The sequence below is a fragment of the Salvelinus fontinalis genome, chromosome 5 (assembly GCF_029448725.1).
Source record: "Salvelinus fontinalis isolate EN_2023a chromosome 5, ASM2944872v1, whole genome shotgun sequence".
Classification (NCBI taxonomy): Eukaryota; Metazoa; Chordata; class Actinopteri; order Salmoniformes; family Salmonidae; genus Salvelinus; species Salvelinus fontinalis.
In genome coordinates, this window is record NC_074669.1 from 59,939,177 (window position 1) to 60,083,355 (window position 144,179).

The 144,179-nt window shown below is 42.8% G+C and overlaps 3 protein-coding genes and 1 pseudogene across 9 annotated transcripts in view; 3 read left to right on the forward strand and 1 right to left on the reverse strand.

The window, feature by feature from the left end:
- Positions 1-10,796: 10,796 nt before the first annotated feature.
- Positions 10,797-33,536, forward strand: LOC129855952 (polyunsaturated fatty acid lipoxygenase ALOX15B-like). 2 transcript variants are annotated; one of them, XM_055924058.1, is made up of 15 exons: positions 10,797-10,944; positions 11,448-11,601; positions 12,306-12,513; positions 12,773-12,854; positions 12,969-13,091; positions 13,833-13,933; positions 14,486-14,658; positions 27,706-27,849; positions 29,483-29,686; positions 31,017-31,103; positions 31,380-31,549; positions 31,683-31,804; positions 32,020-32,120; positions 32,330-32,500; positions 32,645-33,536. In XM_055924058.1, exons 2-15 carry the CDS (start codon positions 11,455-11,457, stop codon positions 32,822-32,824), a joined length of 2,013 nt encoding a protein of 670 aa, XP_055780033.1. In that variant the 5' UTR covers positions 10,797-10,944; positions 11,448-11,454; the 3' UTR covers positions 32,825-33,536. The 2 variants fall into 2 exon arrangements, with proteins under 2 accessions (XP_055780033.1, XP_055780034.1); XM_055924059.1 differs by lacking the exon at positions 10,797-10,944 and having other exon boundaries at positions 11,191-11,601.
- Positions 33,537-48,901: 15,365 nt separating this feature from the next.
- Positions 48,902-80,262, forward strand: LOC129855954 (hydroperoxide isomerase ALOXE3-like). Its single transcript, XM_055924060.1, has 15 exons — positions 48,902-48,931; positions 60,111-60,255; positions 60,431-60,641; positions 65,968-66,049; positions 66,498-66,620; positions 68,329-68,432; positions 68,538-68,707; positions 68,843-68,986; positions 70,675-70,878; positions 71,139-71,225; positions 77,717-77,886; positions 78,434-78,555; positions 78,783-78,883; positions 79,019-79,189; positions 79,338-80,262. Exons 2-15 carry the CDS (start codon positions 60,118-60,120, stop codon positions 79,515-79,517), a joined length of 2,007 nt encoding a protein of 668 aa, XP_055780035.1. The 5' UTR covers positions 48,902-48,931; positions 60,111-60,117; the 3' UTR covers positions 79,518-80,262.
- A 6,060-nt stretch (positions 80,263-86,322) lies between these two features.
- On the forward strand, positions 86,323-117,651 carry LOC129855956 (hydroperoxide isomerase ALOXE3-like; annotated as a pseudogene).
- Positions 117,652-127,932: 10,281 nt separating this feature from the next.
- npnta (nephronectin a) overlaps positions 127,933-144,179 on the reverse strand; it is a 56,881-nt gene continuing 40,634 nt past the window's right edge. For all 6 annotated transcript variants that reach the window (XM_055924062.1, XM_055924061.1, XM_055924063.1 and 3 more), the window contains 4 exons: positions 140,102-140,191; positions 137,944-138,042; positions 137,004-137,263; positions 127,933-129,691 (listed from right to left, as the gene is read on the reverse strand). In XM_055924062.1, coding sequence (XP_055780037.1) covers positions 129,581-129,691; positions 137,004-137,263; positions 137,944-138,042; positions 140,102-140,191 — 560 coding nt within the window. In that variant the 3' untranslated portion in view covers positions 127,933-129,580. The remainder of the gene's footprint in view (positions 129,692-137,003; positions 137,264-137,943; positions 138,043-140,101; positions 140,192-144,179) is intronic.

Genomic DNA, 144,179 nt, shown 5'->3' on the forward strand with positions numbered 1-144,179 from the left:
AAGCAATGTAGTTTTGACTGTGTTGTACTTTGGGTTATTCTGATTGATTGGATGTTCTGGTCCTGAGGCTTCAGTGTGTTAGTAGAAAAGGTTTGTGAACTCAAAAAAGGTTTGTGGACCAGCTGGATGAGGTTACTCTTTTCTTTGCTCAGCTCTTGGCATTGCAGGACTTGGTAATGACATGAGAGGGTGTCACTGTAGTTTAGATGTTTCCAAAACTTAATTGCTGTTTAAAAAATATATACATTAGTGGATATTGGCATAGTTCTCTCTACCATCTCTCTTTCTCTACCATCTGTCTCTTTCTCTCTCCCTACCATCTCTGTCTCACTCTCTTTCTCTCTCCCTACCATCTCTGTCTCTCTCTCTTTCTCTCTCCCTACCATCTCTGTCTCTCTCTCTTTCTCTCTCCCTACCATCGCTGTCTCTCTCACATTCACTTTCCATCCCTCTCTCCATTTCTCTCTGGCTGCTGTAGTTTTTCTTAATGAATGGACTGTTTGCTTGCCCTCTCCATCCCAAATAATCTGCCCTGAGGCTGGATGGAAGATCTTTTCTCATTTGGAGATTTCAACTGAAGTCTGTGACAGTCTAGTTTGAGGATATTTAAGAAATGTATTCCGTGTGCTTGTGTGGGTTCATACTGTGTGTGTGAAGTCCCCACAAGAATAGTAAACAAACAAAAAGTTGACTAACTGGGGACATTTTGTTAGTTCCCACAACGTCAAAGGCTATTTCTATGGGGTTTAGGGTTAAGGTTAGAATTAGTGTTAGGATAGAATTAGTGTTAGGTTAGAATTATGTTTAGAGTTAGGAGCTAGGGTTAGTTTTAGGGTTAGGGTTAGGTTTTTGGGTTAGGGTAAGAGTAAGGGTTAGGGTTTATGGAAAATAGGATTTTGAATGGGACTGAATGTTGTGTTCCCACAAGGTTTAGTGGTGAGGGAATTAAAGCACCTGTGATTCATTCTGGTCGAGAAGATAGAAGATGTAGCCGTGAGAAATGTGTTTTGACCTGGCAGGCAAACATGGGAATGTTGTGAGTGAGTGCGTGCGTGCGTGCGTGCGTGCGTGTGTGTGTGTGTGTGTGTGTCTGTGAAATGCTGTTTGTAGAAGGACTGCAAGGTCCATAGACCCTAATGCATTAGTGATCAATGTTTGTTTACTGCCTAGTGTGCCTTCTCTCCCAGTCTATGGGGGAATTCAAAATGGCACCATATTCCCATAGGGCTCTGGTCAAAAGAAGTGTGCTACGGTATGTAGGGAATGAGTTCCATTTGGGATGCACCCTAATGAGACTGGAGATGTATAACACAAAGCTAGGTCTTTAGTCGTCTACTATATCGTTTATGTCTGATAGATATTTGTATTTATTTACTGTCCATTTACAATCGGACCATGCATGAAAACATGACTGTAAATATAACAGTTTATATATACAGAGACTGCATACATTGTTACCTAGCCTCAGGAGTGAAGAACACAGAAATACGATCTTCCACCCATAGAGACGTGTCATAATAGAGATATTTATACCACAGCATTGTTGAACACTCGTTTCCGATTGGCTAGAAGGGCATTCAGGAATATAATATCTGTTTTTCATTATTTGGTTCAATCAGCACTGTCTTTGATGTCTCAGTTACACAGAATGCCAGCTGGTCCAGTTGGTCTGAAATGGCGCCCTGTTCCATATATAGTTCACAGAAACCTCTAAACAATAGAGTCTCATATGTCCACATCTTCTCATATTTTATCCACCTATTGGAATAAGTATAGGCTCTTTAAGCAATTGTAAAGAAAGGTTGTTGATGTGCAGCGTGTTTTTGCTCCGTCCCTGTCCTATTGATACAGGGTCAGGGGCTGTTTCTAAATGTTAACGGCATCCTCGGGCCTCTGTGACGTCAAGGCCAGACATTAATGTATCTTTCATTATTTTCCGAGCAGTGCACTTCCCTGAAACAATTCCAGTGTTTTGGCTGAAATGTTATACGCCGAGGTGTTATTTTTGGGAACTACTTCACCTTGCTTGTTAGTCTGCGTCGTGTTTGTTCTTCTCTCAGCCACTGATCAACGCTAGCAAACAAATTCAACTTGCTAATGCGAGCACCATAATAGAATCGTCTGTGTTATTTGAAAGAATGTGGAGGTTGTCCTCGAGCTACACTAGATACTATACCTACTGTAGCCAACTGGACAAGACTGGATGTGTTGCAGACCACCTACCTACAGTATCCAGAGTCTGGGAACAACTTCATTCGCCAGATGTTTTATTTTAATTTGAATTTCACCTTTATTTAACCAGGTAGGCTAGTTGAGAACAGGTTCTCATTTACAACTGCGACCTGGCCAAGATAAAGCAAAGCAGTGCGACACAAACAACAACACAGAGTTACACATGGAATAAACAAACATACAGTCAATAATACAATATAAAAAAGTCTATATACAGTGTGTGTAAATGAGGTAGGATAAGGAAGGTAAGGCAATAAATAGAACATAGTGGCGAAATAATTACAATATAGCAATTAAACACTGGATTGATAGATGTGCAGAAGATGAGTGTGCAAGTAGAGATACTGAGGTGCAAAGGAGCATTTCAAAAAAAAAATAACAGTATGGGGATGAGGTAGTTGGATAGGCTATTTACAGATGGGATATGTACAGGTGCAGTGATCTGTGAGCTGCTCTGACAGATGGTGCTTAAAGCTAGTGAGGGACATATGAGACTCCAGCTTCAGTGATTTTTGCAGTTCGTTCCAGTCATTGGCGGCAGAGAACTGGAAGGAAAGGCGGCCATATGAGGAATTGACTTTGGGGGTGACCAGTGAAATATACCTGCTGGAGCACGTGACACGGGTGGGTGCTGCTATGGTGACCAGTGAGCTGAGGTAAGGCGGGGCTTTACCTAGAAAATACTTATAGATGACCTGGAGCCAGTGAGTTTGGCGACGAATATGAAGCGAGGGCCAACCAACGAGAGCATACAGGTCGCAGTTGTGGGTAGTATATGGGGCTTTGGTGACAAAACGGATGGCACTGTGATAGACTCCATCCAATTTGCTGATTAGAGTGTTGGAGGCTATTTTGTAAATGACATCGCCGAAGTCGAGGATCGGTAGGATGGTCAGTTTTACGAGGATATGTTTGGCAGCATGAGTGAAGGAGGCTTTGTTGTGAAATAGGAAGCCACTTCTAGATTTAATTTTGGATTGGAGATGGTTAATTTGAGTCTGGAAGGAGAGTTAGTAGTCAAATCAGACACCTAGGTATTTGTTGTTGTCCACATATTCTAAGTCAGAACCGTCCAGAGTAGTGATGCTAGTCGTGCGGGCAGGTGTGGGCAGTGATCGGTTGAAGAGTATGCATTTAGTTTTACTTGCATTTAAGAGCAGTTGGAGGCCACGGAAGGAGAGTTGTGTGGCATTGAAGCTCGTCTGGATTTTAATTAACACAGTGTCCAAAGAAGGGCCAGAAGTATACAGAATGGCGTCGTCTGTGTAGAGGGGGATCAGAGAATCACCAGCAGCAAGAGCGACATCATTGATGTATACAGAGAAGAGAGTCGGCCCGAGGGTTGAACCCTGTGGCACCCCCATAGAGACTGCCAGAGGTCCGGAAAACAGGCCCTCCGATATGACACACTGAACTCTGTCTGAGAAGTAGTTGGTGAACCAGGCGAGGCATTCATTTGAGAAACCAAGGCTGTTGAGTCTGCCGATAAGAATGTGGTGATTGACAGAGTCGAAAGCCTTTGCCAGGTTGATAAATACAGCTGCACAGTATTGTCTCTTATTAATGGCAGTTATGATATCGTTTAGGACCTTGAGCGTGGCTGAGGTTCACCCATGACCAGCTCGAAACCAGATTGCATAGCGGAGAAGGTATGGTGGGATTCGAAATGGTTGGTGATCTGTTTGTTAACTTGGCTTTCGATGACCTTAGAAAGGTAGGGTAGGGATGATATAGGTCTGTAGCAGTTTGGGTCTAGAGTGTCTCACCCTTTGAAGAGGGGGATGACCGCAGCAGCTTTCCAATCTTTGGGTATCTCAGATGATACGAAAGAGAGGTTGAACAGACTAGTAATAGGGGTTGCAACAATTTTGGTGGATAATTTTAGAAAGAGTGTCCAGAATGTCTAGCCCGGCTGATTTGTAGGGGTCCAGATTATGCAACTCTTTCAGAACATCAGATGTCTGGATTTGGGTGAAGGAGAAATTGGGGAGGTTTGGGCAAGTTGCTGTTGGGGATGCAGGGCTGTTGACCGGGGTAGGGGTAGCCAGGTGGAAAGCATGGCCAGCCGTAGAAAAATGCTTATTGAAATTCTCAATTATCACGGATTTATCGGTGGTGACAGTGTTTCCTAGCCTCAGTGCAATGGGCAGCTGGGAGGAGGTGTTCTTATTCTCCATGGACTTTACAGTGTCCAAGAACCTTTTGGAGTTTTTTACAGGATGCAAATTTCTGCTTGAAAAAGCTAGCCTTTGCATTCCTAACTGCCTGTGTATATTGGTTTCTAACTTCCCTGAAAAGTTGCATATCGCGGGGGCTATTCGATGCTAATGCAGTACGCCACAGGATATTTTTGTGCTGGTCAAGGGCAGTCAGGTCTGGAGTGAAGCAAGGGCTATATCTGTTCCTGGATTAATTTTTTTTGAATGGGGCATGCTTATTTAAGATGGTGAAGAAAGCACTTCTAAAGAATAACCAGGCATCCTCTACTTACAGAATGAGGTCTATATCCTTCCAGGATACCCGGGCCAGGTTGATTAGAAAGGCCTGCTCACTGAAGTGTTTTAGGGAGCGTTTGACAGTGATGAGGGGTGGTTGTTTGACCACAGACCCATTATGGACACAGGCAATGAGGCGGTGATCGCTGAGATCCTGGTTGAAGACAGCAGAGGTGTATTTGGAGGGCAGGTTGGTTAGGATGATATCTATGAGGGTGCCCGTGTTTACGGATTTGGTGTTGTACCTGGTAGGTTCATTGACAATTTGTGTGAGATTGAGGGCATCGAACTTAGATTGTGGGATGGCTGGGGTGTTAAACATGTCCCAGTTTAGGCCACCTAACAGCACAAGCTCTGAAGATAGACGGGGGGCAATAAATTCACATATGGTGTCCAGGTCACAGCTGGGGGCAGCTGGGGTCTATAGAAAGTGGCAACGGTGAGAGACTTGCTTCTGGAAATGTGGATTTTTAAAAGTAGAAGCTCAAATTGTTTGGGCACAGACCTGGATAGTAAGACAGAACTCTGCAGGCTATCTCTGCAGTAGATTGCAACTCCGCCCCCTTTGGCAGTTCTATCTTGTCGGAAAATATTATAGTTAGGGATGGAAATTTCAGGGGTTTTGGTGGTCTTCCTTAACCAGGATTCAGACACAGCTAGGACATCCAGGTTGGCAGAGTGTGCTAAGGCAGTGAATAAAACAAGGCAGAAGGCTTCTAATGTTAACATGCATGAAACCAAGGCTTTTACGGTTACAGAAGTCAACAAATACGAGCGCCTGTGGAATGGGAGTGGAGCTAGGCACTGCAGGGCCTGGATTAACCTCTACATCACCAGAGGAACAGAGGAGGAGTAGGATAAGGGTACGGCTAAAGGCTATAAGAACTGGTCATCTAGTACGTTCAGAACAGAGAGTAAAAGGAGCAAGTTTCTGCGCACGGTAGAATAGATTTAAGGAATAATGTATAGACAAAGGTGTGGTAGGATGTGAATACATCGGTAAACCTATGCATTGAGTGACGTTGAGAGAGATATTGTCTCTAGAAACATAATTTAAACCAGGTGAGGTCACCGCATGTGTGGGAGGTGGAACTAAAAGGCATGTTGAGCAGGGCTAGAGGCTCTACAATGAAATAAGGCAATAATTACTAACCAAAACAGCAATGGACAAGGCATATTGACATTAGGGAGAGGCATGCATAGCCAAGTGATCTTAGGGGTCCAGTGAGTGGCTCGGCGGGCCGGAGACACGGCGATTCAGACAGCTAGCGGGCTGGGGCTAGCAGAAGTACCTTAGAGGGACGTCTTGATGGAAGAAGTCTGTTGTAGCCCCCTCATGCTGTTACGTCAGCAGACCAGTCGTCGTGGATCAGCATGGTAAAAGCACGTGTGGTAAAAGGGTCCAGGCCAAATTAGCAAAATAGGTATAGTGGCTAAAACATTTGTCCGATGGACCCCCGGGCCTCTTAAGCTAACAGTCCGATATGCTCTAGACAGCTAGCGGGCCGCAATGGGCATTCAGGGGACGTCGTGACAGAGGAGCCAGTTGAAAAACCGTCGGTAGTCCAGTCGTGATGGGTCGGCGGGGGTCCAGACCAATTGATAGGTATTGTAGCCCAAGGAGCGGCTGATGGACCTCTTCGGCTAGCCAGGAGATGGGCCTAGAAATGGCTAGCTCCAGGCTAATTGGTTCTTACTTCGGGACAGAGACGTTAGCCAGGAGTGGCCACTCGGATAGCAGCTAGCTAGCTGCGATGATCCAGAGGAAAAAGTTCAGAGCTTGCATTAGGAATCCGGAGATATCGAGAAAAATATGTCCAATTTGCTTTGGTTTGAGTCGCGCTGTGCAGACTGATGAGAGTTGTCTGGGCTAAAGGTAGCTGATGACCGCTAGCAGTGGCTAGCTGACTACTAGCTAGTAGCTAGTTAGCTGGCTAGCTTCTTCTGGGTTTTCCGGTTCAAAAGTAAAGAAAATATCAGATCCATACCACATTGGGTGAGCCTTATTGCAGGAGAGTATGTTGAAGTTGAGGTTAAGAAAAATATATAAAAAGGTATATACACGGGACACGACAAGACGAGGACAAAAGACATCTGACTGCTACGCTTTCTTGGATACTGTGTGATGTCATAGATGTATTACAGCATATTTTCAGCACTATTTTGCTCTTTATTATGTTGAAGAAACAAGTTTCACCCTTACAGATGGTACCTAGATAAGAATCTGTATCAGATCAAATCAAATCAAACTTTATTTGTCACATGCGCCGAATACAACAAGTGTAGACTTTACCATGAAATGCTTACTTACAACCCCTTAACCAACAGTGCAGTTCAAGAAGAGATTAGAAAATATTTACCAAGTAGTAATAATAATAAAAAGTAACACAATAAGAATAACAATGACGAGGCTATATAAAGGGGGCACCGGTGCCGAGTCAGTGTATAGGTTAATTGAGGTAATTTGTGCATGTAAGGTGGGGGTGAAGTGACTATGCATAGATGATACCTAGATAAAAACCTGTATCAGATGATACCCAGATAAGAACCTGTATCAGATGATACCTAGATAAGAACCTGTATCAGATGATACCTAGATAAGAACCTGTATCAGATGATTCCTAGATAAAAATGTCACGATTTCTTCCGAAGTCGAAGCCTCTCCTTGTTCGGGCGGTGCTCGGCGGTCGACGTCACCGGTCTTCTAGCCAGCATTGATCCAACTTTCATTTTCCATTGGTTTTGTCTTGTCTTCCTACACACCTGGTTTCAATCCCATTCATTACCTGTTGTGTATTTAACCCTCTGTTTCCCCTCATGTCTTTGTCAGAGATTGTTTTATGTTCAGTATTCGTGTTTTGTATTTGGTGCGCGACGGGTCCTCGTACCCACTTTGTTTCATTGTATTTTCATGGTTTTGGAGTTATGTGTTTTAAGTTATTAAACTACTCCATTCCACCAAGTTTTGATTCTCCTGCGCCTGACTTCCCTGCCACCTATACACACGACTGTCACAAAGAACCTGTATTAGACCAAATCAAACTTTATTTGTCACATGCGCCGTATACAAGTGTAGACTTTACCGTGAAATGCTTACTTACAAGCCCTTAACCAACAGTGCAGTTCAAGAAGAGTTAAGAAAATATTTACCAAGTAGACTAAAATAAAAAGTAATAATTAAATAAAAAGTAATAATTAAAAGTAACACAATTAGAATAACAATAACGAGGTTATATACAGGGGGCACCAGTACCGAGTCAGTGTGCAGGGGTACAGGTTAGTTGAGGTAATTTGGACATGTAGGTGGAGGTGAAGTGACTATGCATAGATGATACCTAGATCAGGGCCTGTATCAGATTATACCTAGATCAGGGCCTGTATCAGATGATACCTACATCAGGGCCTGTATCAGATGATGCCTACATCAGGGCCTGTATCAGATGATATCTAGATCAGGGCCTGTATCAGATGATACCTACATCAGGGCCTGTATCAGATGATACCTACATCAGGGCCTGTATCAGATGATACCTACATCAGGGCCTGTATCAGATGATACCTACATCAGGGCCTGTATCAGATTATACCTAGATCAGGGCCTGTATCAGATGATACCTACATCAGGGCCTGTATCAGATGATGCCTACATCAGGGCCTGTATCAGATGATATCTAGATCAGGGCCTGTATCAGATGATACCTACATCAGGGCCAGTATCAGATGATACCTACATCAGGGCCTGTATCAGATGATACCTACATCAGGGCCAGTATCAGATGATACCTACATCAGGGCCTGTATCAGATGATACCTACATCAGGGCCAGTATCAGAGGATACCTACATCAGGGCCAGTATCAGATGCACATTGCAGAAACTAGACAACTGCATGTTCTCCAAGTACGCAGAGATGCAATTATGTCAGCACAGCTGAAAACTGTTGTTCTGATTAAAAAACAATAAAACTGGCCTTTAGACTAGTTGGGTATCTGGAGCATCAGCATTTGTGGGTTCGATTCCAGGCTCAAAATGGCCAGAAACAAAGACATTTCTTCTGAAACCTGTCAGTCTATTCTTGTTCTGAGAAATGAAGGCTATTCCATGTGAGAAATTGCCAAGAAACTGAAGATCTTGCACAACGCTGTGTACTACTCCCTTCACAGTACAGCGCAAACGGTCTCTAACCAGAATAGACATGTATAGTGTTGAGTCATCCGCATACATAGACACAGTTGCCTTACTCAAAGCCAGTGGCATGTCGTTAGTAAAGATTGAAAAAAGCAAGGGGCCTAAACAGCTACCCTGGGAATTTCCTGCTTCTACCTGGATTACTGCCAGCAGCATACCACCCTGCATACCACTGCTGGCTTGCTTCTGAAGCAAAGCAGGGTTGGTCCTGGTCAGTCCCTGGATGGGAGACCAGATGCTGCTGGAAGTGGTGTTGGAGGGCCAGTAGGAGGCACTCTTTCCTCTGGTCTAAAAAATATCCCAATGCCCCAGGGCAGTGATTGGGGACACTGCCCTGTGTAGGGTGCCGTCTTTCGGATGGGACGTTAAACGGGTGTCCTGACTCTCTGAGGTCATTAAAGATCCCATGGCACTTATCGTAAGAGTAGGGGTGTTAACCCCGGTGTCCTGGCTAAATTCCCAATCTGGCCCTCAAACCATCATGGTCACCTGATAATCCCCAGTTTACAATTGGCTCATTCATCCCCCTCCTCTCCGCTGTAACTATTCCCCAGGTCGTTGCTGCAAATGAGAACGTGTTCTCAGTCAACTTACCTGGCAAAATAACGGTAAAATAAAATAAATGTTTGAGAGGCTTCCATTAAAGAACACCCTCTGTGTTCTGTTAGACAAGTAACTCTTTATCCACATTATAGAAGGGGGGTGTAAAGCCATAACATCCGTTTTTCCAGCAGCATACTATGATCAATAATGTTTAAAGCTGCACTGAACTCTAACAAGACAGCCCCCACAATCATTTTATCATACATTTCTCTCAGCCAATTATCAGTCATTTGTTTAAGTGCTGTGCTTTTTGAGTGTTCTTCTCTATATGCGTGCAGGAAGTCTTGTCAATTTGTTTATTGTGACATAGCATTGTATCTGGTCAAACACAATTTTTTCCAGAAGTTTACTAAGGGTTGGTAGCAGGCTGATTGGTCGGTTATTTGAGCTAATTAAGGGGGCTTTACTATTCTTGGGTAGCGGAATGACTTTAGCTTCCGTCCAGGTTCGAGGGCATACACTTTCTAGTAGTTTGAAGATGTGGCAAATAGGAGTGGCAATATCGTCCGCTATTATCCTCAGTAATTTTCCATCCAGAGTTTCAGACCCCGGTGGCTTGTCATTGTTGATAGACAACAATAATTTTTTCACCTCTTCCGCACTGACTTTACAGAATTCAAAAGTACAATTTTTGTCTTTCATAATTTGGTCAGATATACTTGGATGTGTAGTGTCAGCGTTTGTTGCTGACATGTCATCCCTAAGTTTGTTTATCTTGCCAATGAAAAAGTCATTCAAGTCTTTGGCATTATCAATGGGTATTGTGATAAATGAGCCATTGATTCCATTCCAGCCATTACGATGAGCCATTCCTTCTATAGTTCCTCCAACCAGCCTCCTCTGGCCTCACCTATTCTTTGGAATTTGCCAAGAAGGATATGCGATAAGATGCAAGTTAGTGATGCATATTGACCGTATGTGTCCTGCCAAATAAGCACAATGGAAGTTGTATCATTAGTGTGAGTAGGAAGGATTTGGAGGCTATCCTTGAGATACTGTACAGTATAGTAGATATAGTACTAACTCCATATAGTGACTGTACAAGACTTGTGAAATCCTGTTTGGATATCTTGCAGACCACCTAAACAGAGTCTGTGACAATGCAATTTCCCACGTGTAACTTGCATTGCAGTGCCGAGCAAAGATTTAACCGCAAGCCCTCAGAACTGGGAAATTGACGTTACAATACCCTTTCAACCACGGCTCAAACTTTACAAGCAGATTCAACACTTCTGCTGTGTATTTACAATAGGTGATTGGGCAACGCTTCAGGATGAGCAAGGTCAATGGAGGGAAGTAACACCCAATATGTACATATGGTTCTGCACACACCTCCAGCCAGGTATAAAACGAGCAGTAGGGAAGGTGATCATTACATGCATTTTAAGGCACAGTTAACAGGGTACTACAAACTATCAACCAATCAGGTAAGGGAACACTGAATGTTTTATGTTTGATAATATGGGAGACATTTTCATCAAGCAAAAGAGCACAGATGTGTGCAAGAAATACAGTTAAACTTGATGTGCAGCGTGATTTCATGTTTTGTTTTCTTCAACTATGTGTAGAATGAGGAGACTATTTAACCAGAGATCAGTGTACTGAGCCATGAATGCAATGCACACAATGCAATGGGTATATTGGATAATATGCACATATTACTCCTGTCTATGGTTCATTTGCTCACTATCATTTGCTGGTGCAAAATGTTCCCCTACATGCTGTGTGTATGCAATAACTGTGGCTTTGCAAGTTTGTTATTCAAGCAAGAATACCCTCAAAAAAATGATTTTGTTATATTAAAATGGATCAACAGATATCATGCAAGTCTTAATATTTGCAGAAATGTTTGCACCGTCTACATTGAATGAAATGTTGTTTGCTGTGCAGTCTCAGTGTGTGCAGATAAGCCTATCATAGTGTTTTTCAGAGTCAAAATGGCAAGATACAAGGTGACTGTGCACACACACAACATCGCAACTGCCACCACGATGAACAACGTCTTCATCAAGCTGGTTGGCGAAAAAGGAGAGAGTAAGCGCACGTGGCTCACTAGCTTGAAGGGACTCTTCTATCAAGACACGGTAAGTCAGTCATGCTCCTATCAGTACTAAGAGATATTTATCTTTAAATCTAAAATCCTTAACTGAAACAATAACAAAGAGGCGCCCCGCCTCTGTTTTGGTAAAAAGCTGAGGGATGGACTTGTAGAAATGTCATCATTCTCAAACTCATAGAAAAATGTATACTTTTAACCATGTTTTGTGACTATAGCTTAGTGTTTGTTTACATTTACATTGTTTACAAACATTGGTGTAAAACGAGCTTATATTTTGGGTTCTGATTGGGTACGACAGTTGAACTAAGCAATTATAAATTATATTCTTCAAGAATCAATGAGTATATATAATTTAAAATTCTAAAAATGGATGTAGCAACAAATGATTCTAGCTTCAATAAGACTTACCATTTGCATTTTTCAAATACTGTACTCAAAACACACCCAAAAGCACCCAATATGTTCATTAACATATAGTGTATAGGACATGAAGATTTTGTTGCCTTTATGATGGGCCCTTACATAATAATACTGGTAGTACAGGAATAGTTATATTTGCCATTGTTACTTGCTTTCTCACACAGTCCAGATTCCGCTCTCTCTCTCTCTCGTCTTCTCTCTCTGCCCCTCCCTTTCTCTCTCACTCACTCACTCCCTCCCTCCATCTCATTCCCTCCATCTATCTCTCACTTCCTCCATCTCTCTCTCTCTCACATGCTCTCTCTACAGGGGTCTCGTGAATTCGACGTGGTGTGCCCCTTTTCACTCGGCAAGCTGGTGCTGATAGAGCTGGACAAACAGCCCCTCCCACTCTTCCCCCTGGATGACTGGTTCCCATCCAAGGTTGTCGTGACGACGCCAGAGAGAGGCACATGCCAGTTCCCTATCTACAGTTGGATTATGGACAAGGAGGTGCACCTGTTCAGAGAGGGCACAGGTCAGCACGGTGTGACGTTATGAAACAACATCACATGCAGACATGTCAGAATGAGTAATGCTTGGAAAAAAAGTGGATACTTGTAGGCATTGTGAGGGGGAGGCATTTCCTTTGTGTGTGCACGCTGTCACTAATTTTTAAAAGCTACTTTGCCTCTTAGGGCCACCGTACATACAGTAATACATGCAACACTGGTTCTGAAGGATTAGTGCAATAATACGTGTGATGAACTTCATTTATTATTTTTTATATTTTTCAGCTAAAAGACTCTGTGATGAAACTAATGATCTTGCCAGGTACAGCAGGGAACTGGAGATGAAGACGAGAGCTGAGCAATACTGGTAGGTGCTGTGGTCTTTCGTCCTAGCTGCCCAGTCTGTCTGTTATATCTGACCAACCTCCATATATTTCCTGCTCCTCCCCTTTCTCCTGCTCCTCCTGCTCCTCCTACTCAGCTGGGATACCTACAAGGAGGGTTTCCCCGGCACCATGAAGGCAGACAACCCTCTGGATCTTCCCAGCGAGATCCAATTCTCGTTCACCAAGGCCACCCAGTTCCTCTTCACCGCCGCCACCGGGTGAGTTCCTCACCAAAGCCAAATGTATACCCGACTTGAGTACACAACACGAGAATGCAATGTGCTACTCATAATGGCTTCCCTATGTGATAAGTGGCAGAATGAGGAATTGGCGTGCTCAACTCGAAAGTCTGTAGTAACAAAAGGTAGTTGGGTCCCGGGTTCAAAAGGCATACACTGGGGGGAAAACCCCCAAAACCCCGCATTCACTAAAATATTCTTTACATTTTAATGTATTTTTACTCACTAGAAGTTGTGAAAAAATAGTAGAACAATGTATGTGAATAATGAATGTAAATTATGATTGTGAAAAAATATACTACAATGTTCCATCATTTTTTAACTATGTGTGAATGCCTTATTTTTCTCCAAACGCTGATGAAGGCTGTCGCCCAAATGTGTCTGATTGCTCTGACCTCTCCTGCTGATAATTACATTCAAATGTAAGAATAGTTCAGTGCGGATTTGAGCTTTTTTCCTTTGTCCAGTACTTGGTGAGTTTAACATTTTGGGTTGCACACACTTGCATATTTTTGCGACTACGCAGGACAGCCATTTTTGCGTTAGCGTATTGCGTTGCGTACTTCGGGCATAGCTCATCCTCTAAGGACAGTTCAAATAGTACTTCCTGCAGCCGATCATTAAAACTCTTCTAAAGTATTCCATTCATTTATATTGTTGAGTTGTACATTTGCTCTGTGAAGCTCATCTTGACATAGTTCCTTGTCTTCCATTGTGTAGGATCACTGAGCTGAAACTGAAGGGGTATTCCGACAACAAGAAGAGCTGGAAAAACATTGATGAAATCAGCGAAGTCTACCTCAATAGAACTGTCATCTCAGGTGAGTGCATTTCATAGGTGCATTTGCAGTATTAACTCCAGGGGCCTCTTTATTAGGTGGTAAATGTTTTGAAACAAAGTGAAAGGGGGAAGTAATACTACTTGAATATGTCCAATAAAAATATACATACAGTACCAGTCAACAGTTTGGACACACCTACTCATTCAAGTTTTTTTTTTCATTTTCACTATTTTCTACATTTTAGAATTATAGTGAAGACATCAAAACTATGAAAGAACACATAAGGAATCATGTAGTAGCCAAAAAAGTGTTAAACAAATATTTTATATTTGAGATTCTTCAAAGTAGCAACCCTTTGGCTTGATGACAGCTTTGCACACTCTTGGCATTCTCTCAACCAGCTTCAAACATTTGACTGGTTCTCTATATACTGAAAACGACCCTGGTTTTCTAGGCATCATGTGGAAGAAAACAGACTGAAACAGGGAGGGAAAACCTGTCCAATAAGAAACTCTTGATTTTGTTTTCTGTTGCAAAAGGTTTTGCTACGGTGTGCACTAATTAATACGACCCAGCATTTCCTCCTTCCAGACTACGCACAGGAGCACTGGAAGGAAGATGAGTTTTTCGGGTACCAGTATCTGAACGGCTGCAACCCCATGTTGATCCGTCGCTGCTCGGAGTTGCCGGCAAATTTCCCCGTCACAGAAGACATGGTCAAGCCCTCTCTTCGTGGATCGTCCAGCCTCCTAAGGGAATTGCAGGTACTGTACAGTATGTCAAAATGGGACTCTTTGGTAAAATAAATGAATTGATAAAAGTTGCCTAAATTATTGCAGTACCACTTATATTATGGGTGGCGCTGGACTAGGGGCAGTCCTCTTGGACCTAGGTGAATATCTTAGATATTCCCAATTATCAATGGAAGTCAATGGAGATCCCTTTGTTGGATGTCTAGACGTCCACTTTCTTGGACCATCAGAGGCATGTACCAGATTCCTTTTTGGACCTTCAGATGACTTTTGTGGAGTTCCATTCAGTATGTTTCTCAATAGCTAGGTTTCCATCCAATTGGCGACAGATTTTCATGCAAATATTCTCAAACCCGCATAAAAACAATATGCACATTTCCCCACTATAGAGGTTTCCATCAAATTGACCTGTTGCGGATATAAGGCTGTGTGATGACGTAGTTCACATAAAAATAACCTTTGTGGTTAAATTACCATGTACCCAAACATAAAAAATAAAAACATGTAAATGGCATTTCCATGGCATTTTCAACTCTGATGGCTTTGTCACAATCATTTTTCTGTTATATAGCGAATGTGCCCACTCTGGTCTTGCCACGTGCACTCTGGCCAACAGTAGGCAGATACAGTGCAGATATAGCCTACATGATGACATTATTATACGGACAAAAAATATAATTTTTTACTTATCAACGGCAGTCAAGCATCGGTCATCATGTCACCAGAAAAATACCCTCGATATTTATTGGAGAGGAGCATCAAGCTCATCACTGTGCACTTTCACCACCCTGTGAAGTTCATCATAACTTATTTCATCTGTAGCCTAATTAACTGCATGTTTTCCCGAGTCGTATTGAGAGGACCACACAACATATTTTATTTTATTTATTTATTTCACCTTTATTTAACCAGGTAGGCAAGTTGAGAACGAGTTCTCATTTACAATTGCGACCTGGCCAAGATAAAGCAAAGCAGTTCGACACATACAACAACACAGAGTTACACATGGTGTAAAACAAACATACAGTCAATAATACAGTAGAAAAATAAGTCTATTGTTACGTCCGTCGTCGGAAAAGACCAAAGCGCAGCGTGGAAAGTGTATATCTTTATTTTTTTTTAGAATGAACACCAAAAAAAAACACAAAAGATCAACGAATATAAAGTTCTGCAGGGCTATACAGCTACGGTGCAAAATCACGATCCCACAAAAAAAAAAAACAGGCTGCCTAAGTATGATTCCCAATCAGAGACAACGATAGACAGCTGCTTCTGATTGGGAACCATACCCGGCCAACAAAGAAATGGAAAACTAGAATGCCCACCCAAATCACACCCTGACCTAACCAAATAGAGAAATACACAGGCTCTCTAAGGTCAGGGCGTGACATCTATATGCAATGTGAACAAATGAAGTGAGATAAGGTAGGTAAAAGCAAAAAAAGGCCATGGTGGCGAAGTAAATACAATATTGCAGTTGAAGAATGTGCAAAGCAGAAATAGAAATAATGGGGTGCAAAGGAGCAAAATAAATAAATAAATACAGTAGGGGAAGAGGTCGTTTTTTGGGCTAAATTATAGATGGGCTATGTACAGGTGAAGTAATCTGTGAGCTGCTCTGACAGCTGGTGCTTATAGCTAGTGAGGGGGATAAGTGTTTCCAGTTTCAGAGATTTTTGTAGTTTGTTCCAGTCATTGGCAGCAGAGAACTGGAAGGAGAGGTGGCCAAAGGAGGAATTGGCTTTGGGGGTGACCAGAGAAATATACCTGCTGGAGCGAGTGCTAAAGGTGGGTGCTGCTATGGTGACCAGCGAGCTGAGATAAGGGGGGACTTTACCTAGCAGGGTCTTGTAGATGACCTGGAGCCAGTGGGTTTGGCAATGAGTATGAAGCGAGGGCCAGCCAACGAGAGCGTACAGGTCGCAGTGGTGGGTATATATGGGGCTTTGGTGACAAAACGGATGGCACTGTGATAGACTGCATCCAATTTATTGAGTAGGGTATTGGAGGCTAAATGACATGCCGAAGTTGAGGATCGGTAGGATGGTCAATTTTACGAGGGTATGTTTGGCAGCATGAGGTGAAGGATGAATTGTTGCGAAATAGGAAGCCAATTCTAGATTTAACTTTGGATTGGAGATGTTTGATATGAGTCTGGAAGGAGAGTTTACAGTCTAACCAGACACCTAGGTATTTGTAGTTGTCCACATATTCTAAGTCAGAACCGTCCAGAGTAGTGATGCTAGTCGTGCGGGCGGGTGCAGGAAGCGATCGGTTGAAGAGGATGCATTTAGTTTTACTTGTATTTAAGAGCAGTTGGAGGCCACGGAAGGAGAGTTGTATGGCATTGAAGCTCGTCTGGAGTGTTGTTAACACAGTGTCCAAAGAAGGGCCAGAAGTATACAGAATGGTGTCGTCTTCATAGAGGGGGATCAGAGACTCACCAGCAGCAAGAGCGACATCATTGATGTATACAGAGAAGAGAGTCGGCCCGAGAATTGAACCCTGTGGCACCCCCATAGAGACTGCCAGAGGCCCGGACAACAGGCCCTCCGATATGACATACTGAACTTTATCAGAGAAGTAGTTGGTGAACCAGGCGAGGCAATCATTTGAGAAACCAAAGCTATCGAGTCCGTCGATGAGGATGTGGTGATTGACAGAGTCGAAAGAGAATGTGTGGTGGGATTCGAAATGGTCGGTAATCTGTTTGTTGACTTGGCTTTCGAAGACCTTGGAAAGGCAGGGTCGGATAGATATAGGTCTGTAGCGGTTTGGGTCAAGAGTGTCCCCCCTTTGAAGAGGGGGATGACCGCAGCTGCTTTCCAATCTTTGGGAATCTCAGATGACACGAAAGAGAGGTTGAACAGGCTAGTAATAGGGGTTGCAACAATTATGGCAGATCATTTTAGAAAGTGTCCAGATTGTCTAGCACGGCTGATTTGTAGGGGTGAGATTTTGCAGCTCTTTCAGAACATCAGCTGACTGGATTTGGGAGAAGGAGAAATGGGGAAGGCTTGGGTGAGTTGCTGTGGGGGGTGCAGTGCTGTTGACCGGGGTAGGGGTAGCCAGGTGGAAAGCATGGCCAGCTGTATAATTTTTTGGGGGAAATTCTCAATTGTAGTGGATTTGTCGGTGGTGACAGTTTCCTATCCTCAGTGCAGTGGGCAGCTGGGAGGAGGTGTTCTAATTCTCCATGGACTTTACAGTGTCCCAGAACTTTTTTGAGTTTGTGTTGCAGGAAGCAAATTTCTGCTTGAAAAAGCTAGCCCTGGCTTTTCTAACTGCCTGTGTATATTGGTTTCTAACTTCCCTGAAAAGTTGCATATCACGGGGGCTGTTCGATGCTAATGCAGAACGCCATAGGATGTTTTTGTGTTGGTTAAGGGCAGTCAGGTCTGGAGAGAACCAAGGGCTATATCTGTTCCTGGTTCTAAATTTCTTGGATGGGGAATGCTTATTTAAGATGGTGAGGAAGGCATTTAAAAAAATAACCAGGCATCCTCTACTGACGGGATGAGGTCAATATCCTTCCAGGATACCCGGGCCAGGTCGATTAGAAAGGCCTGCTCGCTGAAGTGTTTCAGGGAGCGTTTGACAGTGATGAGTGGAGGTCGTTTGACCGCTGACCCATTACGGATGCAGGCAATGAGGCAGTGATTGCTGAGATCTTGGTTGAAAACAGCAGACGTGTATTTAGAGGGCAAGTTGGTCAGGATGATATCTATGAGGGTGCACGTGTTTACTGTTTTGTGGTGGTACCTGGTAGGTTCATTAATCATTTGTGTGAGATTGAGGGCATCAAGCTTAGATTGTAGGATGGCTGGGAGGTTAATAAGAGACAAAAGGAAAATGGGGTGCCCCTCTCTCGCGCGCAGGAACTATTCGCAGGACACTTGACTAGTTTTGAAAAAACTCGTTAATTTTTCAAAATAAAAGCCTGAAGCTATGTCTAAAGCCTGGTCACAGCCTGAGGAAGCCATTGGAAAATGAATCTGGTTGATACCCCTTTAAATGGAGGTTAGACGGGCCAGGAAACAAAGATTTAAAAAAATATACACTGCTCAAAAAAATAAAGGGAACACTTAAACAACACAATGTAACTCCAAGTCAATCACACTTCTGTGAAATCAAACTGTCCACTTAGGAAGCAACACTGATTTACAATAAATGTCACATGCTGTTGTGCAAATGGAATAGACAAAAGGTGGAAATTATAGGCAATTAGCAAGACACCCCCAAAAAAGGAGTGATTCTGCAGGTGGTGACCACAGACCACTTCTCAGTTTCTATGCTTCCTGGCTGATGTTTTGGTCACTTTTGAATGCTGGCAATGCTCTCACTCTAGTGGTAGCATGAGACGGAGTCTACAACCCACACAAGTGGCTCAGGTAGTGCAGTTCATCCAGGATGGCACATCAATGCGAGCTGTGGCAAAAAGGTTTGCTGTGTCTGTCAGCGTAGTGTCCAGAGCATGGAGGCGCTACCAGGAGACAGGCCAGTACATCAGGAGACGTGGAGGAGGCCGTAGGAGGGCAACAACCCAGCAGCAGGACCGCTACCTCCGCCTTTGTGCAAAGAGGTGCACTGCCAGAGCCCTGCAAAATGACCTCCAGCAGGCCACAAATGTGCATGTGTCAGCATATGGTCTCACAAGAGGTCTGAGGATCTCATCTCGGTACCTATTGGCAGTCAGGCTACCTCTGGTGAGCACATGGAGGGCTGTGCGGCCCCACAAAGAAATGCCACCCCACACCATTTATTTTTTTATTTTTTTATTTTACCTTTATTTTACCAGGTAAGTTGACTGAGAACACGTTCTCATTTGCAGCAACGACCTGGGGAATAGTTACAGGGGAGAGGAGGGGGATGAATGAGCCAATTGTAACTGGGGATTATTAGGTGACCATGATGGTTTGAGGGTCAGATTGAGAATTTAGCCAGGACACCGGGGTTAACACCCCTACTCTTACGATAAGTGCCATGGGATCTTTAATGACCTCAGAGAGTCAGGACACCCGTTTAACGTCCCATCCGAAAGACGGCACCCTACACAGGGCAGTGTCCCCAATCACTGCCCTGGGGCATTGGGATATTTTTATTTTTTTAGACCAGAGGAAAGAGTGCCTCCTACTGGCCCTCCAACACCACTTCCAGCAGCATCTGGTCTCCCATCCAGGGACTGACCAGGACCAACCCTGCTTAGCTTCAGAAGCAAGCCAGCAGTGGTATGCAGGGTGGTATGCTGCTGGCTGACCCATTGACTGACCATGACCATGCTGACCATGACTGACCCATTGCCAAACCGGTCATGCTGGAGGATGTTGCAGGCAGCAGAACGTTCTCCACAGCGTCTCCAGACTCTATCACGTCTGTCACATGAGCTTATGTGCTCAGTGTGAACCTGCTTTCATCTGTGAAGAGCACAGGGCGCCAGTGGCAAATTTGCCAATCTTGGTGTTCTCTGGCAAAAGCCAAATGTCCTGCACGATGTTTGGCTGTAAGAACAACCCCCACCTGTGGACGTCGGGCCCTCATACCACCCTCATGGAGTCTGTTTCTGACCGTTTGAGCAGACACATGCACATTTGTGGCCTGCTGGAGGTCATTTTGCAGGGCGCTGGCAGTGCACCTACTTGCACAAAGGCGGAGGTAGTGGTCCTGCTGCTGGGTTGTTGCCCTCCTACGGCCTCCTCCACGTCTCCTGATGTACTGGCCTGTCTCCTGGTAGCGCCTCCATGCTCTGGACACTACGCTGACAGACACAGCAAACCTTTTTGCCACAGCTCGCATTGATGTGCCATCCTGGAGGAACTGCACTACCTGAGCCACTTGTGTGGGTTGTAGACTCCGTCTCATGCTACCACTAGAGTCAGAGCACCGCCAGCATTCAAAAGTGACCAAAACATCAGCCAGGAAGCATAGGAACTGAGAAGTGGTCTGTGGTTACAACCTGCAGAATCACTCCTTTTTTGGGGGTGTCTTGCTAATTGCCTATAATTTCCACCTTTTGTCTATTCCATTTGCACAACATCATGTGAAATTTATTGTCAATCAGTGTTGCTTCCTAAGTGGACAGTTTGATTTCACAGAAGTGTGATTGACTTGGAGTTACATTGTGTTGTTTAAGTGTTCCCTTTATTTTTTTGAGCAGTGTATATCACTTCCGGGCTACTTTTTCTCAGGATTTCGCTTGCACAGACAATATTTTGACAGTTTTGGAAACTTTGGAGTGTTTTCTATCCTAATCTGTAAATTATATGCATATTCTACGATCTGGGCAAGAGAAAATGTCAGTTTACGTTGGGCACGTTATTAAATAAAAAACTAAATCTGACCCCTAGCGCTAAGAAGTTAATGCAACCGCTGTGTCAGATTTAACAAAAACTTTACAGAAAAAGCACAACGTGCTATAATCTGAGAACAGTGCTCAGAGCCCAAATAAGCCATAAAGATGTTCTCCATGTTGTGGAGTCAACAGAAGTCAGAATAGCATTATAAATATTCACTTACCTTTGATGATCTTCATCAGAATGCACTCCCAGGAATCCCAGTTCTACAATAAATGTTTGATTTGTTCGATAAAGTTAATCATTTATGTCCAAACACCTACTTTTTGTTAGCGCGTTTAGCCCACTATTCCAAATATGACGCGCGATCACTAGGAGCAGACGAAAGTCAAAAAGTTCCGTTACAGTCCTTAGAAACATGTCAAACGAAGTATAGAATCAATCTTTAGAATGTTTTTAACATAAATCTTCAATCATTTTCCAACCGGAGAATTCCTTTGTCTTCAGAAATGCAATGGAACTCAAATCAAATCAAATCGTATTTGTCACATACACATGGTTAGCAGATGTTAATGCGAGTGTAGCGAAATGCTTGTGCTTCTAGTCCCGACAATGCAGTAATAACCAACTAGTAATCTAACCTAACAATTCCACAACTACTACCTTATACAAACACAAGTGTAAAGGGATAATGAATATGTACATAAAGATATATGAATGAGTGATGGTACAGAACGGCATAGGCAAGATGCAGTAGATGGTATAGAGTACAGTATATACATATGAGATGAGTAATGTAGGGTATATAAACATAGTGGCATAGTTTAAAGTGGCTAGTGATACATGTATTACATAAAGATGGCAAGATGCAGTAGATGATATAGAGTACAGTATATACATATACATATGAGATGAGTAATGTAGGGTATGTAAACATTATATTAGCGGCACCTCCCCCCCCCTCCTCCCCCACTGAAAAGGCAGTGCCGCGAAATTCAAAAAAAAAATATTTTTTTAAATATTTAACTTTCACACATTAAAGTCCAATACAGCTAATGAAAGACACAGATCTTGTGAATCCAGCCAACATGTCCGATTTTTAAAATGTTTTACAGGGAAGACACTATGTACAGATGTAAATCTATTAGCTAAACACATTAGCATAATCCACCATCTTTTCTTTGTCCACCAACACCAGTAGCTATCACCAATTCGGCTAAACTAAGATATTGATAGCCACTAACCAAGAAAAAAACTCATCAGATGACAGTCTGATAACATATTTATGGTATAGGATAGGTTTTGTTAGAAAAATGTGCATATTTCAGGTAGATGTCATAGTTTACAATTGCACCCACCTTCACAAATGGACTAGAATAATTACAATGAGCAACGTGTTTACCTAACTACTAATCATCAAACATTTCGTAAAAATACACAGCATACACTAATCGAAAGACACAGATCCTGTGAATACAGACAATATTTCAGATTTTCTAAGTGTCTTACAGCGAAAACACAATAAATCGTTATATTAGCATACCACATATGCAAACGTTACCAGAGCATTGATTCTAGCCAAAGAGAGCGATAACGTAAACATCGCCAAAATATATTAATTTTTTCACTAACCTTCTCAGAATTCTTCCGATGACACTCCTGTAACATCATATTACACAATCCATATACAGTTTGTTCGAAAATGTGCATATTTAGCCACCAAAATCATGGTTAGACAATGACAAAAGTAGCTCAGCTGGTCAGACAATGTCGTGCACCATATTAGACAGTGATCTAGTCTTATACATAAATACTCATAAACTTGACTAAAAAATACAGGGTGGACAGCGATTGATAGACAATTTAATTCTTAATACAATCGCTGAATTACATTTTTTAAATTATCCTTACTTTTCAATACAGTTTGCGCCAAGCGAAGCTACGTCAAACAAGATGGCGTCCTAAGCCATTAACATTTTTCGACAGAAACACGATTTATCATAATAAATTGTTCCTACTTTGAGCTGTTCTTCCATCAGAATCTTGGTCAAAGAATCCTTTCTTGGGTCTAATCGTCTTTTGGTCGAAAGCTGTCCTCTTGCCATGTAGAAATGCACATTGCGTTCGGCATGAACTGGAACAGTGCCCAGAGATTCACAGTGTCTCAGAAATAAATGTCCCAAAATCGCACTAAACGGGTATAAATTGCTATAAAACGGTTTAAATTAACTACCTTATGATGTTTTTAACTCCTATAACGAGTAGAAACATGACCGGAGAAATATTACTCCCTACACTAATGCTTGGAACAAGTGCGGGTCGGTGTCCTCCGCGCGCCTGACGCAGCTGGAAAAGAGTTCCTACCTACAGGTTTTTTTTATTTATAGTGGCTGTGATTGGGCAATCGACACCATTCAAATCGTCATCACGTAAAGGCATCCAGGGGAAGACGTAAGCAGTGTCTGTATGCTCATAGCTATAACAGTGGCCTTCAAACTGACTCCAGATCAGGGGCCAAAATGTGTGAAATCTGACTCCATGTCAGGGAAATTGCTGTAGAATGAGTTCTGTTCCACTCAGAGACAAAATTCCAACGCCTATAGAAACTATAGACTGTTTTCTATCCAATAATATTAATAATATGCATATTGTACGATCAAGAATTTAGTAGGAAGCCGTTTAAAAAATTACACGATTTACATAAATAGTGACAACAGCACCCCCTAGCCTCAACAGGTTAAAGTGGCTTGTGATACATGTTTCCATAAATTTGCATCAATTCCCATTATTAAAGTGGCTGGAGTTGAGTCAGTATGTTGGCAGCAGCCACTAAATGTTAGTGGTGGCTGGTTAACAGTCTGATGGCCTTGAGATAGAAGCTGTTTTTTAGTCTCTCGGTCCCTGCTTTGATGCAGCTGTACTGACCTCGCCTTCTGGATGATAGCGGGGTGAACAGGCAGTGGCTCGGGTGGTTGTTGTCCTTGATGATCTTTATGGCCTTCCTGTGACATCGGGTGGTGTAGGTGTCCTGGAGGGCAGGTAGTTTGCCCCCGGTGATGCGTTGTGCAGACCTCACTACCCTCTGGAGAACATTACGGTTGTGGGCGGAGCAGTTGCCGTACCAGGCGGTGATACAGCCCGACAGGATACTCTCGATTGGGCATCTGTAGAAGTTTGTGAGTGCTTTTGGTGACAAGCCGAATTTCTTCAGCCTCCTGAGGCTGAAGAGGCGCTGCTGTGTGGGTGGACCAATTCAGTTTGTCCGTGATGTGTATGCCGAGGAACTTAAAACTTACTACCCTCTCCACTACTGTCCCGTCAATGTGGATAGGGGGGTGCTCCCTCTGCTGTTTCCCGAAGTCCACAATCATCTCCTTTGTTTTGTTGACGTTGAGTGTGAGGTTATTTTCTTGACACCACACTCCGAGGGCCCTCACCTCCCCCTTGTAGGCCGTCTCGTCGTTGTTGGTAATCAAGCCTACCACTGTAGTGTCGTCCTCAAACTTGATGATTGAGTTGGAGGCGTGCATGGCCACGTAGTCGTGGGTGAACAGGGAGTACAGGAGAGGGCTCAGAAAGCACCCTTGTGGGGCCCCAGTGTTGAGGATCAGCGGGGTGGAGATGTTGTTACCTACCCTCACCACCTCTTGGCGGCCCGTCAGGAAGTCCAGGACCCAGTTGCACAGGGCGGGGTCGAGACCCAGGGTCTCGAGCTTGATGACGAGTTTGGAAGGTACTATCGTGTTAAATGCTGAGCTGTAGTCGATGAACAACATTCTCACATAGGTATTCCTCTTGTCCAGATGGGTTAGGGCAGTGTGGTTGCAATTTCGTCATTTGTGGACCTATTGGGTCAGTAAGCAAATTGGAGTGGGTCTAGGGTGTCAGGTAGGGTTGAGGTAATATGGTCCTTGACTAGACTCTCAAAGCACTTCATGATGACGGAAGTGAGTGCTACGGGGCAGTAGTCGTTAATCTCAGTTACCTTAGCTTTCTTGGGAACAGGAACAATGGTGGCCCTCTTGAAGCATGTGGGAACAGCAGACTGGGATAAGGATTGATTGAATATGTCCTTAAACACACCAGCCAGCTGGTCTGCGCATGCCATGAGGACGCGGCTGGGAATGCCGTATGGGCATGCAGCCTTGCGAGGGTTAACACGTTTAAATGTTTTACTCACCTCGGCTGCAGTGAAGGAGAGGCTGCAGGTTTTGGTAGCGGGCCGTGTCAGTGGCACTGTATTGTCCTCAAAGCAAGCAAAAAAGTTATTTAGTCTGTCTGGGAGCAAGACATCCTGGTCCGCGACGGGGCTGGTTTTCTTTTTGTAATCCGTGATTGACTGTAGACCCAGCCACATACCTCTTGTGTCTGAGCTGTTGAATTGCGACTCTACTTTGTCTCTATACTGGCAATTAGCTTGTTTTATTGCCTTGCGGAGGGAATAGCTACACTGTTTGTATTCGGTCTTGTTTCCGGTCACCTTGCCCTGGGTTAAAAGCAGTGGTTCGTGCTTTCAGGTTCGGCGAATGCTGCCATCAATCCACAGTTTCTGGTTTGGGAATGTTTTAATCGTTGCTGTGGGTATAATGTCGCCGATGCACTTTCTAATGAACTCGCTCTCCGAATCAGCGTATTCGTCAATGTTGTTGTTGGACGCAATGTGGAACACATCCCAATTCACGTGATCGAAGCAGTCTTGAAGCGTGTAATGAGATTGGTCGGACCAGCGTTGAACAGACATGAGCGCGGGAGCTTCTTGTTTTAGTTTCTGTTTGTAGGCTGGAAGCAACAAAATGGAGTCATGGTCAGCTTTTCCGAAAGGAGGGCGGGGGAGGGCCTTATATGCGAAGTTAGAATAACAATGATCCAGGGTTTTACCAAGACTGGTAGCACAATCGATATGCTGATAGAATTTAGGGAGTTTTGTTTTCAGATTAGCCTTGTTAAAATGCCTGGCTACAATGAATGCAGCCTCAGGATGTGTGGTTTCCAGTTTACATAGAGTCAGATAAAGTTCGTTCAGGGCCATCGATGTGTCTGCTTGGGGGGGAATATATACGGCTGTGATTATAATCGAAGAGAATTCCCTTGGTAGATAATGCGGTCGACATTTGATTGTGAGGAATTCTAAGTCAGGTGAACAGAATGACTTGAGTTCCTGTATGTTGTTATGATCACACCACGTCTCATTAATCATATGGCATACCCCCCCGCCCCTCTTCTTACCAGAAAGATGCTTGTTTCTGTCGGCGCGATGCGTGAAGAAATAAGCTGGCTGCACCGACTCCGTTAGCGTCTCTCAAGTGAGCCATGTTTCCGTGAAGCAAAGAACGTTACAGTCTTTGATGTCTCTCTGGAATACTACTCTTGCTCGGATTTCATCAACCTTGTTGTCAAGAGACTGGACATTGGCGAGTAGTATGCTAGGGAGTGGAGCGCGATGTGCCCCTCTCCATTCCTGGTCGTAATGATGGTAATGATGGTGAGTTGACGTTGCTCTTATCTTCAGTAGTTCCTCCCGACTGTATGTTATGAAACCTAAGATTACCTGGGGTACCAATGTAAGAAATAACACGTAAAAAAAACAAAATACTGCATAGTTTCCTAGGAACGCGAAGCGAGGCGGCCATCTTTGTCGGCCCCGGAAGTTGATAGCTAACTCACATGAACGCGCATGGTCAGCTCGTGGCACTCTGGGAGAGGCCTTACTCAATAACCTCTCATTCGCCTCCACTTCACAGTAGAAGCATCAAACAAGGTTCTAAAGACTGTTGACATCTACTGGAAGCCTTAGGAAGTGCAATATGACCCCATAGACACTGTGTATTCGATAGGCCAAGAGTTGAAAAATTACAAAACTCAGATTTCCCACTTCCTGGTTGGATTATTCTCAGGTTTTCGCCTGCCATATGAGTTCTGTTATACTCACAGACATCATTCAAACAGTTTTAGAAACTTCAGAGTGTTTTCTATCCAAATCTACTACTAATATGCATATATTAGCAACTGGGACTGAGTAGCAGGCAGTTTACTCTAGGCACGCTTTTCATCCAAATGTGAAAATGCTGCCCCTTATCCCAAACAAGTTAAACATGTCCCAGTTTAGGTCACCTAGCAGCACGAGCTCTGAAAATAGATGCTCTGAATATAGACATATCATCATGTGACTCCAAGTTTACTTAGATATAATGGTTATTATATACATTTTTGCACATAAAAGTGCCATTCCACCACCATTTCTCGCATAATACATTTTACAGACACAAAAATATCACACCTTGTCTAGTATTATTTGTTTTGTTGACATGCTGAAAGTTTACAGACAAACGTTCTGTTTCCTTCAGGCCTGTCGTGACATTTTCTATCTGACATGTACTTCAAAAATGTTGGATGAAACCTGGCCACAGAAAAAATGAAAAACATCCCAGTATTACTTTCTTTTATGTTTTTGTGGGGGGATGGTAACCCTAAATTCCAAGAAAGTAATCGCAAAAATAACTTTATTGGATGTTTTTTGGGGATAATCCTAGTAAAACACAGAGCTAAAATACTTCTACACCTGCATTGCTTGCTGTTTGGGGTTTTAGGCTGGGTTTCTGTACAGCACTTCGAGATATTAGCTGATGTACGAAGGGCTATATAAAATAAACTGGATGATAAACTTGAAATAGCTGTTCCATTCCAAAATATCAAGAAAGTGAACCGTAATCCTAACCTGTTGCATTGTAACTTTTGGATTTATTCTCCCATGTCATCCAATCCCAAACAGAGCGGCAACATATTCCTGGTTGACTACAAGAACCTGGATGGATTAAAGGCAAACGTGATCAATAAGAAACAACAGTACATGGCGGCTCCTCTGGTCCTGCTCTACAGAACCCCTAATGACAAGCTGGTTCCCATCGCCATCCAGGTAAGGTTGACCTAACTAACTTTGAAGTGAAGACTACAGTCACGAAGACCATTACAAGTGAGAGAGTCTGTAAACCCATCATGATTCAATCTCCTTTAGAGAGCCCACTTACCCGTGGAGGCTGGTGGAGGTAGAAATGCAGAGTACAGGCTCATTACTACCGTTCCCTTCTTTACGTTCCAAACATTATGACGAGCCCGTCCTCCCCATGTTTCCCTCCACCAGCCTCCACTGTATCTGACAGCGCCCAAAGAAAATATGTTTGATATTGTCTTCAAATGCTTTTAATTAATGCATTACACACTTAGAACATCTGGTTCATCAAGGGTTCTTTGGGAAGGGTGATGGTTTTATGTGAAACCTTTGAGTCCTTCAATGCTTCTTTGGAGTTCAGAAAAGGGTTCTTTCCTCTTTTTGTGACAATTCAAATGTGTTTGGGGGGGGGGCAGCTCATCGTTATTTGGGGTGTGATTTGATCAAGGCTCGTTTTGAGTGACAGTGTCATTCCAGTTGATCTAATCTGTTGTGTAATTATGCCATTGTCACGCCCTGACCTTAGAGAGCCTTTTTTATTCTCTATTTGGTTAGGTCAGGGTGTGACTTGGGTGGGCAAATCTATGTGTTCTAATTTGTTGGCCGGGTATGGTTCCCAATCAGAGGCAGCTGTCTATCGTTGTCTCTGATTGGGGATCATACTTAGGCAGCCTGTTTTCCACCTGAGTTTGTGGGATCATGTTTTTGTACAGTTACTGTGTAGGCTGCAGAATGTTACGTTCGTTTATATTTTTGTTGTGTTTGGGGTGTTCATCAAATAAAGAAAGATGTACGCTTACCACGCTGCACCTTGGTCTCATTCATCTAATGACGGACGTAACAGCCATTACATGTTAAATATGACTATGGCCAGTGAAAGCGTCTTGTGAAATACGTCAAGGATAATCAACGACTATGTGTTCTCTGGAAAATAATTCATAATGAGGTGTGTTCCACAATGCGCTAGCAGAGTGGAACTAACCTTCCACAGAGTTACATTATTTTCCAGAGTACGCATAGAGCCCCGAGTTGATTATCCCTTTTATACCATGGCTATAACTTAGCACATTTACTGCTAGAAATGTGTTCATTTTCAGGGATAAATGAGTTCAACATCCACTGAAATAGCTAGCAAGTTTACTAGATAGCGACACTAGATGCCTGGGTATACAAAAAGTCTTTGTAGTTTAGCTAACCAAACCATCAGTCCTAGCTTGCTATTATGAATTCGAATTCAACAATGCCAATAACATTAACCTACAGCCATGTGCGCATTGTTGAGCTTATAATTTGAATAAAACATTTTTTTTTAAACAAATGTATCAACATTTTAAGCTAAACGATCTGATCTGTGGCATCAGCCTATTGCATTTTTACATTTTTCATGGTATTTATAGAACTTTAGGAAAGGGTTCTTTATAGCACCATAAACATTCCATTTATAACCTTATGTTCATGGTTATTTATAGAACCTTAAAAAAGGGTTCTATGTAGCACCAAAAAGGAATCTGCTATTGTTATTATTTGTATTTTTTTATTAAACAGGGATTATGTTACTGGTAGCCATCTATGGGGTCCCTAACACTCTCTCTCTCCACAGCTGAAGCAGAAGCCTGCAAAAAACAACCCCATCTTCCTTCCTACTGACTCTGAGTATGACTGGCTCCTGGCCAAGATCTTTGTGAGGAGCGCTGACTTTCAAGAGCATCAACTCAACGTCCACCTGCTGCGCACTCACCTCCTGGCTGAGGTGTTCGCCGTAGCACTGCTGCGCAACATGCCCATGGTGCACCCTCTCTACAAGGTACATAACACAGCACAGCATAGCATAACATAGCATAAACCCAGGAGGTTGGTGGCACCCTAATTGGGGAGGGCGGGCTCGTGGTAATGGCTGGAGTGGAATGGCATCAAACACATGGCTTCCATGTGTTTGATGCCATTCACTCCATCCCAGCCTTTACTATGAACCATCCTCCCCTCAGCAGCCTCCACTGAGCATAGCATAACATAACATATCATAGCATAACATAGCATAACATAATATAGCATAATATAACATAGCATAACATAATATAGCGTAGCATAACATAGAATAGAATAGCATAACATAAATCATACAATAAGATAATATATCATAGCATAACATAACAGAATATAGCATAGCATAACAGAATATAGCATAGCATAACATAATATAGCATAGCATAATATAGCATAGCATAACATAATATAGCATAAAATGTCCAGTTGAAAAGTATAGTGCTCCGAGAATCAAATAAAATACATTCATATTTGTCACATGCGCCGAGTACAACAGCTGTAGACCTTAACGTGAAATGCTTACTTACCAACAATGCAGTTAAGTAAATGCAGTTAATAAAATATTGACTAAATAAAATAAAGTTAAAAAATAACACAATAAAATAACAATAACGAGGCTATATACAGGCGGTACCGAGTCAATGTGCGGGGATACAGGTTACTCGAGGTAATTGAGGTAATTTGTACATGTAGGCAGTGGTAAAGTGAGGGGTGGGATAAATATAAATAGTCCGGGTTGCCATTTAATTGATCGTTCAACAGTCTTATGGCTTGTGGGTAGAAGCTGTTCATGAGCCTTTTGTACCTAGACCTGGCGCTCTGATACCGCTTGCTGTGCGGAAGCAGAGAGAACAGTGTATGACTTGGGTGACTCCAGTCTTTGACAATTTTGGGGCCATCCTCTGACACCGCCTAGTATAGAGGTCCTGGTTGGCAGGAAGCTTGGCCCCAGTGATGCACTGGGCCGTACACACTACCCTCTGTAGCGCCTTACAGTCGGATGCCGAGCAGTTGCCATACCAGGCGGTAATTCAACCGGTCAGGATGCTCTCCATCGTGCAGCTTTAGAACTTTTTGAGGATCTGAGGACCCATGGCAAATCTTTTCAGTCTCCTGAGGGGGAATAGGCATTGTCGTGCCCTCTTCCCGACTGTCTTGGTGTGTTTGGACCATGACAGAGGATAATGACACATGAAAGTATAATACACTTATTTCTAATGTGGTCCTCCAGACAGTCCTTACTAATGCCAGTTTCTCTCTTGGGATTGTTGACCATCCATCCTTCTCTCCACCCTGGTTTACTGCTTTAGCTTCTGATTCCACACACCCGCTACTCCCTCCAGATCAACCTCTTGGCCCGGGCATTTCTAATAGCTGATGAAGGAGTTTTCACTCAGGTAGGCTACTGACTGGACTATTTCCATAGAAGTGTGTGGTGTCCATATTAGGAATCACACATCCATGGAAGTTGTGTCAGAGTCAGCATACATGCGGTTGTATGTCTTGTAGTGAACCTACAGTACCCCCAAGTATGGTCACTTGGCCCTCCGGGTCAACATACTTGCTGGTAGGTTAACTATCTCTCATAGAACCAGTGTAATATTGCAGCTTAGTTAAAGTACATTATAATGTTACAGAATTATGTAATCAAGTAACTTTAAGTGACGTTGTAGTTTGCTGCTTCGGGCGGAGAGGGGATGAATGAGATCCTGAGGAGATCTGTGGCCTCATTGACCTACAGCTCCCTCTGTGTGCCGGAAGACATCACTGCACGAGGTCTGGAGTCAGTCCCCAACAACTACTACAGGGATGATGGACTCAAGTTGTGGGACATCATCCACAGGTAGGCTACGACAGAGCAGACCTACATGGTAGTACAGTATCATCCGCTGGTAGAATCTAGAGTGAAAGTATAGCTCTACATAGATATGACATCTTCTTCTTCCTTCATTCTTCCGTTGTCATCTTCGGTATAGGTTTGTAGAGGAAGTGATTAGTTTCTATTACAAGAGTGACTCAGAGGTCCGGGAAGACCAGGAACTACAGAACTGGATCAAGGATATATTTTACCATGGCTTCCTGGCCCAAGAATGCACAGGTGATGATGTACAGGGTAATAGGGGGGAGGGGGGAAGGACGTATGGGTAAATGTCTTGTTTTTACCATTATTTTTGTTTGTTTCTGGACCATAACTTCCTCGGCATAACTCACAACTCCCATGGACGTGACTGTCCTATAGTAACAGTCCACCCAGCTCCCCTGGCATAACTCCATTCATCACACACCTCTCTCGGTTCTTATCTTTCTGTCCAGGAATCCCTCAGTCTTTCTCCACTGTGCCAGAGGTCGTCAAGTTCGTCACCGTGGTGATCTTCACCTGCTCAGGCCAACATTCTGCTGTCAACTCTGGACAGGTGGGTGTAGCATAGTCCATACTTGTTTTCAAATGTGTTATTAATCTAAATCTAAGCACTACTGACGTTTTCTGCCTCATCTACCATTTTGGAAGATTTGCTAAAATGTTGTAAGGTTTTTTCTGTAATTCCTTGCCACTATCATATCATTTCAGAATAGCACTATATCGGATGTCAGTAATAATCAGTCATTTTTCATCATGTTACAGTATGACTATGGTGGCTGGATGCCCAACACCCCCATCTCCCTGAAACAGCCACCTCCCCCCACTAAGGGGCAGTCTACTGAGAGTACCATGCTGAAGACCTTGCCCGATGTCGGCACAACAGCGCAGGGCATGTCCACCATGTGGCTCCTTAGCAAGCAATCCAGTGACTTTGTGAGTCTGCCATCTTTCATGAACTATTATCAATATCATCTAGGCCCAAAATACTATATTTAGCTACAAAATATCCTATTTACGTGTGCGTTTAATGTTAATTGATATTGTATTTTGCTAACTTCAATTATTCTCCATATGCAGGTGGCCCTTGGCCATTACCCAGAGGAGCACTTCAACGAGATACCACCCTGCAGGATGATTCAGAAATTCCAGACGGAGCTGGAGGTTTTCAGCGAGACCGTCAATGCCAGGAACTCTGGGCTACCAGTGCCATACACCTATATGGACCCTGCTGTGTTGGAGAACAGCGTGGCCATTTAGATAAGCCAAAGTCCTAGACCAGGGTCCAGTTCATTAGGCACTAATTGGAAGAAAACTGAGGACCTACCTGGACTTTTCCAGTAAGGTTTATTTTTGTTGTCCTTCGTGCAGCTTTTTTAAATGTTTTCCATTGAGTGCCCTGATGAACATGACCCAATGATTCTGGAGGCATGCGCTAGTAAACATGCTTCAATCTATAAAATGTTTTATTGAGCATGATCATTTTTGGGGCTTCAATAAACTAATGTCTTAATTCAATCAGATAATGGGAAATCGTACTGTGGGCTCAGTCAGAATGTTATCGCTGTATCAGAAGTGTTAACTGTTAAACCAACACACACCTCCACATGGTGTCCCTCTCACGGACTAAGAAAACTTGTTGATGTTATTATTACTTTTGTACTTGTTAATGGATGTTAAGAAATACAGGGTCTTTCTGACGGATTCATTTCTGGTGCCATATAACTAACGACAACAGGGACTCCTGGTGAAAATGAGCTCTCCTGCTAAATGATGTGACACTGAAATGTTGATTAACAGTAAACAAGTATCAGAATAATATGAGAGAACAATAGGTGTGACTCCCGTTTACAATTAAAAGCTAATAATTTTCCATCTCCAGTCTTGTGATATTTGCCACATCTCATTTTGGTTGAATCCCTGTCTACCTCATGTATTAATTAAAAAATAAATGCATACAATTATGAAGTTATACTCTCATTTCCTGCTTGTTTTAAGTCACCTTTATCATCCTGACCCGAACCATACTGGTTCCAACAATGTAACCAGGGCATCTCAGTACAGCCTGTCTCGGTTTGGCCCAGTACACAGCAAAAGTGTTGGGTCCATAACACCATGGGTGTTTCAAATTCTGACATAAATGACCACTTTCTTAGTGCTGATGCTGTTACACTTACTCAGTGTTAGGGAATGACATGTAGTGTTACAGTATTTTTTTTGGTTTTGTTTTAACACTGTATGTTAAACCTCCCTGACCAAGGCCATTCTCCCCCGAATGCTAAGTTTGGTTCGCGGCCTGCTCGAGGAAGAGTCTAGGTGGTTCAAAACTTCTTCCATTTAAGAATGATGGAGGCCACTGTGTTCTTGGGGACCTTCAATGCTACAGATATTTTTTGGTACCCTTCCCCAGATCTGTGCCTTGACACAATCCTGTCTCGGAGCTCCACGGACAATTCCTTCGACCTCATGGCTTGGTTTTTGCTCTGACATGCACTGTCAACTGTGGGACCTTTATGTAGACAGGTGTGTGCCTTTCCAAATCATGTTCAATCAATTGAATTTACCACAGGTGGACTCCAGTCAAGTTGTAGAAATCTCAAGGATTATCAATGGAAACAGGATGCACCCGAGCTCAATTTCAAGTCTCATAGCAAAGGGTCTGAATACTTATGCAAATAAGGTATTTCTCTTTTTATATATAAATATCTATACTTCTACAGAAAATTCTAAAAACCTGTTTTCGCTTCGTCACTATGGGGAATTGTGTCTTGATTCATGCAGATGGTGTTGTTTTTTTAAGTACATTTTAGAATAAGACTGCAACGTAACAGAATGTGGAAAAAGTCAAGGGGTCTGAATACTTTCCGAATGCACTGTATATACAGATGTTCCAGAAAGAGATGCATGAGGTGAACGCCAGCTAAAAAAAACAGGTGCTTGATATTTGATTGAGATAAGAAATGTATTCCTGCACAGTCATGTTTGTGAAGCCAGCATGTCCCTCAACATCTTATCAACGAAGTAATAGTTTGTTTGTAGGGTTGTAACAATATATTCCTCACCAGGAGACATAATCAGACCCATGTTATTTGTATATTAACAAAGCCTAGTACATTCCATAAGGTAATTAGCAATGTGCAGAAAAGTATTAGGCTATGAGTTATAGTTGACTATAAAAAAAATGGTCTGAAAGTTAAATCAAAGGCATTTAATAACATTGTAAAATGAATTAACTCCATCATACAACGCAAAAGCATACGTTTAAATGAATGATCATTTAGAGAGAGACAACCTCAGGACAGCATCAAAAAGAGATATGAGAACATTTTAAACCATTTGTTCTGCTGGTACTCAAACTATGAGTTGTTAACCAATAGAATCCTGTAAAAGTGAACTTCCAATCAGATCACCAGACATACAGGATGTGATCACAACACTTCTACTCCCCAGAGGTGGGAACAATGCAGATGAGGCAGAATTCCTCAGAAAGACATGTTTGTGTAGTGATTGTATTCCTCAGAAAAGTTTCATGCCAATACCTGACGCTCCCAAACCTACAGTAACAGTCAATAGTTTGGACACACCTACTCATTGCAGTTTTTCTTTATTTTTACTATTTTCTACATTGTAGAATAATAGTGAAGATATCAAAACTATGAAAAAACACATATGGAATCATGTAGAAACCAAAAAGGTGTTAAGCAAATTAATTTAATTTTACATTTTTATTTCAGATTCTTCAAAGTAGCCACCATTTGCCTTGATGACAGCTTTGCACACACTTTTTGCATTCTCTCAACCAGCTTCATGAAGTAGTCACCTGGAATGCATTTCAATTAACAGATGTGCTGTGTTAAAAGTTAATTTGTGGAATGTCTTTCCTTTTTAATGCGTTTGAGCCAAAGAGTTGTGAGCCAAAGAGAGCCAAAGAGACATAACTCGTTGTGACGAGTTATGTTGTGACGAGGTAGGGGTGGTATACAGAATATAGCCCTATTTAGTAAAAGACCAAGTCCATATTATGGGAAGAACAGCTCAAATAAGCAAAGAGAAATGAAAGTCCATCATTACTTTCAGACATGAATGTCAGTCAATCCAGAAAATTTCAATAACAGTGGATAAATTCATTAGAGTTAACTGCACCTCAGTTTGCAGCCCAAATAAATGCTTCACAAAGTTCACAGAATAACAGACACATCTCAACATCAACTGTTCAGAGGAGACTGCGTCAATCAGGTCGAATTGCAGAAAAGAAACCACTACTAAAGGACACCAATAATAAGAAGAGACTTGATTGGGCCAAGAAACCCGAGCAATGGACATTAGACCGGTGGAAATCTGTCCTTTGGTCTAATGATTCCAAATTTTAGATTTTTGGTTCCAACCGCTGTGTGAGATGCAGAGTAGGTGAAAGGATGATCTCCGCATGTGTGGGTCCCACCATGAAGCATGGAGGAGGAGGTGTGATGGTGTGGGGGTCCTTTGCTGCTGACACTGTCTGAGATTTATTTAGAATTCAAGGCACACTTAACCAGCATGGCTACCACAGCATTCTGCAGCGATACCCCATCCCATCTGGTTTGCTCTTAGTGGGACTATCATTTGTTTTTGAACAGGACAATCACCCAACACACCTCCAGGCTGTGTAAGGGCTATTTGACCAAGAAGGAGAGTAATGGAGTGCTGCATCAGATGACCTGGCCTCTACAATCACCCGACCTCAACCCAATTGAGAAGGTTTGCGATGAGTTGGACTGCAGAGTGAAAGAAAAGTTGCCAACAAGTGCTCAGCATATGTGGGAACTAATTCGAGACTGTTGTAAAAGCATTCCAGGTGAAGCTGGTTGAGAGAATGCCAAGAGTGTGCAAAGCTGCCATCAAGGCAAACGGTGGCTACTTTGAAGTATCTCAAATATAACATATTTTGATATGTTTAACTCTTTTTTGGTTACTACATGATTCCATGGGTGTCATTTCATAGTTTTGATGTCTTCACTATTATTCTACAATGTATAAAATAGTAAAAATAAAGAAAAACCCTTGAATGAGTAGGTGTGTCAACTTTTGACTGGTACTGTATTTTAAAGAATAAGGGATTGTTAACTTGCTTCCCTTATCTGTTAGCGAGTTTTGCAATGGTATATCCACTTCCATTGAAACAATTGTTAACAGAAATAAGATTCAACTCACACTCTTTTCCACAGGAAACATTGGAAGTTGTTTTGAGAGGACATATAGTTACATTTTCTTGGAATAGATCATCAATACTCTGTGAATCCCACTCCAGCATTTTACAAGAAACGACTGAATCTACACACCAAATTTGATTGGATGTCCACCCAAAAAATCTGAACGTATGCTTATGCAATCTAGTGGTGCGCTATGCCCCTGAATACCACATAGAAAATATGCCTTTCGTACGGCCACCTTTCCTACGCACTTCTCAGTAGTTGGTATTCAAACTTCCCTTGTGCAGCTGCATAAAGGGCTTTGCTGGCGTGGTTCGCTTGTAGATTATTTATGGTTAGGAAAGTATTAATGAATCATGAAAAACAGGTCTGGAGAGCCTTTAGGAAAGAAAGAAAACGCTGGTTTGATTCATTCTGAAAACGGCCATTTTCAGTTCTTCAACCCATGGTAATGTTGCAAAATGATTGTAGGGAGAATAGTGTACAATAATAGGCTATACCCTTGTCTGTTGCCTGCACTAACCATTGCCTGCACTAAGCATTGTTACTAGTGATATTCAGCAACAAACACATGGTTGTGACTGCGTTTACAGAGGAAGCAAATGAAGGTTAACAAAACAATGTATTAAATGCATTGGTAACGTAGGCTATACCACCTGAAGGTAACTAAGAGTAAATAGGCAGCTGAATATGTGTCGTTATTAGTCCTACTGACGGCTGATATTGATAGTGGCTAATATCATATGAGCTATATCATAGCTGTATTATATGAGCTATATTATAGCAGTATCATATTAGCTTTCCAGGCACTATGAGATCTGGCATGCGACTACAATGTAGTTGACCTGGAACCCTGTATTCCTAGGCAGTGTCTGTCTAGTCTAGTGGAACTTCCATCCATGGTCTCTATGCTTGATTTGATTTGATTGGTCTCGAAGTGAATTGACGAAACCAGACTAAAACAATGAGAGACATCCAGTTCAGTGGAACCAACTCAGTCATTGTGTTTAAAATGTATGACAAGCCAACCTAATAAAGGCTTTTTAATTTTAAACAAAACTATACTAGTTATTGTTCATGGCTTTGAGTCTGAAATGTATTAGGTAAACATTTTCACACCCATTGTCTTACCTATATTTTCCTGAAAACACCACTACACCTTATCTTTCCTCTCTTACTGTGTTTTCTACAAACCTTCCCGAGAGACAATGAAACATTTTAGTAAAAGTGGAAGAGAAAAATAGACCCAACTCTCCCTTACAATTAAAAGCTAATATGTTTCTCTCAGGTCTTGTGATTTTTGCCTCCAACTTTTTTCATGTTGGTTGAATTGCTGTCTACCTCCCTCAAAGAAAATCATGAGCTTAGATAAATTCTAGACGTTTTTGTTAGATGTATTTGTTACGCCACTCGCATTCTTGCTCTAAAGCCACCGTATGTCCTGTATTTTAATATCAAATAACTTATCTTCACTCACTCACTCTCTAGTATTTTGAGCATCCCTTTGAAATCTTGCTCTTCCAAATATTATCCAATGTTATATTCTTGCTTGACCAAATGTCCAGTTCTTCTCTGAGGCCAGAGGGATGAAAGAGAGACATTTGGTGAACACCAGCTCCAAAAAACATCCCCATGGGCACAGACGTCAGTTCAACGTTTATTTTTCATTTACATTTTATTGAGTTGTGAGAATTCAACATGAAATCCCACAAAATGTGAACCTTGTAATTGGATTTAGGTTAAAAGTTGAGTGAGAAAAGACAAAATCCAAATGTTCCTTTACGTTGATAATATTTTTGTCCTTTTCAACATAGAGATGCTTTCATGTAAGTTCTAGGAATGGATACAAAGATTTTACACACATTGACATGGAGATATTTTCATGTAAGTTCTAGGAATGGATACAAAGATTTTACACACATTGACATGGAGATATTTTCATGTAAGTTCTAGGAATGAATACAAAGATTTTACTCACCCTAGCAGAGCTGGTTAGGTTGTTTTTATGTTATGCAGAGCGTTGGTGACTGCAACTGTGCTGCTGGCAACAATTTAATTACGCTTTTTTGCCAACGTTTACTGACACTGCTCCATATTCAATGGATCTTGAGCATTTGTAAATTCATCAGTTATTCTGCGCTTTGGCACACTCAGACGAGAGTGCTCTGAAGTCGGAGTAGATAGCCAGATCGAATTTACCAGCTACGTCTATCAGTTGTCGCAGTAACCACATGAACATTCTATTGAAATGGTTACTTACATAGTGGAGTATTTTGTTAAGACATGTTAGCTAAACAATTAACCATACTCTCAACTCATTCCATTACGACCCTGCATAAATCTGTAGGTAGCTAACCAACTAGGTTCAGTATTAGCTAGCTTACATTAGGCTATAACTAGCAAAGCAAATGGCTCTGAGATACGAATAATATTACTACACAGATCACACATGTAATGTTAGCTAGCGAGCCAGCCAGCCAACATTAGAAACGTGTAATATCAGAAAATGTAATTAGTCTAGCTATCTTCTCCCTCTCTTTAACGGATGCCACGGTTGCCCTTAGTTTGAGGATGTAATCCGGATATAGGTGTTTTCTCCATCTCCTGAGCTATCATACTCTAATTCCACTGATTTCAAAACTCGATCTCTTGGCATGTCCAGCCCACTCATTATCTCAGCCAATCATGGCTAACGGGAAGGTTGCTGACTTTTTCCGTGGCTAGACCAACTAGGCTCGGAATTTAAATGTTTTATTCATATTTACAGATGGCATACAAGTGTGTTAGTAAGTCACATGAAAGTTAATATGTTCCAGAAGGCATTTCTGCCAAAGAAATGCATTTTGATTAAAAAAAAAGTGAATGGCTCTCCTGTGAAGTTTTGACTCACGACATATGCCTAGTTTCCTGAAATGAGTTTCATATCCTGAGGCCTCATTTATTGTAGCTGGGGATTTTAACAAAGCAAATTTGAGGAAAACGCTACCGAAGTTATATCAACACATTGCCTCTAGTACTCGCACATCAAAAACTCTTGATCATTGTTACTCCCCCTTCCGGGATGGCTAAAGGGCCCTTCCCCGACGTCCCTTTGGCAAATCGGATCACAACTCCATCCTGCTCCTTCCTTCCTACAGGCAGAAACTCAAACAGGAAGTACCTGTTTTAAGGTCTATTCAATGCTGGTCTGACCAATCAGAATTCATGCTTCAAGATTGTTTTGATCACGTGGACTGGGATATGTTCCGGGTTGCCTCAGAATAACATTGACGTATACACTGACACGGTGACTGAGTTCATCAGGAAGTGTATAGGGGGTGTTCCCACTGTGACTATTAAAACGTATCCAAACCAAAAACCGTGGATAGATGGCAAAGGGAAAACAAGCCACGTCGCGGACAGCGACGTCTTGCTCCCAGACAAGTTAAACACCTTCACTCGCTTTGAGGATAACACAGTGCCACCGACTCGGCCTTCTCCCAAGGACCGTGGGATCTCGTTCTCCATGGCCGAAGTGAGTAAGACATTTAACCCTCGCAACGCTGTCAGCACAGACAACATCCCTAGCTGCATTCTCAGAGCATCCGCAGACCACCTGGTTGGAGTGTTTACGGACATATTCAATCTCTCCCTATCCCAGTGTGCTGTCCCCACTTGCATCAAGATGTCCACCATTGTTCTTCTACGCAAGAAAGCAAAAGTAACTGAACTAAATTACTATTGCCCTGTAGCACTCACTTCTGTCATCATTAAGTGCATTGAGAGACTAGTTATTAAAACCTGTTATGGCTGCAGCCCGGTGTCGGTACACTGATGACAACAGCCCGTCCAAGTGCAGGGCGCGAAATTCAAAATATATTTTTTAGAAATTTTAACTTTCACACATTAACAAGTCCAATACAGCAAATAAAAGATACACATCTTGTGAATCCAGCCAACATGTCCGATTTTTAAAATGTTTTACAGCGAAAACACCACGTATATTTATGTTAGCTCACCACCAAATACAAAAAAGCACAGACATTTTTCACAGCACAGGTAGCTTGCACAAAACCAACCTAACTAACCAAGAACCAACCAAACTAACCAAGAAACAACTTCATCAGATGACAGTCTTATAACAAGTTATACAATAAATCTATGTTTTGTTCGAAAAATTTGCATATTTGAGGTATAAATCATAGTTTTACATTGCAGCTACAATCGGAAATAGCACCGAAGCAGCTAGAACAATTACAGAGACCAAATTGAAATACCTAAATACTCATCATAAAACATTTATGAAAAATACATAGTGTACAGCAAATTAAAGACAAACATCTTGTGAATCCAGCCAATATTTCCGATTCTTTAAGTGTTTTACAGTGAAAACACAATATAGCATTATATTTGCTTACTACAATAGCCAACCACACAACAGCATTGATTCGTTAGGCACGTTAGCGATATCGAATAAACCATCAAAAGATATACATTTTTTCACTAACCTTCTCAAACTTCATCAGATGACAGTCCTATAACATCATATTACACAATACATATATGGTTTGTTCGAAAATGTGCATATTTAGAGCTGAAATCCGTGGTTATACAATGTGACCATGTAGGAATTATTTTCCAGAATCTCCGTATATGTTTCTGACACTCACCTATTCTGACCAAATAACTATTCATAAACTTTACTAAAAAATACATGTTGGACAGCAAATTAAAGATAGCTTAGTTCTTAATGCAATCGCCGTGTTAGAATTCTAAAAATAACTTCATTACGACATGCAGCTTACGTTATGGCGAGAGAGCGCCCAAAATCTGGGCGCAAACTAATAGTACACATGTTCGACAGATATATGAAATAACATCATAAATGGGTCCTACTTTTGATGATCTTCCATCAGAATGTTGTACAAGGGGTCCTTCGTCCAGAACAATCGTTGTTTGGTTTTAGAACGGCCTTTTTCCCTCTCGATTTAGCAAGCAAAACTTGCCAAGTGGCGCGAAGCTCTCCATCGTCAACAAACTCAGAGAACGGAACAATTGTCAATAGGGGGTGCTATTTGCACTTTGTAATAATTTCGTTCCCAAATTAAACTGCCTCGTACTCAATTCTTGCTTGTACAATATGCATATTATTATTACTATTGGATAGAAAACACTCTCTAGTTTCTAAAACCGTTTGAATTATATCTGTGAATGAAACAGAACTCGAGTTAGAGCATTTTTCCTTTTTTCTTTTTCATAGCTAGCATTAGCTGCTATTTCTACAGGAGAAGAGGACATCTTTCAACGAAAAGACGATTGTTCTGGAGAAAGCACACCTTGCCCAAGATTCTGATGGAAGCTCAGCAAATAGTAAGCAGTCTTTATGCTGTTAATTCGTATTTATGTTGACAAATGTCAAATAATAATTCCGCCATGAATTTCGGTGCGGTCTCGCTTTAGCGCACGCTGTATTGCGCAGTAACGTTAATTTTAAAAATCTAACACAGCGGTTGCATTAAGAACTAATGTATCTTTCATTTGCTGTCCAACCTGTATTTTTTTAGTCAAGTTTATGATTACTTATCGATTAGAACAGGTGTCTCTCCAAGATGGCGCCGGACAGATTGCTTGAAGTTTTGGCCACTAATCACACTGTATAACCACGATTTGTGCCGCTAAATATGCACATTTTCGAACAAACCCTATATGCATTGTGTAATATGATATTACAGGACTGTCATCTGATGAAGAATATCAAGGTTAGTCAAAAATTATATATCTTTTGCCTGTTTGTTACGATCGCTAACCTTTGCTGCTGGTAAATGGTGTTGTGTTTCTGGCTATTGTGGTAAGCTAATATAATGCTATATTGTGTTTTCGCTGTAAAACACTTAGAAAATCTGAAATATTGGCTGGATTCACAAGATCTGTGTCTTTCATTTGCTGTACGCTGTGTAATTTTAAGAAATGTTTTATGATGAGTAATTAGGTAATACACGATGGTCTCTGTAGTTATTCTAGTTGCTTTGGTGAGAGTTGTGATGGTGGCTGCAATGGTAAACTATGATTTATACCTGAAATATGCACATTTTTCTAACAAAACTGTAAGGGCTGTTGTCCTCCTCTTCCTCGGACGAGGAGAGGAGAGAAGGATCAGTGGACCAATACGCCGCAAGGTATGATGACATAATGATATTTATTGAAACACAAAGACGAATACGAAAACACTTGGAAAATTACAAAATAAGAAAACGACGTAGACGAAACCTGAACATGAACTTACATAACTACACGTAGAACTCACGGACAGGAACAGACTACATCAAAACGAACGAACAGCCAAACAGTCCCGTATGGTACATACATCGACGACACAGGAGACAATCACCCACAAACAAACAGTGAGAACACCCTACCTAAATATGACTCTCAATTAGAGGAAAACGCAAAACACCTGCCTCTAATTAAGAGCCATACCAGGCAACCCAAAACCAACATAGAAACAGAAAACATAGACTGCCCACCCAAAACTCACGCCCTGACCATTATACACATACAAAAACAACAGAAAACAGGTCAGGAACGTAACAGAACCCCCCCCTCAAGGTGCGAACGCCGGGCGCACCAGCACAAAGTCCAGGGGAGGGTCTGGGTGGGCAGTTGACCACGGTGGTGGCTCAGGCTCCGGACGCTGTCCCCACACCACCATAGTCACTCTCCGCTTCTGTATTCCCCTCCCAATGACCACCCTCAAACTAAACCCCCCTAAATGAACAGCCAGCACCCGGGACAAGGGGCAGCACCGGGACAAGGGGCAGCACCGGGACAAGGGGCAGCACCGGGACAAGGGGCAGCACCGGGACAAGGGGCAGCACCGGAATAAGGGGCAGCACCGGAATAAGGGGCAGCACCGGAATAAGGGGCAGCACCAGGATAAGGGGCAGCACCAGGATAAGGGGCAGCACCGGGATAAGGGGCAGCACCGGGACAAGGGGCAGCACCGGGACAAGGGGCAGCACCGGGACAAGGGGCAGCACCGGGACAAGGGGCAGCACCGGGACAAGGGGCAGCACCGGGACAAGGGGCAGCACCGGGACAAGGGGCGGCAGGTCCCGGCTGAGGAACTCTGGCAGATCCTGGCTGAGGGACTCTGGCAGGTCCTGGCTGAGGAACTCTGGCAGGTCCTGGCTGAGGGACTCTGGCAGGTCCTGGCTGAGGGACTCTGGCAGGTCCTGGCTGAGGGACTCCGGCAGGTCCTGGCTGAGGGACTCCGGCAGGTCCTGGCTGAGGGACTCTGGCAGGTCCTGGCTGAGGGACTCTGGCAGGTCCTGGCTGAACGGCTCTCGACGCTCATGGCAGGCTGACGGCTCTCGACGCTCATGGCAGGCTGACGGCTCTCGACGCTCATGGCAGGCTGACGGCTCTCGACGCTCATGGCAGGCTGACGGCTCTCGACGCTCATGGCAGGCTGACGGCTCTCGACGCTCATGGCAGGCTGACGGCTCTCGACGCTCATGGCAGGCTGACGGCTCTCGACGCTCATGGCAGGCTGACGGCTCTCGACGCTCATGGCTGGCTGGCGGCTCTCGACGCTCATGGCTGGCTGGCGGCTCTGGCAGATCCTGTCTGGTTGGCGGCTCTGGCAGATCCTGTCTGGTTGGCGGCTCTGGCAGATCCTGTCTGGTTGGCGGCTCTGGCAGATCCTGTCTGGTTGGCGGCTCTGGCAGATCCTGTCTGGTTGGCGGCTCTGGCAGATCCTGTCTGGTTGGCGGCTCTGGCAGATCCTGTCTGACGGGCGGCTCTAGCGGCTCCTGTCTGGGGGACGGCTCTAGCGGCTCCTGTCTGGCGGACGGCTCTGTAGGCTCATGGCAGACGGGCGGCTTTGCAGGCTCATGGCAGACGGGCGGCTTTGCAGGCTCATTGCAGACGGATGGCTCAGACGGCGCTGGGGAGACGGATGGCTCAGATGGCGCTGGGGAGACGGATGGCTCAGATGGCGCTGGGGAGACGGATGGCTCAGATGGCGCTGGTGAGACGGATGGCTCTGGCCGGATAAGGCGCACTGTAGACCTGGTGCGTGGTGCCGGAACTGGAGGCACCGGGCTAAGGACACGCACCTTCATACTAGTGAGGGGAGCAGGAACAGGGCACACTGTACTCTCAAAGCCCACTCTATACCTGGTGCGTGGTACCGGCACTGGTGGCACCGGGCTGAGGACAAGCACATCAGGATTAGTAGGGGGAGAAGAAACAGTGTGTACAGGGCTCTGGAGACGCACAGGAGGCTTAGTGCGTGTTGCCGGAACTGGAGGCACCGAACTGGATACACGCACTACAGGGAGAGTGCGTGGAGGAGGAACAGGGCTCAGGAGACGCACTGGTAGCCTAGTGTGCAGTGTAGGCACTGTAGGTACTAGGCTGGGGCGGGGAGGTGGCGCCGGAAATACCGGACCGTGGAGGCGTACTGGCTCTCTTGAGCATTGAACCTGCCCAACCTTACCTGGTTGAATGCTCCCGGTCGCCCGACCAGTGCGGGGAGGTGGAATAACCCGCACCGGCCTATGTAGGCGAACCGGGGAAACCATGCGTAAGGCAGGTGCCATGTATGCCGGCCCGAGGAGACGCACTGGGGACCAGACGCGTTGAGCCGGCCTCATGACACCTGGCTCAATACCCAATCTAGCCCTACCAGTGCGGGGAGGTGGAATAACCCGCACTGGGCTATGCACTCGTACAGGAGACACCGTGCGCTCTACTGCGTAACACGGCGCCTGCCCGTACTCCCGCTCTCCACGGTAAGCCTGGGAAGTGGGCGCAGGTCTCCTACCTGCCCTTGGCCCACTACCTCTTAGCCCCCTCCTAAGAAATTTTTGGGTGTTACTCACGGGCTTTTTGGGCTTCCGTGCCAGACGCGTTCCCTCATAACTCCGGTTCCTCTCTCCGGTAGCCTCTGCTCTCCTCAGTGCCTCCAGCTGTTCCCATGGGAGGCGATCCCTACCAGCCAGGATCTCCTCCCATGTGTAGCAACCCTTTCCGTCCAATATATCGTCCCAAGTCCATGAGTCCTGGTTGCTCTGTTGAGCTCTCCCTTGCCGCTTGGTCCTAGTTTGGTGGGTGATTCTGTAAGGGCTGTTGTCCTCCTCTTCCTCGGACGAGGAGAGGAGAGAAGGATCAGTGGACCAATACGCCGCAAGGTATGATGACATAATGATATTTATTGAAACACAAAGACGAATACGAAAACACTTGGAAAATTACAAAATAAGAAAACGACGTAGACGAAACCTGAACATGAACTTACATAACTACACGTAGAACTCACGGACAGGAACAGACTACATCAAAACGAACGAACAGCCAAACAGTCCCGTATGGTACATACATCGACGACACAGGAGACAATCACCCACAAACAAACAGTGAGAACACCCTACCTAAATATGACTCTCAATTAGAGGAAAACGCAAAACACCTGCCTCTAATTAAGAGCCATACCAGGCAACCCAAAACCAACATAGAAACAGAAAACATAGACTGCCCACCCAAAACTCACGCCCTGACCATTATACACATACAAAAACAACAGAAAACAGGTCAGGAACGTAACAAAAACATATGCTATACAATAAATATGTTATCAGACTGTCATCTGATGAAGTTGTTTCTTGGTTAGTGGCTATTTATATCTTTATTTGGTCGAATTTGTGATAGCTACTGATGCAGTCAAAAAATGGTGGAGTAAAAAAAGTGGTGTCTTTTGCTAACGTGGTTAGCTAATAGATTTACATATTGTGTCTTCCCTGTAAAACATTTTAAAAATCAGAAATGATGGCTGGATTCACAAGATGTGTATCTTTCATCTGGTGTCTTGGACTTGTGATTTAATGATATTTAGATGCTAGTATTTACTTGTGACGCTATGCTAGGCTATGCTAGTCAGCTTTTTTACTGATGGGGGTGCTCCCGGATCCGGGTTTGGGAGGAACTAGAAGTTAAACTATATTGAAAAAACATACTTTACGATGATATTGTCACATTTATCAAATAAAATCAAAGCCGGAGCTATTAGCCTTCTATAACAACAGCTTTTCAGAAGCCAACCCGGAAGTCCTTTCCGCGTCTTCCTGAACAAAGGAAATTGGGGTCCTGTCATTCCAAGCGCTGTCTTTTGACCATAGAAAGAGCTAGAGACCCCATTTCACCTCTCACAGCCTATTGACATCTAGTGGAAGGCGTATGAAGTGCATGTATACTAATAGATTTCAAGCAAAAGATTAGGTAGGCCCTGGAACAGAGTCTCGATTTGACATTTTTCACTTTCTGACAGGAAGTTTGCTGCAAAATGAGTTCTGTTTTACTCACAGATATAATTCAAACGGTTTTAGAAACTTGAGAGTGTTTTCTATCCAATAGTAATAATAATATGCATATTGTACGAGCAAGAATTGAGTACGAGGTCGTTTGAAATGGGCACCTTTCATCCAAGTTACTCAATACTGCCCCTGCAGCCCAAAGAAGTTAAGGATCATATCACCTCCACCTTACATGAAACCCTAAACCCACTTCAATTTGCATACCGCTCCAATAGATTCATAGACAATGCAATTTCCATCGCACTGCACCCTGAGTCTGAACCCCGCCCTGTGCAGCTGGGTCCTGGACTTCCTGACGAGCCGCCCCCAGGTGGTGAAGATAGAAAACAACACCTCCACTATGTTGATCCTCAACAAAGTGGCCCCACAAGGATGCATGCTCAGCCTCCTCCTGTACTCCCTGTTCACCCATGACTGCATGGCCACTCACGCCTCCAACTCAATCATGAAATTTGCAGACGACATAACAGTAGTTGGCCTGATTACCAACAATGACGAGACAGCCTACAGGGAGGATGTAAGGGCCCTGGCAGAGTGGTGCCAGGAAAATAACCTCTCCCTCAACGTCAACAAAACCAAGGAGCTTATCATGGACTTCATGAGAAGTCCAGAGGGAGTAAGTCCCTATCCACATCGACGGGACCGCAGTGTAAAAGGTGAAAAGTTCCTCAAAGTACGCATCAATGACAATCTGAAATTGTTCACCCACACAGACATGGTGAAGAAGGCGCAACAACCTCAGGAGGCTGAAGATTTCGGCTTGGCCCCTAAGACCCTCACAAACTTTTACAGATGCACAATTGAGAGCATCCTGTCGGGCTGTGTCACTGCCTGGTACAGCAACTGCACCACTCTCAACCGCAGGGCTCTTCAGAGGGTGGTGTGGTCTGCCTAACGCATCACCGGGGGCACACTGCCTGTCCTCCAGGACACCTACATCACCCGATGTCACAGGAAGGCCAAAAAGATCATCCCGAGCCACGGCCTGTTCACCCCACTATCATCCAGAAGGCAAGGTCAGTACAGGTGCATCAAAGCTGGGACCGAGAGACTGAAAAACAGCTTCTATCTCAAGGCCATCAGACTGCTAAACAGCTATCAGTAGCCGTCTACCACCCGGGTTATTCAACTCTGCACCTTAGAGGTTGCTTCCCTATGTACATAGACATGGAATTACTGGTCACTTTAATAATGTAACATAAGTCACTTTAATAATGTTTACATACTGCTTTACTCATTTCATATGTATATACTGTATTCTACTGTATTTTAGTCAATGTCATTCCGACATTGCTCATCCTGATATTTATATATATCTTAATTCCATTATTTTACTTTTAGATTTGTGTGTATTGTTGTGAATTGTTAGATACTACTGCACTGTTGGAGCTAGGAACACAAGCATTTTTCTACACCTGCAATAACATCCGCTAAATATGTGTATGTGACCAATAGAATTCAGATTTTTAAGCTTGAGCAAATACAATTCACACCAAGGGGTTTGGTTGACAAGTTTCATACAAAGTGGCAACATTTTGTTTCTCGGGGGGGGGGGGGGGTTGGGTTGTGAGCACATCTTGTCTTACTACTCTGAATACATTGCACAAGCAGGATGTTTTTTTTGTTCTGTCTTGGTTCCAGAGAATGTCCAATTGTCATAAGCAAATAAAAATGTTCCTCTTTCCACTGAATCAGAAAGGTGTGTCAATGAACGCTTTTCATTGTCCCTACGAGACAACAAACCATATAAAAGAGCCATGACATCTGAGGTGCTGAGTACAGTGGAACTACGATTTCTCATTGCTGAATTATTGCATCTTATCAGGGTAAGAAAGCTATATGAACCTATATATTCATAACGTTCTTTATTATTTGACATGTAATAGATGGATTCCATGGCCTTTTCTCATTTGACTTTGCTGTTGAATATAACGTTTCACATTGTCAAAAGGAACCTGCAAGTAAGCATTTCGTTGGACGTGTATACCATGCGTATTACGTACATACGACTTTAAAACTTAAAACTTTATATTGCAATAAGTGTTGACTCTAATTTCGAACATGTACCTAATATTTGTGGATCTTTGTATAAAGTATACTGTACTGATTGTCATCCATATGGTTTTAGAAAAAAAAAAATACCAAGATAACAATCCTTTTGGATCATTGTGTGGCCTTAATCTGACACAATAGCTAAACAAAATGATTCATCATCAGTCTCTCAATTAAATATACCATTTATTTTATACAACGTGTGGTTCTAATCCTGGATGCTCATTTGTTAAAACCGCATTCCAGCTGGTGTCTATTCTACAATTCACCAGCTAAATCTGATGTTGAAATGTTGAAATGTTGAAATTTACTCTGTTCCATCTGACTGCTCAATCCTCTGTCTCATCAGCTCAGCCAGGCAATGTATATACTAGATCTACACTGTAAAAACCATCTAGACATTATGTCCCATTTCTTTTAGACTAACATTTTGGTTTTCAACAGCGGAGATTTGTAATAACCTTGCTGTGTGTCTCTCTGAATTTCACTGTTGCAAATATCGATCTCCAGCTGTCCTATGGTAATGAATGTGTCGGGACAAGACAGACAGGCTGGCAGCTTTTCTCAGCCATTCGAAATCATGAATCAGCATGATTTCTATGCATATATACAAAGAAATCAATAGATTTTCCAGCTTCAGTTTGAAGTGATTGTGTTAGCTGTGTAGTTGGCAGTCTCTTAAGAACAGTGGCCTGGCGAAAGAGCAAATGTTCTATGCAAGGTGAAATGGCACATATTTAGCTGATTGTTATGGATATATAAAAAATACATCACTAGAAAACAGCTTGAACAAATGTATATGAAGCTACTTTGTTGTTACTCTGGCTGCACTGTTTGACGGGACTGTGTTAGCCAAAGTTGGCTCGCTAGCAAGCAAGGGATAAGAACGTTGCCAGAAAGCAATTTACCTGTCTAACATCAGCGCTCAGATGGGAGGGGTGGAAATATTTGATGTGTATATGATTCAAAGTGCTAATTTCAGGCAGCGCTGGTAGGGATATGTAAGACCAACCAAAGCTGGTTTTAGTGGTAACGCAGTTGGTCATGGCATGAATTTTGATAGCGGAAACGCAGGTTATACAGCCGTGACGCACATTGCCCATATGTGTATGGAACGAGATGTGCTTTTGGTGCCTGTATACTTAATATTTAGAAACATCAAAGACTAATGATTTTTCCCCATTTCGTTTTATTTAATTAAAAACTAAACATTGCCTCCCCTCCTCTCAATGAAGGCTGTTTCTTTTTGTCCTGCCCAATGTAATCAAATAGGCTAGTCAAGACCATTGATAAAGTGAAAATGTGAAGAGTAATGTGTTGTCTTGGATTTGCCCCAAACATAACACTTGTATTCAGGACGAAAAAGTTAATGGGTTTGCCAAATTTTTTGCAAAATTACTTTAGTGCCTTGTTGCAAACAGGATGCATGTTATGGAATATTTGTATTCTGTACAGGCTTCCTTCTTTTCACTCTGTCATTTAGGTTAGTATTGTGGAGTAACTACAATGTTGTTGATCCATCCTCAGTTTTCTCCTATCACAGCCTTTGATGAACTATAACTGTTTTAAAGTCCCCATTGTCCCCATGGTGAAATCCCTGAGTGGTTTCCTTGCTCTCCGGCAACTGAGTTAGGAAGGACGCCTGCATCTTGGTACACTGAAATAAAAATGGTGCTTTGAATTTACTTAATTCAAATGTGTACATCGGTTCAACATGAATGAAACATGTTAAACACACATTTTTCTTTTTGTGAATCAAGTATAATATTTTGCATAAATGCATTGTAATGGAATAAAATCAATTTAACATGATTTGGTAAAGCTAATTTTTCTAGCATTTGAATTAAATGTGTAGCTTCAAACGGATTTGATCATGTTCCCTAAACCTGATCACTACTTTATAATTAACATTATTTTATTGATGACATTACTCTGTATTATGGACAAGGTTCTACATAATTATTAATGTAAGCACAAGATTAAATGCTGCCATTTTCTATCTTAGTGTTTGTATTCATAAAAATGAATAGGGAAATATAAAGTACATTCTAAAGATGTGTAACCAAGGAGCAAGAGACCATTTGCATCAGCAACAAAGGCAAAAGGCATGTGTTAAAAAAATTATACTGTATTTTCTGTAACGGTTCTGTCACGATCGTCATAATAAGCGGACCAAGGCGCAGCTTGAGAGACATAGATCTTCCTTTTATTGGACGAAGACGTAACACGAAACACTCTTACAAAACTAACAAAGCTATAAACGAAAGTGCACACACAAGCTACTAACATTAAACATATACAATTACCCACAATCACCTAAAGCCTATGGCTGCCTTAAATATGGCTCCCAATCAGAGACAACAATAAACAGCTGTCTCTGATTGAGAACCAAACCAGGCAACCATAGACTTTCCTAAACCTCTATACCGAACACAACCCCATACACTATACACAACCCCCTAAACAATACACACACCCTAAACTAGACAAAACACACAAACATCCCCCATGTCACACCCTGACCTAACTAAACTAATCAAGAAAATCAATATAACAGAGGCCAGGGTGTGACAGGTTCAGCTCCTTGGAATGACAAATGTAAATTCACTGACATTCAGTGTTCAATGAATTGCACAGGCCTAAATCACCTTGCTGTAGGCTATATAGCTGCATAGGAAAAGAGTTGCACAATAGCTCCATATTTGGACATGCTCATTCTGTTTTGAGTGTTTGTGAACAAGTTCAACATAAGTCAAACATACAGTCTGAAACACACAACAAAACAGCTCACTGAAACAGCCTGTTTAAATGCAACAGCTTTGTTAGAAAGTTTGTTCCTATTCAGTTCCATAAAAACCTTCTGAAAGACTTCAAAGGTGTGGCGGTGCTCAGTAGGGTAACTGAGGTTCATGGCATACATCAGGCCCAACAACAAATGCTACGTTGCCCAGATCCTGCAGCACCTTGACGCCTTCAAGGACAATCCCAGCGTCCTCTGGTTCCTCACTTGCGGCATGGTCTTCGATAATGTAGATCCCCCACAGTAGTGTCCTCAATGGCTGCCTTGGTGGACTCTTCATCCATGCCATGAACAAGACACAAAGACAAAATTTGTCAATCATACAAAATGAATCATTCATCAATGAAGTGTTTACAGTTACGGACTCTAGATTGCAAAAAAGTACAGCTGATGAAGCACAAGAGCATGATACAGACAGAAATAAATCAAGACTGGAGTCCTTTTAAGTGTCAACTAAATCAAGAACTGCTGGTAATATTTGAACACCGCCTATTACAAGGCTAAAATTAAGTGGTTCTAACCAAGATTTCCATTCTATTCAGATTACATTTGAGACATAGCCAATATGATCACTATATTCAGCACTCATGCAAACATAAAAGACATGGAGTCTAATCTGAATAATACAATTCTGAATTTTTAAAAAGTGCATCTAACCGCAGCTATTGAAATAAAATGGAAGACAGAGGAGATGACAGTAATATAATAGCTAGTGATAGAATATGATGGTGGCACGAAACAGGAGAGGAAGAGAAAGAAGAAGGAAACACTTCAATCTATTAACACACGATAACATTGTGTTATTGAATGTACGTTTGTTTATGTGTAACTCTGTTTTTGTCGCACTGCTTTGCTTTGTCTTGGCCAGGTCCCAGTTGTAAATGAGAACTTGTTCTCCACTGGCCTACCTGGTTAAATAATGGTGAAATAATAAAAAAATAAAAAAGAACATACCACATATTCCTGAACAAGATTTTCTGGGTCTTCACCCATATACCCTCAGACTTCCTTTATGATGCGTTCCCGTCCGTCGTCTATGTTGCTATTCTAACAAAAGAGAAGGATTTTTTTTAAATGTATGTCTAATTTTTAAATCAACTTTTGGTGTAGAACCACATATGAATATGTCTTTTGAAGCATAAGGAATTCTTACATCAGTACCATGCTTGATATGAGTCTTCTGCCCAGCTGTCCTCCTCCTTCTTTGGAACAACATTCAGCAGGTTATCTGAGTGTATATCACGTTGAGAAAGACATTTGGACTGGAGTGGGGTTGTGGTGATTCTCTTAAAGTCAGCATTGACCTGAAAATGGTAGTTAAACAAATTAGATTTTAAAAAAGCAGAAAGGAAAATAGACTGGCGATGATCACACATGCAGCAAACAAGAGGGTTCTCTATAGGGAGAGAAATAACTAGGCAGTCGGCACAAATGGTGCTAACTCTGATTAAGGCTCACTTATGTGGCAAGCTGAAGGAAAATAATATTCTACCTTCACCAACAAATCCCAGCTAACATACCCAACAATAAGACAAGCATGGCTAACTTACCACAATGACTTCAAAGAGCACAGACCATCTTGCCATGAAGTCCTCTGCCATGGGTGCATCACGGACAACTTCATGTCTCCTGTATGCAAATGTCTTCTCCATTTTTGAACTTCACTGTCTCTCTGTTTTTCCTTTTCTTCACATCGGACAGCAGAGCTTTCCGCATGTCCTCGAGGCTCTCTTCTGTTTCTCCTGAGGGATATGTGGGGCAAAAGTTCACTTTGTCTTTTTAACACCATAGGCTGCACTTGACTTCCCTGCAGGTTTGTGCTTCAACGAGTTTCTCGTCACCTCTAGACATCCCAGTCTTCTCAGGCGAGTGCGGCAGTTTGCCAGTTTGTATTTCAAACTGGTTTTCCATCCTCCACATACAGTGAAGGAACACTTCTCAGTCAGATTTTTAGTAACCTCTGTTGAGTGGACATTACTTTGGTGCACAATTAAGGCATTCCAGGTCTTAAATACGCCTGGACAGTCAATGTATGTACATAGGTAACGAACAGTACGGCCATAATGTGGGTGCTTTAACTTGTAATGATGCAAAAGTTGTAACCTACTTGACACCAATTCTGAACACCCCTTACATTTCCACAACAGTGGAAAAAAGAGAGCAGAAATACCATAAGACCTAAAGACTGAAATTCAGTGCAACACGAACCAACAACCTGGAAGAGTACTCACAAACACTGTATAGCCTTTGAATGGGTAGACAAAGCAGCACAAATGTAGTTGGCAAACATCATGGACCTGTAAATATACATTTTGTTCATGAAATTATCATTTTTTTTCATTATGAAATGTTTTATCTATTGATTTATGCATGCATCCATTCATATGCACATACGTTGAATGTATTGATAAACCCATAATATAAAGTAACACTGTTCAAGTGCTAAAATGAACTCCACATCCCATTTCAATAAGTCTGTATGTCACCTTTGCACCACGTTTTACAACATGGAAGCAGCCATGGGAAAACTGTTAAACTGCATGAAAGCACCAATCTTATTGGATTAGGTGTATAATCATTAGATCTTAAACATGTAATGAAAAACTTTTTTTTAATGTCTGTTTTGATGCAAATACATGAACTTTTTAAAATGTTTAACTTTTATCTTACAAAAACAATTTGGTGCACTAAATGCTGCTACAAAGTGATTGTAGACTATGTCGTGCACAAGCACCAAAGCATTAGTTAGCTAGCAAGTTAGCTAGCTAGCTCAAGCGGTGTGCACTCCTCAGCAAAACTTGGTAAATTCTAAGTTATTGAACAATAGGTAAATATCGTGGTGTTTCTCCACCTAACTTTACCTCCTTGCAAAATGTTAATCTTGACCTAGTCCTGTTTTACTGTTCATAGAAGCTAGCTAGCAACATGGTCTTTTACCTTTCAAATCAAATCTAATTTTATTTGTCACATACATGCATGGTCTGTTAGCAGATGTTAATGCGAGTGTAGCGAAATGCTTGTGCTTCTAGTTCCGACCATGCAGTAATATCTAACAAGTAATCTAACCTAACAATTTCACAACAACTACCTTATACACACAAGTGTAAAGGAATGAATAAGAATATGTACATAAAAATATGGATGAGCGATGGCCGAACGGCATAGGCAAGATGCAGTAGATGGTATAGAGTACGGTATATGCATATGAGATGAGTAATGTAGGGTATGTAAACATTATATAAAGTGGCATTGTTTAAAGTGGCTAGTGATACATTTATTACATACATTTTTCATTATTAAAGTGTCTAGAGAGAGTCAGTATGTTGGCAGCAGCCACTCAATGTTAGTGATGGCTGTTTAACAGTCTGATGGCCTTGAGATAGGAGCTGTTTTTCAGTCTCTCGGTCCCCGCTTTGATGCACCTGTACTGACCTCGCCTTCTGGATGATAGCGGGGTGAACAGGCAGTGGCTCGGGTGGTTGTTGTCCTTGATGATCTTTTTGGCCTTCCTGTGACATCGGGTGGTGTAGGTGTCCTGGAGGGCAGGTAGTTTGCCCCCGGTGATGTGTTGTGCAGACCTCACTACCCTCTGGAGAGCCCTGCGGTTGTGGGCGGAGCAGTTGCCGTACCAGGCGGTGATACAGCCCAACAGGATGCTCTCGATTGTGCATCTGTAAAAGTTTGTGTGTTTTTGGTTTTCTTCACCACGCTGTCTGTGTAGGTGGACCAATTCAGTTTGTCCGTGATGTGTACGCCGAGGAACGTAAAACTTTCCACCTTCTCCACTACAGTCCCGTCGATGTGGATAGGGGGCTGCTCCCTCTGCTGTTTCCTGAAGTCCACGATCATCTCCTTTGTTTTGTTGACATTGAGTGTGAGGTTATTTTCCTGACACCACACTCCGAGGGCCCTCACCTCCTCCCTGTAGTCCGTCTCGTCATTGTTGGTAATCAAGCCTACCACTGTAGTATCGTCTGCAAACTTGATGATTGAGTTGGAGGCGTGCATGACCATGCAGTCATGGGTGAACAGGGAGTACAGGAGAGGGCTGAGAACGCACCCTTGTGGGGCCCCAGTGTTGAAGATCAGTGGGGTAAAGATGTTGTTACCTACCCTCACCACCTGGGGGCGGCCTGTCAGGAAGTCCAGGACCCAGTCTGCACAGGGTTGGGTCGAGACCCAGCTTAATGACAAGTTTGGAAGGTACTATGGTGTAAAATGCTGAGCTGTAGTCGATGATCAGCATTCTTACATAGTTATTCCTCGTGTCCAGATGGGTTAGGGCAGTGTGCAGTGTGATTGCGATTGCGTTGTCTGTGGACCTATTGGGGCGGTAAGAAAATTGGAGTGGAGTGCTCCGTAAACACATATTTAGCTACAACGCCAATATGTTTCAGACTCAAGAGCACAAAATGAAGATATGGAGCAATCACTAATAACTGTAAAGGCAGTCATTGTTGTTCTCCCCCTTAGACGAGAAGGAGCATGGATAGGACCAAGATGCGGATTGAGGGAAATAAGCCATCTTTTAATGAAAACAGCAAACAAGACACTACAAAACTACAAAACAACAAACGTGACTAACCTTCAACCGTCCATGTGTGGACACAGGAACAAACACCCACAAAACCCCAGTGAAACCCTGGCTACCTTAGTATGACTCTCAATTAGAGACAAACGATACACACCTGTCTCTAATTGAGAATCATACCAGGCCGAACACAAAAACCAACCTAGAAATACAAAACATAGACTACCCACCCAAAACACACGCCCTGACCAAAAACACATACAAAAACAACATAAAACAGGTCAGGACCGTTACAGAACCCCCCCCTCAAGGTGCGAACGCCGGGCGCACCAGCACAAAGTCCAGGGGAGGGTCTGGGTGGGCAGTTGACCACGGTGGTGGCTCAGGCTGAGGGCGAGGTCCCCACCCCACCATAATCAATCCCCGCTTCTTTATCCCCCTCCCAATGACCACCCTCCCACTAACACCACCTAAATGAAGGGGCAGCACCGGGATAAGGGGCAGCACCGGGATAAGGGGCAGCACCGGGATAAGGGGCAGCACCGGGATAAGGGGCAGCACCGGGATAAGGGGCAGCACCGGGACAAGGGGCAGCACCGGGACAAGGGGCAGCACCGGGATAAGGGGCAGTACCGGGATAAGCGGCAGGTCCTGGCTGAGGGACTCCGGCAGGTCCTGGCTGAGGGACTCCGGCAGGTCCTGGCTGAGGGACTCCGGCAGGTCCTGGCTGAGGGACTCCGGCAGGTCCTGGCTGAGGGACTCCGGCAGGTCCTGGCTGAGGGACTCCGGCAGGTCCTGGCTGAGGGACTCCGGCAGGTCCTGGCTGAGGGACTCAGGCAGGTCCTGGTTTATGGACTCCGGCAGGTCCGGGCTGAGGGACTCCGGCAGGTCCTGGCTGGACGGCTCTGGCAGGTCCTGGCTGGACGGCTCTGGCAGGTCCTGGCTGGACGGCTCTGGCAGGTCCTGGCTGGACGGCTCTGGCAGGTCCTGGCTGGACGGCTCTGGCAGGTCCTGGCTGGACGGCTCTGGCAGGTCATAGCAGGACGGCTCTGGCTGGTCATGGCAGGACGGCTCTGGCTGGTCATGGCAGGACGGCTCTGGCTGGTCATGGCAGGACGGCTCTGGCTGGTCATGGCAGGACGGCTCTGGCTGGTCATGGCAGGACGGCTCTGGCTGGTCATGGCAGGACGGCTCTGGCTGGTCATGGCAGGACGGCTCTGGCTGGTCATGGCAGGACGGCTCTGGCTGGTCATGGCAGGACGGCTCTGGCGCTAGGCAGACGGCAGACTCTGGCCGGCTGAGACGCACTATAGGCCTGGTGCGTGGTACCGGAACTGGAGGTACCGGGCTGAGGGCACGCACCTCAGGGCGAGTGCGGGGAACAGGAACTGGGCACACTGGACTCTCGTGGCGCACTCTAGGCCTGGTGCGTGGTACCGGAACTGGAGGTACCGGGCTGGAGACACGCACCATAGGGAGAGTGCGTGGAAGAGGAACAGGGCTCTGGAGATGCACTGGAAGCCTGGTGCGTGGTGTAGGCACTGGTGGTACTGAGCTGGGGTGGGAAGGTGGCGCCGGATATACCGGACCGTGAAGGAGGACACGTGCTCTTGAGCACCGAGCCTCCCCAACATTACCAGGTTGAATGGTCCCCGTAGCCCTGCCAGTGCGGCGAGGTGGAATAGCCCGCACTGGGCTATGCAGGCGAACCGGGGACACCACCTGTAAGGCTGGTGCCATGTACGCCGGCCCGAGGAGACGTACTGGAGACCAGATACGTTGGGCCGGCTTCATGGCACTCGGCTCGATGCCCAACCTAGCCCTCCCAGTGCGGCAAGGTGGAATAGCCCGCACTGGGCTAAGCACGCGTACTGGGGACACCGTGCGCTTTACCGCATAACACGGTGTCTGACCAGTACGACGCCCTCTTACTCCACGGCAAGCCCGGGGAGTTGGCTCAGGTATCCAACCCGGCTTCGCCACACTCCCCTTTAGCCCCCCCCCCAAGAAATTTTGGGGTGAGCCTCTCGGGCTTCCGGCCTCTCCTATGTGCTGCCTCCTCATACCAGCGCTCCTGGGCTGTGGCTGCCTTCCTCTCCTCCCGAGAGCGGCGATTCTCTCCAACCCTTCCCCAGGGTCCCTTTCCGTCCATGATCTCCCAAGACCATTCCTCCTGTGTCCAGTGCCTTAGTTCCTTTTCTCTCTCCTCAATCCGCTTGGTCCTGTTATGGTGGGTGTTTCTGTAAAGGCAGTCATTGTTGTTCTCCCCCTTAGACGAGAAGGAGCATGGATAGGACCAAGATGCGGATTGAGGGAAATAAGCCATCTTTTAATGAAAACTGCAAACAAGACACTACAAAACAACAAACGTGACTAACCTTCAACCGTCCATGTGTGGACACAGGAACAAACACCCACAAAACCCCAGTGAAACCCTGGCTACCTTAGTATGACTCTCAATTAGAGACAAACGATACACACCTGTCTCTAATTGAGAATCATACCAGGCCGAACACAAAAACCAACCTAGAAATACAAAACATAGACTACCCACCCAAAACACACGCCCTGACCAAAAACACATACAAAAACAACATAAAACAGGTCAGGACCGTTACAATAACGTTACTGCTCACAATTGACTACAACCACACAGACAAACGTTGAATAAAATCAATCACCATGCTTACCTTGACCAAAATTCTCGAGGTACTGTCTTCTCCGCTAACGCACCAGCGTTCTTTCTGGAAGATTTTTCTCTCGTGCTGTTTGAATCGTTCCTCTTTACTCGTCATGAATTAACTTTATTGGTTCACAGTCCCCCTACATGATTCAAACTAGTACTGTAGATCTGATTTTGCTACATGTTGCATTGATTGCAAGCAATGAAATCGCATTGAGAGGAGAAACAAAACATGTTTGAGTAAATCACACGTTTTCATAAATCTGACAGCCCACCATGTCCCGTTTTTTCAGTGTAGTGACCGGGTGTATTGACACAGTGTAATTAATAACATCACCATGCTCAAAGGGATATTCAATGTCAGCTTTTTTTTACCCATCTACCAATAGGTGCACTTCTTGCGAGGCATTGAAAAACCTCCCTGGTCTTTGTGGTTATATCTGGGTTTGAAATTGACTGCTCGACTGAGTGACCTTACAGATAATTGTATATGTGGGGTACAGAGATGAGGTCGTCACTCAAAAATCAGGTTAAATACTATTATTACGCACACACAGTGAGTCCATGTCACTTATAATGTGACTTGTTAAGCACATTTTTACTCCTGAACTTGTTTAGGCTTGCCCTAAAAAAGGGGTTGAATATAATATTGAGTGAAGACATTTCAGATTTAAAATTTTAATTAATTTGTAATAATTTCTAAAACATAATTTCACTTTGACATTGTGGGGTATTGTGTGTAGGCCAGTGACACAATCTCAATTTAATCCATTTCAAATTCATGCTGTAACACAACAAAAAGTTGTATGGTACATCTTCATCTTTACTGTGGCAAATATTTGGTTGCAGTTGATCGTCTTATGTTGGTTCTAGTTAAGTTGTAATGCTGTATGTCTAATACGTTGTCGAGCTGTATGTGTACAATTATTTGTCTTGTAGAATCATCATGGTGAAGTACACAGTGAACGTGACTACTGGAGAAATGCTGCTTGCCGGCACACTGAACAGTGTCTACGTTAAACTGGTCGGCACAAAGGGAGAGAGTGAACGCATGTACATCCCTAAAACCGCCAGCCAAGGATCTGTAAGTTTAAATATTTTGTATTATACCACAATCCATCGGGGTGTTGCGAATGCCAAATGAAAGCTCGATTCTGGGATTCGAAAAATAACAAAACAAACAGGCTCAACTTAGTCAGCGTTAGAGAACTTTGTTCGTTTGCTGGGATCATTCTAACATGTCATCTATCTCTCTGTAGGTGATTGAGCACGATGTGTCCTGTCCCTCCTCCCTGGGCCATCTGGAGTTTGTGGTGCTGGACACAGAGCCGTATGCCCTGCTCGCCTACATCAACGATGTCTGGTTCTGCTCTAAAGTAGTGGTGACCACACCAGAAGGAGACAAGGCAAACTTCCCCTGTTACCGCTGGATCTCAGGCTATGAGCGTCTGGTGTTCAGAGAGGGCACTGGTCAGTATGTTGGTATACAGTATAGATCATTGTTAAGGTTTAGTTTTGGGTAGAACTGCTGTGCCTATGACACAGCTATAGGTCAGCTAGCTGAATGTCATTTGAAGTTAAAAATCTAATTACGTTTGTCACGTGCCGAATACAACAGGTGTAGACCTTACTGTGAAATGCTTACTTACAAGTCCTTAACCAACAAAGCAGAGTTTTTTTTTAAAGTAAATATTTGCTAAATAAACTATAGTAACACAATAAAATAGCAATAACAAGGCTATATACAGTGTCTTCCAAAAGTATTCATCCCCTTTGGCGTTTTTCCTGTTTTGTTGCATTACAACCTGTAATTTAAATTGGTTTTTATTTGGATTTCATGCAATGGACACACACAAAATAGTCCAAATTGGTGAAGTGAAATGAAAAAGCTGACGTTTCAAAACATTCTAAAAAATAAAAAAAGGGAAAGTGGTGCGATGAAGCCCCTAAATAAGATCTGGTGCACCCAATTACATTCAGAAGTCACATAATTAGTTAGATTGCACACAGGAGGACTTTATTTAAGTGTCACATGATCTCAGTATAGATACACCTGTTCTGAGAGGGCCCAGAGTCTGCAACACCACTAAGCAAGGGGTACCACCAAGCAAGTGGTACCACCAAGCAAGCGGCACTATGAAGACCAAAGAGCTCTCCAAACAACAAGTCAGGGACAAAGTTGTGGAGAAGTACAGATCAGGGTTCTGTTATAATTTTTTTTATCAGAAATGTCAAACATCCCACGGAGCACCATTTAAATCCATTAATAAAAAATGGAAAGAATATGGCACCACAACAAACCTGCCAAGAGAGGGCCACGCACCAAAACTAGCAGACCAAGCAAGGAGGGCATTAATCAAAGAGACCAAACATAACCCTGAAGGAGCTGCAAAGCTCCACAGCAGAGATTGCGGTATCTGTCCAATGGACCACTTTAAGCAGTACACTCCACAGAGCTGGGCTTTACAGAAAAGTGGCCAGAAAAAAAGCCATTGCTTAAAGAAAAAAATAAGCGAACACGTTTGGTGTTCGCCAAAAGCATGTGGGAGACTCCCCAAACATATGGAAGGTACTGTGGTCAGATGAGACTAAAATTGAGCTTTTTGGCCATCAAGGAAAATGCTATGTCTAGCGCAAACCCAGCACCTCTCATCACTCCGAGAACACCATCTCCACAGTGAAGCATGGTGGGGGCAGCATCGTGCTGTGGGGATGTTTTTCATCGGCAGGGACTGGGAAACTGGTCAGAATTTAAGGAATGATGGATGGCGCTAAATACAGGGAAATTCTTGAGGGAAACCGGTTTCAGTCTTCCAGAGTTTTGAGACTGGGACGGCGGTTCACCTTCCAGCAGGACAATGACCCTAAGCATACTGCGAAAACAACACCCGAGTGGCTTAAGAGGAAACATTTAAATGTCTTGGAATGGCCTAGTCAAAGCCCAGACCTCAATCTGTGGTATGACTTAAAGATTGCTGTACACCAGCAGAACCCATCCAACTTGAAGGCGCTGGAGCAGTTTGCCTTGAAGAATGGGCAAAAATCCCAATGGCTAGATGTGCCAAGCTTATAGAGACATACCCCAAGAGACTTGCAGCTAATTGCTGCAAAAGGTGGCTCTGCAAAGTATTGACTTTGGGGGGGGTGAATAGTTCTGCACGCTCAAGTTTTCAGTTTTTTTGTCTTATTTCTTGTTTTTCACAATAAAAAATATTTTGCATCTTCAAAGTGGTAGGCATGTTGTGTAAATCAAATGATACCAACACCCCAGAAATCGATTTTAATTCCAGGTTGTAAGGTAACAAAATAGGAAAAATGCCAAGGTGGGTGAATACTTTCGAAAGCCACTGTACAAAGGGTACCGGTACCGAGTCAATGTGCAGGGCTACAGGTTAGTCGAGGTAATTGAAGTACTACAGTTGAAGTCGGAAGTTTACATACACATTAGCCAATTACATTTAAACTCAGTTTTTCCACAATTCCTGACATTTAATCCTAGTAAAAATTCCCTGTCTTAGGTCAGTTAGGATCACCACTTTATTTTAAGAATGTGAAATGTCAGAATAATAGTAGAGAGAATTATTTATTTCAGCTTTGTATATCTTTCAACACATTCCCAGTGGGTCAGAAGTTTACATACACTCAATTAGTATTTGGTAGCATTGCCTTTAAATTGTTTACCTTGGGTCAAATGTTTCGGGTAGCCTTCCAACAATAAATTGAGTGAATTTTGGCCCATTCCTTCTGACAGAGCTGGTGTAACCGAGTCAGTATCAACCAATATCTTGACTTGTTGTCTGTCCTTAAGCCATTTTGCCACAACTTTGGAAGTATGCTTGGGTCATTGTCCATTTGGAAGACCCATTTGCGACCAAGCTTTAACTTCCTGACTGATGTCTTGAGATTTTGCTTCAATATATCCACATAATTTTCCTCCCTCGTGATGCCATCTATTTTGTGAAGTGCACCAGTCCCTCCTGCAGCAAGGCACCCCCACAACATGATGGTGCCACCCCCGTGCTTCACGGTTTGGATGGTGTTCTTCGGCTTGTAAGCCTCACCCTTTTTCCTCCAAACATAACGATAGTCATTATCGCCAAACAGTTCTATTTTTGTTTCATCAGACCAGAGGACATTTCTCCAAAAAGTACTATCTTTGTCCCCATGTGCAGTTGCAAACCGTAGTCTGGCTTTTCTTATGGCGGTTTTGGAGCAGTGGCTTCTTCCTTGCTGAGCGGCCTTTCAAGTTATGTCGATATAGGACTCGTTTTACTGTGGATATAGATACTTTTGTACCTGTTTCCCCCAGCATCTTCACAAGGTCATTTGCTGTTGTTCTGGGATTGATTTGCACTTTCGCACCAAAGTACATTCATCTCTAGGAGACAGAAAGCGTCTCCTTCCTGAGCAGTATGATGGCTGCATGGTCCCATGGTGTTTATACTTGCGTACTATAGTTTGTACAGATGAATGTGGTACCTTCAGGCGTTTGGAAATTGCCCCCAAGGATGAACCAGACTTGTGGAGGTCTACATTTTTTTCTGAGGTCTTGGCTGATTTCTTTTGATTATCCCATGATGTCAAGCAAAGAGGCACTGAGTGTGAAGGTAGGCCTTGAAATACATCCACAGGTACACCTCCAATTGACTCAAATGATGTCAATTAGCCTATCAGAAGCTTCTAAAGCCATGGCATAATTTTCTGGAATTTTCCAGGCTGTTTAAAGGCACAGTCAGCTTAGTGTATGTAAACTTCTGACCCACTGGAATTGCCATACAGTGAATTTTAAATGAAATAATCTGTCTGTAAACAGTTGTTGGCTAAATGACTTGTGTCATGCACAAAGTAGATGTCGTAACCGACTTGCCAAAACTATAGTTTGTTAGCAAAAAATTTGTGGAGTGGTTGAAAAACGAGTTTTAATGACTCCAACCTAAGTGTATGTAAACTTCTGACTTCAACTGTATGTACATGAAGGGTAGGTGTAAAGTGCATAGATAATGACCAGAGAATATCAGCAGCGTATGTGAATGTATTAATATGAATAAGTAGGGGATCATTGCAAATAGTCTGGGTAGTCATAGTTTATTTTGAAGTGTGTATGAAAGGGTCCATATTTATGGAATAATGGTCGATATACACTACCATTCAAAAGCTTGGGGTCACTCAGAAATGTCCTTGTTTTTGAAAGAAAAGAAAAACAATTGTCCATTGAAATAACATCAAATTGATCAGAAATACAGCGTAGACATTATTAATGTTGTAAATGACTATTGTAGCTGGAAACGGCTGATTTTTAATGAAGTATCTACATAGGCGTACAGAGGCCCATTATCAGCAACCATCACTGCTGTGTTCCAATGGCACGTTGCGTTAGCTAATCCAAGTTTATAATTTTAAAAGGCTAATTGATCATTAGAAAACCCTTTTTCAATTATGTTAGCACAGCTGAAAACTGTAATTCTGATTAAAGAAGCAATAAAACTGGCCTTCTTTAGACTAGTTGAAAATCTGGAGCATCAGCATTTGTGGGTTCGATTACAGGCTCAAAATGCCCAGAAACAAAGACTTTCTACCTAAACATGAAAGCTATTCCATGCGAGAAATTGCCAAGAAACTGAAGATCTCGTACAACGCTGTGAACTACTCCCTTCACAGAACAGCGCACACTGGCTCTAACCAAAATAGAAAGGATGGGAGGCCCCGGTGCACAACTGAGCAAGAGGACAAGTGCATTAGTGTCTAGTTTGAGAAACTGACGCCTCACAAGTCCTCAACTGGCAGCTTCATTAAACAGTACCCGCCAGTACCCGCCAGTTGAAACACCAGTCTCAACGTCAACAGTGAAGAGGCGACTCCGTGATGCTGGTCTTCTAGGCAGAGTTGTAAAGAAAAGCCATATCTCCGACTGGCCAATAAAAATAAAATATTAAGATGGGCAAAAGAACACAGACAATGGACAGAGGAAGATTGGAAAAAAGTGTTATGGACAGAAAAATCTAAGTTTGAGGTGTTCGGAACACAAAGAGGAACATTTGTGAGATGCAGATAAATTGCTGGAGGAGTGCTTGACGCCATCTGTCAAGCATCATGGAGAAAATCTGATTGTCTAGGGGTGCTTTGGTGGTGGTAAAGTGGGAGATTTGTACAGTGTAAAAGGCATCTTTAGGAAGGAAGGCTATCACTCCATTTTGCAACGCCATGCCATAGCCTGTGGACAGTGCTTAATTGGATCCAATTTCCTCCTACAACAGGACAATGACCCAAAGCAAAGCTCCAAACTATGCAATAACTATTTAGGGAAGAAGCAGTCAGCTGGTATTCTGTCTATAATGGAGTGGCCAGCACAGTCACCGGACCTCACCCTATTGAGCTGTTGTGGGAGCAGCTTAACCGTATGGTACCTAAGAAGTGCCCATCTAGCCAATCCAACTTGTGGGAGGTGCTTCAGGAAGCGTGGGGTGAAATCTCTTCAGATAACCTCAACAAATTGACTAGAATGCCAAAGGTCTGCAAGGCTGTAATTGCTGCAAATGGAGGGTTCTTTGTCACAAAGCCAAGTTTGAAGGACTATTATTATTTCAATTAAAAATCATTAATTATAACCTTGTCAACGTCTTGACTATATTTCCTATTCATTTTGCAACTAATTCCATGTATGTTTTCATGGAAAACAAGGACATTTCTAAGTGACCCCAAACTTTTGAACAGTAGTGTATACAGGGGATTTCTTAAGATGTTGGCCAATCCATAAAAACATAAAAATAATCAACATTTCTGGTCTTTTGTATATAAGGTAAGCTAATATTCAACGAGACCTGCCCAGAGGCCATAGAGGAGAGAAAGAAGGAGCTGCAGAGTCGCCATGAGGTGTACCGGTGAGCTTTGTGGAAACATTACTAGTTTGTAAAGATACACTAACAACTTTAAACATCCAAATAAAAACATAGCTCTTACACACAGATAAATTGATGTGCGATCGTAATAAAAGTGCCAGGTGGCCTAGCGGATCCCTGAGCTGACTAGTTGAAAAATCTGTTGATATGCCCTTGAGCAAGGCACTTAACCCTAATTGCTCTGGATAAGTGTGTCTGCTTAACGACATCATTTTTATATAAGCCCCTCCCTTTTTGCATGTTTTAGGCCTGGGTTCAAATACTATTGGAAATCTTTCAAATAATTTGAGCATTTAGTTTAGCCTGCATGGAGGAGTAGGTGGGCGGGGTTTACACTTAAAATAATTAACCCGGGTCTGGTATGGTAGTGTGTAATAGTGAATGACAGGCTGTGTATCACGTCTTGATTTACCGTGTCTATTCCCTTCAGCTGGAGTAAATATGCAGAGGGTCTACCCCAAATAATGAAAGTTGCCAGTGCTTCTGATCTCCCTGCTGAGGTCCGCTTCTCTTTCACCAAGGACTTGGAGTTCAGCTTCACATTAGCCAAAGCGTAAGTTAAAGCACTGGTTCTCAACCTTCTTTTGCTTACTGTACTCCAATCCCAGTTAGCTCTTTGTGGAGTACACCTGAAGTACCCCCTTTGTGTGAATTTCACCTTTAGGCCTATTTTCTTATGGGTCTTCCCAAGTACAGGCCAAGAACCCCCAGGGGTACATGGACCCCAGGTTGAGAACCATGAGGCAACACCAGGAAATGTATTCGATCTGTCATAATAAATGTTCGCATGTCCCCAACCTACCTGTGAAAGTGTTGGTCCCATGTTTCATGAGCTGAAATAAAAGATTCCAGAAATGTTCCATATGCCCAAAAAAGCTTATTTCTCTCAGATTTTGTGCAGAAATTTGTTTACATCCCTGTTAGTGAGCATTTCTCTTTTTCCAAGATAATCCATCCACCTGATAGTTGTGGCATATCAAGAAGCTGATTAAACAGCATGATCATCACACAGGTGCACCTTGTGCTGGGGACAATAAAAGGCCACTCTAAAATGTGCAGTTTTGTCACAAAACACAATGCCACAGATGTCTGAAGTTTTGAGGGAGCGTGCAATTGGCATGCTGACTGCAAGAATGTCCACCAGAGCTGTTGCCAGAGAATTTAATGTTAATTTCTCTACCATAAGCCGCCTCCAACGTCATTTTAGTTGGGGTTATGGTATGTGCAGGCATAAGCTTCGAACAACAAACACAATTGCATTTTATCGATGCCAATTTGAATGCAGTGACGAGAGCCTGAGTCCCATTGTCATGCCATTTATCCGCCGCCATCACCTCATTTTTCAGCATGATAATGCATAGCCCCATGTCGCAAGGATTTGTACACAATTCCAGGAATCTGAAAATGTCCCAGTTCCTCCATGGCCTGCATACTCACCAGACATGTCACCCACTGAACATATTTGGGATGCTCTGGATCGACATGTACGCCAACGTGTTCCAGTTCTCGCAAATATCCAATAATAGGGAGACCTATTCTTCTCTTTTGAACTATTAGTTTAATAAACACCTTTGAAACTGAGCTAATCCTAGTCTGTCCATGTCTGATCTGTGTAAACGTTTTGACCCAACCCCCTGGTCTGCCACACCCCGCACCCTGACTCGGTACCAGTAACCCCGGTATATAGCCTCGTTATTATGTTACTTATTTTTTACTTTAGTTTATTTGGTAAATATTTACTTAACTCTTCTTGAAATGCACTGCTGGTTAAGGGTTTGTAAGAATATCACGGTAAGGTCTACACTTATTGTATTCGGCGCATGTGACAAATAAAGTTTGATATGTTGTGTACGTATATGGTATGTTTATTTCTTATATAAATATAATACATTAATATATTCCATATAGCAGACACTTTAAGCCAAAGCAACTTAAAGTGCGTGCATGCATTTTTCATATTGGTGGCCCCAGCAGTAATCAAACCCACTAACATTGTAGCCATGATCTACCAACTGGCCACACAGGACTATAGGAACACATTTAACCCAAAGAGCAGACATTTATCAAATTGCGATTGACACATATTCAATATATGTGGCCTGTGCATGAATCAACCACCCAAGGGGGAGGATGAAGAGTAAGGGACCCAACACAGACACCTGGGGGACACTCTGGTTGTGTTAAAACCATTGTCTAACCAAATGCACCATCCAACGAAGTCTTTTGCATGTTGAAGTTAATTTCCTTCTCTGTCCCGGCAGATTGGTGGAGTTGAATCTAGCAGGACTGTCCACCAACAAGGAGCAATGGAAGAGCCTAGATGAACTCAGTCACGTCTTCAATAGCCGCAAGACTGATGTTTATGGTAAGGTCTGGTCAGTAGTGTCTGTCTTGAATAAGTCATGGATTCAAATGGTTTACTGGAACCATTAGCATCTCATTATTATTTGATACTTTTGTTATCTATTAGACTATGTCGAAAAGAACTGGAAGGAGGATGAGTTTTTTGGGTACCAGCTTCTGAACGGCATCAACCCCATGATGATCCATCGCTGCTCCAAGCTTCCAGAGAACTTCCCCGTCACAGAAGACATGGTGAAGGCTTCCCTTTTTGGAAAAAGCCTTGAAGCGGAAATTCAGGTCTGTCGAAATAGTCTGTCTGTTGTCACTCATCGTTCTGTTATTGCTCTATTGGTTTCCTCCTGAGTAAGTTGTGTGTATTCTTTGGTATGGTGTTGACGTCTTCCTAACTCATTCATGTCCTAACCTAAACAGAAAGGCAACGTCTTTCTGGTTGACTACAAGCGTCTACATGGAGTGACTGCAAACGTGATCAACGGGAAACAGCACTTCTTGGCTGCTCCTCTCTGCTTGCTCTACATGACTCCAGAAGATAAGCTCATGCCCATCGCAATCCAGGTACATCTTACATTAGAGAAAAATGTAGAGTTCTGAACTCCACATTGAAGAAGCTCAACAGAACATTTGCCAATGGGGATGCTCTTGAACCAAAAGGGGTCCCCTAAATGGACAGAAATATTGCCCAGAAATGACCTAACAGAATTTGTTTAATATTATATCATATGACCTTATGTACGATACAGACAACTCTCAAAACAAGGTTTTTAGTAAACAATTAAACGTATGTCCATTACCAGTCAAAAGTTTGGACACCTACTTATTGTCTATATTTGTACTATTTTATACATTGTAGAATGACAGAGAAGACATCAAAACTATGACATTACACATATGGAATCATATAGTAACCAAAAAAGTGTCAAAATACAAATCAAAATACTATATATTTTAGATTGTTCAAAATAGCCACCCTTTGCCTTAATGACAGCTTTGCACACACTTGGCATCCTCTCAACCGGCTTCATGAGGAATGCTTTTCCAACTGTCTTGAAGGAGTTCCCACACATGCGGAGCACTTGTTGGCTGCTTTTTGGTTTGGGATGAGGTCCAACTCATCCCAAACCATCTCAATTGGTTGAGGTCGGGTGATTGTGGAGCCCAGGTCATCTGATGCAGCACTCCATCACTCGCCGCCTTGGTCATATAGCCCTTACACAGCCTGGAGGTGTCCCAATAACCGCAAACCAGATGGGATGGCATATCACTGCAGAATGTTGTGGTAGCCATGCTGGTTAAGTGGGCCTTGAATTCTAAATAAATAACTGACAGTGTCACCAGCAAAGCACCCCCACACCTCCTCCATGCTTCACGGTGGGAACCACACATGCGGAGATCATTCGTTCACCTACTCTGCGTCTCATAATGACACGGCGGTGGGAACCAAAAATCAAAAATTGACTCCTCAGACAAAGGACAGATTTCCTTTGTCTGAGGAGACAATGGCTACTTTGAAGAATCTGAAATATATTTTGATTTGTTTCACACTTTTTTGGTTACTACATTGTTGTGGAAATTCTTTCACAGGGACACTCGAAATCAATATTAAATTAATAATTGTTTGTCAGCGAGCTGGAGAGGTTCCAACCAACTCAATGCATCATAGTACACATGTCAATCAGGAGATCTACCTGGGCAGACCCAGCAGTTGTCTTACGTATATACGGCAATACACAGACAAGTTATATTTGCATGATTTAGCATAATTAATTCATCATTACTATTTTGTTTAATTCATGTGACAGACCAATACTGGTTCATAACATGTGACAGACCAATACCTCACGAGGATTCTTTCTCTCTAAGCTGAGACCTTGAAACAGATATCTTTAGTTCGTTCTCAAAACACGGTCTGAGCAAATTGCAGCTGCTGAGAGTGGAGATTTGTACAGTCAGCCAATTGCATGAACACAGAAATTGGTTTATAGAATAGCACATGAATAGAACACAGAAATTAGTTATAAGAAAAGCACAAAAATTAAAATTCCCAATTTAACATGATTCCATATGTGTTATTTTATAGTTTCGATGTCCTCACTACTATTCTACAATGTAGAAAATAGTAAAAACAAAGAAAAACCCTTGAATGAGTAGATGTGTCCAAACTTTTAAATTAATTATAGTAATAATATACACATTCTCAATTAATGAAACAAGCTATGATTTGTGTTTTGTATTTCCTTTCACAGCTGAAGCAGGATCCTGGAAAAGACAATCCCATCTTCCTTCCTACTGACTCTAAGTATGACTGGCTCCTGGCCAAGATCTTTGTGAGGAGCGCTGACTTCGCTGAGCATGAGCTGAACTTTCACTTGCTGAGGACTCACCTGCTGGCTGAGGTGTTTGCCATGTCGACACTGCGCAACCTACCAATGGTGCATCCCATCTACAAGGTACATACTTACTGCTGTGCATGCAGACACTGAGTTTGTTTTCAACTGTTATTAAACAATATCTGTGTGAGTTATTTTCCGATCAACTGAATATGTTTAACATGATAATTCAAGAGAAACCTGAAGAATTTGAAAAAGAAATATGGAAAATGCATGTTTAAAAAAAAAAAATTGATCGTTGCAGTAGGTTGTAGTATACTACAATACATAGCTTCTTTAGTTGTGAATTTCATGTACGATTGTTCCATCTTTCTCCATAGCTCCTGATCTCTCACTTCCGCTACACTCTGCAGATCAACACTCTGGCTAGAAAGGCCCTCATATCAGAGAATGGGGTGATCACAAAGGTACTGCCCATTCCATTCTTATAATGTTCTATAATATGTTAATACTTGTGGAATGTCACAATGCTAGTGGAAACTGATTGTATCAGTTATCACAGGGGTCTCCTACAGGTCGATCGCGAGATACCAGTAGCTCGCAGACCACATGAGTAGCTCGCCAAACAATTCATCAACAAATCTCACGAGACACCATCGAATCAATGCAACATTATCCCACCCCTGGTTCGCCACTATTGCCTTAAAAAGCGAAACCTAAAACAATATCTGCCTATTAATTTCCAGCAATATTGCCACCGTTTGTTTGTGCGATCCATGCGTTTGTCAGTTGTGATAACCGTATTGTAGGTTGTCCGTGCGTTAGCCAGTTGTGATAACGGTATTGTAGGTTGCCAGAAATACTTTCCCATAAACCTTCTTAATTAAATGTTAAATGCAAAGTAGGCTTACCTGGTAGAATTTTAGGACCACTTTAGGTATCCCACAAAATATGTACAAATTATTTTATAAAATGTTGAATTTGATCTTTACTATAGCCCATAGAAATGCATTGATAAATCATAATGAATAAGATTTTTAACCGTCTGTCCTGTATCTAGGATATTTACGAAAGCTCAGAAAATATACAGTACCAGTCAAAAACAATCAAGCGCTTATCATGTTTTAGGGAAGACCCAGATGCAGACAGTGTCGAAGTAACAAAAGTTTATTACTAGAACAGGGGCAGGCAAAACGACAGGTCAATGGCAGGCAGAGCTCAGTAATCCAGGGTGGTGTGACAAGGTACAGAACGGCAGCTCAACCGTCCAACGTTGGGGACACCGTTTGGATGAAATAACACTCTAGGTAAATCTATACGATTATACAATTTTAACATTGGGGTACCTCTCACATTTGACGAATCAGTTAAGCCAAATCGTAATGAGCTGGTTATCGTTATGAGATGTACACTTAGCAACACATACCTCAGTAGAGGGATTGTATCATCGGGCTGAACTCTGTCAGGTTTGCATTGTTGGGACACATTTATGTGAACCTCTCAGCCATAAACATGTAATTAATAGCCTGTATTTTTGTTTGCTTCAACCACGGAGCAGCCCTGGAATCTGTCATTCACATGTTCTGTAATCGATAACCCTGTTAGTTGTTTAAAACACTGATCGCCGTTAGAAAACACTGAATTAGCTGACGCATAAAAAAAGCTAATTTCCTTTAGACAAGGGTGGATCATTTTGTCGGTGAAATCCGGGTCAACAGCATCAATGTAACAGTTTAACTTTATGGCCGTCCCCTCGCGCGAACCAGGGACCCTCTGCACAAATCAACAACAGTCACCCACGAAGCATCGTTACCCATCGCTCCACAAAGGCCGCGGTCCTTGCAGAGCAAGGGGAACCACTACTTCAAGGTCTCAAAGCGAGTGACGTCACCGTTTGAAAGGCTATTAGCGTGCACCACCGCTAACTAGCTAGACATTTCACATCGGTTACAATAGCATAGAGTTGAAAATGTGATAGAAACACATTGAACTTCTGTTTTTTACTCAGTGCACGAAGACAATTTGTTTTATGTGCACTAGGTCATCAAGCCCAGCTTTGATGGAAATCAAGCCAGTTTGAAAGAAACACTCATATCCGTTAAAATGCACGTATTTTTCAAGTGAATATTTGAACATTCGCTTGAAAATCTTTCGACAAGTGGATGGAAACCTAGCTATAGACAGAGTTGCGTTTTGGCTTGGCAGGAATCAATCATTCAGCTTAAGATAAAGATGCTGTTAGATTCCACCGGAGCAGACCGGCAAAATATGTCATGCAAATGCTAATTACACTTGTGTGTTATTTGTTAAAATATTAAATGATGCCGGCCGTTTATAAGAGAATGGTGTTAATGATTAACAAAAATTTGTGAGAAAGGACCAGACTTGAACGTAACACTTAACTAGCTGCCTTGAATGCAGCTCCCTACCAATTCAACAAGCACCAGCAGCTAACCATCGCCAATCAGCCTCAACTACTGTTGGCAACACTAGCTGCCTTGAACATAACTCCTCAAACAAGCTCCATCTGCTACTAACTGCTATTCAGCCTCAGCACCTGCTCCCACTCTCCTTAATCTCCACTGCCACCTTACTTAAATCTGACCAAACAGTCATTCATCATCTCTGTTTTGCGTCGCATGCAAGACACTGAACGTGATAAGCCTCGTTTTATCTTAGTTCTAATTAAGTTAGCGTCCTTACTTTGTTTACTATGGAGTTTGAGCTCACTGCCTCAGATTCCGATGTGTTTTCAGACCAAGTTCTAGACTCTCCATTATCAAGGACACACCACCTTTAACCAGATGGCTGCCGTCCATTGTTTCAGTGCCCTATCACTGTTTCAGGCCTTAAACTGCAATGCCATGGCTGGCCTTTAGGCCTTCTCCCCACCGCCCTGCATGCCGGAGTACACCCCCCCTTCTCCGGTACACCCCCTCTTCTCCGGTTGCATAATCTGCAACAATTTCAATAACTATGGCTGCAGCACTTCGTCATGCAAGCTCGTACACATTCTGTAATGGGACTCTAAAATCCTGCCCTCAATCTCACTCCTTCTACTGATAAATGACTGTTAGCCAACCTCACCACCCCCATCAACTTCACCGCCATTGCTGCGGACTTGGACTTTCCCCCTGACCCCTCCTTTGTCCGATATTTATTTGCTTGATGGCCTGAAATATTTTTCTGGTCTCCTCACTTCTGCTCCAACCTCTGTTCTTCTCTTGACGAGCCAGTCGCCTCCCTCCTGGTCAAGGAGGTGAAGCAGGGATTTCTGATCGGCCCCTTTTTCCTCCCGCTATTCTCCACCTACCACATCAGTCCCCTCGGAATTGAAACCCAAAGGTATTCAGGCAAGAAGCATATCATCGATCTTTCCTATGCTGTCCCTTACGGGGATTTCTACAGTGGTTGTTGGTTTGCTGCTTCATGGCCTGCCAAACTTGCTTCTTTTCCTGCAGCCCCCTCTGCCCCTTTAGCTGCTTCTCTCTGGAGGAACAAATGGTCGAAGGGCCATACTCATCCATTCTGACAACCTTCCATGGTACAACTCATTAACAAGGGCCGTTCTGACTACAGTGGGGCAAAAAAAGTATTTAGTCAGCCACCAATTGTGCAAGTTCTCCCACTTAAAAAGATGAGAGAGGCCTGTAATTTTTATCATAGGTACACTTCAACTATGACAGACAAAATGAGAAAAAAAAAAATCACATTGTAGGATTTTTAATGAATTTATTTGCAAATTATGGTGGAAAATAAGTATTTGGTCACCTACAAACAAGCAAGATTTCTGGCTCTCACAGACCTGTAACTTCTTCTTTAAGAGGCTCCTCTGTCCTCCACTCGTTACCTGTATTAATGGCACCTGTTTGAACTTGTTATCAGTATATAAGACACCTGTCCACAACCTCAAACAGTCACACTCCAAACTCCACTATGGCCAAGACCAAAGAGCTGTCAAAGGACACCAGAAACAAAATTGTAGACCTGCACCAGGCTGGGAAGACTGAATCTGCAATAGGTAAGCAGCTTGGTTTGAAGAAATCAACTGTGGGAGCAATTATTAGGAAATGGAAGACATACAAGACCACTGATAATCTCCCTCGATCTGGGGCTCCACGCAAGATCTCACCCCGTGGGGTCAAAATGATCACAAGAACGGTGAGCAAAAATCCCAGAACCACACGGGGGGACCTAGTGAATGACCTGCAGAGAGCTGGGACCAAAGTAACAAAGCCTACCATCAGTAACACATTACGCCGCCAGGGACTCAAATCCTGCAGTGCAAGACGTGTTCCCCTGCTTAAGCCAGTACATGTCCAGGCCCCTCTGAAGTTTGCTAGAGAGCATTTGGATGATCCAGAAGAAGATTGGGCGAATGTCATATGGTCAGATGAAACCAAAATAGAACTTTTTGGTAAAAACTCAACTCGTCGTGTTTGGAGGACAAAGAATGCTGAGTTGCATCCAAAGAACACCATACCTACTGTGAAGCATGGGGGTGGAAACATCATGCTTTGGGGCTGTTTTTCTGCAAAGGGACCAGGACAACTGATCCGTGTAAAGGAAAGAATGAATGGGGCCATGTATCGTGAGATTTTGAGTGAAAACCTCCTTCCATCAGCAAGGGTATTGAAGATGAAACGTGGCTGGGTCTTTCAGCATGACAATGATCCCAAACACACCGCCCGGGCAATGAAGGAGTGGCTTCGTAAGAAGCATTTCAAGGTCCTGGAGTGGCCTAGTCAGTCTCCAGATCTCAACCCCATAGAGAATCTTTGGAGGGAGTTGAAAGTCCGTGTTGCCCGGCAACAGCCCCAAAACATCATTGCTCAGGAGGAGATCTGCATGGAGGAATGGGCCAAAATACCAGCAACAGTGTGTGAAAACCTTGTGAAGACTTACAGAAAATGTTTGACCTCTGTCATTGCCAACAAAGGGTATTTAACAAAGTATTGAGATAAACTTTTGTTATTGACCAAATACATATTTTCCACCATAATTTGCAAATAAATTCATTAAAAATCCTACAATGTGATTTTCTGGATTTTTTCCCCTCATTTCTCACAACTCATAGTTGAAGTGTACCTATGATGAAAATTACAGGCCTCTCTCATCTTTTTAAGTGGGAGAACTTGCACAATTGGTGGCTGACTAAATACTTTTTTGCCCCACTGTACCTCCCTATCATGAGTTTCTTAAGACGTCTAACCTGGCCATCCGTGACCCATTAGTTCCTTCTCAGAGCTGCACATGTACCCGGTCAATGTAACTCATTCACTGATTCTCTGTCCCGCCTCCAATTTCAGAGTTTCAGGTGTTTGGCCCCATATGGAGAACCCCTACCAACCCCAATCACTCCTTACGCCATGACGACTTTCCCGTGAACATTCTCCTAATCTCCCAACCACTCTATCATATCTGTCGTTGCACCAAGGACACTGTCCTCTTACTGGACAGCCTGGAGATGTTTCCATACCATCTATTACCTGCCTTTGTCACCCCTCTCCATGCAGACATCCTCCATCTGGACATACCTGGCCGGGATCAACTTCTTTCAAGTTGCTTACTGGGTCTTCATGTTCCTGTCACCCGCAAGTCTCCCTTCTCAAGGGCCTCCAACGCACTAGTCCAGCAGCCCATCACCTTAGACATATTGTCTGCCTGCATCCAGACGCTGTGGTCTGGTTACATCTCCATCAGTTTCTTCCACACTAGAATCAAAGTTTCTTTTGGGATTCCTGCAATGTTCAGAGTTTACATAATCTGTTATCTACAACCCTTGTCATCCCGGCGTGTCAGATGTAAACATCCTCAACAAAGACTTCACCATCAAACACAGTAAAACCGATCAGTTTGGCAGAACAACAGTCTATCTGTTCTGGCTGCCGTCTACCATTGAACCACCCCCCTGCTTCCTGCAGCTAAATTTAAAAATGCCTCTCCATCCGATCCACTATTCATCACAGATTCTGGTTCCATTCCCATCTGAGACTAATACTATCCCTGTCCGGCTATCCTGCTGACCAATTCTCCGGACAATCCTTCCGCATTGAAGCCTTTTCCATGGCATCTAAGACAACACCGTACAACTCCTTGGCCGCTGGTCCTCTCAAGCCTATCATTCCTACATCTCTTCTGAAATCAACATCAGGACAGCCCACAACATTCTCATCTCTCAGAACCTGCATTAACTCTGGCACTGTTCGACAGTATGCCTCATTTCACGGACACCATCTACCTCGCGCACCATATCGTACCCAACCAGCCAAAAGAGGAATGGCTCCCCAGCTGAGCCTGGTTCCTCACGGTATCCTTACTTGAAGGGAATTACCACCGTTGTTGGCTGACTCATGGGCATCTTGTACTACCTCCGCTATATCGCCAACCATTCTGCAGCTCACTTCCCCTCCAGGGTCCGACTCCCTTGGCGTTCTCTTATTAGGCTTCTGTGGTGAAGGCAATTCCTATCTACCATACCCTGACTGTCTACCTGAAACTCCAAGCCAAACCTACAGTCAACCTCTCCGGATCCTTCATCTGCAGCCCTTAGCTTCCTCTGGTCCATTCTCATTTCCCTCCTTAATCCTCATTAATTTCCTCAAATATTCTAAACCCATTTTCATGTCTGGTCCTTAAACTTGTGAAGTGGAAGTTTTACGGTGGTTATTAGTATCTTAATGGCTGACACTAGATTAGTACTACTCACACTGTAGATAATGCAGAATTTTTCGAACATGTCAAAAAATTACCGGGATGCTGTAGAGTGCCCGGGAGCCCGTAAAAATCTAAATTCCAGGAAAGTGGGCCGCGATGTAATGTTTGCCTCGGAGTTTACTTTATCTGCAATTTTAGAAATGCTCATCGCGAGTCCCCAGACACACTACAATTTTTGCTCTGTCTGCCCTAAACTAGACCTCCAAAACAAGGTTAACTATCCCTTTAACCCATCTTGAAGAATGCCAGTGTAGGAGGTCCAGGGATGTTGGAGTTCCTGAAGAAAGCGGTGGCCTCATTGACCTACAGCTCCCTCTGTATGCCAGAGGACATCACTGCACGCGGTCTGGAGTCAATCCCCAACTTCCTCTACAGGGATGATGGACTCAGGCTATGGGACATCGTCCACAGGTAATGTTTGTACAGGCCTATAGATTTCCATTGTGCAGATCTGGGCTTTTTTGCACCAAGAAATTCTGTATACCTCATAAGACAGAATGATTTGATTTGTGTATTATAAATTCATGCAACTGCATTTTGCATTGCTCAAATTACTAATCTCTAGTCTTGTGGACACTTAAAGTAACATACTGCTCTGTTATGAACATGTTTGTTTTTAAAATACCTCTTAGCACCCCACACTCCTGCTGAATAGTCCAGAACAGGACACACGCATGTCTGATACAGTTTGGAATACGTAGCATAAACAATATCTTAGAGTTTTTGTTGTTCCTATAACTCCGAGCTCTACTTGCTGAGTCGGCAAAGGCTGAAGTTCCGTATTGAAAGGTAATATGGTCATCAATAAAAAGACCCAAATATTTAGAATTGCTAGCAAACTCAATGTCTTCACAAAAACAACTGAAAACTTCTCTTAGTACCTGGTTTTCTAAAATGCATCTGTGATCTTTTGCCATGTTGTCATCGTGTTTTGGCTAATGCCTGATATTGTGTATAGGTTTGTTCACAAAGTGATTGGTCACTACTACACCTGTGACTCAGACGTCCAGAAGGACTCTGAACTGCAGAACTGGATCAAGGAGATCTTCTTCAATGGGTTCCTGGCCAAAACCAGCACAGGTTACACTTTTCTCATTTAAATGACACAATCTGTATCACAAATGGCAACAGCTCTCTGGTCAAAACTAGTGCACTATATAGGGAAAAGGGTGCAAGTTGACAGACTACACTTAAATTATTTCTGATAATAAACGTTTCCATTCCCTTATGCTTCTCATTCCCAAACTATATTCTGGATCATTTGTCAATTCGGTGTCTGATCATTGTGGCATACTGTCTCTGTGCAGGAATCCCTCAGTCTTTCAGTTCAGTGACAGAGCTGATCAAGTTTCTCACCATGGTGATCTTCACAGTGTCTGTCCAACATGCTGCAGTCAACAATGGACAGGTAATAAACTTTGAAACATGTCAAAAACCTGTGTGCAGTATCCTCCGCTGTTATTCAAAATGTGATTTTAGTTAGTTTCTGTTTAATTATATTGGAAAAGCAGTGGTTTGATCTATTTCACCATTGTCATTCCAGTTTGATTTTGGTGGATGGATGCCCAACTTCCCCATCGCTCTGCAACAACCACCTCCCACCACTAAGGGGCAGTGTACTGAGAGCACAATGCTGAAGACCTTCCCTGACGTCAATACCACCGTCAATGGCATGGCAGCGGTGTACCTTCTGAGCATGCAGTCCACTGACTTTGTGAGTATACGAGAAACTGTATTTAAAAATGTATATATGACATTAAAGCATTTCATGACACTCTCAAATCGAATCGTTTCCTTAGGAGTCCTAATTAGTATATCAGTGGTTCATGAATTTCAAATTTCATCAACTCTTGCCTACTTAGGTCGCTCTTGGAAATGGCTATCAGGATCACTTCAGTGAGAAGACCCCTCTGGAACTGATTCACAAAACTCAAGATGTGCTGAAGAAATACAACTTTGAAATCCAAGGCAGAAATGTCTCTTTGCCCTTGCCATACACATACCTGAATCCCAACAATGTGGAGAACAGTGTGGCCCTGTAAAATGACTCGGGATCCTATTTATTAGGCACCAAATGGAGAAAAAAAACCTCACTGATACAGGGAGACTACCTTGTTTTCTGTTGAAACCTGTTTTAAAACATGTATCTGATCGTGTGCCCTAATCATTATGACCCAGGCACTTTACTCTATTGCGGTTCAGTCCACTTTTTATTTTGAATAGCCACATGCAGCCAAGATGAGAAGTTAAATGTTTCTACTTCTGTGTTGTGAATGGCACTAGCTGATCCTTTTGATCGAAGTCTTTAGTTGGATTCTTCACCCTTGTATATCTGAATGTTTGTGCCTCGGGCCCCTTCCTGTTATTGTCAAAACCTAACCTTGCATGCAAAACAGGAATCACCTGTATTTGCTTCACCTGGGCTCAGTATGTGGCCTGCCATTTTCCAGCTAACCAGCAGGAGGTGTGATGTATGGTTCACATAGAGACAGGTGACCTTAAGGAGAACTTATTTCAGATTCCTGCCTCCTAAAAGGGGAATGTTGAGAGTAAATTACCAAATGGCCAACACTTAGACATCACTTCCCATAGTGCCTTGCTGCTGAGAGGAAACTGCATGTGACGTTCCTGATTTATTAGCAGTGTAGCTTGAACCCACTCAATTGTGTGAGAGCCAAAAGGAAACTACTGTCCATACAGCTAAGATAGAGATTATAACTTTAACTCTGTTTAATGGCTGATCAAGAGCTTTTTGATTTCATGCAATAAAGTCTTAGTTAATCTTCATCCTTGTCTCTTTCATTGTCCATGTGCCCCAAGCAGTTTTGTTCAACTGGTTGACCCTTACATACCCGCCTTATACTGAGTAGCAAACAAGGATATAACTGATACAGGGAGAGATTACCTTGTTTTCTGTTGAAACCTGTTTTAAAACATTGTGGTTACCGCATTGAAATGCACAAGCACTCCACACTCTCACCTAGAGTACATAGCATCTCTTTGCTCCTGAGGTGCTGACTTGCTGCACCCTCGATAACTACTGTGATTATTATTTGACCATGCTGGTCATTTATGAACATTTGAACACCTTGGCCATGTTCTGTTATAATCTCCACCCGGCACAGCCAGAAGAGGACTGGCCACCCCTCATAGCCTGGTTCCTCTCTAGGTTTCTTCCTAGGTTTTTGGCCTTTCTAGGGAGTTTTTCCTAGCCACCGTGCTTCTACACCTGCATTGCTTGCTGTTTGGGGTTTTAGGCTGGGTTTCTGTACAGCACTTTGAGATATCAGCTGATGTACAAAGGGCTATATAAATACATTTGATTTGATTTGGATAAGCAAGATCAGTTCCAGTAAATGTTTCCCTTGAGGCCAGAGGGAGCCAGACAAAAGAGAGGCATTGGGTAAACACCAACTCCGAAAAACATTGGTATTGAATCCAATGCTTAGTATTAGATTGATGTAGTCGAGTGGAAAATAACCTCTAGATGTGACGTCCTGACCAGAGTTCTTATGTGTTTTGCTTGTTTAGTGTTGGTCAGGACGTGAGCTGGGTGGGAATTCTATGTTGTGTGTCTAGTTAGTCTGTTTCTGTGTCCAGCCTAATATGGTTCTCAATCAGAGACAGCTGTCAATCGTTGTCCCTGATTGAGAATCATATATAGGTGGCTTGTTTTGTGTTGGGGATTGTGGGTGGTTGTTTCCTGTCTTTGTGTTTTGTCTGCACCAGCTAGGACTGTGACGGTAGTTTGTTTTGTATAGTGTCTTGTTTTGTGTTAATTAAATAATGGAAAATTACCACGCTGCACATTGGTCCTCAGATCCTTCTCGCCTCTCCTCTGCCATTACACAAGACCCATAATCTGACTGTCATTTACAGAGTCTAGCAAACGTTGAAAGGTCATGAGAACCGAATATCAAGTATTTAATGACAAAGTAAATTTAATTGATTCACAAACAGTACCAGTCAAAAGTTTGGACACACCTACTCATTCAAAGATTTTCTTTGTTTTTACTATTTTCTACATTGTAAAATAATAGTGAAGACATCAAAACTATGAAATAACACATGGAATCATGTAAATTTAAAAGGTGTTAATCAAAATGTATTTGAGATTCTTCAAAGTAGCTAACCTTTGCCTTCATGACAGCTTTGTACACTCTTGGAATTCGCTCAACCATCTTCACCTGGAATGCTTTTCCAAAGGTCTTGAAGGAGTCCCCACATACAGTGGGGAGAACAAGTATTTGATAACCTGCGAAATCGGCAGTGTTTCCTACTTACAAAGCATGTAGAGGTCTGTAATTTTTATCATAGGTACACTTCAACTGTGAGAGACGGAATCTAAAACAAAAATCCAGAAAATCCCATTGTATGATTTTTAAGTAATTAATTTGCATTTTATTGCATGACATAAGTATTTGATACATCAAATCAGAACTCAATACATTTTTAATAAATAAACCAAATATTGAGTCGATCCAGTAGTTGGCTACACATCTACATTTCAAAAAAGTAATTAACTACTCCAAACACTACAAAGATTTTAATTTAGTTAAACTAGGTATATATGATGTAAACACATCTGTGTTCAGGGATGGGTAGTAACAGATTACATGTAACAGGGATTACATAATTAGTTACTTCATGTAATGAAATCTGCCCGGATTATTTAAAAAATGTAACCGGGATTAGTTACATTCTTAAAAACAGCTGATTACCTGATCTAATAGCATGTACCTGATCTGATATCAATAGGAACATTTGATAACACTTTCGATCACCCCCAAGACTTCTCCCATGCTCTCAACTCGGCAAGATTCTATTGTCCTGTTGATCACTCATCGAGGGTGGATTGCTTCTTAGTATTCAAATTGATTGAATGAATAGATAAGGCTGCCAAACCATTTACACCTGGCCCGCTGGCCAATCAGACTGTCGCCTGGACTCCATAGAGTTTCTACTTGCTGCTTTGTTGCATATTTACAGTGCACTTTCACTCTCTCTGACAAGCGGGATAGAACATGCTTAGTGATTGTTGAACATTTTAAACTGTGAATGCGTGCAAAACACTGTTAATGTTGAAAAAAAATAGGGTCCCAATCTTTCTGTATTATCTTATGTGATATTGGTGCCCAAAACGATGTAGACAAATTAATCACTATATTGAACAATTCTGGAACCCTATTTTGAATTGTAGGCCTACTGTCATGCATTTTGGGTTTGACAATCACTGGCTAAGGTTGCACATCAAAGTATCTTGAATCATGCATTCCTGCAAGGACATCCTATTTAGTTTATACAACAAATGTTTTCAATCATCCCATTTTAGTAGTCAAGCAGCCTACACTTAGAATGAAGCACTTTGACTAGTTTAGATAAGATCATTAGATAGATTACACCTTTTTTCTGTTGCCCGACCTGCAACAACATTGCCGTGACCAAATCGTAGGCTTGTGCCACCAACTGAAAACGTTACAATGAAGCCCTGTGTATGCTCTCACAAAGAATATACAAACACATGAATTGTAGGATCTAAATGTTTTCACACAAGTCCCCAAATTGGAAATAATCATGTTACTAAATGAAATCATTAGTCTTCCTTATTCCACTGAACCAGAGAGGTATGTCAAGGAAGTTGTTCACGTTTCATGGTAAGGGGAAACCCCTGAACTATCCAGACAAGACGTTAAACTAATGAGTCATAAAGGAAATATGAAGTATGTCAAGGAAGTTGTTCACGTTTCATGGTAAGGGGAAACCCCTGAACTATCCAGACAAGAGTCATAAAGGAAATAAGACATTTCCTTAAACCATAAACCCTGAACTATCCCAACAAACATTACACTGAGTTACACTGAGTTTACAAAACACTAAGGACACCTGCTCGCTCCATGAAAGACTGACCAAGTGAAAGCTGTGCACAGATCTTTGATGGGGCAGGTGCTCAAAATTAAGAAACACCAACAAAAATGTAATTCCATTCATATTGTTCTACTGCAGCCCCCCCAATTTAAAAATAAAACAAAAATGTTTCTGCAAAAACACACTCCCTCCATCACACATTGTATGTTAAGCAAGCTTGAACCACACACACCTTGAGGGGTTGAAAGCCAGGGTCAGCTATGGCACAGCGCAGGGCTTTGCTAAACGGCACAATAGCAGAAGATTGTATCCCGGATTTGGGAGACCTGAATAAGATGCCTGGATACTGACAGGATACTGTAGCATGTAAACATCTTATCCCGTTTACTGTGGTTTTTCGTGGTCTGCGCAGGCTGTTGCACATAGTATCACATTTTAAGTTCAGATGGGAACAGGAATCAAGTTGTACCTGAAGTCTGCACACTGACAGTAGCCTATTAGAACACACCTGCACAACATCTCTCTCTCTCTCCCAACTTCTCCATCGCCTCCCTGACGGTCTCTGGCTCTTCAGGACAAGTGCAGAGAGCTGGCACCGGACTGATGACTCGCGCTTCAGGGTGAGTGCGAGGAACCTGCACAGAACATACCGGGCTGGGGAGGCGCACTGGTGGCCTGGTGCGTGGAGCGGGCACAGATGGCACCGGACTGATGACACACTCTTCAGCACGTCTGCGCTGCAGCCTACTCCTCGCCAACATCATTCTCCGATATCCCTCCTCGCATTGCGCCATCGACTCCCAGGCGGGCTTTGGCTCTCTCCTTGGGACGACCGACCACTTCTCTATCGCCTCCCTGACGGTCTCTGGCTCTTCCCTCTGCTCAGCCGCCAGCTCCATGTGCCCCCTCCCCCAAAAAATCTTGGGGTTTCTGTGGCCGCGGTCCCCGGCGTCGTTGCTGTCCTTCTATGCTCCTTTGCGACTCCCGCCAAGGAAGGGTCTCGTGTCCTCCCATGACTTCCTCCCGTGTCCAAAACTCCTTTACCTCGTGCACACGCTGCTTGGTCCTCTTTTGGTGGGATATTCTGTCACAGTTGTTGTAAGAGACGGACCAAGCCACAGCGTGAGTTGAGTTCCACATATTTATTTAAAGTGAAACGTCTGCAACAAAACAAATAACAAGCAACTAAAACGTGACTACGTGGTGAACAAGCACAAAACCAAACAATATCCCACAAACACAAGTGGGAGAAATGGCTACCTAAATATGATCCCCAATTAGAGGCAACAATTACCAGCTGCCTCTAATTGGGAACCATACAAAACACCAACATAGAAATATTGAACTAGAACAACCCCTAGTCACGCCCTGACCTACTACACCATAGAGAACCAAGAGCTCTCTATGGTCAGGGCGTGACAGAACCACTGAACTAGATTGTTGTTGATGCAATGATAATTCTATTGATTTATGACATTCTGGTGAGCAAGGCTTTATTTAGTGTTCTAGATGAGCACCAGGTAATGACAGAAAAGAAGCTGCATGTATGTAATCATAGACAAGTTTACTAACAGCCTACCTAATGTCAGAAATTATAAGCAGAAAAAAATGTTTCTGCAGTCTCTGTGCAATTTAGGAATATTCTGTTTATTCGTGGATACAGGGATACTCGTGAGTATCCAGGACTTCTATACCAGGTGGTGTCAGAGGAAGGCCCAAACAATTGTCAAAGACCAGAACCACCGAAGTTATAGTGTGCTCGCTGCAACTGTACCGCAAGTGGTACTGATGCACCAAGTCTGGAACCTACAGGACCCTGAACATCTTCTACCCCTAAGCCATAAGACTGCAAAATAGTTAGTCCAGATAGTTAAATAGTTAACCAAATAGCTACCTAGACTATCTGCATTGACACTTTTTGCACCCTTTTTTGCTGCTGCTACTGTTTATTATCTATTCTTATTTATCTCAATTACCTTGTACCCCTGCACAGTGAGCCAGTACTGGTACCCCGTGTATAAATAGCCAGGTTATCATTACTCATTATGTATATATTGTTATGTTATTATTTTTCTCTCTGCATTGTTGGGAAGGGCTGTAAGTCAGCATTTCACTGTTTGTCTACACCTGTTGTTTACAAAGCATATGACAAATAATTTGATTTGATTTTAAAGGCCTTAAACGTTTTATCCTGATAAGACCTTAACCGGGATATGAGCTAACTTTGAATGTGTGTAAGCTGTAACGAACACAATGAGGGCGTCTGCTAAAAGACTAAACTATAACGAATCATAAGTTAATGATTTTTGTTTCCTCATTTCTTCTCTGTTAATTAATGATTGAACAAACAAGACATATATAAACCATATAAAAGAGCCATGATGTCTGAGGTGCTGAGTACAGTGGAACTCTGATTTCTCACTGCTAATTCACTGCATCATACCGGGGTAAGAAAGCTGAAATCTTATATGAGCTATATATAAAGTTCTTTATTTGTCATGTACTAGATTGATCCCATGTTCCTTTCTAATTTGACTTTGCTATTGAATGTTGAATATAGCATGCAATAAGTGTTGACTAATTTTCATACTTCTAGTTACTATTTGTGGCTCTGAGTGTCATCCATGTAGCTTCAGAATTATAATTTTTTTACTCTATATTTTTACCACTAAATGGTCTTTTGACTAATCAGATCATCTTTTTTGCTAATAATTGGTTGAACGATAAGAATTTGGCTGCCTGTGTAAATGCAGCCAATGGCCCTCAAATTCAAATCTGCACCTTGAAGCCAGTTCCACTGCTTTATATTTTTCATTCTTCCCCTCTAATCAGGAACTGATTTAGAACTGTGACGCCAGGTTGGTGCAATCCATCATCAGATACAACAGAAAACCAGTAGCAGTCTGGCCCTTGTAGTGTAAGATTTGAATAACCCTGCTGTAATTGTTTCCCTAGGCAGACCGGTTGCCTTCCACATTAACAATGTTCCAGTGCTGTTGTTGTAGGTAAGGTAACAATCCCTTTGGATCATCCTGTGGCCTCATTCTGACACAATATCTAAACAAAAGGATTGGTCATCAGTATAAATGAAATATTGAATGTGTCATATATTTATCATATTTCTGTCTTCTGAACTTGCTTTGTAGAGACGACAGGGTTATTTACAAAGCAGAGGTGTTCACTGGAGAAATGCTGTACGCCGGCACAATGAACAGTATCTATATACAACTCCGTGGCACAATGGATTCAAGCCATCGCATCTGCCTCCCCAAAAGTAGATTCATTGGGGGCCACCCCCGAGGGGCTGTGAGTAACCCATTGCCACAACTTTCCTTCCTTTGACAATCTGTCCATTTGGGTGACAAAATCTAAATCCATTCACATCATTTTCATTCTTATGACCAGCATATACCACGCTAACATGTGAAATTGTTTAAGATGATCATACCCAGGATAATTTAGCTATTAGAGTTGTAGTACCCCTTAAAACTTCTCTAGCTGCGCCACCAGAGTCTCTGGGTCCGCGCCCAGGCTCTGTCGCAGCCGGCCGCGACCGGGAGGTCCGTGGGGAGACGCACAATTGGGCTAGCGTCGTCCGGGTTAGGGAGGGTTTGGCCGGTAGGGATATCCTTGTCTCATCGCGCTCCAGCGACTCCTGTGGCGGGCCAGCTCAGTGCGCGCTAACCAAGGGGGCCAGGTGCACGGTGTTTCCTCCGACACATTGGTGCGGCTGGCTTCCGGGTTGGAGGCGCGCTGTGTTAAAGAAGCAGTGCGGCTTGGTTGGTTGTGCTTCGGAGGACGCATGGCTTTCGACCTTCGTCTCTCCCGAGCCCGTACGGGAGTTGTAGCGATGAGACAAGATAGTAATTACTAGCGATTGGATACCACGAAAATTGGGGAGAAAAGGGGATAAAATTTAAAAAATATATACATAAAAAAAAAAAACTTCTCTAGGATAGGGGGCAGCATTTTCACTTTTGGATAAATAGCGTGCCCAATTTCAACTTCCTTCTACTCATCCCCAGAATATAAGATATGCATATTATTAGTAGATTTGGATAGAAAACACTCTGAAGTTTCTAAAACTGTTTGAATCATGTCTGTAAGTATAACAGAACTTATGTAGCAGGCAAAACCCTGAGGACAATTCAGATTTTTCAGACCATTCAGATTAAAAAAAAATTATGTCACTGTCTGTTCAATGAATTTTCATTGGGAAGCCAGATTTCTAATCACCCTGTTCTCAGTTCTTACTGCTTCCACTGGATGTCACCAGTCTTAGGAAATAGGTTGAGGTCATTCATTTGTGCAATGAAGAAGAAGGCCATCAGGAAGCAGTGTAACGTCATGTGTACTGTTTGAGAGTTGCGCAAGACTAAAAAAAGTAGCGTTAGTTTGTTGCTCTCCTGTATTGAAAACAGATAGACCCGTCTTCAATTTGATCGATTATTAATGTTTACAAATACCTTAAGTTGTATTACAAAAGTAGTTTGAAATGTTTTGGCAAAGTTTAGAGGTATTTTTTTTAAATATTTTGTAGTGACGTTGTTCAAAAATTTAGCTGTTTTCTTCTGGATCAAACGCTTCAAATAAATGGACAATTTGGACATATATGGACGGAATTAATCGAACAAAAGGACCATTTGTGATGTTTATGGGACATATTGGAGTGCCAAAAAAAGAATCTCGTCAAACGTAATGCATGTTTTATATTTTATATCTGCGTTTTGAGTAGCGCCGGCAGGGTTGAAATATGCTACTCTCTCTTTGTTGACATTGTGCTATCATCAGATAATAGCATCTTATGCTTTCGCCGAAAAGCCTTTTTGAAATCTAACATGTTGGCTGGATTCACAACAAGTGTAGCTTTAATTTGGTATCTTACATGTGTGATTTAATGAAAGTTTGATTTTATATAATTTTTTTGAATTTGGCGCTCTACATTTCCCCTGGCTATTGGCCAAGTGGGACGCTACCGTCCCACATATCCCAGAGAGGTTTTAAGGTATCCCCAAAAATATTTGATGAAACATTGAGTTTGGCCCTACTGCTCTTAGCCCATAGAAAACTTCATACATGGATGAACAGATTATCTAAAGGAAGATTGTTCTGAAGTGTCTGTTCTATATCTGAGAGATATAAGAAAGATCAGGAAACTATTTATATATATATATATATGGTTTTTACATGTATTTAACCCCTTATTTTAGGCACTAAACTATCTTCATATATTCTTCCAATCATTTTCTGTAACTGGTTCCCCGCTACCTTAAACTAGTCTTGTGATGCTTGCAGGCTTCCTAGAGCAAAACACATGTTTGTGATAGTCTCATCTTTCCATAGAGTGGTCATAATAGTTTGCAGGGCAAACCGTTCGGACGCTACAGATGTTTTCGTGAGAAGACCGATTTTTGGGATGTCTCATGGTCTGACAAACATAGCTCTAGCTCTGCCATCTTTCACCCTAGATGCTGAAGGGCGACATCGGCGCATGCGATGGATTTAGACGCATTCCATGCAAAAAATTATCTCTAGCTGTCATGACTTCCCCCGAAGTTGGTCGACGTCACCGACCTTCTAGCCATCGCTGATCCATTTTTCATTTTCCATTGGTTTTGTCTTCCATCACACCAGGTTTCAATCCATCAATTACATGTTGTGTATTTAACCATCTGTTTCCCCTCATGCCTTTGTTGGTGATTGTTTGTTGTATGTTTTGTGTAAATCATGTTCTGGTGTGCGACGGGTTTTGTACCCTTTTATATTATTTTTTGTATATATTGGTTTTCTGAGTTTTTTAGCATTTATTAAACTGCTCCGTTTATACCAAGTTCACTCTCCTGCGCCTGACTTCCCTGCCACCAGCACGCACTCATTACACTAGCTTAAACTGATGGATTTTGATGGTGATTTTTGTTTATGCTAATTCGATTTACGCATTGGCGCAGACATAGACATGAGGGGGGGGTTAAACTGGTTGGAACAAGGGGAGAGAGTACATCCCAAAAACTGTCAGCCAAGTTCTCCAAAAAGTTGTATTATACCCAGTGGCGATCCATCATTCAGGGCATGTTTTGAGCACCACTGGGCATGTTGATGTGTGGTCCCAAATCTCGTTTTTTGGTTCTTTTCCAAGCTTAAAATGATAAACATTCAACATTGGCGATGCAGTCAACGCAGCATGATTTCTGCCGTGCTAAAAACAACTTTCCACTCAGAACTGGGAAATCTGACTTCATTGAGTTCAAGACAACTGGGAACTCAGGAAAAAACTAGCCCCGACTGGGGAAAATACATTTTGAATGGTCATCCAAGTCGGGAACTCTGGTCTCTTTCTAGAGCTACGACCTGAAGATCACGGAGGTCATTATGATTCAACCTTGTTTTTTTTCACAGTTCTCAGTTGTCTTGAAAGCACCGTAAATCCAGAGAATGCCAGACTTTGACAACGTTTGATGACAAAATTTGCCCACGAAGGACAGGCGCACCACCTTCCTGTTCAAGTGAGCACAGCACAAGGTGAGTCCAAAAATGTATTGTATGCTACTGCATACATTATGCAATATGCCAGAGAGAGATGTATACTGTAGCTAAGAAAGTAATACTAAGTGTATGTTGTGTAGTAAGCTGTTAGAAGCCCATGTGCCTCACCCTAATAATTTGGTCTCTTTAGCCCTCTTACTTTCGCCTACTGTTCTGACTTGGTGGTGCACATTAGCCGCTAATCTGTTTCAGAGAAATGTATTCATCAAATATTGTAAAAGCTTTCATTGTCTGCTTATATGCAGCCTTTATTTATCTTACTATCTTACTATTTATTTTACTGTTCTGACTTGGTGTACAGGTAGAACACTGTAAGAACGGCCCATGTTCTGAATTCTGTCGCTGTACATTTAAAAGTGCTGAACAAAAAGTTATTGACTACATCCATCCTAGCTGTAACGATTGTCCTCCTCCTCTTCGTCCGAAGAGGAGGAGTAGGGATTGGACCAAAGCGCAGCATGAAAGTTTGACATAACGAATTTATTAAAGAAAAGACGAAACACGAAAAACACTGGAAAGGATTACCAAAATAACAAAACGACGTAGACAGACCTGAACATGGAACTTACATAAATACACGAAGAACTCACGAACAGGAACAGACTACATACACGAACGACAAAACGAAACAGTCCCGTGTGGTGCACATACACAGACACGGAAGACAACCAACCACACACAAACAGTGTGAACAGCCTACCTATATATGATTCTCAATCAGAGGAAACGTCAAACACCTGTCTCTGATTGAGAACCATATAAGGCTAATTTCCAATGATCTAAACATAGAAACACAAAACATAGAATGCCCACCCCAACTCACGCCCTGACCAACTAAACACATACAAAAATAACAGAAAACAGGTCAGGAACGTGACACTAGCTCACTCATTAATGTCTTAATCGAGATGATCTGATTGCCTCTTATTTGCTTGTTGTCCCCTTATGCCATAGTTTGTACATCTCAATTGTCAGTAGAAACCACATAAGTCAGCCATATCAGCTATGTTTTTTTAAAGGCAGCAAATGACACTGAATGAACTGTTTCGCTGCCAGACAAGGCTCCTTTGATAGGCAGGTGTAGCAGTGGCAAGGTGTTGGGACTCTGCTGCTGGGACATCTTTATGTAGGCCCTAATGGTTTGTGGGCACTGTTTGTCACCGTTACAGTGCAATGCATGTATTGTTTAGTGTTGTGTTGTGTAGTGGCTTTGCTGGCATGCATTCCCAAAATGTTCTTTGGGTTTGCCCCACCGATTACCACAATCCATCTGTGTGTGGAAGTATATATGGAGTAGGGCTGTCCCCCAAAACTGTTGTTAGACCGAGAGTCGTCTGTTCCAATCAATTGGTTGGAATTTTAAAACGTGTATTTTTCCAAATACAGTGCCATCGGAAAGTATTCAAACCAGTTAGATTTTTCCACATTTTGTTAGATTACAGCCTTATTCTAAAATGGATTAAATAAAATAAAAATTCACAGCAATCTACACACAATACCCCATAATGTCAAAGTGAAAACAGGTTTAGACATTTTTACAACTGTATAAAAAAAGTAAAAAACTTTCCTTATTTACATAACTATTCAGACCCTTTTCTATGATACTCAAAATTGAGCTCAAGTGCATCCTGTTTCCATTGATCATCCTTGAGATGTTTTTACAACTTGATTGGAGTCCACCTTTTGGTAAATTCAATTGTTTGGACATGATTTGGAAAGGCACACACTTGTCTATGTAAGGTCCCACAGTTGACAGTGCATGTCAGTTTAAAAACCAAGCCATGAGGTCGAAGGAATTGTCCGTAGAGCTCAGAGACAGGAATGTGTTGAGGCACAGATCTGGGAAAGGGTACCAAAATATTTCTGCAGCATTGAAGGTCCCCAAGAACACAGTGGCCTCCATCATTCATAAATCAAATCACATCAAATTTTTGTTGTCACATGCGCCGAATACAACAGGTTTCCGCTGATCACTGCTTCTCGCCAAGAGCTGTCTGACCACATAGTTTAAATCCTAAGCAGCTGGACCCCAGGATTACCACAGCTACATCCGATCCAACCCACAATATCTCCTCCAAGCCCACTATACCCTCTGTTCCTGAACCACTATCCATGAGTCCTGAATTTTTGGGATGTGCACTGCACAAGCCAGATGCCCCGAACAGGACTCCTTTCCCAAACACAAAGTTCCGATCCCCACCTTATCCCATCACTCCTCCATGATGGAATCACCATGCCTCCAACTTCAGGGGAAACCCGCTCCTCCAGCACTTGCAGTCAACCACGTACCTCCACCAAGAGCACCTGCTCTTCAGCGCCCTATGGACAACCTTGCCGCTTAACCAAGAGCACTTGTTCTCCAGCTTATTTACCCGACCGTGGGACAGAAAATGTTTGTTAACACACTCACAACTCTGGGCCTCCCATCCTATTCTAACCCTCTCTCGCCAGCTTTGTATTCATGTTAGCTGATAAAATTGCTGTACAATATGATCTTGTTGACATCTGATACACATTCAAATGTCATAAAAAAGCAACACTGCAAAGCTCTCCCTGTCCTCTGCCACGCCCTGATTTTATTACTGCGGATGATATCTGGAAATGTGCATTACTGAGACATGGTTAAGAAAGACTGTTCTGAACACTGATAACCTTTCTGGATATAACCTTTTTCCGCAAGACAGATCTTCCAGTGGTGGTGGAGTGGCAATCTTTATCAAGGAACACCTTCAGTGCTCGGTTGTCTAACAACTGGTTTTGCTGGTTTTCAGCATTAAGCTTTCAAATAGCTCTTTGTTGATTGTTGCTGGTTGTTTTGTCCACCATCAGCACCGGCCTGTACCTTACTTGCCCTAAGCTCTCTCCTGGGCCCTTACAGTAAGTATGAATTTGTCCTGATAGGTGACCTAAACTGGGACATGATTAAACCACCGGACCAAGTCTTAAAACAATGGGACTCACTAAATCTCTCTCAGATCATTACCAACCCCAAACACCCAGAAAAGGCCTCTCCTTGATGTTATCCTCACAAATAATCCTGATAGGTATTGTAGTGGAAGTTCTACTCAGGGACACTCAGTCAATATTAAATGAATAATCCTTCATTACCAGCGCACTGGAGAGTTTCCAACCAACTCAATGCACCAAGTACAATGGTCAATTAGGAGTTCTCTCTTCTGGGGTAGTCCCGTTATCCCTTATATTCTGGTTACAGACATGTTACATAGTTTATAGAGTTGGTTCTGACATGTGTCTGGCACAGTCTCCTATCTTAACTGAAAGAACATATTCTGGGCGATCTGCCAGGTGGTCCTAAGGAGGGGTCATGTCGCCCCGCCCCCCCTTCATATCTTTACCAAGCACAGGCAGGAACCAAGGATTATTTATGACACTAAGACAAGATGGACATTTTCAAGGCTGTCTCTTCACATTATAAAAATGTCCATCACAGTATCATACTGGTGCTTTCTGTAATAACCTTAGTGATCACTGTTTCACGGCTGGTCAGTTAAATGACTTGTCCGGATTTGTCATAGACGCTTGGAAGGCAGCCACAGTGCGTCCTTTATTTAAAGTGGAAGCTCATGCTCATCCTAACTGTAATAAAAAGTGTTGGAAACACTTGTAGTATTCTCTCTGGTATGCAATCTGGTGTCCGCTCAGGTTATGGATGTGTCACTGATTACCATCTCTGAGGGGGTTTAGAGCTCGAAGGTAGTCACCTCATACAAGTACTTGGGAGTATGGTGAGACAGTACACTGTCCTTCTCTCAGCACATATCCAAGCTGCAGGCTAAGGTTAAATCTAGACTCGGTTTCCTCTATCGTAATCGCTTCTTTCACCCCAGCTGCCAAACTAACCCTGATTCAGATGACCATCCTACCCATGCTAGATTACAGAGACATCATTTATAGATTGGTAGGTAAGGGTGTTCTCAAGCAGCTAGATGTTCTTTACCATTCGGCCATCAGATTTGCCACCAATGCACCTTATAGAACAAATCACTGCACTCTATACTCCTCTGTAAACTGGTCATCTCTGTATACCCGGCGCAAGACACACTGGTTGATGGTTATTTATAAAAGCCTCTTAGGCCTCACTCCCCTCTATCTGAGATACCTACTGCAACCCTCATCCTTCACATACAGCACCTGTTCTGCCAGTCACATTCTGTTAAAGATCCCCAATGCACACACAGTACATCCCTGGGTCCCTCTTCTCAGTTCGCTGCAGCTAGCGACTGGAACGAGCTGCAAAAAACACTCAAACTGAACAGTTTTTATCTCCATCTCTACATTCAAAGACCCAATTATGGGCACTCTTACTGACACTTGGGGCTGCTTCGCGTGATGTATTGTTATCTCTACCTTTTTGTCCTTCGTGCTGTTGTCTGTGCCAAACAATGTTTGTACCTTGTTTGTGCTGCTACCATGTTGTGCTGCTGCCATGTTGTGTTGCTACCATGTTGTGCTGATGTTGTGTTGCTACTGTACCCAATTTGTAAGTCGCTCTGGATAAGAGCGTCTGCTAAATGACTTAAATGTAAATGTAAATGTACCATGTTGTGTTGTCATGTTGTGTTGTCTTTCTTTATGTAGTGTTGTGGTGTCTCTTTTGTCGTGATGGGTGTTGTTTTTTCAATCCTCTGTCCCCAAAGGAGGCCTTTAGCCTCTTGACAGGTCGTCATTTTAAATAAGAAGTTGTTCTTAATTCATTTGCCCAGTTAAATAAAGGTGAAATAATTTAAAAAATTAAAGATCGAAAAACAACAAAACAAACAACTTTGTCAACTTTGAGAGAACGTTGTTTGTTTGCTGGGATCATTGTAACATGTCATCTATCTCTCTGTAGGTGATTGAGCTTGATGTGTCCTGTCCTTCCTCCCTGGGCCATCTGGAGTTTGTGGTGCTGGAATCAGAGCCGTACCTCCCATTCTGCTTCCTCAACAATGACTGGTTCTGCTCTAAAGTTGTGGTGACCACACCAGAGGGAGACACAGTCAACTTCCCCTGTTACCACTGGATCTCAGGCAATGAGCGGCTGATGTTCAGGGAGGCCACTGGTCAGTATGTTGGTATATAGATCATTGTCTTGGTTAAGTTCTGAGTATACCTGCTGTGCCTATTATACATCTGCTCGCTGAATGTAATTTGTAGTTTCTTTTGAAATGTGTGTCAAAGGGGCCATTTTTATGGAATAATGGTGGATATACTTTATATGGCTTAAGATGTTGATCAATCCCCCCAAAACATGAAAATAATCACACTTTATGGCCTTTTGTTAATAAGGTAAACTGATATTCAATGAGACCTGGCCAGAGGCCATAGAAGAGAGACAGAGGGAGCTGCAGAATCGGCAAAAGGTGTACCGGTGAGAGGCTGGTTCTGAGATCTTGAAACTCAATTCCTAAGATGCAGAAACAATTCAAAACAACATCCAAATGCTTTTGAATCAGCACTTTTAGAGAGCAATGAACTAAAGTGGTACCAACACGAAAGTAACTAAATGTGCACCTACTGTCTTTTAAAACACACTGTTGGCACCAAAGTTACTAAACTAAAACTGAAACAAAAATGAATCATGAAAAAACTATTTCCTAAACCGAAATAAATTATTAAGAAATCAGTTTGAAAAACTATACTGAAACTATTATCTTTGCCTCTAAAACAAACTAAAACAAAAAACATCAAATTATGTTCAGTTGTAGTTTGTTTTTCTATCAATTTAATCATGTTGACATACTGCTTTACTCATCTCATGTATATACTGTATTTTAGTCAATACAACTCTGACATTGCTCGTCCTAATATTTATATATTTCTTATTTCCATTCTTTTACTTTTAGATGTGTGTATTGTTGTGAATTGTTAGATACTACTGTACTGTTGGAGCTAGGAACACAAGCATTTCGCTACACCCGCGATAACATCTGCTAAATATGCGTATGTGACCAATAACATTTGATTTGACTACTAAGGTTAAAAAAAAGCACCGGATTGCTGTTAACATGGGCAAGTCACATTGAAATTGACTTTATCATTTAAATCTAACCTAGACTATGACCTGACCCATCACCTTATTTAAAACTGCCCCCCAGTGGCAAGAAGTGAAATCCCCCCAAAACACTCAAACTATAGTCCAACAACACATATATGTCTTCTATCCTCCCCATGCATAGGCTACTTTCTGTCCCTTACACAAAAAATACAACCAAAATAATATAAAAATCAAATGCTTTTAATCAAATGAAAACAGAATCTAAACTAGAAAATCAAGTCTGAAAATGAATTGAAACTAAACAGGTTTTTATTTCTCTGTTTAAATATAAAACATAAAAACAAATAACTATAATAGCCTTGTTTGGGACTGAACCCTATGTACGTACAGTTTTATCCAAGTAATATTGAAGCTCTCTTGCAAATGTTTTATGTGGAGGGACCCCACTCGCGATTGAGACTGGGCAATACACTAACACTCCCTTAAACATCTATGTACTTTTTTTTTTACAATGGTTCCATTGAAACAGATGCTCATGCTTCACTGTGGGTTATACAACAACATTAGACAGGATGGGTTTCTTCAGCTGTCCAGTCCAAAATATTATTTTAACAGTCTAGGTGAAAATAATAAATTACGACATCTTCAAGTAACAATTATGTAAATGGTACTTATCCTCCAATGGAAACTTCTTTATAAGTGCCTAATTGTCCATTTATGTACAGATTTTTGTTTATGCGTACATGTGTACAGATGTAATGTATTATAGATCACATCTCTACTGTGTTTGACTATGATTGTTTTTAGTGCCTCAACTCAATTTGAGTGGTCCACAATGTATAAAAAAAACGGTAGTGTATAGTTGTAGCATTTGTGGAATGACGCATCATTTTTCTAAACTATAAACTCTAAAGAAACAAATAACTCTTAAACACAGAAACAGTTATGTGAAGTCACCTAAGCTACCATTTTGTATGTAATGGTGAACGGCTGTGTATCCCGTCTTGATTTACCATGTCTATTCCCTTCAGTTGGAGTATATATGCCGAAGGTCTACCCGAAATAATGAAAGTTGACAGCGCTTCTGATCTCCCTGCTGAGGTCCGCTTCTCTTTCACCAAGGACATTGAGTTCACCTTCACAACAGTCGAAGCGTAAGTTGGAGCACTGGTTTTCAAAATAGTTTTGCTTAATGTAAAACAGTCACATTTTGCTCTTCCCAGAGTAACCCTGAAGTATACCCCCTCGTGTGCATTTTACCTCTAGGACTATGCTCTTGTGAGTCTTCACAAGTACCACCTGAGTATAGGCCAAGTATCCCCAGGGGAACATGGAACCCAGGTTGAGAACCTTAAGAGGCAGCACCAGGAAATGAATGAGATATTTAATCATCTCTATTGGCATATCCCCAACACACCTTTAAAAATACTTCCTTTACAGTGAGATGAGATGTGATTGTCCTACACCAGTTCAGGTAATTGTGATATTATGATATGTTGGGAATGTGGCCATCAGGGTTGTGGTGGAACGTGGATTATAGGAATGGTGCCAGTAATAACACCCTCAGGCAAGGTTTTCCGAAATGAATTTGTTTTTAGCCACTCAAATCATGCCTGAAATCGTATCAAATAACAAGCCAATTAACCATCTAGCAGACATTATAACCAAATAGCTGAACTTTTCACCAAATCAAATGCCAATTGACACATAATATTAAGGATATGTGGCCTGTGAATGAATCGATCACCCTAGGGGGAGGATGTAGATGATGAAGAGTAGTGGACCTAGCTCAGAGCCCTGGGGGACATCCTGGCATTGTTAGCACCATTCTCTAATCAACTGCACAATCTTTCTCATGTTGAAGTAAAGTTCCTCCTCTATCCTGGCAGATTGGTGTCACTGAAACTAGAAACCCATTCCACCAACAAGAAACAATGGAAGAGCCTAGATGAACTCAGTCACGTTTTCAATAGCCACAAGACAGACGTCTATGGTAAGTTGGGCTCAGTCTTAAAGAAGGCAGCAATCAAATAGCTCACTGGAATCATTAGTAACTCATTATTATTTTGCACAAAGTTTCATTTTACACATGATAATTTTGTTTTTTTCTAGAATATGTCGAAAAGAACTGGAAGGAGGATGAGTTTTTCGGGTACCAGCTTCTGAACGGCATCAACCCCATGATGATCCATCGCTGCTCCAAGCTTCCAGAGAACTTCCCCGTCACAGAAGACATGGTGAAGGCTTCCCTTTTCGGAAAAAACCTTGAAGCAGAAATTCAGGTTTGTAAAAATTGAGTAATATATGTCATTCATCGTTCTGTTATTGCTCTAGTGGTTTCTTCCTCAGGAAATTGTGTGTAGTACAATACAATATGCTGTACATTGTGTCAGTGTAACAACTTTCCTCTTCTTCTGACGAGGAATAAGAGATATCGGACCAATGTGCAGCATGGTAAATGTCCATTTTAATATAAAAAACTGAACACTACAAAAATCCAAAATAACAAAGTGAATGAACAAACGGAAATCGAAACATTCCCGTATGGTACAGACACAGGAAACAACCACCCACAAAACACAATAAACAGGCTACCTAAATATGGCTCCCAATCAGAGACAACAACTAACACCTGCCTCTGATTGAGAACCATACTAGGCCAAACACATAGAAATAGAACAACAGAACAAAACATAGAAAAACAACATAGAATGCCCACCCCAACTCACGCTCTGACCAAACTAAAATAAAGACATAAAAAAGGAACTAAGGTCAGAACGTGACAGTCAGTACTCTTCCTTTGGCATGGTGGTGTTGTTGGCAACATCTGCCTCCCTAACTCATTAATGTCCTAACCTAAACAGAAAGGCAACGTCTTCCTAACTCATTAATGTCCTAACCTAAACAGAAAGGCAACGTCTTCCTAACTCATTAATGTCCTAACCTAAACAGAAAGGCAACGTCTTCCTAACTCATTCATGTCCTAACCTAAACAGAAAGGCAACGTCTTCCTAACTCATTAATGTCCTAACCTAAACAGAAAGGCAACGTCTTCCTAACTCATTAATGTCCTAACCTAAACAGAAAGGCAACGTCTTCCTAACTCATTCATGTCCTAACCTAAACAGAAAGGCAACGTCTTCCTAACTCATTAATGTCTTAACCTAAACAGAAAGGCAACGTCTTCCTAACTCATTAATGTCCTAACCTAAACAGAAAGGCAACGTCTTCCTAACTCATTAATGTCCTAACCTAAACAGAAAGGCAACGTCTTCCTAACTCATTAATGTCCTAACCTAAACAGAAAGGCAACGTCTTCCTAACTCATTAATGTCTTAACCTAAACAGAAAGGCAACGTCTTCCTAACTCATTAATGTCCTAACCTAAACAGAAAGGCAACGTCTTCCTAACTCATTAATGTCCTAACCTAAACAGAAAGGCAACGTCTTCCTAACTCATTAATGTCCTAACCTAAACAGAAAGGCAACGTCTTCCTAACTCATTAATGTCCTAACCTAAACAGAAAGGCAACGTCTTCCTAACTCATTAATGTCCTAACCTAAACAGAAAGGCAACGTCTTCCTAACTCATTAATGTCCTAACCTAAACAGAAAGGCAACGTCTTCCTAACTCATTAATGTCCTAACCTAAACAGAAAGGCAACGTCTTCCTAACTCATTAATGTCCTAACCTAAACAGAAAGGCAACGTCTTCCTAACTCATTAATGTCCTAACCTAAACAGAAAGGCAACGTCTTCCTAACTCATTCATGTCCTAACCTAAACAGAAAGGCAACGTCTTCCTAACTCATTAATGTCCTAACCTAAACAGAAAGGCAACGTCTTCCTAACTCATTAATGTCCTAACCTAAACAGATTGGCAACATCTTCCTGGTTGACTACAAGCGTCTACATGGAGTGACTGCAAACGTGATCCACGGGAAACAGCACTTCTTGGCTGCTCCTCTCTGCTTGCTCTACATGACTCCAGAAGATAAGCTCATGCCCATCGCAATCCAGGTACATCTCACATAAGAATGAGATCTATACTTCCGAAACCCCAATTAAATAATCTTAACAGAATGTTTGCCACTGGGAGTTCTCTTGAACCAAAAGGAGTCCCATAAATGGACATAAATATTGCCCAGAAATTAACTAATTGACCAGAAAGCAAAAAGCATGAGCAAAAGCATATACTGTTAGCCTAAAACTAAGGATTTGGGGGTTTCATGATTGATGTTATATCCTATGTCTGCATGAACCATACAGGCAAAACTCGTTTTAAGCAAACAACTATTAAACTTCCGTATGTCTTTAAATTGTAACAATATACACATTCTCAATTAATGAAGCAAGCCATGATTGTTCTGCTTCCTTTCACAGCTGAAGCAGGATCCTGGAGAAGACAACCCCATCTTCCTTCCTACTGACTCTGAGTATGACTGGCTCCTGGCCAAGATCTTTGTGAGGAACGCTGACTTCGCCGAACACGAGCTGAACTTTCACCTGCTGAGGACTCACCTGCTGGCTGAGGTGTTTGCCGTGTCGACACTGCGTAACCTACCAATGGTGCATCCCATCTACAAGGTATATACCTGCTGCTGTGCATGCAGACACTGAGTTTGTTTTCAACTGTTTTAACACTACAGTTGTGCGAGTTCTCATTTTCCTATTAACTCAATACTTTTAACATAATTAAGAGAACCTGAAGTATTTGCAAATAAATGTATTCATTGTATGTATTTTTTGTAATTGAAAGAAGCAGTAGGTTGTTTGTAGTACAGTACAACACATAGCTTCTTTAGTTGTGAATTTCATGTACGATCGTTCCATCTTTCTCCATAGCTCCTGATCTCTCACTTCCGCTACACTCTGCAGATCAACACTCTAGCTAGAAAGGCCCTCATATCAGAGAATGGGGTGATCACAGAGGTACTGCCTATTCCATTATTATAATGTTCTATAATACGCTAATACTTATGGAATGTCACAATGCTAGTGGAAACTGATTCAAAAGCATAAGAGAGCTCTGTGTTAAAAAATGAAGCACCCTACTTTCTGCTTGCTTATAAATGCATCGCTGATACCATCCATTTCCACTAGCATTGTTACATTCTCCGAAAATGATTATTCTGGACGTTCCTAAATTACCAACTAACTTATTTAAAAACTGTTCAGATTAAACAACATGAAGTACATCTAAAATAAGGCCTTCTAAACACTATACGATTATACAATCGTAACTTTTGTTGCGTTCCCCAGCAAAAATGTCACTCAAACAGAAGGGGGAACGAACAGAGTCACTGACCAACAGTGGTGGGCCATCAGGGCCTGCAAGGCCTTCTCTGCTGGCCTAAACATCATCAGAATATAATTTTTTTTTAAATATATTTTCCCACAAATATGTATTAAATTATTCCCCAGAGTAAGAGTTATACTCTTCATTTCATAGCTTTCCTCTTGGTTGCACTGCTTCCAGCCCCAGGTTGAGATTTGGAGGGCTTGTCTTTATGTTAGATCTTTTATCCAATCATATTCAGCCATCATGTGTTGCCAGGGGTCTAAAATCTGCCCTCAGGCCTTCAGAATCAACAGTGCGGGCGCTTGTCGCTTATAGTGAATGGAAATGAAAATTTAGTGTCAACCAATCAGCTTTAGAGTTGGCTATTGTACGCCTGCTGGCTGGCTCCAGTGTTACACAGGAGCCAGCTAGCAGGCGTAGTGCGTGCACGTCTTTTGATTGGATTACCAATATTGAGAGGCAGGTCCTATGGAGATCTAGGAAACTGAATTTGATAAACGAATTAATTCGCGTACTACTAAGCTGTTTTTTCAACCCACAATGGCGGAAGGAGGAGAAGATATCGATTTGGTCGAGGATGTAGTTATAACGCCATTCTCAAGACGAACTCTTCAAGAAAAGTTAGACATTGTAAGGAGAGGTCGCCCGACGCCACAAAGCCTGTCACAGGCGGGAAAGGGCTTCGTTCGCTCGCCACTTTCAAAGTTTCAACTACGAGTGCTGTCAATGGCTCCTTGGCTCCGAGAAGCACTGCAAACTGTACTGCTGGGAATGCCTATTATTTGCAAGTGATTGATTTGGTGTTTGGAGCCACACTGGCTTTGCAAACTTGAGTTGTCTAACCAAGGCAGCAACGAGACACTAAAGTACGGCTGGGCACTAACAAGCAATGGTGCTTTTGAAAACTTTTGGGGTCACCGGAGTGGATCTACAGCTCAAAGAACACGTGCGCAGGGCAACGGAGCTGCACAATGAAAAGGTGAAGGGAAATATTGAAAAGACTCATTGATTGTGTCATGTTTTGGGGTAAGCACTGTTTACCCAAAAATGTCAATTTGTCAATTTCAAGGTGACGCAACGCCTGGTTATACTGCGTTTCTGTCTAAATGTATAGTTTCTAGAGCCATGGCATCATAATGAGGTGGATTAATTTGGGTGGGACTGTGTAATACCTCACTGAAGGCCCAGGCCCCAGGCCCACGGCACGCCACTGCTGACCAACAACCAAAACAAAACAGGTGTGGTTTTAGGAGGGGTTCTGAAAGACACTCATGGGGGTGTCCACTGAAAGTTGACTAGCCACAACAACTGGAACCTAAAAGACACCCACCATGTGCTCCGACAAAATGTGCCCAAGAAGAGGCAAACAAAAGAAAAACCCACATCAAAATTACAGACAAGAAGCAAACCAAAAAGGTGGCGCAAAACGAAATCAGACAAAGGAATGTTTTTCTAGAACTCAAATAGGGAGCACCACACCTAAAGGTGTTGACCCTCCACATATCTCAAGACATCTGGAGCACTGGGCCACCCACTCTTTTATTTTATTTATTTTATTTAACCTTTATTTAACCAGGTAGGCAAATTGAGAACACGTTCTCATTTACAATTGCGACCTGGCCAAGATAAAGCAAAGCAGTTCGACACATACAACAACACATAGTTACACATGGAGTAAAAACAAACATATAGTCAATAATACAGTGAAAAAAAAATTGAAAAAAAATAAGTCTATATACAATGTGAGCAAGTGAGGTGAGATAAGGGAGGTGAAGGCAAACAGATATATGTATAAATAAATAAAAATATAAAAAGGCCATGGAGGCGAAGTGAGTACAACACAGCAAGTAAAATAAAAACTAAAAAAAACACTGGAATGGTTGGTTTGCATTGGAAGAAAGTGCAAAGTAGAGACAGAAATAATGGGGTGCAAAGGAGCAAAATAAATTAATAAATAAATACAGTAGGTAAAGAGGTAGTTGTTTGGGCTAAATTGTAGATGGGTTATGTACAGGTGCAGTAATCTATGAGCTGCTCTGACAGCTGGTGCTTAAAGCTAGTGAGGGAGATAGGTGTTTCCAGTTTCAGAGATTTTTGTAGTTCGTTCCAGTCATTGGCAGCAGAGAACTGGAAGGAGAGGCGTCCAAAGGAAGAATTGGTTTTGGGGGTGACTAGAGAGATATACCTGCTGGAGCGCGTGCTACGGGTAGGTGCTGCTATGGTGACCAGCGAGCTGAGATAAGGGGGGACTTTACCTAGCAGGGTCTTGTAGATGACCTGGAGCCAGTGGGTTTGGCAATGAGTATGAAGCGAGGGCCAGCCAACGAGAGCGTACAGGTCGCAGTGGTGGGTAGTATATGGGGCTTTGGTGACAAAACGGATGGCACTGTGATAGACTGCATCCAATTTATTGAGTAGGGTATTGGAGGCTAAATGACATGCCGAAGTTGAGGATCGGTAGGATGGTCAATTTTACGAGGGTATGTTTGGCAGCATGAGGTGAAGGATGAATTGTTGCGAAATAGGAAGCCAATTCTAGATTTGACTTTGGATTGGAGATGTTTGATGTGGGTCTGGAAGGAGAGTTTACAGTCTAACCAGACACCTAGGTATTTGTAGTTGTCCACATATTCTAAGTCAGAGCCGTCCAAAGTAGTGATGTTGGACAGGCGGGCAGGAGCAGGCAGCGATCGGTTGAAGAGCATGCATTTGGTTTTACTTGTATTTAAGAGCAGTTGGAGGCCACGGAAGGAGAGTTGTATGGCATTGAAGCTCGCCTGGAGGGTTGTTAACACAGTGTCAAAAGAAGGGCCAGAAGTATACAGAATAGTGTCGTCTGCGTAGAGGTGGATCAGAGAATCACCAGCAGCAAGAGCGACATCATTGATGTAAACAGAGAAGAGAGTCGGTCCAAGAATTGAACCCTGTGGCACCCCCATAGAGACTGCCAGAGGCCCGGACAACAGACCCTCCGATTTGACACACTGAACTCTATCAGAGAAGTAGTTGGTGAACCAGGCGAGGCAATCATTAGAGAAACCAAGGCTGTCGAGTCTGCCAATGAGGATGTGGTGATTGACAGAGTCAAAAGCCTTGGCCAGGTCAATGAATACGGCTGCACAGTATTGTTTCCTATCGATGGCGGTTACGATATCGTTTATGACCTTGAGCGTGGCTGAGGTGCACCCATGACCAGCTCTGAAACCAGATTGCATAGCGGAGAAGGTGTGGTGTGATTCGAAATGGTCGGTAATCTGTTTGTTGACTTGGCTTTCGAAGACCTTAGAAAGGCAGGGTAGGATAGATATAGGTCTCTAGCAGTTAGGGTCAAGGGTGTCCCCCCTTTGAAGAGGGGGATAACCGCAGCTGCTTTCCAATCTTTGGGGATCTCAGACGACACGAAAGAGAGGTTGAAGAGGCTAGTAATAGGGGTGGCAACAATTTCAGCAGATAGTTTTAGAAAGAAAGGGTCCAGATTATCTAGCCCGGCTGATTTGTAAGGGTCCAGATTTTGCAGCTCATTAAGAACATCAGCTGACTGTATTTGGGAGAAAGAGAAATGGGGAAGGCTTGGGCGAGTAGCAGAGGGGAGGGCAATGCTGTTGTCCGGGGTAGGGGTAGCCAGGTGGAAAGCATGGCCAGCCGTAGAAAAATGCTTATTGAAATTCTCAATTATAGTGGATTTGTCGGTGGTGACAGTGTTTCCTATCTTCAGGGCGGTTGGAAGCTGGGAGGAGGTGTTCTTATTCTCCATGGACTTTACGGTGTCCCAGAACTTTTTTGAATTTGTGTTGCAGGAAGCAAATTTCTGCTTGAAAAAGCTAGCCTTGGCTGTTCTAACTGCCTGTGTATATTGGTTTCTGGCTTCCCTGAAAAGTTGCATATCACGGGGGCTGTTCGATGCTAATGCAGAACGCCATAGGATGTTTTTCTGTTGGTTAAGGGCAGTCAGGTCAGGAGAGAACCAAGGGCTATATCTGTTCCTGGTTCTAAATTTCTTGAATGGGGCATGCTTATTCAAGATGGTGAGGAAGGCATTTTTAAAAAATGACCAGGCATCCTCTACTGACGGGATGAGATCAATATCCTTCCAGGATACCCCGGCCAGGTCAATTAGGAAGGCCTGCTCGCTGAAGTGTTTCAGGGAGCGTTTGACAGTGATGAGTGGAGGTCGTTTGACCGCTGACCCATTACGGATGCAGGCAATGAGGCAGTGATCGCTGAGATCTTGGTTAAAAACAGCAGAGGTGTATTTGGAGGGCAAGTTTGTTAGGATGATATCTATGAGGGTACCCGTGTTTACGGAATTGGGGTGGTACCTGGTAGGTTCATTAATAATTTGTGTGAGATTGAGGGCATCAAGCTTAGATTGTAGGGTGGCTGGGGTGTTGAGCATGTTCAAATTTAGGTCACCTAGCAGCACGAGCTCTGAAGATAGATGGGGGGCAATCAGTTCACATATAGTGTCCAGAGCACAGCTGGGGGCAGAGGGTGGTCTATAGCAGGCGGCAACGGTGAGAGACTTGTTTTTAGAGAGGTGGATTTTTAAAAGTAGAAGTTCAAATTGTTTGGGAACAGACCTGGATAGTATAACAGAACTCTGCAGGCAGTCTTTGCAGTAGATTGCAACACCGCCCCCTTTGGCCGTTCTATCTTGTCTGAAAATATTGTAATTGGGGATAAAAATGTCTGAATTTTTGGTGGTCTTTCTAAGCCAGGATTCAGACACGGCTAAAACATCCGGGTTGGTAGAGTGTGCTAAAGCAGTGAACAAAACAAACTTAGGGAGGAGGCTCCTAATGTTAACATGCATGAAGCCAAGGCTATTACGGTTACAGAAGTCATCAAAAGAGAGCGCCTGGGGAATAGGAGTGGAGCCAGGTACTGCAGGGCCTGGATTCACCTCTACATCACCAGAGGAACAGAGGAGAAGTAGGATAATGGTACGGCTAAAAGCTATGAGAATTGGTCGCCTAGAGCTACTAGAGCAGAGAGTAAAAGGAAGTTTCTGGGGGCGATAAAATAGTTTAAAGGAATAATGTACAGACAAAGGTATGGTAGGATGTGAATACAGTGGAGGTAAACCTAGGTATTGAGTGATGATGAGAGAGATCTTGTCTCTAGAAACATCATTGAAACCAGGTGATGTCATCGCATATGTGGGTGGTGGAACTGCAGGGTTGGATATGGTATAGAGAGCAGGGCTAGAATCTCTACAGTGAAATAAGCCAATAAACACTAACCAGAACAGCAATGGACAAGGCATATTTACATTAAGGAGAGGCAAGCTTAATCGAGTGATCAATAAGGGTCCAGTGAGTAGAGGTTGGTTGGGGTCGTGGCGATCCAGACAGCTGGCCGGGTATATGGCTATCGGTAGCAGCATAGGATGGAGGTCTGTTTGTAGATACCTCGTGCGTTTCCGTCGGTAGGTTCCGTGTAGTGGGGTTTTGTTCAGATAGCAGCCGATAAGACAGCTAACGATTAGCGGGCCTCAGATGAGCGTTCAGGTAACGCCGGGACGGAGGTGCCGGTTGGATAAATCCCTCGGGCAGATAACGTCGGCAGTCAGTCGTGAAGGCCCGGTGGGGTTCCGTATCTGCAGCAGCAACAAAGAAACGGGTCCGGATGGTGATGGAACTCCTCAGCTGGCTAGCTCCAGCATGATTTGAGTTAGTTCCGGGGTCGACGTAAGCCAATAGTCACACGGTATGCAGCTAGCTAGCTGCGAAATCAAGGTGCAAGTGTCCAGAGGCTGCGGTTGGAATCCGGGGAAACTGAGAGAAAAAAAGTCCCGGAATGCTCCGGTCCGAGTCGCGTTGCACAAAAGTGCCGGTAGATTATCGAGCTAAAGGAATAGCTGATGACCGCAAAACGTGGGCAGCTGAAACATCAACGCTAGCCAGCAAACCGGCTAATTTCGGGGCAGCTACAGATTAGCTTCTGGCTAGCTATCGGAGTAGCTTCTGGTTAGCTTTCAGGCTAGCTTCTGAATTAGCCCCTGGCTATCTTCCACGATGGATTTTCAGATTGAGGTAAATAATACTTATTGTAATTGGTGAAGCGGGTTGCAGAAAAGCTTTTGCAGGAAAGCTTTTGTAGTTGAGTTCTTGGATAATAAAATAAATAAAAGATATGTGAAGAAAAGGTGTAAATATATATATATACAGGACACGACACGACAACACGGAAAAATACGTCTGAACTGCTAAGCCACCTTGGTATCTCTGAAATAGCACCTGGGCCAGCACCGGTGAAACACCTGCCCACTAACAAGATGGCAACCAGCACAGGTGTAACACAAACTGTCTAATGAGGTGACACCAATCGGTGCGCCCTACATGCTAACGAGCTGTACTGTATGTGCTAAAGTCCAACCTCAAAACATAAATGGAAAAATCAAAGCCTGTAACACATTTGACACTGAGCTGGTTATCGTTTTGAGATGTATACCTAGCGACACATACCACTGCAGAGTAAATTGATCATCAGGCTGAACTGTCAGGCGTTGCCTAGCGACACATACCGCGGTAGAGTAAACTGATCATCAGGCTGAACTGTCAGGCGTTGCCTAGCGACACATACCGCGGTAGAGTAAACTGATCATCAGTCTGAACTGTCAGGCGTTGCCTAGCGACACATACCGGGTAGAGTAAACTGATCATCAGGCTGAACTACAACTAGCTGAAACAAGCCACCTGCGATTCCCCACATGGTAGCTTCTAGTCATTGTTGCTAGCTATCTGACCGTTCAGACCCATAACACACAGCCATCTGCCCCATCGATGCGTGTGCATAATTTATGTGATATCAGGCAACCTGTCTTTGTCGCTTAAACCACAGAGCTGCCCTGGCGTCTGTCATTAACAAGTTCTGTCTTCGATAACCCTGTTTGATATTTAAAACATTGATCGCTGTTAGAATGCACTGCATGTCCTATTATATGACACAAGGGAGAAGTGATAGGTTTTTCTCACTGGTTACATAAAATGGTTGGATGGAAACATGGTTTATGTGGCTGAAGTACCGGACAGGCTTGATGGAAACAGCACATTTTTGCAAAACAAATAAAAAATTAAAATAATACTTTAGACCAGGGTGGATATTTTTTTCTCTGTGATATAGATTATGTTATGATTAAAAAAAGGTGAACTATCCCTTTAACCCATCTTGAAGAATGCCAGTGTAGGAGGTCCAGGGATGATGGAGTTCCTGAAGAAAGCTGTGGCCTCATTGACCTACAGCTCCCTCTGTATGCCGGAGGACATCATTGCACGCGGTCTGGAGTCAATCTCCAACTTCTTCTACAGGGATGATGGACTCAGGCTGTGGGACATCGTTCACAGGTAGTGTGTGTACAAGTCTCTTGAGTTTTGTGGTGAAAAAAATCCAAGATCTGTCAATTTGACAGCACAATTAGATTTGTGTATTATAAGGAGGCTAGTTCATGCAGCTACATGTTTGCTCAGTTTACTAACTCTAGTGAACTCCTTCCTCCAAAGTAAATCATGCTGCCAGATTATAATGAGGTTTATGGTATTTTTTTGCAAAGATTTGTGCTCTTTTGCACTATGACAATGTAGCCCATAATATCATTGCTGGGTCATTCCGTGAAATTAGTGCCTAGCGACTGCAACGAGCTGCAACAAACACTCCAACAGGACAGTTTTATCTCCATCTCACCATTCAAATTCTCAATCATGGACACTTACTGACAGTTGTGGCTGCTTTGCGTGATGTATTGTTGTCTCTACCTTCTTGCCCTTTGTGCTTTCGTCTGTGCCTAGTTAAATGAAAATGTAATTTCCCCTCCCTGTTGCACAGAACAAGCGTCCATTCCCTGTCACCATGAGATTTATGGCTGATTTAAGATAACATCGTCAAAACACTTACGGTCAACCCTGTTACTTTGTCACTTAATAGGCACTTACTATAATATTTTTATTTAACCTCTGATATATATTTTTTTAATGAAGTTTAACATGTGCTCTTTATGACAATGTTAAAATGAGGTGAAATAAAAATCACCAAGTTACACTACTCATAAGGCCCCTAACTGCCCTGTGTTTTGTCATAGTGTTTTGCTAATACCTGATGTTGTCCTGTGGTTTTGTATAGGTTTGTTCAGAAAATGATTGGTCACTACTACACCTGTGACTCAGACGTCCAGAAGGACTCTGAACTGCAGAACTGGATCAAGGAGATCTTCTTCCATGGCTTCCTGGCAGAAACCAGCACAGGTTACACTTTTCTCATTTAAAAGACACAGTAGCTCTTTCTCAACTCTTAATCATAAGACTACATCAGTGCAATACAAATGTACAGATCTGATTTGTTGATGAGTGTTTCTGATAATACGTAATATCCAGAACATTCCAAGTGATTCCATACAGTATCTACTGTAGGTTTGAAACCAATTGGCATCAGATTTTCATGTGAATATTCTAAAATCTTTTTTCAAATTTTCCCACCAGTGGTGTTTCCACCAAATGGACTTGTTGCTGATAGAAATCAGTGCATGACGACAATTTACTTTTTCAAAAAAAATTTTTTTTTTAAATCTCAAGTTCAATGTGTTTCCATCACATTTTAAACTATCGATAGTTTTGTCACAAACTGTTGCATTAAATAGCAAATGTGCCTACTCTGGTCTTGGCACGTGTGCTCTAGCCAACAGCTGGCAGATACAGTGAGGATGGGGGTAGTCTACATTAGGAGATTATTATGGCAGTCAAGCATCTATCATCATGTCACCAGAATAAACCTTCAATATTTATTGGAAAGGAGCATCAATATCATCACTGTGCACTTTCACCACCCTGGGAAGTTCATCATAATTTATTTAATCTGTAACATGTTGCTGAAATGTGTATGCTAAAAACGAGTGGCTGTGTCAGTTCCTGGAACCATAACCACGGAAAGCGAGCCCCGGCCCGTTGCAGCTCTATAAACTTCCCACAATAACCAAGTCGTAGTGGACCACACACCATATCATTGCGTGACTGCAAGTTTTCTTGGATATGATGGTTATTATATCAATATTTGCACAAAAGATATTTCCACTGCCATTTCTTGCATAATTCATTTGACCGACACACAAATATCCCACAATGTCGAACGAACAAATGATCTGCTGTTATTTATTGTAATTGTACCGAAACTTCCTGTTTCCATCACAGCTGTCATTACTTTTTGTATACAGTTTGACTTACATAAAAGCTGTGGATGGAAACATATAGAAAATAATGTAATTTCATAGTTCTTTCAATGGTGGATGGATGACTCTCTTTTTGGATAGAAACTGGATGGAGACTGATTACTCTTTGTTTTTTAAAATCTTTAACTGAACACTTTTACAAGCATTCATAAATGCTGCCATTCTTCCTGTTCTCTTCCAACAATTAACAAACATCTGACCAATCAGAATAGCGCAAAGTAGTTGCAAGGTAGATAATCAATTACCATTCCAATTCACCACACTGTAGAACTAACAACAGTGGCTTAGAAAATAACTCATACAATAATCTTACATTTCTTCCCCCCTCCCCCTAGAGAAACGTCCCCGTTTCTACATTCGATAAGAAAATAATAATACTGCTGGAGGTCCAAAGATCTGTAGACTTCTCACTTCAGGGCATAGACTCCCCTGTCACTTAAGAGACTAATTCGGCGGCGACCTGGGTTCTCAGACGAACTTTGCTCCAGTACTGCTGGTTGGGGTAGAGACATCTGGTCTACTGAGGGGTCAGGTGGGTCAATGTCTAATGGGCTGGGCAAGAGGGGTCATGACAAGGGGCCTGGTGAGGCACAGGGGGATCCAGGGACGTCTCAGGTAAGTAGTGTTCCCATGTCTCACAGGGCCTAGAGAATGTGAAGGGTAAGGCACCTGACAAGGCTGTCAGGGTCAGAGGTCAAGGATGTGCAGGAAAGTGTTCCACAGGCTCATTCGTTCCAGAACGTTCCAGAGGTGTACGGTCTTAAACGATTTTAGTGGATCACTTGGGTCTTGTTAGATTGGTCCAGCAGGTACCTGACCCTGTAGATTACACCAGGGTCCTCTTCTGTAGATCCAAGGCACTCCTCAAAAGGGACCTTTCCAGTGATGTGAAAGCTTCTGATGTGCTATTGTAGGGTCTTTAAGCCACACGAGGTCTCCTGGGTTGTAGAGAATGTGCATGACATTCGTCGTAGTTCCGTTTTTGTTGAAAGTGAGCATGTTCTCTGTTCTGTGTGGGAGACCCAAAGGACAGACTGGACCATGTCGGTGAGTTGAGCTGTATGATCTGCTGGCGATCCCCGTGTAGAGACGGACCACTGCAGTCCAGAGGGGAACAGTAGCCTGGCTGACATCTTCGCTTCTCAACCATGTGTCAGACAGAAGAGGCTGAAATCCATTGTAGAGGGAGTGCTGGTGTTGTAGGCCAGGGCAAGTTGGTTGAGGCACTCGTCACCAGGCTGTTGGGGCAGTGTCTTGGTCAGGAGATTGATGAGTGTCCGATTTTAAATTGTTCCACCATCCCATTGTGGATGATGGGGGCTGGTTCTGGTCTTCTAAACTCCCAGCAACTGGCAAAGGTCTCGGACAATGTCTGCCTCAAACTGATGTTCTTGGTCAGTGTTCAAGGTCTCTGGTATGCCATGTTTGCTGACAAAGTTCTTGAAGAGACAGTGCTGGTCTTTCATGGCACAGAGGTTGACGCACTTTGAAAAATAATCCTGCACATAAAGTGCCTTCAGAAAGTATTTATACCCCTTGGCTTATTCCACATTTTGTTGTGTTACAGCCTTAAATCAAAATGGATGAAATAGTATTATTTTCTCACCCATCTAAACACAATACTCCATAATTTCAATGCGAGAAAAAAAAAAATCTAATATTTTTGCAAATGTATTTAAAATTAAATGCAGAAATATCTAATTTACATACGGATTCACACCCCTGAGCCAATACATGTTAGAATAGCCTTTGGCAACAATTACAGATGTGAGTCTTTCTGGGTAAGTCTGTAAGGGCTTTGCACACCTGGATGCCGAAACATCTTTCTAGCGAATTTACACGCTGAAGCTATGTTGCGCTTGGCGACCTCTGATTGTTTCATCCTAACATCGTTGGTACCAACGTGGATAACAATATCCCTATGCTCACCAGTTTTAGACTTAGCCAGCACCCTCTTTAGGTTAGCCTTTACGTCTGTAGCCCTGCTCCCTGGTAAACAGTGTATGATCGCTGGATGATGATTCTTAAGTCTAATATTGCGGGTAATGGCGTCGCAAATGACTAGGGTTTTCAATTGGTCAGAGCCAATGGTGGGAGTCTTCGGCAGCTCAGAACCCGTAACGGGTGGAGGGGAGACTTGAGAAGGCTCTGCCTCTGACTCATTGCTTAATGGGGAGAACTGGTTTAAAGTCTCTGGCGGCTGAATGAGCGACACAGGTTGAGCATGCCGACAGCATTTCTTTCCAGGAGCCTTGAGAAAATTGTCTGGCTGTGGAGACTGTGCAGAGGGATTTATACTATTATCTGTGCAGAGGGATTTATACTATTATCTGTGCAGAGGGATTTATACTATTATCTGTGCAGAGGGATTTATACTATTATCTGTGCAGAGGGATTTATACTATTATCTGTGCAGAGGGATTTATACTATTATCTGTGCAGAGGGATTTATACTATTATCTGTGCAGAGGGATTTATACTATTATCTGTGCAGAGGGATTTATACTATTATCTGTGCAGAGGGATTTATACTATTATCTGTGCAGAGGGATTTATACTATTATCTGTGCAGAGGGATTTATACTATTATCTGTGCAGATGGATTTATACTATTATCTGTGCAGAGGGATTTTTACTGTTATCTGGACTTACTGGTGGCACAGGTGCTATGTCATTCTTTCCTACACTTAAATTACCCGTGCCTAACAATTGCATCTGAAGCTGGGCTTGCAATACGGCTATCCTCACCATAAGGCGATAGTTCTCCTGTATATTATGAGTACAGTAACTGCAGTTAGATGTTACTACTTAGTTTTTTCGGCTGGTGGAGGTCCTGTAGAACCATGTCCAGATAAAGCATCCATGGTGAAAAAGTTGAATGAAGAAAGTAGAGCGAAGAAAAAACTAAGAAGTTGTTGTTAAATGTGTTAAATGCAGATTGATGAAACTGTTATTAAAAGTAAAACTGAAAAGTTTGGCAGGTAGCCAAGTAGCAACAAACAGCACAGCAGCATGGGGACAAGTCATCCATCTTCATAGAGGGTGCAGCAACATCCAGGGAAGGTGATGTGGTACAGCAGCTCTTCTACAACTGATATCCAGCAGGGCATGTTGCTGTTGCAGGAAACCAAGCCTAGTATCACTGAATGGTGGGCCCCTCTGACAGCTTGGAACTCATGCTTGAGATGTTCTTTCCCTAGGGGAAATGCATACTGACAAAGTCCAGGGAATGTCCAAACATTGTCCATTGACAGAGCGAGCAAATGCAAAGGATGTCTTCATGGGGCGCTTTTTCAGAGCTGGATGTGAAGTTCTGAAATCCTCACTGATGATGGAAATGGTCGATCCTGGGTCAAGAAGAGCAGACACTTCAATTCCCTCAAAGATGGCAAGTATGTTAGCTGAAACACCCTCTGTGGAAGCCATCTTGTCACTTTCGATTTTGAATCGTGTGGTGTCAACAAGGAGCTCTGGTGCACTGGCTGAACTGGTTTGCTCCTTAACAAAGAACTAGTGATCGTTTCCCTGCTGTGTGGAACCAGACACGTTAGACTGCCTAATGTCTGTCAGGGGACTGGAAGTGTACAATGCACCTGTAATGAGGGCTCACCTATGCCTCTATCCTTGGAGGTGGACTCGGGCTGCCGTGTCATCTGTCCCTTGCATCAGACTGGTGCCTGTAGTCTGGGTAGTGAACTCTTGGTGGGTAGTCTAGAGAGTAGTAGCGACAGCTTCCACCATCAGAGCTCCAATCACGTTGGCATTGGCAGTATTCTGGGGAGGCAATAAATTACAGACGGTGACACTCTGGGCCACGGCATTCAGGTGAGTAGTAGGCTCATGATGGATGTTGAGTTTGATGGTCTGGTGAGAAGCCGAGTGCTCTTCTGGCAGCATCATTGGATGGGGTGGAGGTCCTGTCGGCCCAGAAGCCAAAACACTGTGTGAGGTTCTGGTTTTCCACCTGTAGCTGGCGTACTTCACTCTTCAGGATATTCACAGTGAGAGTCAGCTATTTCACAGCATGAAGGAGCGTCTCATCCGTGTCATTAGAACGAACCATAGCAACCTAGTCTGGGGTCTGTGCCACTGGCGGGTATGCAGCATGTAGTTGGAGAGCTGCACATGCTCTTTCAAAGCAACTTCCAACGAGCAGGGCATCACCGATGTCCTCCGCTCCATTTTCATGAATCTTCGCCTGCAAGGCTGGGTCCAATCCGGCTGCAAAGTGGTGAAACTTCTCCCCTTCCTGTGCCTTGTGGTCAAAGTCTGGGAAGGCCTCCAGAACCAACGAGTGATGTCAGCAATGTACACATCCAAGCTCTCACCAGGCTTCCCAGGGCGAGCATTCACATGTGTCTGAAAGAATGGAAGAGAGTGCTTGAGGACAAGGGCTTCCTTGAGTTTGGTCTTGACAACAGAGTAGGTCTTCTGAACCTTTAGCGAAAGGCTGTCCCAGTAGAGGAATGCTGAATCAGCTAGGTGTGTGGGCAATACTGAGGCTAGCACAGGTCCAACTCCATATCTGGCAGATTGTACATTGCCTGCACAGCCACTTCAAAGCGCCAAGACCAGCAAGCAAACAACCTGTGCCATCTCCCTGAAAAGCTGGTGGTAGGTACATTTTCAGGTGCCGTGAGAAGTGATGGGGGGCTACAAAGTCAATAGCATTGTCCAAAGGTCCAGCTTGATTAGCATTGTCTAATGGTCCAGCTAGTTTAGCATTAGCCAGAGGTTCAGGGCTATTGTTGTTCAGAGATTCTGTTTCAGACACGTCCCAAGAAAGTAGCAAAAAGTTGGCAAATAAGTTTACATTTTTTTGCAAAAGTGACAAAAACTGCAGTAATCCTCTAAATCTCTCAGAAAAAGATAGTAGCTAGCTCTTACCAGCTGTCCAGATGAGTCCTTCATCCTTGTGCTAGCTGGTGAAAGTATCTACAATGTCCATGGAAAAATACTTCCTGTTAGCTTCCAACAATTAACAAACATCTGACCAATCAGAAGAGAGCAAAGTAGTTGCTAGTTAGATAAGAATTACCATTCCACAAAAAAATAGCTTATTCGGCTGTTGGTTTCAATAAAACAAAGCATTTGTCCACAATTCATAGATTTCTGATTGACTCATTCACTGACAATGAAGCAAAGCGAGCAGTGTACAATGATACATAATGTATCATGTGACTAGTTTTGCAGCTGTCTGCATTCAGCACTACAGAGAGAGAGAGGGAGAGAGGGCAAACTCCACCAAATTAGTTTCAATGTATGGAATCACTCGGGAATTTCTGGATTTTAGGTCAACTTCCCTTCCATGGTTAACATTCCAAAACTATATCCCAGATAATTAGCTAAATGTCAATACAGTGTCTGAATGAAGTGGTTTACTGTACCATCTCCATGCAGGAATCCCTCAGTCTTTCAGTTCAGTGACAGAGCTGGTCAAGTTTCTCACCATGGTGATCTTCACAGTGTCTGTCCAACATGCTGCAGTCAACAATGGACAGGTGATGAAACCTATTGTGTGATTTTTAGCTTGGCGTGTTTCTGATGTATTATATTGGAAAAGCAAAGTAGTTTGATCTATTTCGCCATTGTCATTCCAGTTTGATTTTGGGGGCTGGATGCCCAACTTCCCCATCTCCCTGCAACAACCACCTCCCACCACTAAGGGGCAGTGTACTGAGAGCACCATGCTGAAGACCTTCCCTGACATCAATACCACTGTCAATGGCATGGCAGTGGTGTACCTTCTGAGCGCGCAGTCCACTGACTATGTGAGTATATGAGAGAAACTGTAATAAAATATATTCTATAACTTTAAAACATTTCATTACAATCCCAATCGAATCGTTTCCTTAGTAGTCATAATTAAAATATCCTCAGTGGTTCATGAAACAACAGTTTCCATGTTATTTCATCAACTCTTGCCTACTTAGGTCGCTCTTGGAAATGGCTATCAGGATCACTTCAGCGAGAAGACCCCTCTGGAACTGATTCACAAAACTCAAGATATGATGAAGAAATGCAACTTTGAAATCCAAGGCAGGAATGTCTCTTTGCCCCTGTCATATACCTACCTGAATCCCAACAATGTCGAGAACAGTGTGGCCCTGTAAAATGAGTCGGGGGTCGTATTTTTTAGGCACCAAATGGAAGAAATGCACAGATACAGGGAGAGACTACCTGGACTTGTCCAATAAGAACCACTTGTTTTCATTTTCCATTGAAGCATGTTTTACAACCTTTTTCTACGGTGTGCCCTAATAAATGCAACCTAGGTATTTGACTTTGGTTCAATTGTTAGATACATGTTGCACTTGAACTAGAACTTGACCTGAAACAAAAATATTATAAATAACATTTTACTTAACCCTTCTATTATGTTAGAAAAGACTATACACGATTGATGTTCTGGGCCAATTTGGAAATTACATTAAGTACAGTTTCCCTTATCAAAATGTGGCTGCGGATCTGACTTCTCCCAGACCTTTTCTTCTGAAAACAATGTAGTTCTCCTTCCCTTCACCTTTCTCACTGTCAATCAAGAATGATAATTCTTCAAGTTTTACCGGTGAAACATCCATGCAGTATCTGCATACCAACCATTTAATCTCAATCAGTTTGATCTTCTTGAGTTATACAGCGTTTCAAACTACCCTACAGTGTTGTTTTGAATGATGTACATTGTGTGAATTGTGGAGCAGATAGTGTTAACTGTAGCATAGCCTACCTGTGTATTTTGCCTAGTGGACCTATTAAGTTTTGGCCACATGAGAGAAAAATGCTCTGGTGTTTTTGTCTTACAGTAATGTAATACTATGCTATTATAGTCGGTTCATTATGTGATCTTGCAGACATTGATTCAGCTTTGATCCATCTTTATTAAAGAGCACCATTCGTCAGAGTAGCCTGTTCTCTAAGAGCAGAGCAATGACTGTGGTAATGTAGAGAATAAACACATGCACAGAATGTGATGAGCAGAAGCTTCAGGATCTTTAGTCCGGAGAATAAAAGTTCAGGGAAAAGTCAGATCGTCAGCAACTCCGTTTTATTTAACCTTTACTCCACTTCAAATAAATGTTGCTCTGTGCAGGAAGCAGCTTGTTACTAGGACGCATCGTTCAAGAGTTATAAAGGTCAAAGTGCGGGTCAAATTTACCCAGAACATTGTAGATGTCTTGTTTTTTGTTGTTGTACTGGGTTGTATTTTTACAAGTTCATTACCCCTACCTAGACAAGTAGATGAAGGGTCAAAGTGCAATTTTTTTGTGTGATTTCAATCAAAATATTCAGGTCAACTTTAGTTTAAACTTATGTTTTTTGGGGTGGCAGGTAGCCTAGTGGTTAGACCGTTGGGCCAGTAACCAAAAGGTTGCTGGATCGAATCCCCGAGCTGACAAGGTAAAAATCTGTCGTTCTGCCCCTGAACATTGTCATTGTAAATAAGAATTTCTTCTTAACTGACTTGCCTAAAAAAATAACTTGTGTCATCATCATACACTTTGGTCTAGTGTGGCACAATCAGTCGAGTGAACCTTAAAATAGTCATTAACTCCAATCCCCTAGGGTCATGGCTATCAAATTAGGGAGCGAGAGACACCAAATGCTGTTTTTTTCTGGATCAATGAAAGTCAATGAACTAAGTAGATCAGACTCAGCTGTTATTGCATTGGTGTCCAAGTTAAGTAGACCGGAACTGACAAAAATATATAAAGGAAACGGCTTCATTTACAGTGCATTCAAAAGGTATTTTGTTACGTTACAGCCTTATTCTTAAATGATGTCATAATTTTTCCCTCATTAATCTACATACCCCATAACGACAAAGTAAAAACAGTTTTTTGAATTTTTTCAAATGTATAAAAGAAATACAACTGAAATATCACATTTACATAAGTATTCAGACCCTTTACTCTGTACATTGTTGAAGCACTTTTGGCAGCGTTTACAGCTTTGAGTTGTCTAAGGTATGATGCTACAAGCTTGGCACACCTGTATTTGGGGAGTTTCTCCCATTCGTCTCTGCAGATCCTTTCAAGCTCTCTCAGGTTGGATGGGGAGCGTCATTGCACAGCTATTTTGTCTTGGCTGTGCGCTTAGGGTCGTTGTCCTGTTGGAAGGTTAACCTTTGCCCCAATCTGAGGTCCTGAGCGCTCTGAAGCAGGTTTTCATCAAGGATCTCTCTCTTTACTTTGGTCCATTCTTCTTTCCCTCGATCCTGACTAGTCTCCCAATCACTGCCGCTGAAAAACTTCCCCAAAGCATGATGCTGCCACCACCATTTTTCACCATGATGATTGGTGGAGTGCTGCAGAGATGGTTGTCCTTCTGGAAGGTTCTCCCATCTCCACAGAGAAACTCTGGAGCTCTGTCAGAGTGACCATCGGGTTCTTGGTCACCTCCCTGACCAAGGCCCTTCTCCCCCGATTGCTCAGTTTAGCCTGGTGGCCAGCTCTAGGAAGTCTTGGTGGTTCCAAACTTCTTCCATTTAAGAAAGATGGAGGCCACTGTATTCTTGGGAACCTTCAATGCTGTGGAATGTTTTTGCTACCCTTCCCCAGATCTGTGCCTCTACACAATCTTGTCTCAGAGCGCTACGGACAATTCCTTTGACCTCATGGCTTGGTTTTTGCTCTGATAATGCACTGTCACCTGTGGGACCTTATATAGACAGGTGTGTGCCTTTCCAAATCACGTCTAACCAATTTAATTTACCACAGGTGGACTCCAATCAAGTTGTAGAAACATTTCAAGGATGATCAATAGGAACAGGATGCACCTGAGCTCAATTTAGAGTCTCAAGTCATGTTGTCTGGTATTTCTTTTTTTTTAGCTAAACTTTCTAAAAACCTGTTTTCGCTTTGTCATTATGGGGTATTGTGTGTAGATTGATGAAATAAAAAAATATTTACTCATTTTTAGAGTAAAGCTGTAACGTAACGAAATGTAGAAAAAGTCAATGGGTTTGAATACTTTCCGAATGCACTGTATCCACCATCTTTGTTAGGATTCAGGATGCAGGTGTCTGAGAGGCACATTACCAGAGCTGGCCAAGATCGAGCAGTTACTTTTTTGTAGTTCATTTTCTCGAAATATAAAGGCACAACCTAGATTTGAACCAATGTCTTAAGTAGTTGAACTTGTTATTACTCCAACCTCGTGAGTGACAAACTGACACGTTTTTAACTACTTTTTATCGAATGATCGACTTTGATTTGACAGCCTGCACATGCACAGTTCAGCGCGAGACGACCGTTGGACCCGAGGACATGTTTCAAGCATTCACTCAGCTAGCCAACGTCGCCATGACATCGCCTACAAGTGTGATCAGGGATTTCTATTGGAGAAGCAGTTTTAGTCTATCTTCATACTGTACTGTCTTTGACCTAACCTTGCATACAAAGTAGTAGGTGGCCTTCCATTTTCCAGCTAGACCAGGAGATCCAGTGTAGTCCCCCTGGGGACAGGTAGCCTTGGAAGGGTAATATCTTTCACCTACAGCTCCCTTCCTCTAAAAGGGCAGTGTGGGGAGTAAACTTCAAAATGGCCGCTTCCTACATCCCATAGTGCCTTGCTGCTGAGAGCAAGTGATATTCTTGATTTATTACCAGTGTAGCTTTCAATTGAAAGCCAGAAGGAAGAAGCCAGAAGGAGCCAGAAGGAAACTACTGTCCATGCAGCCAAGATAGAGATAGTAGCTGTACCTATACTTTGTGTGTTTGCCTTATGTAAGAAACTATTTTATATGTTGGTTGATCAAGAGCTTTTCGATTTCATTAAATTAAGTCTTCATTTTTATCTTCATCCTTGTCTCCATGTTCATGGTCCATGCGGCCCAAGCCCGTGCTTTATTTTGCACACTAATTTCAGAAGATATTCATTTAGAAGCAACCTTTGTTTTGGGAAGAAATTTGAATAATAATGGTGTTTAGATAAAAGTAAGATTTGCTACAGCAATTTGTAAGTGCATTGTGATAGCTGTAACTGTTATTATCGCTACCAAATCAATAACATCTGATGTCAAAACACGAAATGTTGTGCAACTTTCATACTGTAGCAGGATATTCCATGTAGATTGCATTTGCACGTTTACATAGAATGGTTGTATGTTGAACTATACTGAACAAAAATATAAACGCAACATGCAACAATTTCAACGATTTTCCTGAGTTAGTTCATAAGGAAATTAGTAAATATAAATAAATTCATTAGGCCCTAATCTATGGGCATGGGCGCAGCCATGAGTGGGCCTCATGACTCCCCACTTGGGAGCCAGGTCTAGCCAATCAGAATGCATATGAGATGCTCTGATTAGCGCTGACTCTAGCCACCTCATCCTCCTTCCCTCCAAAGACATCGCCTCATGGTTCCCACCACAATCGCAACACTTCACATTCTCCTCACTTCTACAACACAGATGGTCTCCTCCACAACATGTACATCTTGGCTTGCCCCTTCTGCAGACATTTTCCACATGCCCAAAAGCTTGACAGTGATCACACTGCATCCCTCTTGGGACAAACGCTCTTACATGATAATTCATATATCCCAACATCACCTGGGTAGGGAGGGACACTTAAAAAAAACAGACACTCTTTACTTTTCCTTGATTTACCACTCAATTCATACGACATGCATCAACCACTCCAGGGATATACTTTATTTATTTAACATAAACTTCCCAAAATTACCCCCTTGACGGGTGCCCTGATCCGAAGAGCTACCCACGACATGGCATGCTTCTCAAAACACATGCTCTTTCTGCTCTGCAGAAGCAGAACAAATCAAAACTAGCCCAGTACTCGTGATCCTCACAGCTTGAACTTTACCGAATACTTTTTGCACCAGTTTAGGTATCTCAAATGGGTTCAAGTTTGGTATTTGGGTTACCTGCTCCTCTTCTACAAACCTTATTCCTAACATGTAAAAAGGTACATTATCAGAACTTAACATTTTGTTTTCCAAAATAACCTTGATGTCATGATCGTCTTCAGGAGAGAGTGAGGACCAACATGCAGCACGTGGAAAGTATCTTCTCTTTATTAGAAGAAGGAAAAAACGAAACAAAAACAACAAACAGACGAACGTGAAGCTAAGCAAGAACTAAGTGCACACATGCAACATAGAACATCGACATAGACAATTACCCACAAATGCATGATGCCTATGGCTGCCTTAAATATGGCTCCCAATCAGAGACAAATGAAAGAGATCTGTCTCTGATTGAGAGCCACTCAGGCAACCATAGACATACCTAGAAACATACACTCAACCATAGACACAGCTAGACTTCTATACTAAACATAAACCCAACTACTCTAATAAACCCCCTAAACCTTACAACCACCCTAGACACTACAAAAACACATACATTCCCCATGTCACACCCTGACCTAACTAAAAATAATAATGAAAACAAAGATAACTAAGGCCAGGGTGTGACACTTGAGCCTTTTTGCATTCCTTTGGACAACAGTCCAGTCCACTATTCCACCGCCATCAGATTCAAGATCCACGTTTGCACCTGATCCCGCCATTCCTCTCACCATAACATGGACGGTCCATCGTTCTTTCTGACCTGGCACGCCAAAGCCCCCGGTGCATTGCAGGTGCTATTCATTTAAACTATAATGAGGCAATTCAGGCCAGGTGACCTGTAGAGCAGGGGGTTAGGGACCATGTCGTTTCCTATTTAGTATGTAAATCTGGGTGGGGAAAAAAATAAAAAAAGTGTGATGCATGCCAGCAAAGCCACTACACATAAAAACATAGCTGATATGGCTGACTTGCTTAAACAAATGTGGTTTCTAATGACAATTGAGATGTACAAACTATGGACATTAATGAGCGAGCTAGGACGGACGTAGTCAATATAACTATTTGTTCAGCACTTTTGAAATGTACAGCGACAGAATTCAGAACATGGGCCGTTCTTACAGTGTACTCACTGTACACGTCAGAACCGTATGATAAATAAATGGGGCATATAAACAGACAATGAAAGCTCTTAAAATATACGATCATTACATTTCTCTAAAACAGGTTATAGGCTATTTGTGCACCACCAAGTTAGAACAGTAGGCGAAATTAAGAGGTGAAAATAGTAAATTATTAGTGTGAGGCACATTGAACGCCGTTTGGGTCTTTGCGTGTCAAAAAATATACGTCATATAACACTATTTGACTGGTTAAATAAGCTTTTAATTTGACACGCCAAATAACGCCAGATAATAACAACTATATTACAAAATGTTGTGTGTGCTGAATTTACACATGCAAGTCAAGCACCACAACTACTATCAGTAGCACTGTCAAAGCTGTACAAAATAAAGTAGCCAAACAAACAAACACCGGGCCATGAACGTTGTGTTTACAACCACGTTGGTAGAAATAGAGCAAATTATTAGGATGAGGCACATGGGCTACTAACAGCTTACTACACAACATACACTTAGTATTACTTTCATAGCTACAGTATACATTTACATCATTTATGCAGCATACAAGACATTTTTGGACTCACCTTGTGAAGGTGGCGCAGCAGTCCTTTGTTGGCAAATTTTGTCATCCAACTTTGTCATCAAAGTGTGGCATTCTCTAGATTTATGGTGGGAACACAGCCACTCCATTGAATAGCAGGCTAACGTTAGTGTTTTTTTGCAACGCTTGCAGTTAGCCACTGATTCCTTCCAAACGACTCATTGTTGAATTTGCGATTTCCAACTTGTTGTGTAATCTTTATGTACAATGGCCGATCCGCACCGACACGTTTTCTCTACAATTTCTCTTCGTTATTTCTCTTCATATGACAAGGATTTAAAAGGATTTGTCAACTTGATTGTCAACTTGATGACAACTGATGATGACTGCTTGCTAAGACTTTGAAAGTAAGATGTTGACATGATCAGTCCAATCAAAGCTACTGTAGATATAACGTGACTTGATGTCATTCTTTCTGTGGCCAATGACCTTGAGCCTTCTTGGATGGGCACTTCTAATGTAACTCTATGGCAGAACCCAAGGGGCTAAAATCTTCGAGCTCTAACCTTAGAATTGGGGATGACGTACTGTCCATGAGTGACAGAAAACTGAGCCAATCAGACTCAACGCTCTGTATTTTCTGCTGGCTAGCCCCACCACCACAGAAAGCACTGAACTAGGCTGAAACACCTGCATTTTGGAGCTGCCTTACTCAAGAAAACTTAAAGGAGATCATGTTTGTATGCGGCTTTATTAACTCAATTATTATTATTTTTTTTTTACATTGTTTGCAAACTGATAATATCATGTATTAATGCCAAAATAACAAGCAAAACAGGCAAGCCCCCCCCCCCCAAAAAAAAAGTATATATATGTATTTGTTTTTACCTAATAGTGTGGTACTCAGAACAGTTGGGGCTCTGAGTTATTTCATAGTTTTGATGTCTTCACTATTATTCTACAATGTAGAAAATAGTAAAAATAAGGAAAACCCCTGGAATGAGTAGGTGTACCCTGGAATGAGTAGGTGTGTCAAAACATTTGACTGGTACTGTATATATATACACACTGAGAATACCAAACATTAGGAACACCTTGCTGACATTGAGATGCGCCCGCTTTTGCCCTCAGAATAGCCTCAATTCGTCAGGGAATGGACTCTTCAAGGTGTCGAAAACATTCCACAGGGATGCTGGCCCATGTCGACTTCAATGCTTTCCAGAGTTGTTTTAAGTTGGCTGGATGTCCTTTGGGTGGTGGACCATTCTTGATACACACGGGAAATGGTTGAGTGTGAAAAACCAAGCAGATTTGCAGTTCTTGACACAAACTGGTGCGCCTGGCACCTACTACCATACCCCATTCAAAGGCACTCAAATGCTTTCTCTTTCCCATGTGATGGAACATTTTATGTTGGTGCTTTTCTATTTCTACATTTCTGTGTTCTATGTTTGTGCTTTTCTAACAACCGTTTTCTGTGTTCATGCAGGTGACTAATTGAACGAATCCTCACTATTAGTAGCTTTAATTGGGAGTACTCCAAGACTGTTGTTTTGAGAAGTAAAGATCTCTCAGTTTCAAGGTCTCTGTTCAGAGAGAAGAAGCTTCGTGATGTATTGGTCTGTCACATGCATGACCCAGTATTGGTCGGTCACATGAATGAAGCAAAAGTTAATGATGAACGAATAAGCTAAATTATGCAAATATAACTTGTCTGTATATAAGAGATCTAACGGGACTGCCTCGGTAGAGCTCCTGATCGACAAAATTATGACAAAAGGTTTTCCTACTAATTATTTGCCTCCTTTTGAATGTCATTGTATTTCCAAGCAACTGTAATGCACTTTGGATGAAATATTCATCAAGGCTCATTGACGATGCATTGAGTAGAATCCTCAGTCAGGCATCAACCCAAAATGAGCGTTCAAAACAATATTGTGACAAACATGCAACCCATGAATAGACCTCTATATATGAGTGCCTGTTTCCAACACACCACTACTTATGTTGGGAACCTACTGACCCCCCAAAAAATGTTGTTCTCAATTACATGTATTGCTAAAATAATGGTTTATGGAAATGCAGGCAGGCACCACATTACTACAAGACAAAACAGCTCAATCTGTAACGGTTCTCCTCCTCTTCGTCTGAAGAGGAGAAGCATGGGTCGGACCAATACGCAGCCAGGTATGATGACATAATACATTTATTAAACACGACGAACACTGACACGAACTATACTTGAAAAATATTTACAAAACAACAAAACGACGTAGACTGACCTAAAACATGAAAACTTACAAATACACTAAGAACGCACGAAACAGGTACAGACTACAAACCAACGCTACAGTCCCGTGTGGTACTAACATACATACACGGAAGACAATCACCCACCAACAAACAGTGAGAACAATCTACCTTAATATGACTCTCAATCAGAGGAAATGCCAAACACCTGCCTCTAATTGAGAGCCATACCAGGCAACCCTTTAACCCAACATAGAAACACAACACATAGAAATGCCCACCCAGCTCACGTCCTGACCAACAAAACAAAAGATTAACACAATAACTAGGGTCAGAACGTGACAGTACCCCCCCCCCCCCAAGGTGCGGACTGCGACCGCACCACCTAAACCTATAGGGGAGGGTTTGGGTGGGCATCTGTCCGCGGTGGCGGCTCTGGCGCAGGACGTGGACCCCACTTCACCCTTGTCTTTGTCCGCTTCTGTGGCCTCCTAAAGGTGGCGACCCTTGCCACCTACCTTGGACTGGGAACCCTAGACATGGGTCCCGCTGGACCTAGGGGCAGCCCCGGACTGAGGGACCAATCCGGACTGAGGGACAACACCGGGCTGGCTGGCGGAACCTGGCTGGCTGGCGGATCCTGGCTGGCTGGCGGATCCTGGCTGGCTGGCGGATCCTGGCTGGCTGACGGGCAGCTCTGACGGCGCTTGGCAGACGGGCAGCTCTGACGGCGCTTGGCAGACGGGCAGCTCTGACGGCTCTTGGCAGACGGGCAGCTCTGACGGCTCTTGGCAGACGGGCAGCTCTGACGGCGCTTGGCAGACGGGCAGCTCTGACGGCGCTTGGCAGACGGGCACACCTGTAGGGAGGAGACGGAGAGACAGCCTGGTGCGTGGGGCTGCCACAGGACCCACCAGGCTGGAGAGACCTACAGGAGGCTTGATGTTCAGAGGAGGCACCTGAAGGACCGGGCTGTGGGGGAGCACTGGAGCTCTGGTGCGCAGCCTTTGCACCACTCCCCCAGGCTGGAGTACTACTCCAGCCCGTACCCTCCAGAGTGCAGGCACAGGTTGAACCGGGCTGTGGATGAGCACTGGAGATCTAGTGCCTACTCCGCGCACCTCTCTCTTAGGCTCCACTCCCACATTTGCCCGGTATGAGCGAAGCGTAGGCATAGGATGTACTGCACCCTCCCAGCGCCCCGGAGACACAGCACGCAGAGCCGGCGCAGGATACCCTGGACCGAAACTGAGTACCGGAGACCAGACGCGCTGAGCAGGCACAACACGCCCCGGCTGGATGCCCACACTCACACGACACTTTCGGGGGGCTGCCCTATAGCGCACCGGGCTATGGGCACGCACTGGCGACACCGTGCGCTTAACCGCATAACACGGTGCCTGACCAGTGACGCGTTGCTTATAATAAGCACGAGGAGTGCGCTCAGGTCTGCTACCTGGCTTAGCCACACTCCTTTCTAGCCCCCCCCCCCCAAAAAAATTCTGGGGCTGCCTCTCGTACCTGTCTCGCTGCCTTGCTGCCTCCTCATATCGCCGCCGTTCAGCTTTCGCTTCCTCCAGCTCAGCGGCGATACTCCCCAGCCTGCGCCCAGGGTCCGTCTCCGTTCAAGATCTCCTCCCATGTCCATGAATCCTGGGATTCCTGCGGTTGCTGTCGCTGCCCTTTTCCCTGCTGCTTGATCCTAGTTTGGTGGGTGATTCTGTAACGGTTCTCCTCCTCTTCGTCTGAAGAGGAGAAGCATGGGTCGGACCAATACGCAGCCAGGTATGATGACATAATACATTTATTAAACACGACGAACACTGACACAAACTATACTTGAAAAATATTTACAGAACAACAAAACGACGTAGACTGACCTAAAACATGAAAACTTACAAATACACTAAGAACGCACGAAACAGGTACAGACTACAAACCAACGCTACAGTCCCGTGTGGTACTAACATACATACAGACACGGAAGACAATCACCCACCAACAAACAGTGAGAACAACCTACCTTAATATGACTCTCAATCAGAGGAAATGCCAAACACCTGCCTCTAATTGAGAGCCATACCAGGCAACCCTTTAACCCAACATAGAAACACAACACATAGAAATGCCCACCCAGCTCACGTCCTGACCAACAAAACAAAAGATTAACACAATAACTAGGGTCAGAACGTGACACAATCAAGCATGATGGTATTGTAAGTATAAAAGCAAAGCTTCCTTTCATGTAATTAAAAAAGCTTGAAAAGTTAGTGGAATGGGATTAGTGTGGTGTGTGAAGAATCCAATACTTGAACTTGTATGCGGTACAAATTACATTATTGTTGGCACACCTCCTCAAATAGTATAAATTAGGCTCTTTGAGAAGGTTTGAATCCTAAGCAACCTGCATACACATTGTTTGAAGTACAATAGACCAACATAGCACAGGAGGCTGCTGAGGGGAGGACAGCTCATAATAACATAACATGGAAACCATGTGTTTGATGTATTTGATACCAGTCCACTAATTCTGCTCCAGCCATTACCACAAGCCCGTCCTCCACAATTAAGGTTCCACCAACCTCCTTTGCAACATAGCAACTGTAGTAGGTCAAAGCTATGTGCTGGAAAACCTTAGTGGAACATGGGTGGAGTGGTCATTGTGGTGCTCGTGTGAATTTCTGGCTTCAGACAAATGCCTACTTCTCACTTAAAGCGTTGTTTTTTTGTTTTAGATTTTATGTAAAAGTTTGTCACACAGAAAAGATAAAGACAACATGACAATGACACGCTTAGTCAAACATGTATCAGTCAATGTCCCTTTATTTACATAATTGGCTGAGTATATTATGAGAATTTGGTGAACTGATCCAAGCATATAGGTCAGTTTGAATTTCCAACAGATCAGAACCTTCATTATGGCAGATGACACAATAATGCAACTGTGCACTGCGAAACGTTAAAAAACTACTGAGGAAGCGATCTAGTAATTCAACATAAAGCATGAACAGATGGTAATTTATGTACTGTAAACAGCCTTGTTTTCCCACAAGGTTCAAATGTTTATCCATATATTGATCTTGAATTATAGAAACAAACGAAAACCATACATTTTTCAACTCCAATTAATACTTAAGTCTGAATTTACATAAACGTATAAACCACACAGCTTAATATGAGCATGAAAGTGTTCTAGAATATGTACACACGACTACATTTACAATAATACACTGGGTGAGAGCCAGAAATCGTTGATACTGTCATCGCCAGTACAACCAACTTGCACTTAATAGAACAAAGCACATAGAGAGAAATCACGGTCAATCTTAAAATTCAGAATTCATACGCCACTTCTCCAAGACCCATTTCAGAAAGTCTTGGAAATAATCCATTCAAATAAAACAAATCTTACAGTGGGAGAAAAAAAAGATAATAATGTCTTATCATGTGAACTTGCATATGGTTGTAGCAATAGTAACATACGAGTGCCTCAGCACTAGTTTTACAGAATTTGATTTGTCTAAATAAACTCAGCAGGGTTTGGATTTTTCATTCTCCCCATTATCATTACAGGTTGGTGTCTTCTCTTGTTGTCCCTGGGTCGCGTTCATTAGGGCACAGAACAGGAAATGTTTTAAAATGCTCTGCAATGGAAAATGTAAATAATTGTTTCTTATTGGACAAGCCCTCGTAGTCCCTCCCTGTTTCAGTCAGTTTTTCCCTGTTTGGTACCTAATGAACACGATGCAGGTTCAGTCAGACAATCTAAATGATGGATAGCAAACAATCAGATGTGGCTTCTGACTAAAATTGGAAAGCAAGATGATGAAACATCGATGAAGGCCTTTGGGCGGTGTGGTTGGCTGGGTGGCAGTGCTCACAGGGACGTTTCCAAGGTTACCAGGGGCATGCACAGGTTAATAGTGAGGGACTGGGTGATGAAGAATTGGAGAGAGTGGGTAGGGGTGGTGGGGGATCACATGGCGGACCCTCTTTCTCCCCTGTGGTTTGGGGCAGTCTTCTTATTGGTGGACAGGTTTGATGCAGTCTTGTTATTGGTGGACAGGTTTGGTGCAGTCTAGTTATTGGTGGACAGGTTTGGTGCAGTCCTCTTGTTGGTGGACAGGTTTGGTGCGGTCTTCTTATTGGTGGACAGGCAGAGAGAAATGCCCCTTCTCCCCAGAGGTGCTCTTGGACCCTCTATGGGGGTCCAATCAGAGTCTGCTCCTCCCTGGGCTCTATCTTCTCTCCACTTCTCTCTTTCTTTCCCTCTCCATCTCTGTCTCTCTGCTGTGTGTATTAATGTCTTCTCAGAGTCTGCTCCTCCCTGGGCTCTATCTTCTCTCCACTTCTTTCTCTCTCTCTCCATCTCTGTCTCTCTGCTGTGTGGCTCTATCTTCTCTCCACTTCTCTCTTTCTCTCTCTCTCCATCTCTGTCTCTCTGCTGTGTGTATTAATGTCTTCTCAGATTGTGCTCCTCGGTGCAGGAACCTTTTCTCAAGGTGATGTCATCCACGGCCATCTCTCCGCTCCGGCCGCGCCCGCGCTCGCCCTTCAGGATCACCTGGGAACAACAACACAGCACAATAAATAAGTTATTTAGCTTATATAGCACTTTCGATTACAAAATGTAATCTCAAAGCACTTGAGAAGCAAAAACAAAACAAAAAAACAGGTACAACTAATTATCAAAATGGAATGTGAATGGTGTCTATTCAGCTTCAGACAGACGTAGCATGGAAAGGCAGTCTGCTATGGCTTGAGAGGAGGGGGGCATCGATGGTTAGCCAGGGAGAAAGGCAGTTTGCTATGGCTTGAGAGGAGGGGGGCATCGATGGCTAGCCAGGGAGAAAGGCAGTCTCTGGAATGGCTTGAGAGGAGGGGGCATCGATGGTTAGCCAGGGAGAAAGGCAGTCTCTGATATGGCTTGAGAGGAGGGGGGCATCGATGGCTAGCCAGGGAGAAAGGCAGTCTCTGGAATGGCTTGAGAGGAGGGGGCATCGATGGTTAGCCAGGGAGAAAGGCAGTCTCTGATATGGCTTCAGAGGAGGGGGGCATTGATGGTTAGCCAGGGAGAAAGGCAGTCTCTGGAATGGCTTGAGAGGAGGGGGCATCGATGGTTAGCCAGGGAGAAAGGCAGTCTCTGATATGGCTTCAGAGGAGGGGGGCATCGATGGTTAGCCAGGGAGAAAGGCAGTCTCTGATATGGCTTCAGAGGAGGGGGGCATCGATGGTTAGCCAGGGAGAAAGGCAATCTCTGATATGGTTATATAGTAGAACATCAATTGAGGGCAACCATGATTCAAACACATACTCCAATAACCAATGTATCAGTCGTTGCTAAAGGTCAGTCACAGATGGCAAAGACAAGTCAGACATACTACATACTACCAAGTGTGGTGTCAGACATACTACTGTATACAGCTTTATACTTTAGGAACAGCTGCTCTTTCTATGGCATAGACTGACCAGGTGAAAGCTATGATCCCTTATTGGTGTTACTTGTTAAATCCACTTCAATCATCAGTGTAGATGAAGGGGAGGAAGGATTTTCAAGCCTTGAGACAATTGAGACATGGATTGTGTATGTGTGCCATTCAGAGGGTGAATGGGCAAGACAAAATATTTGAGTGCCTTTGTACAGGGTATGGTACTAGGTGCCAGGCGCACCGGTTTGAGTGTGTCAAGAACTGCAATGCTGCTGTTTAAGAATGGTCCACCACCTAAAGGACATTCAGCCACCTTGACACAACTGTGGGAAGCAATGGAGTCAACATGTGTCAGCATCCCTGTGGAACACTTTTGGCACCTTGTAGAGTCCAATAATTGAGGCTGATCTGAGGGAAAAAGGGGGTGCAACTTAATATTAGGAAGGCGTTCTGTATATATACTACTGTATACTGCTTTACACTCTATATACTACTGTATACTGCTTTACACTCTATATACTACTGTAACCTGTTTTACACTCTCTATATACTACTGCATTTCTTTTCACTCTATGTACTACTGTATACTGTTTTACTCTCTATATAGTACTGTATACTGTTTTACACTCTTTATATACTACTGTATACTGCTTTACACTCTATATACTATTGTACACTGATTTATACTCTCTATATACTACTGCATTTGTTTACACTCTATGTACTACTGTATACTGCTTTACTCTCTATATAGTACTGTATACTGTTTTACACTCTTTATATACTACTGTATACTGCTTTACACTCTTTATATACTACTGTATACTGCTTTATACTCTCTATATACTACTGTATACTGCTTTACACTCTATATACTATTGTACACTGATTTATACTCTCTATATACTACTGTATACTGTTTTACACTCTCTATATACTACTGTATACTGCTTTATACTCTCTATATACTACTGTATACTGTTTTACACTCATTATATACTACTGTATACTGCTTTATACTCTCTATATACTACTGTAACCTGTTTTACACTCTTTATATACTACTGTATACTGCTTTACTCTCTATTTTTATTTATTTATTTATTTTTATTTACCGTTATTTTACCAGGTAAGTTGACTGAGAACACGTTCTCATTTGCAGCAACGACCTGGGGAATAGTTACAGGGGAGAGGAGGGGGATGAATGAGCCAATTGTAAACTGGGGATTATTAGGTGACCATGATGGTTTGAGGGCCAGATTGGGAATTTAGCCAGGACACCGGGTTAACACCCCTACTCTTACGATAAGTGCCATGGGATCTTTAATGACCTCAGAGAGTCAGGACACCCGTTTAACGTCCCATCCGAAAGACGGCACCCATCCGAAAGACAGTGTCCCCAATCACTGCCCTGGGGCATTGGGATATTTTTTAGACCAGAGGAAAGAGTGCCTCCTACTGGCCCTCCAACACCACTTCCAGCAGCATCTGGTCTCCCATCCAGGGACTGACCAGGACCAACCCTGCTTAGCTTCAGAAGCAAGCCAGTAGTGGTATGCAGGGTGGTATGCTATATACTACTGTATACTGCTTTATACTCTCTATGTACTACTGTATACTGCTTTATACTCTCTATATACTACTGTATACTGCTTTACTGTCTATATACTACTGTATACTGCTTTACACTCTCTATATACTACTGTATACTGCTTTACACTCTATATACTACTGTATACTGCTTTATACTCTCTATATACTACTGTATACTGTTTTACACTCTTTATATACTACTGTATACTGTTTTACACTCTCTATATACTACTGTATACTGCTTTACACTCTATATACTACTGTATACTGCTTTACACTCTCTATATACTACTGTATACTGCTTTACACTCTATATACTACTGTAACCTGTTTTACACTCTCTATATACTACTGTATACTGCTTTACTCTCTATATACTACTGTATACTGCTTTATACTCTCTATATACTACTGTATACTGTTTTACACTCTTTATATACTACTGTATACTGTTTTACACTCTCTATATACTACTGTATACTGCTTTACACTCTCTATATACTACTGTATACTGCTTTACACTCTATATACTACTGTATACTGCTTTACACTCTCTATATACTACTGTATACTGCTTTACACTCTCTATATACTACTGTATACTGCTTTACACTCTCTATATACTACTGTATACTGCTTTACACTCTATATACTACTGTATACTGCTTTACACTCTCTATATACTACTGTATACTGCTTTACACTCTCTATATACTACTGTATACTGCTTTATACTCTCTATATACTGCTGTATGCTGCTTTACTCTTTATATACTACTGTATACTGCTTTACTCTTTATATACTACTGTATACTGTTTTACTCTCTATATACTACTGTATACTGTTTTACACTCTCTATGTACTACTGTATACTGCTTTACACTCTATATACTAATGTATACTGCTTTACTCTCTATATACTACTGTAACCTGTTTTACACTCTTTATATACTACTGTATACTGCATTACACTCTATATACTACTGTATACTGCTTTATACTCTCTATATACTACTGTATACTGCTTTATACTCTCTATATACTACTGTATACTGCTGTCACGCCCTGGCCTTAGTTATCTTTGTTTTCTTTATTATTTTAGTTAGGTCAGGGTGTGACATGGGGGGATGTATGTGTTTTGTATTGTCTAGGGGTTTTGTATGTTTATGGGGCAGTGTATAGTCTAGGTGTATGTATGTCTATGGTTGCCTAGATTGGTTCTCAATTAGAGACAGCTGTCTATCGTTGTCTCTGATTGGGAACCATATTTAGGCAGCCATATTCATTAGGTAGTTCGTGGGTGATTGTCTATGTCTATACGTTAGTTGCTTGTGTCTGCACTTTCGTTTTATAGCTTCACGTTCATTTGTTGTTTTGTATAGTTTGTCAGTGTTCTTCATTTCGTCTTCGTTATAATTAAAAGAAGATGTATTGTTATCACGCTGCGCCTTGGTCCTCCTCTCTTCCACCATACAACGATCGTGACAACTGCTTAATACGCTCTATATGCTACTGTATACAGCTTTACACTCTAATATTATTACATTTTTTTTACTTTACCCCCTTTTTCTACACAATTTCGTGATATCCAATTGGTAGTTACAATGTTGTCTCAGGAGAGAAGGTCGAGAGCCTTGCGTCCTCTGAAACATGACCCTGCCAAGCTGCACTGCTTCTTGACACACTACTTCGCTTAACCTGGAAGCCAGCCGCACCAATGTGTCAGAGGAAGCACAGTCCAACTGATGACCGAAGACAGCTTGCAGAAGCCAGGCCCACCATGAGGAGTCGCTAGAGCACGATGAGACAAGGAAATGCCAGCCGGCCAAACTCTCCACCTAACCCAGACAATCAAGAGAATGCCAAGAGTGTGCAAAGCTGTCATCAAGGCAAAGGGTGGCTACTTTGAAGAATCTCAAATATAAAATATAAAACTTTTTTGGTTAATACATGATTCCATGTGTGTTATTTCATATTGTTGATGTCTTCACTATTATTATACAATGTAGAAAACAGTAAAAATAAAGGAAAACCCTGGAATGAGTAGGTGTGTCCAAACGTTTGACTGGTACTGTACATATACACTACCATTCAAAAGTTTGGGGTCACTTAGAAATGTCCTTGTTTTTTAAATAAAAGCACATTTTTGTCCATTAAAATAACATCAAATTGATCAGAAATACAGTGTAGACATTGTTAATGTTGAATATGACTATTGTAGCTGGAATATCTACATAGGCGTACAGAGGCCCATTATCAGCAATCGTCACTCCTGTGTTCCAATGGCACGTTGTGTTAGCTAATCCAAGTTGATAATTTTAAAAGGCTAATTGATCATTAGAAAACCCTTTTTCAATTATGTTAGCACAGCTGAAAACTGTTTTTCTGATTAAAGAAGCAATAAAACTGTCCTTCTTTGGACTAGTTGAGTATCTGGAGCATCAGCATTTGTGGGTTCGATTACAGGCTCAAAATGGCCAGAAACAAAGACCTTTCTTCTGAAACACGTTAGTCTATTCTTGTTCTGTCTGAGAAATTAAGGCTATTCCATGCGAGAAAATGCCAAGAAACTGAAGATCTGGTACAATGCTGTGCACTACTCCCTTCACAAAACAGCGCAAACTGGCCCTAACCAGAATAGAAAGAGAGGGAGGCCCTGGTGCACAACTGAGCAAGAGGCAAGTACATTAGTGTCTAGTTTGAGAAACAGACACCTCACAAGTCCTCAACTAAAAGCTTCATTAAATAGTACCCGTAAAACACCAGTCTCAATGTCAACAGTGAAGAGGCGACTCCGTGATGCTGACCTTCTAGGCAGAGTTGCAAAGAAAAAGACATATCTCAGACTGGCCAATAAAAATAAAAGATTAAGATGGGCAAAGAACACAGACACTGGACAGAGGAAGATTGGAAAAAAGTGTCATGAACAGATGAATCTAAGTTTGAGGTGTTCGGATCACAAAGAAGAACATTCGTGAGACGCAGAAAAAATGAAAAGATACCGGAGGAGTGCTTGACGCCATCTGTCAAGCATGGTGGAGGCAATGTGATGGTCTGGGTGTGCTTTGGTGATGGTAAAGTGGGAGATTTATACAGGGTAAATGGGATGTTGCAGAAGGAAGGCTATCACTCCATTTTGCAACGCCAAGCCATACCCTGTGGATGGCGCTTAACGACTACAATGCCAAAGGTCTGCAAGGCTGTAATTGCTGCAAATGGAGGATTCTTTGACGAAAGCAAAGTTTGAAGGACACAAATATTATTTAAATTAAAAATTATTATTTATAACCTTGTCAACGTCTTAACTATATTTACTATTCATTTTGAACTCATTTCATGTATGTTTTCATGGAAAACAAGGACATTTCTAAGTGACCCCAAACTTTTGAACGGTAGTGTATATATAAACTCAGCAAAAAAGAAATGTCCTCTCACTGTCAACGGCATTTATTTTCAGCAAACTTAACAAGTGTAAATATTTGTATGAACATAACAAGATTCAATAACTGAGACATAAACTGAACAAGTTCCACAGTCATGTGACTAACAGAAATGGAATAATGGATCCCTGAACAAAGGGGGGGGGTCAAAATCTAAATTAACAGTCAGTATCTGGTGTGGCCACCAGCTGAATTAGGTACTGCAGTGCATCTTCTCCTCATGGACTGCACCAGATTTGCCAGTTCTTGCTGTGAGATGTTACCCCACTCTTCCACCAAGGAGATCTGGGCTCTTCGCTGGCCATGGCAGAACACTGACATTCCTGTCTTGCAGGAAATCATGCACAGAACGAGCAGTATGGCTGGTGGCATTATCATGCTGGAGGATCATGTCAGGATGAGCCTGCAGGAAGGGTACCACATGAGGGAGGAGGATGTCCTCCCTGTCACGCACAGCGTTGAGATTGCCTGCAATGACAACAAGCTCAGTCCGATGACGCTGTGACACACCGCCCCAGACCATGACGGACCCTCTACCTCCAAATCGATCCTGCTCCAGAGTACAGGCCTCTGTGTAACGCTCATTCCTTCGGCGATAAACGCGAATCTGACCATCACCCCTGGTGAGACAAAACCGCGACTCATCGGTGAAGAGCACTTTTTGCCAGTCCTGTCTGGTCCAACGACGGTGGGTGTGCGCCCATAGGCAACGTTGTTGCCGGTGATGTCTGGTGAGGACCTGCCTTACAACAGGCCTACAAGCCCTCAGTCCAGTCTCTCTCAGCCTATTGCGGACAGTCTGAGCACTGATGGAACGATTGTACGTCCCTGGTGTAACTCTGGCAGTTGTTGTTGCCATCCTGTACCTGTACCACAGGTGTGATGTTCGGATGTACCGATCCTGTGCAGGTGTTGTTACACGTGGTCTGCCACTACGAGGACGATCAGCTGTCCGTCCTGTCTCCCTGTAGCGCTGTCTTAGGCGTCTCACAGTAGAGACGTTGCAATTTATTGCCTTAGCCACATCTGAAGTCCTCATCCCTCCCTGCAGCATGCCTAAGGCACGTTCACGCAGATGAGCAGGGACCCTGGGCATCTTTCTTTTGGTGTTTTTCAGAGTCAGTAGAAAGGCCTCATTAGTGTCCTAAGTTTTCATAATTGTGACCTTAATTGCCTACCGTCTTTAAGCTGTTAGTGTCTTAACGAACGTTCCACAGGTGCATGTTCATTAATTGTTTATGGTTCATTGAATAAGCATGCGGAACAGTGTTTAAACGCTTTACAATGAAAATCTGTGAAGTTATTTGGATTTTTACAAATTATCTTTGAAAGACAGGGTCCTGAAAAAGGGACGTTTCTTTTTTTGCTGAGTTTATATATATATATACTGTATATACACTACTGTATACTCACACTCTCAAGTCCCGTGCCCCACAGTGTGATCTGGGTATGTCTCCAGCCGCTGCCCCCCGTCCTTCCCCACACGGCCGGGCTGTACTGCTTCCCTTTCTTCACAAACACCTGGAGCATACCCACATGGTGTCCTGCCAGCTTGTGGCGGAACGACAGACACAGGTTACCGTCGTTCCAGGGAGGAGTCAACGGGAGGACCAGGCGCGCCCCTCGCCCGCTCTTCTTGTCGCTCACCTCAGGGATGGTGAGGTATTTTCCACCTGTGGAGAGGAAAGAGGAAGAGAAAGTGACATCACAATCAGGGTAGTGTTCAATAGGAGAAAACGGGGGAAAACGTTTGGAAATGAAGGAGATGCCAGAACACTGGTTTTAGTTTTCAGATGCATGTGTCTCAATCAGATGGCTTCATCTTTTTGTTATCGGCAGCTCCATTTTACAGAATTGTCCTCATTGAAATCCGTGCCAAAAACCCCCCAAAATGTCCTCCTAGGACTATAAAGTTATACTACTAAACAGAGTCAGACTAGGCTGAATTACATTTACTCTTGACATATGATTGAGTGGAACCATTGCAAAAAAACACACATCTTGTTTTCTCTGAACAAACTGTCCGCCTGTAATCAAGTGTTTTGTTTTGAATACTGTTGAATCAGACTCTTCAAAAGGCATTTGTTTCTCAATGAATAATAACCACAGCTAGTTCTACCAAGGATCAGACCTTCCTGTGTAAAACCAGCAACACACTTTTAGAGCCAATGCTCTAATATGAAAATAAAACTTCCGTGCTTATCATTAAAATGTTATTATCTGAATTATTTTTGCCTTCGCTGAGGAAATATTGTTTCCTCTGAACCGTTTGTAGCCATGTCCAGAATAATCTGGTTTGCATTAATCTGGCTAGCAAAAAGTAAAGTCTAAAAAAGTGAACTCTGGTTCTTACCAGATGGGTCCGGTGTTGTCTCCCAGTGCAGGTCGCCATCCTTGTCCCGGATCCAACCGCAAAGGCCGTTATCAAAGGAGCAGCTCAGGTAGCCAGCCTCTGAAGAGGAATTTAAACAACATTGTTTCACATATTACAAGTTTACCCCACAAAGGCTCTCCTTGCGTGAACGTAGCTCACACAAAGGCTCTCCTTGCGTGAACGTAGCTCACACAAAGGCTCTCCTTGCGTGAACGTAGCTCACACAAAGGCTCTCCTTGCGTGAACGTAGCTCACACAAAGGCTCTCCTTGCGTGAACGTAGCTCACACAAAGGCTCTCCTTGCTTGAACTAAGCTCACACAAAGGCTCTCCTTGCGTGAACGTAGCTCACACAAAGGCTCTCCTTGCGTGAACGTAGCTCACACAAAGTCTCTCCTTGCGTGAACGTAGCTCACACAAAGGCTCTCCTTGCGTGAACGTAGCTCACACAATGGCTCTCCTTGCTTGAACTAAGCTCACACAAAGGCTCTCCTTGCGTGAACTAAGCTCACACAAAGGCTCTCCTTGCATGAACGTAGCTCACACAAAGTCTCTCCTTGCGTGAACGTAGCTCACACAAAGTCTCTCCTTGCGTGAACGTAGCTCACACCTTGGCTCTCCTTGCGTGAACGTAGCTCACACCTTGGCTCTCCTTGCGTGAACGTAGCTCACACCTTGGCTCTCCTTGCGTGAACGTAGCTCACACCTTGGCTCTCCTTGCGTGAACGTAGCTCACACAAAGGCTCTCCTTGCGTGAACGTAGCTCACACCTTGGCTCTCCTTGCGTGAACGTAGCTCACACCACTCCTGCTGTGTGCCTTTGATTCCAACGGATTCCAACATCATTTCCATTCTCTCTTATGTTCATGAAAGAACATACAGAAGATGTGAAAGAAAGGTGGTGAACGCACAAGTTATTACAGAACAATAAATGTTGACTTCTCTAGAGCGGTGGACTGAGAGCGCCGTGATGGATGAAATGGGAACGAACTAATCTGAATTGCCTGCGAAGTAAACCTTAATTTCACAAAATAAATCTGATGATAACTGTGTGTGGATTTGTGTGTGCGCGTGTGTGTGTATGCTTGTGTGTTTATGTGAGTGCATTGCGCATTCGTGTGTGTGTGTGTGTGTGTGTGTGTGTGTGTGTGTGTGTGTGTGTGTGTGTGTGTGTGTGTGTGTGTGTGTGTGTGTGTGTGTGTGTGCGCATGTTCATCGAAGTGTGTCAGCCACCATATCATTTAATTTAGCCACTCCGCATAAAACATCAACAAATACTGTGTGGTCATGACAGTGAGTAATCGGATACGAATGATCATTTCGATTTTGATTTATTTGTTTTGGACATAAGCCATAATAATTAATACGTCGCAAGTACAAATTGGGTCTTGAGATGAATCTAGCATTCATCATTTTGACCCTGAACATAGGATCGTGAAAAGCACATAGCAGGATCATTCTCTGAGCCAATGAACGCACTGTTTCACGCCAAACCGCTGATCCGGTCATGTACTGCGCCAAAATAAGCCCATAGTGGAATCATTAAGCAATTTAAATAGTGTTTTATTGACATCAATAAATCACATAAGCAAGCCCCAGATGTGGTGGATAACGCTCTCAAATACAAAGAATACACTGCTCTTCCTTATTCAAGTGTGTGTGTGTGTGTGTGTGTGTGTGTGTGTGTGTGTGTGTGTGTGTGTGTGGTGTGTGTGTGTGTGTGTGTGCGTGCGTGCGTGCGCATGTGCGTCAGCGTGTGTGTGTTTGTCTAACTGCCGCATCGGTCCCAGAGCAGGCTGCTGAGGGGATGACGGCTCATAATAATGGCTGGAACCATGTGTTTGATGTTGTTGATGCCATTCCACTCATTCCACTCCAGCCATTACCACGTGCCCGTCCTCCCCAATTACGGAGCCACCAACCTCCTGTGGTCGTTACATTAAACTTTCAACTCAACCAATCAGTCAATCAATCAATCATAAAGCAATGCATTCTGGGTAGGTGTCATATAAACAAGCAGGAGGAATTTAATCTGGGCTGGCGAATGTAGCTCGCTCATCATCGTTTGAGTTACGTCCTCTGTAGGAAGTGTTAGGAAGCGTGGAGATGGTTAATGTTTGACAAATGTTTCTGTTTACCTGCGTCATCCTTCGCTTCGTCGGCCGTGTTGCCCAGCTCAATGTCAAAGTCGACCCCCAAGACGGTGTTGTGATCATGGTTACGTGGAACTAGGGGAGCAAAGAGAAAAAGCGAAATCAAGAGGTATTAGGGAAATTAATAAGTGTGTGTGTGTGAGTGTGTGTGTGTGTTTGTGTGTGCGTGCGTGCTACATTGACAGAGAATAAAAAATACCTATTTTGTTGATAATGATAGATAGTAGGGAGAAGAGCAACATCCTCTGGGATATTTGGCTGTTAATCAGCACAACTACCTGGCAGTTGAATACGTTCTCAGACAGGTTTGACCAAAGCCATATAAGAGCATGAATATCATTTGGATAGAGACAAAATACATGGCACCTGAATTAGACCAAAATACATTCAAACACTGCAGTACACTGTACTACAAACGGGTTCACATTTTAGGCCCATTCTGCCTACTGTACTCAACTCTGCTAATTCAGAACCTGTGATTGGTAGCCACAGAGCAAGGGGTGTGGTGGAGGTGTGTGTGTGTGTGTGTGTGGGGGGGGGGGGGGGGGGGTATTCAGCTGTTTCTGATGCAATGGCCGTGTAAACGATGTGACGTGCGCACGCACACACGACCCTGGGGCCCCTCTATCATAGCACAGTGACACAGCCACTACTGAAATAACCCTCAGTGTCTACTGACATAACTGTGGTCATACTGCCTTATATACTTAAATGCCAAGTCGCCCCAAAGCCTAAAAGGTCACAGGTCAAATGGAAACATGGGAGTTTGTGGGAGCTTAAGACTCACCTTACTCTATGTACAGTACTTCTTGTCTAGCTCAACGTCACTCAAAGGTCTATTGACCAGGTTTAACTTGTCAAACATGATGTTTAGATTAAGTAGCCTATGGAAAATTATATTTTGACAATGACAAAATCTGGTAATAACACGCATGTTATCATCAAAGAAAAATAAGATTGATAAAACATAACTGCCAACACCTCAATCAGGGTCTGATACACTGATACTGTTCCACAGGCACGACACTTGACCTCTGAATACTAACCCCTGACTCTCCCACCCCACCTTGTGTCCTAGCAGTCTACTTCATTTACCCCAGTGTTAGCCGCTAGCTTGGGCCACTTCTGACCTGAAATTGATGTAGCACGTCAGTCTGCCTGCCTGCCTGCCTGCCTGCCTGCCTGCCTGCCTGTCTGTCTGTCTGTCTGTCCGTCTGTCTGTCTGTCTGTGGAATCAGGAAGCAGAGGACTGTGCACAGATTCCCTGGCAAGACACCAGGCTCTCCAGCAATGCCAGGCATCCAGGCCATAGACGTATCCAGGCCAAGGAGGGGGGAAAGGGGGGGGGGGTCCTCCCTAGGAGCTACATTAGCTGAGTGTGCTACTGTACACTCTTAGAAAAAAAGGTGCAATCTAGAACTTAAAAGGGTTCTTCTGCTGTCCCCATAGGAGAACCCTTCGAAGAACCCATTTTGGTTCCAGGTAGAACCCTGTTGGGTTTCATTTAGAACCCTTCTGTATGGAACCCAAAAGAGTTCTACCTGGAACCAAAAACGGTTCTCCTACGGGGACAGCCGTAAATTTTCCATACGCACAAAAATCTTATTTCTCTCAAATGCTGTGCACAAATTTGTTTACATCCCTGTTAGTGAGCATTTCTCCAAGAAAATCCATCCACCTGACAGGTGTGGCATATCAAGAAGCTGATTAAACAGCATGATCATTACAAAGGTGCACCTTGTGCTGGGGACAATAAAAGGCCACTCTTAAATGTTCAGTTTTGTCACACAACACAATGCCGCAGATGTCTCAAGTTGAGGGAGCGTGCAATTGTCATGCTGACTTCAGGAATATCCACCAGAGTTGTTGCCAGATAATTGAATGTTCATTTCTCTACCATAAGCCGTCTCCAACGTTGTTTTGGAGAATTTAGCAGCACATCCAACCTGCCTCACAACCGCAGACCATGACTGCGCCAGCCAAGGACCTCCACATCCGGCTTCTTCATCTGCAGGATAATCTGAGACCAGCCACCCAGACAGCTGATGAAACTGAGGAGTATTTGTCTGTAATAAAGCCCTTTTGTGGGGAAAAACTCATTCTGATTGGCTGGGCATGGCTCCCCACTGGGTGGGCCTATGCCCTCCTAGGCCTACCCATGGCTGCACCCTTGCCTAGTTATGTGAAATCCATAGAATAGGACCTAATGAATTCATTTCAATTGACTGGTTTCCTTATATGTTCTGTAACTCAGTAAAATGGTTGAAATTGTTGCATGCTGCGTTTATATATTATTTCAGTATACAACTTGAGCCCAGGTCTGGCCTACTGAAGTCCATGGCAGTTGGACACGACAATGTACAGTGCCACTTTACACTGTGAGAAACAAAGGGCTAAGTATTTCTTCAGGGAATCAATCTCCCTCGGCCAGCAGCTGCACTCCCACGCTTAATAAATCTGATTTACTCCACTGTGTTAGCCGTCCTTGTCGCTAGCGCTCCTCTTGACCCTGTCTTGTTTAATTCTGTGGCAAATATTTGGGCAGTCAACGGGGCTAAAAGCTCAAGAGGGGATTTTCACATACTCTGCTAACCAAGCCAAGCACAGGCTTTTTCAATGCACATGTTTATTTTTTTCAATGTGTCTTAAAGGGATAATTTTCTGGATTTGTACCCAATTCATAATTGTTTTCTTACCTCCAGAGAAGTTAAGTGTTTGTATTAGAATTGAAATAAAAGCTTTATGGAAAGCCGTGTGAAGTAAACAATGCATGGGATGTGAGTATGAACGTGTGACAAACACATTTGGGAAAACACTTCTCTTCCAAAATCGTACTTATATTGCAACAATATCACTCCAGAATATCTGTGTTTACTCTCTTGAGGTAATGAATAAATTAAGATTGGGATAAAAACCTGGAAAACGATCCCTTTAAAGAGGAATTTGATTAGCCGTTGGTGACACATTTATGAAATGTTTGTGTGGGTAAGAAGACAGAGTTTTCCTGGGGTACTTCTTTGCTGCAACCACTTCAAGGAATGAATGGAAGGGAGGACGCATCTTCAAAAGGATTCCAACAGGACCAAGAAAGTGGTTATCGCTCAATCCCTCTTCCTCAATGACTGGCACGCGGCATCAATTACGAGCTAAAAGTACTAAAACTTTTCTTTTACTTTACAAAACGTTTTACTTCATTTACTTTACTAAAAGTAAACAAACAGAAATGTACAAACAAGCTGATGCTTCCAAGTTCTTAACCACTTAAAAATATATCTATCTTTTTTAACCTTTATTTAACTAGGCAAGTCACAATGACGGCCTACCCCGGCCAAACCCTAACCCGGACGACGCTGGGCCAATTGTGCACTGCCCTATGGGACTCCCAATCACGGCCAGTTGTGATAAAGCCTGGAATCGAACCAGCGTCTGTAGTGATGCCTCTAGCACTGAGATGCAGTGCCTTAGACTGCTGACCACTCGAGAGCCCAAGTCCAATTCAAGCTTCTGCAAAGGACAACAGAAATCTGACAACAGTGTTCCTTATGCTTTGACGATCATTCTTGTCCTCTTGAATCACAAATCTAATTAAAATATTCTATTGATATGGCCGGGGCATCGTCCTTTCCTCTCCCTCTCATCTCATTCAAACAAGGCATTTCAAAGACATTCTCCGAGGCTATTCAGCTGAATATACGGATGTCGTCCTCCAAATAACGCAAACTGATGTGAATGCAATCTACCCGCTAGTTTTATTACTTTTATAATTACGTGAGGCCATCTGGCTAGGTCGGTGGGAAACATGATCTATCTCACCTCCCAGCATTTTACCATGGCTGCTGCACCGCCATCCTTTCATCCTCACAGCCTATTGATGTCAGAGGGCCTTGGCGATGACTTTTAATCAACAGCGTTCAAATGGGCACTGGGATTTTCAGATGTTTTGTAATCCAGTATTATATTAGTCTGATTGCAGATCTGCTTGTGCTGTCTTTCCAGAACAATATAACGTCACACTGACCATTGGAGCTGGCAAGACAGATCTGGTACCAGGCTAGTGTGTTAT

Bases quoted from the DNA above. Each gene is read 5' to 3' on its own strand.
- LOC129855952 (XM_055924058.1), top strand. From the start codon at position 11,455: ATGGCAAGATACAAGGTGACTGTGCACACACACAACATCGCAACTGCC. The intron at 14,659-27,705 runs GTACTGTACAGT...AATCCCAAACAG, and splicing joins GCCTCCTAAGGGAATTGCAG to AGCGGCAACATATTCCTGGT. The intron at 27,850-29,482 runs GTAAGGTTGACC...CTCTCTCCACAG, and splicing joins TGGTTCCCATCGCCATCCAG to CTGAAGCAGAAGCCTGCAAA.
- LOC129855954 (XM_055924060.1), top strand. From the start codon at position 60,118: ATGGTGAAGTACACAGTGAACGTGACTACTGGAGAAATGCTGCTTGCC. The intron at 66,050-66,497 runs GTGAGCTTTGTG...TATTCCCTTCAG, and splicing joins AGTCGCCATGAGGTGTACCG to CTGGAGTAAATATGCAGAGG. The intron at 78,884-79,018 runs GTAATAAACTTT...TTGTCATTCCAG, and splicing joins CTGCAGTCAACAATGGACAG to TTTGATTTTGGTGGATGGAT.